The 144,179-nt window shown below is 39.4% G+C and overlaps 1 protein-coding gene across 1 annotated transcript; it reads left to right on the plus strand.

Moving 5' to 3' along the window:
- Positions 1-36,167: 36,167 nt before the first annotated feature.
- pcdh1a (protocadherin 1a) lies at positions 36,168-111,130 on the plus strand. The gene is made up of 4 exons (XM_078286410.1): positions 36,168-36,962; positions 37,928-40,114; positions 92,714-92,933; positions 110,760-111,130. Exons 1-4 carry the CDS (start codon positions 36,168-36,170, stop codon positions 111,128-111,130), a joined length of 3,573 nt encoding a protein of 1,190 aa, XP_078142536.1.
- Positions 111,131-144,179: the final 33,049 nt, after the last annotated feature.

Below are 144,179 nucleotides of genomic sequence, written 5' to 3' on the forward strand. Positions count from 1 at the left end.
ATAAACTTATCAAAGTCAAAGTGCATTTACAACCAAGTTCAAGAGAGAGACAGAGAGAGAGAGAGATTATGCGCTGCTGCAGGTAGAATGACAGTAGCCTAAGTCATGTAAACAACTTCCAGGCGGATGCCCTGAACAGCAGTGTAAAAAAAAAAAACTGTGCTGCAAATTTCTAAGTCTATCTTGTCCAAGCGACTTAATAACTCGTCCAAACAACTTAGTAACTTGTCCGAGTGAGATAAAATTTATTTTTTTTCACCTTGCCTTTCAGGGCTTCCGTAAAAAAACATTTGGACCAGTGACATAAAAATTTGAAAATATCATTCAGAAATTTTAGGTGAACAAAACCTTGTATTTCTTACTGTGTCAAAATATTCTCATTATTGGACAGAATCTGCTCCATAATGATTTGATGAATTTTTTATGTCCCACCTGCCATTGTCTCTACAAAACTGCAACTGCTGCAACTGCAACCGCTCCCATGGACAAAGTGTTCTGAATCAGCGTGCATTTCCAGAGGGATTGCATTCTCAGCTTTTAACAGTAGCTTACTGGAAGACTATGGTTACATGGAGATCATAAACGGCTTATTCCTTCAAACCTAAAATGTCAAAGTAGTGACTAACTGTTTACATCAAAAGGTGTTCATATATGTAGCTGCACACTTCTACAGTATTTCATCATCTAATTGGAATATATAGTGTATTTTCAGTTTTTGTCATGCACTGCTGCCGCCCTCTTCTTTTGCAGTAATTGGCTGTCTCAAACGTAGTACAGATGAATGTGATGGCAGAACTGCAACCTGTGCATTGAAGGGAGAATGGTCTTTGAGCAGTATCCTTTCCTCTCCAAACCGTAACAGCAGATTTGAATTTGCTCCATTCTACACATGTATTTGTCCAATTGTTCAATTAATTCTTTCATAAACTGATTTGAACAAGTTCACATTGGGAATCCTCCGCCTGTGGCATTTGTCTTTTAAGTAGGAATCATTAAATTAAATTGCCACATTACCATCTGGTGTGGATTAAATGCATGTGTCGGAGTTGTCTGATCATCCATTTACATAGAAATATTTAGTAGTTATAAGGCTTTTCAGAAGGGTACTTAGGGTTCAGCCACATCAAAATTTCAGACCGGCTGAGGCTGATGGGGATACTCTGAGAGTTTATATGAGGTCATTTCCTTTGCAGTGGGGCAGAATCATTCCTATAAATAGTTTACCAATTGGGTGCATATACATATAGTCAAGCACTTTATCACCAAATTCTACAACTTTTAAGGGTGCATTAAGTCATCTATGACTTTAATCAACCTTTGTCAGTGACCAAGGTATTGCAACACCATGAACAGGTCTCTGGTACAATGTGATACAATATTATGCATTTCATGTGATTATTTAATGATTAAAATCGCCACCAAAAGCTACTGATATTACTGTGCTTTGTTAGCTCACTAGCAAACTTCACCTACATTATCTAGAAACTTCTGTTAGCTAAGCAGTTGCTGGCCCTCCCATCTGACTGTGATATTGCGATTGCTGACATTAGTTGAGTTAGTTGAAGGTGACAGAAGATTAGAGAGTCGGAAGAGAAGAAGAGATGTGGAGAAGAATAAAGGAAGAGCAGGATTAAGAGTGAAGTGATATACACAGAGAACATAGGAGGACAAGAGTAAAAGGAGAGGAGGAATAATAGAAGAACACAAAGGAGAGGAGAGAACAGGGGAGAGGAGAATTAAAGGAATAAAAGGAGAAGAGGCAAGGGAGAGAAGGAATAAAATAGGAGGAAACAAAAGAGTAGAGAGGAGAAATCAAATAAGGAGGTGGGGAAGAAGAAAAGTGGAGACAACTAGAATAGATAAAAAGAGAGGTATAAATGGAGAGAAGAGAAAAGAAAAGGATAGTAGGTAGGGGACAGAAGAGAGAAGAATAAACTGCATATAAAGGAGGAGAATAAGGCAGCATTTACATGGGACATTTGGCATCCATCACATTCACAGACGAGTTGGTGTTGAAACCACCCAGGTTGTTTTGTTGGGGGCCGGTATCCTTGGTTCAGATCCGGCCCGGGACCTTTGTCACGTGTCATCCTCCTCTCTCCCCCAGTCTTTCCTGTCTCTCTCTACTTAAAAGCCAAAAACATAAAAAAAAGAGATCAGTTAGTTTCAACTTTTTTGACAGACCAAGTTACGATATTTTCATGCACCTCACTCCGTCAATCCATGTCATCTGTCAACGCATAGGTCCCACTGAAATACATGGGATATTATCTGTTATTTGACATATCATTATTTCATTTTTTTCTGGGGGGACCCCCAGACCCATGGGCGGAAATTACGGGGGGGACAGGGGGGTCCGGACCCCCCCTTCCTGGGACTAACAGAGAGTTGTCCCCCTCAATATATCATTGTAAACATAACTATATAATTTTAAATAATATAATAATATGCATTGAAAGCACTTGTGCTAATTATAGACACCCCCCCCCCCCATATGCCTCACAGTGGTTTGGTCCACTGCCTACCTGCCTCCCCGAACCCCACACACACACATTAGCCCTCGGTACGAGTGTCTGTGGAGGATCTCTGGAAGTGTGTCAGTGGTGGCAGACCTCCAGTAAGTAGCTGCTTCGCAAAGGTTAACTTAAAACAAAGGATGTGTCAGACATTTTTCTTTACTTCTACCACTCAATAGAATAAAACACATTCACAATTGTAACCAGACTACATTTTGTTCGCTCCATTACCTCGCGGTTGAATCTTGTGCGTCAGCGTGTTGGTATGGAGCAGCCGCGTCTCCTAATGCATGTGTGTGTATGGAGGCAGGAGGTCTGTCCACAATTAAAATCATCATAACTCACTGAATTTTCGACCGATTTTCAAGCGGTTTGGTTTGTTACAAATGCCAGACATGTATTTATGATACAGGATACTTGGTTAAATTAAAATGCGGGTTTTCATACCAAAATTATCTTTTGTAGATGGTAACAGTAATATTTCTATAATATTATAGGCTATTTAAGATTAACTTACCCTACGTAATTAGGTTCTAAGTATATTCTTTTTTTCTTACTGCATGTAAAATGGCTGCCACTATGTAATTTTGTTTATAATTTTGGAAATAAATGAAGACTTAATTCTTAAAAAAGACCCTGAAGTAAGTTTCTGGCAGGCTTCATAGCGTTCTGGACTTTTACACATTGACAGCAAAACATTAGAGATCTGCTTTTTCGGGAAAACTAAATCTAATTAGGCATATATTAGCTTTAGTTCAGTTAATGGGTGTTGCATCTCACCTACTACTGTAAATAACCTGCATGCTGTGTGTGTGTGTGTGTGTGTGTCTATTTGTCAGCCAGCCAGGTCAGTTAAAATGGCAGAGAAAAGAAAAACAGACATCCGATCATTTTTCAGTGCACCTAAACGCCAAGTAGAAAGACCCCAGTAATATCAAAGGCAATTTGATAAAATCTTCATAAGAAGGGAATGAAGTGCTTATGGAAATGTTTCATAATGGACCTCTATATACATTTAATACAACAGTACTTTTGGCGGCACCTTTGGTGTCCCCTTCAGGAATTGCTCTTGAGAAATGTTTCTGTTTATTGTCCCCCCCAACAGTGAAATGAAATATCCGCCCTTGCCCAGACCCCTCACCCACATTGTACCTACCCTAAATTTGTCCTTGCATGACATAACATGCAAAAATTCCTTTACAACAACAAAAAAAAACTAGCAATATTATAGGATATAGGATATATTTGTTAGCATTATTACGATTAAATCTGTATTGGCTTAGGGTAGGCAAAATGAGATTCCATTAGGTTATAAATATAACCCTGGTTGCCTGAAAGAGAAGGAAGGGGGCCATCAAAGTATACACCTTTCTCTGTTTCTGAGATTTTAACACTTTTGCAGTCAGCATATTAATAGTGTCCTCAGTGATGCTGGGTGTCTCCAAAAGGTAGCTGAAAATATGTGACATTTTGACTAGCAGGCACTGCTGTTCCCGATATCGCTATGCTGTACTGTACTCATCTGACAGCTCCAACAAACAGCCTGCCTGCATGTACTGACTTCGGTAGCTAACTCAAAGCTCACATTAGGTTTGTTGTGAGTAGCAATTTTCACTTCTCTCTCTTCAGCAGCCATGGTTTTTGTGCAAGACTGTGCAGCCTGTGCCGCAGAGATATTCACCAAGATTTTTATTGTTAGCCTCTACTGGTTCTAAAAAATCTTTCCATGGGGGACTTCTGTGATTTCTACATGATTCATTGGCTTCTTTTTTTCTGTGGTGCAACCCATTTCACACTCCATGAAAGAAATAGTGATCACAGAGTCCTGGGGGGTCCGACTAAAATCACTGACAGTTTCTCCTGACGCACGCTGTCCAGCGACGCCTGAATTTGCAGCACAAATGTAGTTTCCATTGCCCTGGTTGGGGGTCTCCTTGAGAGAGGACATCCACTCCCACACTCATCACTTTTGGAATATGAATATGAATGGCTTTCAGGGATAAGGGATTTTTCTTTTCTTGCCAGTTCATTCTTTTCCATCTTGTACCTTTAACAATCCTAGTACAGCACAGAAGTGACAGAAATGTCAATTCACACATAGTGACACCCACTAATTTGTGTTAATGTTTTTATTTCTTAAGATATTTATCATGAAATAACATATGCTGTTTTCCTCATAATGGGCAATGTAAATGCATTTGCTATTCTGCTTACTTCTCAACAGTATGGGACAGTGTGAGACTGTTGCTTGGCCTGGGGTCTGTACAGTATATGCACTTTGTTACATCCTGTCATAACTTCATAGGATTCTGAGATAAACAGTCATGTCTCCCTTCATCCTGTTTATTTTTTGTATTCTAATTTTATTTTTTTCAGAAATGCGTAACTGTTGCCAGGACCTAACAATTATCGAGGTCATCACACCTTTGGTTCGGGGTATGATACTGTTTTAATTTATTTTTTTTCTTTTGATAATTTAATTAAGTATGCATCGTTTTACATTGGTTTCTCTGTCCTCTGTAGCGTAATCCTTTTCTCCCTTCTTGTGTCTTAACTCATCATCTTCAATAACACCTGCTTGTGTATTTCTCTGTCCCTCTCCTGTCTCCCCTGCAAAACAGTTCAGACATTACAAAAGGCAAAAATTGATCCTTATTTTTAGAATTCTATTTACAAATGGAAAGAAAAGTCACAAATAACATTCCCATTAAATTTAACTCAGTTTTATTGTCCCTCAATATTCCTTAAAATGTATAGCCTACTCCAAATGTCCTTTGATGAATTGCAGACATTGATACATTGATAATGCAGTCGAATTAGCCCACTCTAGTTAAAACAATAATGGACTCGAGGCTGGCTGCACATAAATCAGAGGGCTCATTGGGAGAAAAGGGAAATAAAATTGGACAAGCAAAATTTAAAAAAGACATATACTGCTCTTTCTTCCCTACCTGCTTTTTCTTCATTTCTCCCTTCAACCCTTCTCTTGCTTGGTCCGAAGCTGATCTTAGCTTGGATAAGCCTTTTTCTTCCTTTCCAATTAGTGAAAATGGGATTACAGTCAAATACTGAACTAGGAAATGAAAACCAAAGGCTGTGCCACTTTAACAAACATTAATTTATTCACACATCTTCAATCATCTATCAATCTATGTAAATTAGCCTATCCTCTTCCAAATGATCATGGGGCAGATAGAACATTGAGCTGTTACTGCATAGCTGTGTTTGATGGCTGGACAGGCCTTATCAGGTACTGTGTCTGCTGTAAAAGAATAAATTATGTAAAAATTGTGTTGATTTTGAGTGAGTCAATGCTGTTAGTGTCAGAGTCCACCATCTTTACTAATGTTAACTCCATAATGTTTCAACTGCTGTCTGTGTATTTTAAAAGGACTATAGCCTACTGGATGTATTTTACATGTTTGGTATACAACTAAGTCCAACAATCAAACAAACTACTGTATGCTAAAGAGGACAAAATGTACAGTTGTGGGTGTGTTCAGAGTGAGTAGGCTCAGTAACGGCACCAGAATTCAAATTCGGATAGGCCATTTTTTGTAATTGTTCTACTGATTGAAAAGGTTTTTAACATGATAGGCTTGATGTCATACGCTGTCGCTGACAGACATAGCCAAAGTGAAATAAGGCTATATAATCTAGGCTACCTGTAGGCTATATTGTAAGAATTTTATAAAGGCTATGGAGCAGGGCAGAATGAGAATTTTATCGGATGCTGTGCTAGTTTTCTCTCATATCAGTGGGGAGAATTTCTGAAATTATATCAAGATATCTTTGATGTGGTTCCTGCAATGTAGCCTATATCTCTGGGTCTAACGTTAGCTTATGCTAGAGCAAAAGTGTAAGTTGCTGCAAGTAAATGAAAATATAACTATTTCTAATGAAATAAGTTATATATCTACCTCTTAAAGTTGTGTTTGTAACTTCTATACACCTACATTTGCAATACTTCTCTGTTTCAGACCAACTACTTTTTTTCATGGACAGAAATCTTGGCAGAAATCTACATTGTCATGATCTAACCGCTTTCTTCTTCATGTACCTGATGATGTAGCCACTTTCTTCATATAGTAAACTAGACGCTAGAGTCACGCACTGCTGGCCTCTTGAGGTTCAAAGAATCATTACCACAGACTGCAAGAAATTCTCCATGCGTACGCCTTGAAAATTTAAATAGAAATTAAAATGGTGGCTATGGCCTTGGTAGAGACATGAAAGGCGGATAGATAACGGTGTGCAAAATCTCCCCAATAAATATGACTCCAGTTGAGGGGGGCGCTATAATTAATAATTAAAGGTCAAAATTTTAAGCCTTTGAAAGGCCATAACTCCCACACCGTAAGTCTGATTGACGTGAAACTTACTACACATATTCTCCACCACCATAGTCTGCCATGATGCATTTTTTGCTACCCATCAACCAGTAAACTGGAAAAAGGGTGTGGCCTAACACAAGTTGGCTGTAACTCATTAACTGTTTGTCCAATCATCGCAAAAGTTGTTACAAATATTGAGCAGAGGTCATGGAGCATCTATGGAGGAGCATTACAAACTCAACCCATAGCAGGTGCCAAAAATTCCCAAAAATCATATTTCTGAATTGGGTGGACCAAATGATACGGTATTTGGTAGGCCTACAAAGTGGCCATGGCCTATGCCATGATAAATGCATAATGACTTATAACTCAAGGTGGGTTCAAACTATAAAGATTTGATCACTCTCAACATGCCTTCATGTCATCCAAACACTATATACAGTATATGCACTTGCTATGCTAATTACATCCCAACAGGGGTCAGTGTGAGACAGTGGCTTGGCATGTGGTCTGTCTGTGTATGCGCACAAATTTGCTACATTCTCACATAACTTTGGAGAATTTGAGATGAACAGTGACGTCTCCTGTCTGATGTTCTTATCCTGTTTTTTCAGGAATGTATAACTGTTGCCTTGGTTTCCACCCCAGCACCTATTTTTAATCATAAAAAATCTTGTCATGCAGACAAATCTGACTCTGGTCTATTTGGCTGCATGCAGTACATACAGATATGCTACTCTCATGTTTATTGTGTATTTATTATATATAGTTATAACTTATATAAAGTTCCGTCCACACAAAGATATTTGAAGACTGGTATACAGGTGGTTGGTAAGAACTTCATTGTTCAAATGTTTGTTGGCCTATTTGCTGGTTTTGATTATAAATTGAAGCTTACTTGTCACACTTGCAATGCCAAAATAAATTGTGCAATAGATCATCCATTTAGGCTGTAGAATGGAATCCCCAATTTCATCTATTAAGTGAGGTATAATCAATTTTAAGATGCTTGTTTTCCCAGTGATAATCTAAAATAGACTTAATTTGCAACAAGTTGCAGAATATTAAATTAAATTGAAAAGTCTTTTAATTTCAAATAGGTGTATTGGGGTGTGTAGAATAGCTGGTAAATATTGCAGTGAAATCAGTGGTTTACCTTAATAAAAATGATTAGTGTTTTAGACTGATTCTAGTATTTCAAATGTGCAAGTCTGTTGGATTTTTCAGTGACTGAAGTCAAGCCTGGAATTCACTTGTATTGATATTTTGTGTGGTGCTAAAGTGAAGGTCTCAATTGTTGCTATATTGAACAGGCATGTAGTATATGAGAGTGTTAAAGAAAGGCTCTCATTTCATCAGTCCTTATGAGACTGGTCCTGTTAGGCAAACCTTGCTGCTCTTTCATGCCTTGCTCATATCACCATGGCAACACACCAACCCCTGCAGGCGTCTGCCAAATTGACAGTGTAAAACAGAGCGCACACATCTACCCATTCATCCAACCCCCTCTTTTTCTTTAGCACACTGACACTGGTTATGTAGTTAATTACTTCATGTATACATATACACTGATCATTTATGAGCTGGGGTGTATTATCATATGTTAGCTATAAAATCAATGATTGCTTTGTTCTTCTTCTATGGTTAATTTGTGAAAATTCTAGAGAAGTAAATGGCCATAGGTGGTGGTGTGATGCAGATCTGACCAAAAGCCTTAGGTTGAGATAGAATCAGGCTTAGGAGCAGGATCACAGAGCAGGAGGCTTTAACAGGCCCTTACCTGCAGGGTATATAGACATTTTCCACAATTGAGCCGGGATGTTACCACGTTGTTGGAAAGCTGGAAATGACAAACACTGATAGTTTACCACTCCCTGCTACAGATACATAAAGACCAACCATGTACTTGCAGGGTATAGCTACCATCAACAGTGATGCTTCCCATCTCTTTATGCATGTTAACATAAAGTTGACATTTTATAGTTTGATGAAAGTGGAGACAACCAAATGTGTACAATTTGATATGACTGACAAAATGACAGGGTGACAAAAATACAAAATAGATGCTTAGATTTGCTTCACAGATGAAAATACATGGTTTGGATGGGAGTCACTGAGTACAGAAAATGCATGTGCAGTGCTAGCATGTTGCTTTTCTTTTTTTTTTTCCTGATTTTTCAGTTTGAAGATTTTTTCTGAATCTGTAAACTGTGAACTGAGATAGCCTGCAGTCTGCAAAGCTCTTTTTAATAGACACTCCCAGAGGAATGTACAATGTACAAAGGCTCAGAGGCTATGTATGATTCACATGTCAGTCTCTCTAGCTGTTTTCAGTGCGGCAAACTTCAAGCATCGTTTAAGACAGATTACATTACATTAAAGACTTTTGTAAGTGACAGTAATATTGAAGCTTTTTAAAAGTAACAATCTTTATTTGAAAATGAAGGTTTATAAACAAATTTGGAATGTGACCACAAAACTACAAACTTAACTTAGAAAAGATCAGCAAAAAAGATAACACTTCACCTGTAAAATTCATGCACCCAGTCTATTTTAGCAGTTTTCTCATTCATTGATCTCAAGATAGATATCTTCCCAATTACACACTGAAACAGCTGGCAAATACCCATGCAAATGGAATTTATAATTGGAGTTTGAAAGAAAACCCCCATTTAATTTGAAGTATTATATGAAAACATTATAGGCAAAACAGAGGCAAATAGATTAGGCTTCATGCATCTGTTTATTGTACAATAGACTATTCAGTAACACTTATTATTACGTTTTAATAAATATATTCTATATTATAGTTTCAAAGACAAAAATAATAGGCGGTATTCTGAGTAATAAACATTTCCTTGATACATTTTCAACTGTTAAAATAATGACCAGTCAACCTATACATACATATGCAAAGAGATTTCCGCATATACGGTCCAAACAGGTTGGTGGGGGCCCTGCTGTGCAGAAGATTGAAATGATCTATGCTCATTAACGGTCCCTAGTGCAGTCTAATTAGCATGTAATAGGACACCAAATCCAGCACAGGAGGCTTGTTATTTAAGGATAAAGCTCATCTCTCATTTGAATGCATTTTTCATAAGCTGCTCTAATTAAGTTTCATTAGCATTATTAATTAAACATGAAAAGCTTCTCATTTCCTCTGTATCATGGTGTCTGCTTCAAAACAGCACAGAGTGACAGTTCTCATAGGAATGGATTTCGAAATCACCCTCGAAAAAATTGTACTCTAATGCTTGAACACCTACATGGATGCAGGAATAGAAAAAAACTATTAATGTGAAGTCATAACACCATCTTCTGTAAAACAGAACACATAGAATTACCACCTCTATGTGAACTGCTTACCCGGTGTGACCCTCTGGAACAGCCATCTGAAGGGAGCTTTACAACATCCTGCTACGAAATATCACAATAGGTGGTTGAGGACTCCAGCAGTGGATTACAAAAGCCTGCTACTCACAAAACTGCTGATCTGTATCCCCTAGGTTCACCAGGGATAGCTCTGAAAATCACAATTATTCATTCTCACTCAAAAGCTGAAGTGCCATCATCCTCACCCTATCAAAGAAAAGCCTCTCAAAACCATCTTAATTCCGTTTCTCTGTTACTCGTGAATCATGTAGAGTTACAAGTGTAGAGCCCATCTGGCACACTGGCAAAAGCTGGCCGTACTTTCTGCAAGCACAAGTTTCTTTCTTTGTCACAGTTAAGTATGACATGTTTCCAGACAATGCTTGCACGGTACATGCAGCCCAATATCTTACCAGAAACTGTGGGGGTCAAAAACTGTTCTGCATCATTGCTATCCATTCATTCATTTTGGGCTCTCTATGGACATTCCTCCATTCTGTCTAGTAATCTCTGGTTTATTACACATTCACAACATACACAAGCAATACACAAATGCCTCAACAATTGCTTCATAACACTTACATAGCACCTTGATGAATATGGCTAGAATCCATATGCGTCATATCCGTCTGTTTTCATTAAATGTTCATATAATATAAAAAACATTCTGAATAAAAGTCTTCCTGACACCATTCTTAACCATTAATATGCCAAATACAATTTAATCCCTCACAGGCTCATCTGTGGCACACTGCCACAATATCAGCACGGCCGCTACAAAATAAAAAGTTGGTCAATGTATAGAAATTGATCTCTAATGCGCTTGATGTGCACATTACGTCATGTTTGTCATTTGACAAAGCACAGACCAGCAGACCAGCAGCATTGTAATCCAACAGTCTCCCACTGTGAAAGCGAAAGTGAAACTCAATGAGGACTGAATGAGCATTCACGAGTGTGTCATGGAGGAGTTTTGAAGCTTTTGTATTCTGGCATTTTGAATGAGTTATAAACCAAATGTGATTAAAAGTAGGCCTATTACCTCTACCAAACAGGCCGGTTGTGGCCATTCTATCCATTCATCCATCCATCCCATCCTGCATCTAAGAATACAGGAGTTATGCTTCATTCATGTTTAAAGCATGAGCAACACACTAAAAAATGGTCAGACATGTTTCACCAGCAGAGATTAGATTGGTTTCGGTTTATACACTTATATCATCTCACCTTGACTACTGTAATGCACTGCTCTCCTGTCTCAATTGACAAAGTGTGTCACCACTGGCACGGCTCCAGATTGTGCAGAATTCTGCTGCAAGGCTATTGAAGAAGACTAAACACATGTCAGACTAGCTTCTCTACACTGGTGGAATAGATTTTACTGATTACTTTTAACACTCTGCTAGGTCTGAGTCTAGCTATCTCAGATCTTTTAACCCGTTATGAGCAGGTATATAGCCCCACATCCTCAGGCAGGGCCTCCTGGCCATTCTCAAGTCTCCATTAAAGACCAAAGGCAATCCAGCCTTTGCTTTCCAGGCCCTCAGGCTTCAGAACACCCTGCCTGAAGAGTTTAAACTGCTAAAGTCAGTGTAGTCTTTTCAGTCTCTTCATGAAACATGTATGTACAGACAGACTTTTATATAATTTGTTTTTACCATTATTTCATTCTTCTGTAACCATTTTCATGGTCATCAAATTGGATTTTACTTGTTTTATTATGTGTAACACATTTTGTAACCCTGTTTTGAAAAGTGCTGTGTGAAATACATTTTTGTCATTATATTTATCATCCTTTTGTCTTTGTTCAAACTTTGACCATATTGCATCAATGTAGTCTAAGAAAAACCTCAAAGAGAAAATCTCAAAAGAGAGAAGAAAATATTTAAGTAAGTCATTAAACTAATTTGGGGAAAGCTTCTTGCACACTTGAAAACAGTGTTTTAATACAGCTAATCCTATAAGGGATGTAAAGGGGAATGCAACTCCAATTTTATTTTATTAATTTAACCTTTATTTAACCAGATTAGGCCCATTGAGATCAACAGTTTTGTTTCCAGGAGTGACATGTCCAAGACAGCAGCAGCACATTTAGTTACAAACAGAACAATACACATTTCGTAAAAAAAGTAACAGATAATCTAGGAAAAATGATAGAAAGAGAAGAATGAGACAGAAACAGAGAGATGGGAAAAAATAGCACAGTCCTAAATAAAAGTCAACTTAATTAAAGCATCAGAAATCTCCAATAGATTAATTTTTGACAGTCCTAATAACTGCTTTAAACTTACTAAGAGTAACCAAATATAAGTTTCAAGACTTTCAGAGGGCTACGCCAGGCAGAGGGGGCAGAGATTATGAAAGATTTTTTTACCCATCTCTCTCCAAGCTTTAGTGTCAGTCAGCAGAAATTACTTTTGAGACCACGCACTATTCTGTCCTACACATTTCTATGAAGTATAAATACCTAAAGGCTTACCCAGTATCCCCCTTTTAAATAAAGGTATACCCCTACCTGAGGTTATGCAAGGACACAGATGGCCAACCAGTCTTGGAATACAATGTGCAATGATGACTGGGGGACTAATAGTTTGTGACAAATCTCTACACAAAACAATAAACCCAGTACTCTTCTCCAAGATGTAATACTTGAACCTGTGATAGCACCATGTGGAACTACTGTATAAAGCACTGGTCTCTGCTTTATGCAGCAGTCCTTGATTATAGTCCCTGATTATGTAGCTAGAATGAAAACCAGCAGTGCTTTGTGTCCTGAGGATCAGGGTTGAAAAACACTGGCATAAAGAGTGGATTGGGAGAGTGGATTGGGAAAAAAGTTACTGTAAGTTTACTCTTGGGTATTTTCTGGGGACAAGGATACATTTTCTGGTTCAGAACTGATTATACTTCAGTTGAACTAATCCAATTTGGGTATATGAAAACTTAAAACAAACAACCTGTTGATTCACAAAATATAATTCCTTGTTTACAGAGTAACTCCAGACTTCACATCATTATGACATCTCAAGTCCAAGTCTTAGTTTATGGCTTTGGGATAGAATACTCATAACATCATCATTTATTATAGTATGTGGAGATTTGAGCTGTTGGTGCTGTAGACTGTTCTAGAGAGTGCAGTAGGAGTTATATATGAAAATGAATTCTTAAATTGAGTGGTATTCCCCTTTAAGCAAGAACGAGCTCTTTTAACATAATGCTGTCAGGTGGTCCTCAAGGATAAGAAATATTCCAGTACCCAAAATGAAAGAAATCCCATCGGTAAGTCTAATTAAAATTTGGAGGCCAGATGTTTTGCCTTCTCTATCTTTTCCCCAAAGTATTCCATTGGCAGCCTCCAGCCTCTGTTTTTTTCAAGAAGCTATTTGGATGCACAATAAAGCAACAAAATTTTCTTTCATTTTTAGCCAGTGGATATTCTGATATAGATGTCATTTGGTGAATGTTTTATTTTTTTTTAAGCCAAAATGCCTTATAATACCATGAGGACATACACTGTTAAAGGGCTGCACTGATATAATTTGTTTTTGCCTCATTACCAACACTAGTAGAAAAACACTGGTTATTTTCACATAAACACTTCGAGTTTTTGTGTCTCTCATGTTGGATATGTTCCATATTGGCTCCCATTCCAATCCTTATAAAAAATAAATAAATATATAAAACAAAACACAGCTTGCAGAAAAACAATGCTTTCTTTAAATGTTGTAACCAATCATTGCAAAAAAAGAAAACAAGAGGCTGAGATGCTAAAACTTTAATGCTAATTTTAGCATGTCTTATGAGGATTATTTTCAGCAATGCACTGTTATTGTTACACATGATGGCACACCAAGGCTTATGAGGTTAAGGATTTTGGGAAGAGGTGGTCTTATTTAACTTTTTGGCAGATAAGCAGTCTTGAAGATTTGGTTACACTTTATAATAACCATCCTTAATAAATTGTGAATGTATCATCATTTAACATTAGTTAATTACATTATTGTTAACTATCAAAAAATTAACAATTATTTTTGTCTTAACAGTTTATTAAGGATTAGTACATGCTATGAATAATGTTATTTGATCATTTATGAATGTAATAAAAACACACAGTTTATCATTTAAATATCGTATCATAATTGATAAGAGATTATAACAATGGCTTTCAATTCTGTTTATTATTATCTCAGTTAAAACAACAACAAAAAACATTAAGTATTGGTTAAAGGCATACTGAGTAGGATGTGCTGGTTGTTTCAAAGTTGACCCCTCCTCCCTGCGGTTGCCAGAACGGTACAAAATAGTAAAAAAGTACAGCGAGGTGAAACATCAAGCAGACAAGGCTCGTTCCAAATGAGAGTCAATCTGAGGTTGACTTTCACCTGTTGTCGAGTATGAAGGCGAGGATGGGGATGAAGAGGCGATGCAGAGTTGGCCTGTTTTCTGTTGGACAGGTAGGTGCCGGTTAGCTTAGCTACCAGCTTTTCTACTACAAATAGGCTAAGCTACGCTAACAATGGTAGCTACTAGCTGCCAGCTCACGACACACATTAGCTCTCACCAGAACTCCAGTTACTCTGTATTAGAGTTCGGGACCGCTACTGTAGCCAGCGTGGCTTTTAGATATAAAATGACACACCAACTGCCAAAAGGTTGACGCCCAGAAACGTCCCGAACATTCAGAAATAAGAAAACCAGGCAGAAGGCAGGTTCTCTGCAGACACACACACTGCCACAGACTACCAATGGGTAATGATTGAGTAGAATAATCTTTGGATGAGTTTATGCTATTTCAAGGGGGGAAATCCTGCTCAGTATTCCTTTAATGATTCACACATTTTTTTTTTTTAAATCTTTAAATTTTTGGGTTGCTATTATAAAGTTGCAACTGGTGTTTAGAATACTTAGTACAAGAATAATAAATGATTTGTAAAACAAAAATAGACATTTTATTTTTTTATAAATTTGCAACTGATGTTTAGCATTAAATGATTAATAAGACTTGGGTGCCTACAATAGAATTGTGTCTGACTTTTGTAATCAAATGGGATACATTTATGAACAAAATTCAATGTGAACTTGCAGCGCTGCACCACAGATATCAACAGGCTGGGAGATGAGACAATGTCTCGCAATTATTGCACAGGATTATCGATCATTTATATGGACAACTGATTGGCATTCCTTTATACTCAATTTTAGTTTTATGTTTTCAAATCCAAAACATTAAGATAAATTAAAGATAGATTAAAGACACCTTGATATCAACTATTTCACAATTATCTGGCTAACTTTGGTGCCAATTTCTCTAAATTGTGTTCTGTGAGGACAAGTAGTCTGGAGCAATGTGGAGATACAACATCTCTGCTGCAAAGTCTATCAGCAGAGCAGGGGAGCAGACCCGCTGAGACGAGAAGAAGAGAAAAATTGACCTCACCAATACTATTAGTAATCCAAATAATTAGACTATTGCTAGGATAAAACCAGCATCTCTCTCTTTCTCTCTCTCATTTGTTAACAACTAAGTCCAATGGACAGAAATCATTTATAGACGATAATGTGTTATGTTATCTGACTAGAAAAGCATGGAGCTGCTGCTCTTTAGACAGACAATGGAGCACTGATTTTGTGGAACCATTATATATTTTTTTTATATCTTACACCAGAATGTCCCTTATATTCCAGTAATTCTAGCAGCTTTGAACGAATACATAAAGCTCATTGTGGTGTAAGAGCTCAAATTACAAATGTATGGGTCCAAAATATCAGACGTGGGGACTCGATTTACTGCGACTTTGACTTGAGTCAGACTCACAAATTTGAGGACTCGACCTGGCAAAATCAAAACTGACTTGCATCTTCACTTGACTTGAGCACCTATGACTGTGACTTATTCTGGACCTGACCTGTTGACCTAGCTGCAGAGACAGTTAAGTTTTGATAGTTTGGTAGTTTAGTAGTAATTATCCCAAAAATAATTCGTTTTGTTTTCAATAACTATGCTGTGATCATCAAAAATAATTGCAATTTGCAAAACCTGTGGGTTGAAGATTACAGACAGAAATGCTACAAATTCAAAGTTCATATTCCATTTGAGGTTGCATTAGGTACAGTAAGCTATGTAGGTAGATGATGGAACAAGAACAACTTTTTGAATGTTTGTATTTTTAATTTCATTGGTAGGAAAAAAGTTAGCCTTTGCTAGCTACATTACCTTTGTATTATGTGAATGAGGCCGTTAACATAGCTAACGCTGGCAGAATAAGCTGCAGCTGCAGTTGAGGATAATTCATTCTCACTTGAGACAATAACTACAACTAGCAAAGGCCATTAATGAACCTAGCATGTATACAACCATTGAACAATCAGTCAGCATTGTTCATCTGTCATTGTTGGATGAGGAGCTGCAATTCCTAAGAAAACACTTCGAGCACTTACCTTTTCACTGTATGAAATAGGGTCTATGGCAGGCTGACTGACACACACACACACACACACACGCACACACACACACACAGCGCCATTTTGTGAATATGGTGTTCATTAGTTAGTCTTTTGTAATTTGAAAATGGTAGAAAAATGATTTCCTGATGCAGCCCTTGCCCAAATTTCTTTAGAGGCCTGAATCTGATTCTGAATATTATTAGACTCAGGGAAATGAGATTATGTTTTACCACTAAACTTGTAATGAAAATACCATAGTTCATTTATATAGGCATGTTTAAGTTTATTTGTAATAGTAAGTAATAAGATGTTCTATCACTTAGAATGGACCTTTTAGGGGTTGTTTTTCAATGTTATATCTGTCCTGGATTTGGTGTCAGGAGACCTTGAAATGTTTTACTCTAAAAGCATCCGGCTTGTATTGCTCACTTGAACCAGAGTTTGAAATTCTTATTAAACTGCATTCACCCTTGTATATCTCTGAAAATGTATGAGGGTAAAAATGAAGAGCTCAGGCTACACCTGAAAGATAAAAGTGACCTGATCCTGTTTCCTCAGACATTCCAAATATTGAAGCTCTTCTACAACTGAAGTGTACCAGATTTGTTAAACTAAACAACAAGGGAAGTTCAAGTTTAACATGGCCAGGGCGTTTTGAAGTAAAGTTTCATATTCTGTTTGTCTTTAAAGAGTTTGCGAACCCTGATCTTTGCAAAAAGTATTTTTGCATTGATTTTACCATACACACTGCACAGATTTTTTGCTCTCTGATCATGCTTTTGGAAATAATTGTATATCATCAGGATACTCCTAATCTTGTGTAGCCACACCTCTGTTTTATTTACTCTTGTAGGAACAGCAAGGAAGTTGCTACAGTTAACTAACTGGGGGGGGGAACAAGTACAGATCCTGTACAGGCCCACGGCACGTGTGTCAAATTCCACTAGCTCCGACCACACTGATCCATCGGAAAACTGACAGAATTATTGACAGATAGATTTCTGTCCATTGGGCTGTTTTGGAATGTCAACATGGTAGGAGAGGCAGAAATACAGCAGCTTCGCTCATAATGGTGCTACTTCATAGAAACAAGTTGAATTCACTTGAACACATTGTACTCACATTGGGTTGAAAATAGGAAAGAATGTGTGAGTGTGTTTCTTTCTCGACAGTTTCACAACACAACCTGTCAGCTCCGCGGCTCAGAGTAAACTGTCTGTGCTTGTCATTTGATTGTGCGTTTGTTTAATGTGGCCCGGCATCCCGGTTGAGTGGAGTTTTCCATATTTAAGCACTGTGATTGGCCTGAAGGTCCAAACACCGCCCAGCCGGAAAACTTTGGTCATAAAACGAACGGAGCCAGTAGTTTAAGCTCCTAAAACAGGTACAACCACCCGTACTGCTCTATTTATTTGTTCAGAACTGGAACGCATGTTACGTCGTCAAATTCACTCCTGCGACGGCGTATCGGTGCGTTCTGGCCCATTCCTCTGTCAAGAGACTCGGGGCCTTCTCTTAAGGCCCTGACACACCAGGCCGACGGTCGGCCGTCGGCCAATGTCAGGCCGGTCGGTGTCCCTAGTTTTTGCGGTGTGTCCCACACCGTCGGCACTAGTCGGACCCTGTCGGCGGCTTTTCGGCCGATTGAGCATGTTGAATCGGCGTCGGAGCCCGTCGGTGAGAGAGATCACTCTGGTTGATAGTTGGTTGTTTTGCCTCTGGATGATTGGACTGATAAATTCCTTCAACATGTGGAACTGAACAGGAAAGAGCCAAGCGAAATTTTTAAAATCGGAGGTTTCATTTATCTCCAGCTCTCGACACAGGTTCGGGAAAGCCCCTTGAGCCTGTCGCTGGAGTATTCATGATTTCACCCATTTAGTGCGGTTTCTCCTTATTTTTCGCCTCCGCCTCTTCCTTTCTTCTTCCACAACCAAAAGACCAAGGGCTGACAACGCCAGTGCCATTTGCAACTTCTTATCAGACATATGGTTATTTCCCCTCACGCAGGCGCAGAACGTACGTGCTAGTTGGCCGTCGGCTGTAGTCTTTGCGGTGTGTTCAAGTGCAACTTTTTGGACCAGACGCAGGCGACGTGAGGCGACGCAACAATCGGCCTTCGTCGCCGCTGGTTCTTTGACGTCGGTTTGGTGTGTCAGGGCCTTTAGTCTAGAATCCATCTCACGAAGCAACATCTCACTAAGCGTTACCTGACTGACTGACTGACTGCCTGACCTGAAGTTGCCACGTGATGTCCTCAGCTGCACCATGGGAAAAACAAGCCTAACGTTACCCTTCTGCAAGATAAAATGTCTAATGTACGACCAGACTTCATCAAGGCTTTAGAGAAACGGGAGTGCCTGGCATGCTAAGTGATGGGTTTCCAAGAGAGGTGAGCACCAAATGTGCAGTCCTTTTCTTTTTCTTCATGAAAATGCAATATACAACTACAAGCTAGCATTGTAGCTATAAGTTAAAGCTACACGAAGCGATTTTTTCTGACCGCTGCAACCGCAACACATTTTGTAAACACACAGCAAAGCTACTGGGCGACGGCAGCCCTTAAGGACAAACCGTGCATAAAGGATAATGGCTAGAATAAAAGTACCTACGGAGGAATATCGCCGGTTACCAGTCTCGCTTTGCCAGGTTTTTCTCCCGCTGAAGGTTACATGTCCCACAATGACACGTGAAGAGGTATCCTAGGTAGCAAGTGTAGTAGTTGAAAACGTTTACTGGCTCGCTTTATCAATTCGCCTTTTCTCGGGACGAATTTGACAACAAGCTTTAGGAAAGAGGTGAAAACAACACAGCGTGTGTGGCTATTTGTTTATATCATTACGTCTCACAGAAATCTCCACGTAGCACACGTTCGTTTCAGGATTGGTTACAGGGTCTGAAATCGCTTACTGCAGGTTTAACAATAGTGTACTTGTTCTACCCAGGCAGAAAAACAAACCAGAAGTGCCGTTAAAAAGGGTTTTTGTGAGATTCCCATTTCAAACTCAATTCAAGTCAATTAGTGTGCTGCCTTTGGCTCAGGAAGGTCTAATCTGCGTTTTCTGATGAAAGTTTCTCCAGATTTATGTAATTTTAGACAGAGGTGGCTAGTGGCTATGCGGGATTAGGATACTCCAGATGTTAACAATATACCACCACAAAAAATATTTATACAATAGGAATTTTAAGTTAGGCGTATCATTTTCTGAAAGCAAACATAATAGTGACGTACACGTAACTAAGTTAGACAGATGCGTATCTGTCTTTTTTTGCCCCAACTGTTGACTATGAGGCTGCAGCCTGGAAGGGTCGTTCCACCCGTCAAAATACATCATCTGGTAAACCAATTTATCAGCTATAACTCACCATCCTCTCTCACAACTCCTATTACATTTTTAACCACACCTATTACTTACCATACTGTGGTCACAGCAAATACAGCACAAAGATGAATCCAGTCACCGCTCAAGATATGCATGAATATTAGGCTAAATTTGTAACATGCAAATATTAATAATTAGTGGCTCGCTAGCCAGTGAAGAGGCTAGCTGACTCCCAGCATGTTATTTGATGTAACACACCACATACTCATTTTATGGCACACTTAGTATGTTAAAGGGAGATGAAACCCTAAACTCACTTTTTTCACTCTTCATCAGTGTTCAGGGCAATTTTATGATGAAACACATCCATCCTTGTAATCTTGACAATACATCGCATCTTGTCTGGATTTTATGTGCAAATCGGCGGTGGATAAAATCTTCTCCAAGGGATGACATGTTAGTGGGTATTCCACATTCATCCATCATCAAGTTACCACCCTTAACTCCAAAGGCCAGCTCCACCCTCTCCTGACATGCACAAGCCTAAGTGCGTAGGGGGGTGTGACTGCCACTGTCATTCACCCCCTGGAAACTCATTATTCATGTATTATTTTGCTGAATTCACATCCAAGATTATGCAAAAATCTATTGAAAGATCTCAACTACTATTAGAGTGAGCCTGTAGTTAACTGAATGGTTTGCACTATGTATGAGCCCAAAAAATACAAGTTCAGAAAACAAGACAACAGAATTTGATACATAATGCAATCACTTGAGTCCCTAATTCAGGCTGCAAAACTAGACGAATGCTGTGAAAGGCACTGCATTTGCTAATCCATTCAGATCTATAGAATTTATTTACGACTTTGTACACAATTTAATCATTTTAAAAAGCAAGACCAAAATGCTAAGCAGCTTAATTTGCTGTTTCGCTCTCTTTCTTTCTCTCTCTCTCTCTCTCTCTCTCTCTCTCTCTCTCTCTCTCTCTCTCTCTCTGTTTTTTTTTTTTATTTTTTAGATGGTGTTGGGTTAGCAGCGCTGAGCTGTGCAGCATTTTGGTAAGAGAGCAAATGACTGCAGGAGACTTTAAAGCCCCACTGTTTCACTATCAGACATGTTATTTTTTCTGCTACGCATCCCTAGCTGTCGGGATCATGTGGATATAATCCTAACCCAGTGGCAAAAATAAACAATGAGCAAAAACAGGAAATGCAAGGCATGTTTAAACACTGCAACACTCTATAAGAAACCCTATAAGAAGAAGAGTGACACATCCACCAGTAATGCATACCATAGGGACTGGAATAAACTCATTGAAAGTTTGGGGAGGCGTGAGGATTGTAAACCATGTCATGGCAACATGTTTATATGATGTTGACGGTAACAGGATCATTTACACCTGGAGTGAAGCATACTCATCACCCTCACAAATCTACATAAATGGCTTGAAATGGTTACATTTCAATTACATGTTTGAGACCCACTTTTGTGAGAATTAAGCGCTTTGTTTTTCAAATCAAGATATTGTATTTTCTACAAGAGGGAGGCTTGAAGAGAGGTGCATCTTCCCACCTCTAGTACTCTGTCTCTGCTTAGTAGAGTGCCATTCTGTTAATTAACCAAACCACATGGGGCCAACCATAAGTCCAAATGCTCCCTCTTGTTTTGATTTAAGTTTACTGTTTACTCTCTCCCCATAAATAAGTGCAAGAAGCAGAGACTAAATATACGCTTTATATAATCCTTTTGAAATGTAGGGGGGCTAAATGTTCATACCTCATCTGACTGTCCTGATATAATGATTCTCAGAAAGAGTAAAAGTGCTGGTAGAAGTATCACCCTAACCTGGCAAAGTCTGTTTCATTGTTATAACCAAAAAAGCCTTGTGATGTTTGTCTTCCTATTCAGTGCTTACTCACACTGGCTTTGTGCGAACCTTTTCAAGTCATCCTCTTCTTCTTTACTTCTGTCTCTTCTGCTTCAACCTTCTTCTTTTTTTTTTTTTTTTTTTACGTCAGTGCCCATCTCACTGCTAAGCTTCTCACCTGTCTCTTGTATGATGTTGTTTGGAAAAGGGATAAACAAGAGTGCATGAGGTGAGCTGATAACCGAATTGACAGCTGCATGGTGAAAATATTAGCGGGTAAATTGTTCAACCTTTGTAGCTGTCAATCAGAAACACACACACGGCGCAGAACAAGAAAAGAATCATGGGGAGTTGTTCATTTTCTGTGGTGCTATCTGACGGCATTATAACCACAGCACTTTTAAATCTCTTCAGGTGTTAATGTGCCATAAGGAAATCAATTGTACATTAACACATTTCATTTGTTTGATCATGGCAACATGGAGAGAATGATTACTAGGACAATTTATTTATTTATTTTTTCCAGAGCTATAATTTTTATTGACATGAGACTTACCAGATGGAATTTCAAAGTAGCATCTGCAATTTAGAATCACATGTGCAAAATTGAACTACAACTGAAACATGTAATATTCCAAATAGAGTGGAAGCAGATTGGAATAGATCTTTGATGTGTATTTGACAAGTATTTGAGACTGGCATCTGTCCTGTTTAAGATGGAATGTAATTTGCAATGTCCATTTATTGTGGCATTAGGACATCCAAACATGCCCTGCACCTATTGTAAATAATCCTCAGTTACAACTCCTGCACAGACTCAGGTTTTAAGTTGTTGAATGAATTAGGGATAGACAAAATAAAATATCTGTTTCATTGTGATTTCATGAAACAGGATTTGGATTATACCGTGCTCAATTCTTTCATTGTTACATAAACTCGGTACCAGAATATAGAACTAAAGTAGAAATTAGTATTGTAGAAATCTGGCATGGTATATAAGAAAATACTGAGTTACTTTTATGAATGGATTTTTGGTGTTGGTAAAATAAGTGCTAGTAGACACTCCTGGGAATTAGATTGAGGATGATGAATGGAAGAGGATTCCTCTGAATGCAAAAAAGATGAATTGTTCCATAAAACACCGTTTAAAATCATCTATAAACTGTAATGTAACCTCTGTTATAAGATCTAAATATGTCATTGTTTGTAATTCACAGTGCTCCAGGTGTAATATGGCCACTTATTTCTGTGTATTCTGGACTTGTCCAAAGATTGCAGCATGATATCAAGGATGTAACAGAAGGCATTTTAGGATGCACTTTAACTCCGTGGTTTGTATTCTGGGTAAAGAGGAATTCAGAATCAGTATCTAAGTTTAGAAATGTTCTACAGGTTATTTTTTTCCTTCTTCCAATGTGTGAATGAATATTTATTTGCACAATTTGTACAGTTTTCCTTGTTGAAGTTTTGCTTTTATATGAAGCATGTTGAGCTTCCCTGTGTAGGAAATGTGCTATATAAACAAAATTTTACTTACTTACTTACAGTTGTACTAGCATGCTGCAAGATTGTGCATTCTTCAAGTTTGGATTGAAGATAAACCTCCTGACGCATCTCTCTGGTATGAGAAACCTATAAATATCCTTTCACTTGAAAGACTATCACATGTACCTGATAACAGACCGGAACAATTCATAAGTAACTGGGAACCTATTTTAAGTAGCACTGCAAACAATTTGCAAATCAGACTCCATCAGTGTGTTAATGTTTCTTTGGTAAACAGCTGACTTTGTGTGGCTTGGCTGTCTCAGGGCTAGACAGGCAAATTGGAAAGTTTCCAATGTTTCCAATCTAACCCTCTTCCTATCCGTGGGTTGACCCGTCTGTAACAGCTTCTGGTCCACAAGTGGATGCTCCACAAATTTAAATGCAACTTATTCTTCAACTCATCTGTTGCCCAAGATGAGGAAAGAAGGAGAATAGTAAGGAGGGGAAAAGGGGGAAAAAAAGATGAGTCATGGCAGAAAATGAAATATCCCAGAAGCTATTTTGATCGATACCTTTAAAATGTATGCTTATAAATTCTGTTGCAGTTTTTTGCTTTTCTTATTCCTTTTTTTCTCTTTCTCTGTTTTTAACTGTATCCACATTTTTCCCCTGCTGTGTGTGTGTGTGTGTGTGTATGTGTGTGTGTGTGTCCCTGTCTGTCTGTCTTGGTGTCTGTTTCCTTTGTTCTTTGTATGCAACCCTGTGAAGAGGGTGTGTGTGTGTGTGTGTGTGTGTGTGTGTGTGTGTGTGTTCGGGGCTCTGGGTGTGGTATGTGATACGAGAATAAATGCAAATGTATCACATGTGCACTGTTTATGTGCATGTGTTGGCACATGCAGTGGTGGCAAACAAATGTAGAAAGAATTTGAGATATTTGTATGGATTTGTAGAAAATACATTATTTTCCTTATCATTGTAAAACTTAATTGTTGCCTCAAACTCACAGTACAATGATTGAACATAACCAAGCCAAACCAGTTCATCTTCTGCAAAGTCTAATGCTATGATACTCAGAGCGCTGGCTATGGAGGATATGCTGGCCAGATATGGTGAGCAGACTCTTTTGGGGAATTTGGGAGACCTTGAGGGCATTCTTGGCCTTTGTTCTGATGCACTGATTACCCTTGTCTTTCCTCTTTTGCCTCTCTCATATTCACATATGGCCGTCAGGAAAATGTGAGCGGGAATCAAACAGAACTGTACTCTTTCAGCTGACTAATGCAGAGATCAAACAAGACTGTATTTCAGCCTGTCATACCTGAAACAGACAATGCCATTGTTAAGTGAGTGGCCTCAGAGCAGCTTCTGTCTCTCTGCTGATCAGCCTGAAAAAAGTATGAATTTCAGCATACATGTTTTCACAGACTACAGCAAAAGCAATGAGGATCCATGTCATGTCATGCATTCGTGCTAAGTATAATCAGCTTGGAACACTTTTTAAATGTGTAATTTGATCAGATCAAAAACTTAAAGTTGAACATGAGAATATGAAAATTCATTTTCTATTAAATTTAACATAGACATGAGCGATTCAATTTATGTTCTGTCAACTGACTAAAAATAAAAAAAAACTTGCATTAAAAAAAACCTTAAAATAAATGAAATTTGAATGATTTGACTCAATTGGTTAGTCCCTATACCATAGTAATGTTAACCCCTGTTATAAAACTCTTCTTCACCGATACTCTCTACCACAGGACTGTTGGATCACTTGTACAAATGCTCTAACATTATAGTGTGATCTTGTCTCTTATTAACTTGTTAGCTAACTGTTCTTCTAACACTCTTCTCATCTGTCCACCTGTCCTCAACACAAAGGACTCTTTGGTCACCTGTGCAAACGCTCCATCGCCATTAGTATGACTGGTGAAGACCTGTATCTCGGCGGCGGCGCGTGGGCGGGAGCTCTAATATGATTGGCTGAGGGACACTGTAAGCTTGACTGACAGCCCTTAATGGGAGCCCTGGAGAGGTAACCCAACAGCTGTGTGTGTGCAGCTAATGAGAGACTGGAGGAGGAGTAAAGGATCACAGACTGGAAACACTCTGATAAACTCTTGCTTCAGAATGGCTGGGGAAGATAGGAAATCATGTTTTCTCCGGAGAACATTGCTCAAGGCTCTCCTTTGTGGCAAAACTCCGCGTTTGACTCACTGCTCCTGGTCCATTGCTTATGCTTTAGCAGTTATGATCACTGGCATCAGTGTTGGAGGGAAGGAAGAGAGTAACTGTGGCGTGGGATGGATTTTGCTCCCCGTTGAGCAATGCTGATTTATAGCCCCAAGCAAATGCATTGTTTTTTTAATTACACTGCCGCAGTTTTAACAGATGATGTCAGAGATAACTAAAGTAGCTTATTGCAAGGTGCACAAACTGCAGAGCCTTTGTCCTGTAGAATTGATTGTCATTATCTTCATTGGCAAGAGACCAGTTTTATAATGTGCACTACTCCAACATCAAACAACGTTAACAATCAATCCCACTAATTTCCCGAGTTGATAGACGACTGAATTACTTCCCTCCCTTACTATAATCGCCTGAGGGTGGCGCCAAATGAATAAATAGCGCCCATATGCTTCCATCCAGCTCCATTTTAGGCTCACTTTGCTACATGGAATGCATATCAACAAGTAAATTATCAGTGCAGGCGACCTGTTACATCAAATGTAGACACAAGTTAATACGACCAATGCATTTAATATAAGTATATTTAATTTTAAAACAATAAAAGAGAGAGAAAGCGAGAAAATTGCCAGACAGGACTATAGTGCTTGCACGAGATGCTTGTTGCATAGTGTCTATTTGTTATTTTAGGTAACCTAGTTTGATGAGATCTTCTGAAACTATAGGTATCAAACAGTGTCCTGGTAGGCAGCCCAGGCATAATGTGATGTGTGTGAAGTTGCTGTGCGCTGCGGTGGATGGGAGCCCCACCTCCTCCCACGCTCCGATGAGTAGAGAGAGAGAGAGGGGAGCAACTAACCTACCCACAATATCTCATCACTTGCTCTCTGGAAATGCTTCAGATGGGCTTCTTGTTTAGGTGCGGGCTACTCCGTTCTATGGGAAGAAAATGACATTTATAATGCTATCATTTGGGTAGTCAGTGCGTCCTTAGAGTGCGCCTTACTTATTTTATCAGAGGAAGCGCTGGAGAAACTTGGACCAAAGGGATGCGCCAAACGAGTACATATCTTGGCAGGGATCAGTTATTGAGGATTGAAAATGGCATACAGTAGGCTTTCCCTTTGGAATGAGACGCTTCATTTTCCAGCGCTATCATAAACGCATCTGACACAATCTGCTCATAACCTGTAATATTTCCATGGACAGAAATTGATTTTTTAAAATGTTATATATGTTATAGATGGCTGCCAGACGACGTTGGGACGTGGGGATCATCGAATTTGATGCGGAAAGTTATAAATCGTTTTAATGGATTTTGTGCTCGCTGAAGTTATTTTGATATTACCACTGAGACGGAGGTTTGAGGGTTAGACACCTGCCTCTGGGATCACCGGGGGAAATATCAACTACGGACGGATTACGCGACAAGCGCACATAGAGAAGTCTCTTGCTCAGGTATTGAAATTACGACAAAATATCCCCAAAAGTTGGTTTGGTTTGTTAGGCATGTGTGCTTGGATTGTTAAAGATATGTGGTGTGCTGTGGGTCAGATTCCTCTTGAACATCTTTCTGAATGTCTTAAGTCTAACGATATAAGTCTAATGACACAGGCCATAGGCCAAATATACTGTTTTCTACAACAACTTGTGTGTGGTGTACTTTATACTACGATACAGCCTGAGTGTTACAGGTTGTGCGATAGATATAGCCGCGATATGTAGCCTACGATAATGATGCGCTGAATGATAAGACGACACATTGCAATAAAAAGCACATCACAGTAGACTTGAGCTTTCGCCTCCGTGAGTAATGGTATTAAGTCTGCATATCTTAGCACTTCACCTACATTGATACGAGTCCATGCGCTTCAATCTGATGATCTTTACTGGCGCTCGGCTAATTTCATTTCATTATTCCATTCTGATTATGTGAAGCAGAAAATTTGAGCCATTTGCATCAGCCCTTAGTCACCATCACTCTGTTGCATTGCTTTCTATACTAGCCATAAACATAACATTCGTTCCCTTTATTAGGATTAGAGCTATTTACTCAAACTAACGATTTTTGCACAAATGGTTCTGATGTATAGCCTACTATATTAATAAACAATTATGTGATCGCTATCTAGCCGTTTTCTTATTAAGAGATTCGTAAACGGTAATTGGTGGAAAAATCCTGATCAGCGCATCCACACGGGTAATCTCCTCTCCTCTCTAGTGAGAGTCTGGGGTGTTGTTTCTCGCCACTCCACCGACCACCAGGCAAATTTTAATAGTCTATTTTACATAGTGATGTCTGTCTAAGCTCCCACACTAGGCCATCAAAACAGAGCAGATCAAAACGGGCCCATAACCCAGTTCTATCTTACACTTCACAAACTATCTAGGAACATAAACTGAATAAATGTGATGATCTAAATCAGTCGATTTTGCAGCAGTTTTGTTTGTGATGGGAGTTTGGCCAAAGACAAACTTGAACAGTGTTGGCAATAATTCTCGAGGACACTAACAGCAGTGGCAAAATCAATAGGAATATCTATCTATCTATCTATCTATCTATCTATCTATCTATCTATCTATCTATCTGTCTGTCTGTCTTTCTATCTGTCTATCTGCTGCTCAAGAAATGATCATTTCTGATGTGAAAGGATAAATAAGGGGCAAAAGGATAGACTGTCGGCTATCATTTCATCTTTTTTTCCCCCTTTTATTATTTGATACTCTATCCTCATAACAGGTAGTTGAACGATAGTGACAGCATCCACCTTAAACAGTTCCTCTACTTTACTCTCGATACTGAAGGGCTAATGAGGAATATTAGTTACAGGATGTGTCATCTGATGGAGCGGCTGTGGGGAGGCTAACTGTTTGCCATCAAAACATGGGAACGGCACAAGATGTGTTTGTCATGACTGCTCAAATAGCTATTTTAAACCTGAGAAAGAGAACCTGTGTAAAGTAATGCAAAATTGGTGAAATATCCCTGCAACTAAACTCAAGATTCGATCATTTACACATGACAAATAATAAATAGAAAGTTTGTCACCTATCAGCATCATCAAAGTCTTGATATCGCCCTTTAAATTCTCTGTCAAGGCCTAAATGCAGCCACTTTAATCTCAATGTATTCACTAGGATTTCAGTTGCAGGATGGACCCTCCCTCATTATTTTTTTAGTGTGGAACACATGAATGACTCTTTGACACATTCAGATACTCAGGCCCTGAGCTTGTGTACCAACCAAAAACCATTGCCTTTTCACCACCATCCATCAGGTAACACACAGTCACTAGAGGTGTGGCTCCTATAGAATAACATTTCGCAATAAACTCCATTGGAAGATGAGGCAAAAGGAGACCTACGGCTGGAGTGATACTGCATAACATCAATCATGGTGGTGGGAGGGCAATGGTTTTTACCTGGTCACTGAGTCAGCCAATAGATCAAATCACATCAATAGACAAAATCATTAAATCATCCGTACCAGAGCCGGGTAGAGCGCATCCTACAGTTGAAATTCATAAGCGTAATTTGTACAATAGGCTGGAATTTGGGTTTGGCAGAGGAAGAAAACATCAAGGATCTGGTGGTGCTGATGGATCATAAATCTTTAATGCAGCTGTATATAAAATAGATTTTAGATGACTTATTTGTCTCCTATACGCTGCTGAAATTGTTGGGACTGGACACAACACTAACCCTTTCTCTATAATATCTTTATTTAACATATTGGTAAATATACAGTCAAACCCAATAGCTGATGGTCTGTACTCTTGCGTCGATTTAGCTGGACCTGTGGAGCGGCCAACCTAAAGAGCAAATGTCACCCAGTCACTCACTGAGTTGACTCACTCAGTAGATTGTCTGTTTCTATGGTAACCAGGACAGGCTCACATGTGCACCATCACGCTTTAGTTCTTCTTTATATTTGTACTACTTTTTATTTATTATTACTCTGCCCAAATTTAGTCAGCCAGAAACGTCTTTATCATCAACCATTTTAAGCTAAAAAGTCTGATCCAACTTCAAAGGTAGCAAGTTTTTTGGGACATCTGTGTTGTGATTTCTCTCTTCAGTGCTTTTTAATATATTTGTAGTTTAATGGTAATTATTTTCCAATACAAACAAATGGTGAAATGTTCAGGTAACCTAGGATGTGCTATAACATTCACTCTAGGAGGAGCTATGAAACACACTACGATCATTGCACTTTACACACTTCTATTCTTTTTTCGTTAACTTAATCACTTGCTTTGAGTACTGTATTGATACTGTTCATATTTTTTTTTAAATCTAAAAATGTTTTTCTGCTACCATGCAACAGAAGGGGAATTATGTTTAAGGTTTTATAATTTCATTTCAAAATTACTATCAATGGCTTTTCTTCTAATGAGCATTTGGCGACTTTCTTATCTAAAGGATACTGTGGTTGCTGACTTTATTTAGTAACATTAATATGCAAATATGTTATTATCCTCAGTTGTTAAATGGGTAACAATTCATTTTGACAAGCCCACCATCATGGTAGAAAGCAATCTGCTTTGCAAAGTAGATAGGCTATACACTTTGCTTCATAATTTTTGGACAATGACTCTTATTACTTTGGAGGTGAGAGGACACAGTGTACATAAGCAATTGTCAGATTTAGTTATAAGGTATTTTCCACCATATTGGATGAAGAGTTGAAGGAGAACTACATCCCTTTTTATATATGGACCCCCATTTCAGAGTGCTAAAATTATTTGACTTCAGCCCCCGGTCCTGATTAAAGATCATTGAGTTGAAAATAATTGGTGTCTTTAGCAGGTAGTGGGAACTTTTGTTTTTGCTCATTTCTGACTAACATGTTGCTAGGAGTAGTTTCAGGATGACAGTTTTGAAGGCAGAGTTGAAGTCAACAAACAGGATCCTACCCATAGGGCCAGGGGTGTCCAGATGTTCCTGCGTTGTCCACTGACCAATATGCCCTATAAGCAAACTGCAGCAGGTAGAGGAGTGGGTTTGTGATGTTTTTAAGCTAGAACAGTACCAGTTGCTCAGAGGTCTTCACTTTGACTGAGGTCAGTACCCCTGGCCTCATTAAGGCAGGGAACCATACTCTTCTTGGGAACAGGAACAACTGTTGAACAGCATGATTTGAAGCAGATATCAACTTTGATTGTGGACAGGGAGTAGTTAATATGCTGGTGAACACTGGGGTCAGCTGGTTGGTGCACTGTCTAAGGGCTTCAGGTGAGATTCAGTCAGAACTTGCAGCTTGCCTGACACTTTGCTGCCAGAGAAATCTTTTTACCTCCTCTTCTGTGATGAGCAGGGGTGTAGACACTGGACACTGAGGTCTTGAGGGTGAGGAGGAGGGGTGGAGGATTGTTGGCAGTTGCAAGGGGGAAGTTGGTGGTACCCTGTCCTTCAAAATGACAGTATAAGGAATAGATTGAAACACAAGGAAAGTGTGTGACCAGGTAGAAGGGGAAGGCAGACACCATATAAGAAGACTCCCCATTCATGCCAATTTTAAAATTCACATTTTCTGTCTGTTCCTACTGAAGTTGCCATGAATATTACTTTATTCTGACAATAAATGCGTCTTTGTCTTGTCCTCTGTCATATATTTTGTTGTTCTTTTAGAGAAACAAATCCACTTGTCTTAAATCATTAAAATGCTAACTGGCTAAAGAAAGCTGGTTGCATATTGTCACATAAGAATATATTTAAACACACTTTTTTTAACCACGGCACAGCCGAGGGCATCACGACACAAATTCAGGTCAGGCAGTCAGTCAGTCAGGTAACGCTTAGTGAGATGATGCGCTTCATCAGATGTCCTCTAGAGGGCATTTTTGACTGTGAGATGCAGTGTTTCCCATACAGAGGCACAAAATCAAAACTTGGTCAGTGTAGAAATGGATCTAAATCGATCTCTAATGCACCTGATGTGCGCATCACATCTGTAATTTGGAGATGTACAGACAGCAGACCAGCAGCACTGAACTCAATCCACAGAGTCTCCCGGTGTGAAAATAAAAGTGAAAATTAGCATTCCACAGTTAGTAACGGGGATTTGCAGACAGTAACTCGTCTTCGCTGCCCTACAGACTTTAACGGTAGGTGACGTCATCTTGTGGTATTTAAGTAACGTTAGTGGAATTAGGCAATGTAACCGTGTCGCAGTGCTTCAGTGCATAGAACTGAACACACGCTGTGGCTCTGTACAGGATCTGTGCTTGTTTTTTAAGAGAGTTTTGTGTATTTGTCATGCAGAAAGGCAATGCCACTTTGGCATTTTCAAAACTGGCTGCATAAAGGACACAACAAGCTATCGTTGCTTGTTAGCAATCATTTTTCCCTTTGATGTCACATCTACACAACATAATTCCTGGCCTGTTGACATTTTGTGATCCTGAATGAAGTCACTTATTTATCGTCCTGTAGTTGTCTGACAACAGAAACATAATATGTCAATGACAACGTTTCATTGTAACTCAAAGTGATAACAGATTGAGTCCAAGGTAGCAGACAGTTGGCTTTTTAACATTACTGACAAAGGTGAGAACCCCTTCCCTTCCCCTTGCTGGTTGGAATTCTACTCCGTTTCTATCTGTAGAGGTTGTTGGCAAGTGTAGGGGTATGCTTGGGTGGGTCTTCTCCTGCAGTTTGTGAGTCTGTTGAGTGATGGCCATGCTGAGCATGAGTCATGAAAAACTGACTCTCTAGTCAGGTCTTGTATGAGGACTTGGCACCCCTGATGGCCTTAATAAGCTGGGCTTTGGCCAGGCAGTATTCGTTTCCCATCCGGTGAGCCTGCTCCATGATGTTCCTCTGGGTCCTAAACTCCTCAGGAAAGCATTGCTTAGCAATTTTTTGCATTTGACAGTGTTCTCCTTTGCAACGTAAGCATCCTCACAAAAAGAGCTATAAGAGCAGACAGTGTCTCTCAGTGTGTCAAACCCAGTAGGCAGTGTGAGGCAGTCTTTGAAGGTCCACCTCCATACTGTGGTACAGTTAGGCTTGGCTGCCTTCAGTTTTTCCTGTATGTTGGAACCATCTGGACCACTGCATGATCACAACATGGGGGAATGTGCTGAACGCTGCTTTAATGGACAATTTTTGCGTTCGTCTGCAACGCTTTTTGCAATGCGTCATGTGCGCTTTTGCAATAGGCAGTACGTAGAAGTCACACAAGTAGTGTGGTGATTTTCTACCTTTAGTCAATGTATGAATTAAATATTTTTTTGAACAAGTCTCTTAGTTACAACAACACTATGCTACCACAGCACTTTGGTGTTAACAGGCAGAGTTTTTAAAGTCAACAGGGTTTCACTCACTCCAATCACCTCCCACCCCACCACTCCACCCGAGCACCTATAAAGTGCTAGCACACTTGTAGTGTTTAAAATCACCAAGAACGAAGATTGCAGAGTTTTGATGCCTGATTTCCAGCTCTATTATCTGTCCCACTCGTAGGCATTCCTGCTGTACAAAGCTTATAGAAGCAAATTCCTTAGGCATGAAAACAGCTAAGACTAAAACCATTGACTCCAGGCTGGTTGACCAGGATTGTGATGTGACTGACACATCGGAACACCGCTATTTGTTGATATAAAAACGCAGACTTTCTCCTTTTGATTTTCTGCTGAGTTATGTATCGCGATCTGCCTGAATCAGCTTGTAGTCTTGTGGGTCTACCACACCATCTGGGATGGCAGATGATAACCAAGTTTTTCAGAGAAAACGCTGAGATGCAGGACATGTCAGTGTTAGTTCTGTTCAGCAGTTCTAATTCATCCATTTTGTTGTTCAGGCAGTGAACATTGGAGAGACATACAGTAGTCTAGGGAGTGTCATACGGAAATCTCACGTCCTCCAGCGGTGAAGCATCTCAGCACACTTTCCCCTTCACTGCCACCTTAGAGTGCTTTGGGATGGGGAAAAGACATTCACTGCTGTCAAGTTTGTGATTAAAATGTCTGTGAGAGAGCTCAGAAATTTGGGATGAAGACCTGAAGGCATGGTGTCCATAATATTCATCAGATAACAGATTCTGACTGATGGCAAAACACATACTTCACAAGCAACATGAATTTTAATGTAAATGTAAACAAAGAAAAAGAACACCAATTCACTGTGGCTGCTAGGCACGGTGCCATCTGGAAGACAGGCATGAGGCCAACTGGAAGACATTAAGTCATGAATGTCATCAACCATAACAATCATGTCATTACCAACGCAATCCTCTTCATTCTGGAAGTGGCCGTAATGGTAGAGACAGTTTTAGCTGAACACAAATTTAAGAAATGAAATAAATTCTGGGTTTTATTCCAAAATGCCATATACCCATTTTTGAATAATTTTACAACCTGACATTCATCAGTGAATATTTCAAAAACAGATGATTCGGGGTGTCTTGCCGGAGCATACCTTGTTACTGCAACATCCTGGGTTTGAATCCGGCCCAGGACCTTTGTCGCATGTCATCCCCTTCTCTCTCCCAATCTTTCCTGTCTCTCTCCTCTTTGAACTGTCTAATTAAGGCAGTAATGCCCCAAAAGAATCTAAAAAAACAAACAAATGATTCTATCCTCAAAAACAGGAGTAGTTATTTTTTTCAAACGGTCGATATCTCACAGTGTGATTGAACAAATGTTAATGGAATAAATTGCTTTCATCAATTTAAATTTGAGGCAATAGGTGTATTTAAATTCTAATACGTGTTATTTAAGTACTTAATTTATCTAAAGTATTTACATTTTTCTATTTAACATATCACTATATCAGTTAATGTCTTTGACCTAATTGGGTATGACAATCTGAAACATTCTAGAATAAGCCATACTTCATGAGCATATGAGAAATGATGTTCCGACTGTCAATGGAGAGGTTTCAGAAATGTGTTTTGGAGAGTACTTTGAATTCTCTGATTATGCTTTTAGCCCTGTCTGTCTTCCTCTCGCTTACACATAAACACACAAAATGCACACACTCACCATTCAAGCCACATCGACTCGAGGCTACCCTGCAAATGTAAAAAGGGACACATCAATAACTAAGCAATTAGTGCATCAATAACCTGCACTTCCAATTTTAATGTATTCAGAGGAATTGGATTTCTTATTGGATTTCTGTATATTTGTGTTTTGCTGTCTAGCTTAATACATATTTGCTTTGCTCTTCTTTGGAGCATTGTTTCATGCTAGGAGGTGCAGAAAATATTGATTCAAGTTCAAAATAATGCACTATCTGCCCATATTCATACACACTTACAGACTGTCTTTTTCCTCTCCCTCTCTGTCTGTTTCTCACACCCACACAAACGCACTGCAAACGATTCCTTACAGTCTGCACTGAGAGCACACATACAAATTGACCACCTCATTACACGTACACACACACACACACACACACACACACACACATAAACAGGCAAAACGTTGCCACCAATACGTTTTCCAGAGCACTGGACCTTGATATTTAACCTCAGTGTCTGCTCCCATTTCAATTACCAATAGAACTGTTCACACGCGCAGGAAATAATTATAGTCTAAAATCATTTGCAGCATGAATAAAGTCAGGATTCTTTAGCTTGGGGGAATATGGATCAAAGAAGACAATGGGTAGTAATTAATGAGTTGACATAGCAGGTTCGAAATCAAACATAATGATTACAGTGTTTGAAATAGCCAATAGCAATGGAGCATGGATGGAAATTTCTGCATTGTGCATTGTTGCAAGCTGCATGTGATGATAACGGTTAGGCCCCAAGTTACATAATCTACACGAAGAGAAAAGAGAAATGGCTTTACTCCCGCTATGACCCTTAGTTTACCCATGTCTTCGCTGTTAGAGGCCTCTCTGGCAATACAGTAGATCAGTGTGATTCAGAGAGTTCAGTCCTGTTCTTAGATGATATCTTGGCAGGTTGTTAATAATTTATCTTTGAAGATATCTATACTGTTGGATTATTTTTGAGTTGCATTCCACTCAATGTCTAGGAGTGTTTTGAAATATTGAGTCTCTTAGGCTGTATGAAATCTGTGAAATTTTGTATTAGACCTTCATTTGGTTACACAACTGAAACAATGCACACTGGCCCTCAAGTTTGTTTTCTGTGTGAGCTCTCTAGATATCATTTCTGCAAAATGATATTTGTACAAAAGAGACATCCATTAAAGCACTGTGACAGAAAAGAAACCATGCTGAGCTATTGTTATGATTTTATGTTTTGAAAATGGCTCTTTTCCCTTTCTTGTTGTTGTTGTTGTCTAATTATTGTACTGCGCTCCCAGGCCTGCTATAGGTTTGGATACAATTTATTGAAAAACATATTACATTTTACAGTTTTAGAGTTATAATAGGTACAACAGTACAATGCAGAAAAATTTCAATTATTTTCTGCTGACTAAATTTATCACTGCGGTCTTTATCACTCGTTGATATGAGCTCTGTGATCTCTGTGATATAACAGCAGTTAATGAATTATCGCCTACGGAGATGTAATTTCTCCAAGATATAACACAGTCTCAAATGCTTTATAATAATTTACATCAAGCTTACTGCAGCTAAATCTTCAACACAACAACATTATTAAATAATTTCACTTGTCTATCATTTCACAGGCAGATCTTCTGATGACCTAATGGAACTGAATTTGGGAGTAGTCCTGTTGTGGGTCCTTGTGCTGGACTGTGGCTTGGCGGAAGCCAGTATCCTGTACCGGGTCCAGGAGGAGCAACCTCCTAACACCCTCATAGGTAGCCTGGCAGCAGACCAGGGACTGCCAGACTCGGGTCATCTCTACAAGCTGGAGGTGGGTGCCCCTTACCTTCGTGTGGATGGAAAGACGGGAGACATCTTCACCACAGAGATCGCTATAGACAGAGAGACCCTGAGGGACTGTCGGTCCCTGGCTAAGGGTAAGCCATGCTACCTGGAATTCGAAGTGTCAGTGACAGACTTGATACAAAACCAGAGCCCACGACTCATTGAGGGACGCATTGAGGTACAGGACATCAATGACAACACACCCCAATTTCCCTCTTCTGTGCTCACCATTTCTGTGCCCGAGAATACACAGATGGGAGCACTATTCTCCATACCCCTAGCTACAGACAGGGATTCGGACCGGAACGGGGTGGCTGATTATGCCCTGACTGCAGGGCCTGATGCAGCAACCTTGTTTGGCCTGCAGGTGGCTGAGGACAGGGGTGAGAAGCTCCCCCAGCTCATCGTCCTGGGTAACCTAGATCGTGAGTTAAAGGACTCCTATGACCTGAACATCAACGCAGTGGATGGAGGAAACCCACAGCGCTCCAACAGTGCTTTGCTGAGAGTGGTAGTCACCGATGCCAATGATAACTCTCCCAAGTTTGAAAGGTCCACTTATGAAGCGGAAGTGTTGGAGAATAGTCCAGTGGGGCACTCTGTGTTGCAGGTGAGATGGTATTGCAAACACTCTGTTATGTGCAATATGCTTGAAATTTGTGCTTAAAGAGAAATCAAAATGCAATCAAAATATTTTTTGTCATATTCAACAACTGAGAAACACAGCAATTTTGAATTCTGTGCGTCATGTCTGTGTAGTGTTTCTTCCTCAGATACATAGACTTCATTGTAAAGAAAATCTCTTTTCATAGATATAACATTACTTTTAATCTTTGAATTTTGTTTAAATTCTGGAAAAAAAATAGGCTTTCAAATTTTAATGTTTCAAATCTCATCTCTGATACAAAACTCTTGAGAAACCCAGATCACAATTAGTCCTTGAGGCACAGCTCTTTTTTTCTATTTAAATTCATAAAATGTGTTACACTGAATTGATTTACTCTTATTACTCTTATTACTCTTATTTGCATATTGGAGTAACACTGCAAGTATTATAGTATTAGCATATTATGCATGTGCAGTTAATTAAGCACCTTTGTTGCTGTTGTTGTTATTGTATTATACTGGCACAAAATAGATTTTGAGATACACAGTCAGGATGAATAATACTGTTTAATACAATATTATACAATATTATATATTGATTTAAGGTTATGTAATCAGTATTAGCATTGTAGTATCATGATTAGTCATTACTAATACCAATACTAATACCATTATTAGTTATTACTAATAACCAATAGGTTGCTATGTGTAGGATTTTCTCAGCATATGGCTGTGAAATTGCAATAACTGTCACACAACTGTGACTGTCCGTTTGGATAATGAAATATGCCTATAAAAAAGCGATGAAGTGAAGAAGTGATGATCGTCATTATGACAGAACGTCCATTCATTCATTCATTCATTCATTCATGTTTAGAGAGAATCCTACACAGAGTTGCTGTAATTCTAACCCTAAATTGTTGCACTAATTCAAGCCTTTAACCATAGACATTTTTTTTGTTGTTGTAGGTCAAAGCAAATGATTCTGACATGGGCCCTAACGGAGAAATTGAGTACACCCTTCACCAAGCATTAGACCCAGTGCCAAAACTCCTACGAATTGATCGGTCCACTGGCATTATCTATGTCAAAGGATCACTGGATAGGGAGGAAATCAGCAGCTTGTCCTTCTATGTGGTGGCAAGGGATAAGGGTCCGCAACCTAAAAGCTCGAAGACCTTTGTAACAATTGAGGTGACTGACCAAAATGATAATGCCCCAGCTGTGGAGATCCGTGGGATTGGCCTTGTGACTCACAGTGAAGGAGTGGCTAACATTTCAGAGGACATGCCTGTGGGAACAGCTGTGGCTTTGGTGCAGGTGTCTGACAGGGATGAGGGGGAGAATGCTGTGGTCACTTGTGTGGTAGCAGGAGATGTGCCCTTCCAGCTGCGCCCCGCCAGCGACTCATCCAGTGACAACAAGAGGAAGTATTTTCTACAGACCACCACTCCTCTTGATTATGAAAGGGTGAGAGATTACCGAGTAGAGATTGTGGCTGTGGATTCTGGCAACCCAGCACTCTCTAGTACAAACTCTTTGAAGGTGCAGGTGACTGATGTGAATGATAACTCTCCAATATTCTCCCCAACATTGTTTGAGGTAGATTTTGCCGAAGAGAACCAACCAGGGGAAAGGGTGCTGGATGTGACAGCCTCGGATGCTGACAGCGGCACTAATGCAGAACTCATCTATAGCATTGTGGCAGATTCATCCATCAAGGGCCTATTTGAGATTGACCCAAATACGGGTGAAGTAAGAGCCCGAAGCCCACTCGATCGAGAGCATAAAGAGCACTATGAGTTCCGGGTCACCGCAGCTGATAAAGGGTTACCCGTTCATAAAGGAACAGCAACTGTTGTGATAAAAGTCCTTGACCGCAACGACAATGACCCCAAGTTCATGCTGAGTGGCTATAGCTTTTCAGTCTTGGAGAACATGCCTCCCCTCAGTCCTGTTGGCATGGTGACGGTCTTGGATGTGGACAAGGGTGAGAATGCTCGTGTTCACCTCTCTGTTGAGCCTGATGGAGGGAAGTTTGTGGTTCAAAATGGAACAGGAACCATTCTCTCCAGCATATCATTTGACAGGGAGAAGGAAAGCAGCTACACTTTCCGTCTGAAAGCAGTGGATGGAGGAGAGCCACCCAGGTCTTCGTATGTAGGCGTTACCATCAATGTACTGGATGAAAACGACAATGACCCTGTGGTCACCAAGCCTTCCAATTCCTCCTTCAGGCGCTTGTCCCCTCTAGCTTCCCCGGATAGCCATGTGGAGGTCGTAGAAGCTGAAGACCTGGATAGTGGGCCTAATGCCGAGCTGGTCTTCAGTATTGCGGGTGGAAACCCATATCAATTATTCCGCATCTCCCCCTCCAATGGAGAGATCACTCTAGCCAAGGAGATGACCAGAAAACATGGTGGACTGCACCGCTTGGTGGTGCGGGTGAGTGACAGGGGCAAGCCTGCACGTCATGCCACTGCCCTGGTTCATATCTATGTCAATGAAACCATTTCAAATGTCAGTCTGGTGGAGGCCCTAGTTGGACACAGTCTCTACACACCGCTGGATAGAGACATTGCCGGTGACCCTGACAGTGGTCTTGCTGCTCAGCGCAGTAACATTTTGTATGGCAGCCTTGCCGGTGTGGCAGGAGTTGTCATGTTGATCTTGGTGGTGGTATTTATTCGACACCGCATCCAGAGAGAGACTAAGAGTGGCTACCAGGCTGGCAAGAAGGAATCAAAGGACCTGTATGCACCCAAACAGGTACCAAAGAATGCCAAAGGCAAAAGAGGAAGGAAAGGAAAACCCCAGAAGTCCTCAAAACCCCTCGGAGAAGAGGAAGAAGTCAGCCTTCAAAAGAGTCTCAAGTTCAACCTTGATGGAGTCAATGATAGCCCCAGAATTCACCTGCCCCTTACATATTCTCCTGGAAGCCCTGATATAGGCAGGCACTATCGCTCCAACTCTCCCTTACCCTCCATCCAGCTGCAGGCCCAATCCCCCTCTGCCTCTCAGAAGCATCAGGCTGTCCAGGACCTTCCTGCCACCAACACCTTTGTAGGAACAGGAGGAGATGACAACTCTACCGGCTCAGACCAGTATTCAGATTATAGCTACAAGACCAGCCAACCGAAGTATAACAACAAACAGGTAAAAGCCATATCTTTTAAAACTCGCTACTTTCCATAAGGTCTGTTAGAGGGCTGGGGGCGGTTGGTGTGTTGTTTGTAGAGGACTTGAGGGTATTAAAGAGGAATGCCTCAATTTTGGAATTTGTATATGTTATTCTTATAGCGTGCAAAAACATTATAGCTGACATCACAGAAAAGATCTGCGATGTCACCCATGATGTACTGCCAGGATCATCTACATTGACAATGAATTTATATTTGAGCACTGACATTTGAGCATTTACATGGAAGTCCTAAATTAGAAAATGTAAAATGATCCTGAAAAAAATGATCATAAATTTGTTACTGTCAGTTGTTCCTTCTTTTCCAGTTCATTCTCTATGGAGCTGTACATCCCTGTAACCCTAACCCTATGACATTACAGATTGTGGCGGGACAAACTCTTTTCTCTTGTTTATCAGAAACATATGGATTTTCCCTATTACATACCAAACTGTCTGAAGGCATATGATTTAAATGTTAAAACTGAAACACCACAGTGTTCCTCTAAAGTTCTAATTGCCACTGAAAAAGTAATCAACAGTTACTATGGTTACATGCACAAAATTATCTAATTGTTGTCGTAGTGCTCTATTGAGAATAATGCAATTAAGTTGTTTAGAAGCAGAACAGAAAAGGCTTTTTTTTATATTCCCATTTCATGCAGTTTTTCAGCCTACAATTATTGTCCAAATACAATGTCATGTGCCTCCTCTGTAAACTACAAGCAATGTCAATCAATCATTTCCCTCATCATACACTGCAGTCAAATTGCTGTCATGATATTTCTGTTGCTCCCATATAACTTGTCCGGAGGCAAAAAAGCTGGATATACAAATGATAGTAAAAATAGTAAAAATGAATAACTCAACGTATATCGTCAAGTGTTGCAGTAGGAGAAAACTCAGATGGCTCTCCATAGTCAGTGCTTTGGTCTCATCCAGTTGGTAGTGCATGTGAGCAGGGAAGGGACGGTCCATTTCTCAGTGACTTACTTCTGCTCCTCTGTCTGACCTCTAGTGCTCTGATCTCTGCAGGTCACTTGCTCTTATCTCTTTACTCCTTATGCTCTTATCTCTCTACAGTACAACATTTGGCACAGCCCGAATTGCCATGGAAACAGAAATATTAATAGACTCAGAGGGGATTACGAACGGAAAAATTGTAGAGAATTGTGTCTCTAGGTTTCTGTGTCATCTGCAAGTGTGTGAGTGTGTGTCTTGGAGTGTACATGTGTGTGTGTATGTGTGTATGGGGGATGGGTGGATAAGATAAGCTAGGGGATAATATAAGTTGACTACCATTATCTTCAAATAGTATTCAAAAGATGGTCCTCATTCTATATTGGAAATATTTGATATTGATATATGATATGTATTTCATTTCAAGAGTCAAATGCTCTAAGTAACCAACCCGCATGGGCTTACAAGACATTTCTGCACATCACGGCGCAGCTGTGTATAATATAAACACCTTCTAAGAAAACTCTAGTATCCTACATTCAAAGCAAGTTGACATTTTTCCAAGGCTTTGCAGATGAAGTTTGCCACGTAGAAATTAACAGAAATAGAAGTGGAAAATATGCCGCTGAGTCTTGAACATGTGTATGTGACACATTTTGAGTGTGGGTTTCTTCAGAGCCAGTCAGTAGCAGTTAGCTGGTGGGTAGTTTCAGCAGATGTTGGCTGACAGCTTAGGTGATCAGAAGCCTTTGTGGGTGGAGTCAGTTTAGAGAACAGTCACCACTGTCTCCTTGATGGACAACATAAGGGACCAAAGTGACTGCAAGCTATGGAGTGTGCTTGGGTATTTGTGTATAATGTCAATCTCTGTGTTTGTGTGTGTAGTTTCTTTTTAGAAAGAGTTTTAGACAGAGTGCTAATTGTAACTGCAGTGCAGATGCAAGCTCGCTGTACCAGACAGTGTTTGTGGTTTCTCTGATAACATAAATGTGTGTGAGACATGACTCAGGTGATTGACAGCCCGTGTAAAAACATGGACAGATGTTGAAGCTCATGTGACATACCTCAGCAGATGTTGTCTCATGTATGGCATCCCCTCTCACATCAGGAAGAACAGATTGACCAAAATAAATAATGAAAGTCACTGCCAAGTGATGTGACAGATGTAGAGTGGTGCCCTTGCTTTAATTAACTACGCTTCTCTCAACAATGGTTTTTCATTGGGAATGTGGTCACGTGTCTGTGGTTAGTACTGAGCTTCTCCAGGTTATAATTGCAAGTTACAACTTGTGTATTGACAAATTATGAGCACACAATACCAACATTTTCAAATATATTTTGTGGCTAAAGATTTGCAAGGCTAAATGCACATACAAATTGTTATTTTAGTTACAGAATTTTGAAGGATTTTATCATGAAGAGATTTTAACTCTGTTGTAAACATTCTGTTACTGTATTTGCTGCATTATTCAGCCTTTTCTAACTCCCTCTGGCTCTAATTAAAGCCAATGTGCTTATTATAAGCACCAAGCTATTGTAAAATAAACAGTCAATGCACAATGAAAACCAATCTGATCTGAAAGCTGTAGGGTGTGTTTGTGTACGCATTTTTCTGTGTGCATACAGCGACAAGAAAACAGTAAACCCATGCACAGACACGTGTACATGTATACATGCATACACACATGCACACACACACAAATACATGAGTGTGTGTCCAAGAGAATCCAATCCAAGAGAGTAGCTGCAGCGCCCACTCAGCATCAGACCAAGACCTGAAAGATTGGACCAACTCTCTGAGATTACAGCAAGAGTTTACATTGACTAATAATGGTGACACAGGTGTTACACAGATTTAGTGCAGGTGTAACATTGGTAAAATATATTTCATTTAGGTGTAGGGTACATGTAGTGTTCACATTGCCTTGGCCTATGAATGATGCTTGTGCTACACCTATGTCACTCTAGATTTATTTTGTACACGTTCATGCATTTATGCATTAGAGGATATGGCCACTTTGATAGTTATCTCTTTAGAAACATCTGCACGTGTAAACGTCAGCCTTGAGAAACAGCCTAACCCCAGGGTGAATAACAGAATTGTCAGATACTGTAAACTCAAGAATGGTTTGTTGAGCTTGCCAAAACCCTAAGGAACATTTCTGATGCCCTAATTTGATCACAATATCACCTAAGCAAGTGCAAGCTATATGAAATCAAATGTCGGGAAAATCCAGAAAATCCTTGGAGGCTGTAGCAGCCTATTCAGCAATGTGCTCATTATGCTTGTTTAAACCCAGTGTAGAACCGTTTTTGTTTTGTTTCATCCCATGGTAACTATGAAAACAGATTCATACATTTGGAAGTAGTATTGCACTATCAATTCAAAGATATTCTGATCATCTCCCAAGACTCCATGGAGAATTTTCTGCCCTCTAATTGCTTTAGATTAACCCACTTAACGCACAGACTTTCTGAAACACAGTTTTGGGGATATCCCCTTTCAACGCCCAAGCTGCTGCTCCACACAGTTAAAGGCAGTTGGGAAAAAGATTCACCTCACGACAAATCCAAAATAAATCGTTTTTAAAATGCTCGCTCAAAAAATTAAACACTAAATGCTAGGAATAGACCTATGCCTCAGAAACCCTTAACGGTTGTCAAGTATGTGTCCAGAGCTGATAAAATCCAGACCCATGGACAGTGTGTTTAAGCTGAATCCATGCATCCATGAGAGCCTCGGCCTCAATAGAGGAGAAAATGATGATGATTCACTAGGATACATTAGGCTTTCGTAGTTGGACACATATCCTACATGCTTCTTTGTCAACCCTTTTTTACCTCAACGATCTTTCAAATTATACCAAACAGTAATAAATTGTTTTTTAAATACAAAATGACTGCAGTGTTTTATTTAATTGTTCCACAGCCACCTAGGACCTATAGCCTACTTGTCTACAATTTCCAATAAGATAGCCTATTTTATGTAAAATTGACAAAAAAAAAAAAACAGCCCGACAAATGCTGTTTTAAACAAAAATGGTTCTACATTGGGTTTAAACAAACATGATGAGCACACTACTGGTTAGGCTGCTGTAGCCTCCGTGCTCTGGATGGAGTTCCTAACAATTGCTTTCATATTGCTTACACTTGCTTAGGTAATGTTGTGATTAAATTGGGATATTAGAAACTTAACATGTGGCATTTCATGTGGAAATGTGCAGACGTTTCAAAGGAGATAACTAACCATATGGTGATGTCCTGTAAAATGTGAATGCATGAACGCATGTCAAGTGTAGCGCAGACTATCCAAGTAGGCGTTGCAGATACTGGTTCTTAAGGATTATGGCTGGAATCCAACTCTATACGTGTACACACAAACACATGCACACAGACACACACACACTCATGTTCACACATTGACTCATTTACATAGTGAAGTACTACGCAATTTCAATCAGGAAGACTACCTAAATCATTCACTCATTCATGCTTCTCTTTCCCCAATCAGAGGAGGAGGAGTTCCTCCATGGAGCTTACGCCAAAGTTTCCATCACTTTTCACGTCATGAATAAAGTTTTTCATTTGAGCATTCGACCTAGTCTCTCCTGATTGAACTGTGTTGTGGAAGACTGTGGTCTGTATTAGAAAAGTGTATGTTTGAGAGTGTAAGTGAATCATGAGAAGCTCAGTTCCATTCATATGCTTTTGAAAATGTACAGCGCTAGCTATCGTGGATGACCAACCTTTTGCATGGTTGCCACACTGCTGCCGCACAGTTGTGTCAACCTTAAAGAAAAATAGTTTGGAAAGCCTTGCATTACTACAAGATAGATACAGGGGCACTTCTACAATTGCTACCACTGTATTCCAATTCGCCCCCCTTTTCACCTTTGAATGTATATTGCATAATGGTTACTGGGGAAACCAGTCTCTCACATTCATCCTTAGAGCTGATAATTAGCCCTGTTGGGTCCAAGATCTGACACCTTTTCTCACACAGCATTTAATGAGAGTCCCACCTTTTGACAAAACACAATATGAGCGGTATGAAACACAGAGAGAGACCAAGGGAAATGCCTTCCCCGTTCATTTTTTAAATGGCCGTGATGAATGCTTGTAAAGCTATAAATCTGTACTTAATGTACATTAACACAATTAAAACACTTTATTTGTCAAAGATGGCTGAGTGTTGTTCCCCTGTGGGCTCCTCTTTCATCTCCATCCCTGGTCTGCGGGTATCTCAAGCTGATCTGATGTATTCTAAGAGCAGGAAGGAGGGATAGGAGTCAGGGTGAGCCTTAATTAACCTGCTTCATTGTTAAGCAGGGCCTATACTTTGTGAACTTTAGGCATCCCTTTGAGCCGGGATTAGCCCAATTTAGCCCGATACTGCTATTTGAACTCAGCAGAGGTGTAGACGAGGCCCGAGGCAAAATCTGCACTTGTTCTACAAGACAGTGACACATAATTCTGTATGTTACTTGTTCTCAAGACCAGTGAAACCTAGAAATCATCGGAAATATGTCGTCTGCATTTCAGTTGAAAAGTTGGGAAAGCGAGGACAGCAGTTGACTTGTTTTCCCTATCTTTCCCTATCTCACTATCCATCTGCTTTCCAATATTTTTACAAACAGACAGGAAGACGCGTGCACACACACACACACACGCACACACACACACACACACACACACACACAGACACACACACACACGGCTCTTTGTGCACAAAATATTTGCCCTGGCTGATTACCCAGAAAAGGAAGGCATGCAGGAAAGTGAGGAAAAGAGCATTGTAGACACTGGAATAATTTACCCTGCCTGTACTGCATGTCTTGCTTACTGTTTTATAGCACAATAGTGTGATGCAATAGATTGTTGGCACTGCATTGTATTGAAAAAAATAATTATTATCCAAGGCACCAATATTGCTGCCATTTCACATCCTAACAATACTATTTTCAACTGGCTTGCCCATGGTATGTCGCCTGACTTTTCAAAACCCAGTTATATAAGGACTAGTGAGCGTAGCTTACAATACACTATACATGTAGTACTCATTCATTCATTGTATCTTTGTTATTATCAGCAATTATGTATTACCTTTGTTAAGGAGTTGATGTAACAGTTATATAACTCTGTCCTCCCCTGGAAATACCCACTGCAGTATATACCAATTAGTTAAATCAGGTAGTGGCTGTAAATTACATGCTTGTTGCTATAATGATTCTGTGTCGTTAAACTGTTCTTTCGGCAGCTCTGGTACCAGCATGTCAATTAAAGTTTAAAATGTTGGTATTTGATCTGAATTTGAGTATAGTTACCATAGTTAGAAATAAAACATCAATATTTTCATCAATATTTTAGACAAAATTATGAAAATGATCAGTACTTTCAAAGCTTCACAGAGTTCTTCCCTGGCTTTGGGAGAGGCTTAGATGGTAATGTATCCAGTGGAGTGGGATTCTCACACGTGAATAATGTTGAAAGGCTGTATAAGAACTGAAGACAGTGATGAATATACTTTGGCTCCATCAAGGCCTGGCTGGATCAATCAACCATAGTCATGAAGATGACAGGAGTCTCAGGAGGCGGCATGTAAAGGTTTGACCAAAATTTAATTGGAAATCTTGTGAAAAAGTGCAAAACATGAAGGTACATGATAATGCACACAGAGGACTTGTTAGTCCTAACGACGTGTGTGTGTAAATGAGCTGCTATAGCAGTCAGCGGGAAAAGTAAAATACAAGCAGAGTGTGTATTGTATGTGAGAGAGAAAGAGCGAATTGGAGAGTGTTAGAGATACAGATGCAATAACTGACTTATTTATTTTGCTGAGATTTTGAGATAATATAGATACATGAATAAATAGATAAAGGTTTAGGTTATATTGACAGTACAACTTCAGGCCCATTGGTGCTCATTCAGGAGCTGTGTGCAAGAAAAATATTGTTTTAGTTCATGGGTTTGAGGTTTTTTGACTCAAAGATTCATTGCAAAGTTCAATACATGGGGCACTACATGCCATTTTAAGATAAGAGTTCAAATAGCGCTTCATTCAGACTGTGTAAAGTTACATGGGTCTTCTGGATTGTAGCATTAGATACACGTTTGAGCTGTTCCCATTCAGACTTAAAGTATTGGATTTGTGCACAATTGTGGGCGTGCCTTGGCTTCTTTGTCCTTCTCATCAGCATGGTGGGAAATTGAGCCATGGACTTTTTGCCTTTTCATGTTTTTGTCTGCTGAAGCATTGCCTTTAAATACTCTGTGCCTTTAATTCAGTTTTGTTTAGGATGACTGAACACAAAGACTGAATTGGCAACATCCCCTTGGGATAATAATTGGATTAAAACATAACAAAATATACTTCACATAATGAATATCCTGAAATGATTCAGGCTATTCCGCATTTTTTGTCTGTAAGAAATCACAGAAATATATAAATATTTTTACATCAAAAATACGTTTTAGATCAAAAGATGAGTTTCTTAATGACAACTGCTTTCCATTCAACTCACCGACAAGCCACTCCTCATTTGTATTGCTCATCCAAACTAGAGTGCCACAAAAGTTTGGCAATATGCTAGGCATTGCATGTCAGTGTCTGGCCATTGCACATATATTTTCAGTTCATGAAAATGCAAGTCCAGAAAAGAGAGCACCAAGTGAGATTAGGCAGCAGAATCTCAAACCCATGCACCCATCAATCTACAGCAGCATTTAGTAAAGGTGTCATAGAAATTTCAGTGCTCTATTTCTTCTGTTCCACCTTAAAATCCAAAGGTTTGTCACAGCCTCAGCCTGCCTATTGGAACTCTGCACTGTTGCCATTAGCTCACTGACAGAAGTTGCTAGCTAACGTAAACAACACCAGCAGTGGCACTAAGAACAAACCAAAAAACAAAATGTATCGATTCTTCTCTGCAAATGCACCACCACTTCCACCGCCGCTGGAAAAGAAACCAGAGAGGGGTTGGTGTGTCTGCTCATCGTCACTAAGAACTGCGGTGGGCAGCAGGAGATAGAGGCCTAAGATACCCCCCCACACACACACACACACACACACACACACACACGCACTCTCCACTCCCCAACATCCCCAGACACCCATTGAAAGTAACCCGTCACCAGGATGTAGGGTGCATGTTACCTTGAGTAAGACGGAAAGGAATGTCAGTTGGGCGATCTGGCTCTGCAAAAGCTCAATGATCGAGGCCCTATCCAATGCTGGATGTACAGTGCGTCTGTTAAACTCAGCACATTTAAACAGCTTCTTGGCACCTTCCATGTTCCCTAGTAATGCTGTCTCGTTTGATGTCCCGTTAAAAACCTGAGCACATAAATCGCAGGACACATCTTGACTACTTAGCTCTGGAGAGTGGTCCAATCGCTTTACATGCCATTCCAATTGTTCAGAGTCCAATCAACAGTCAACACATGGAGGGACAGGGTCTCTTCAAGGAAACCGATGACATACTGTAGGGTTTTGGGTAGGCCAATTAAGGGGAAGAACTTACAAATTGACTTAAGTTAAAGTCAGAATCCGTGTATCATAATGTGAAGGTGGAAATGCCTGGATTTACATATTCATCACCTCAAGTGCACGTCTTGCAGGAGTCTGCTTATCACAGCATTGAAGTGAAGGTCTGAATTGCTCTCATAGACAGTAAAGTGGTTCTGACTTCCAAAATGAGATATCTTCCATTTGAAAAAAGTAACACGTACTTGTGCATAATGATTGATAGCATAAAATTTAAACTAATTACTGTAGCTATTAAAAGGATAGTAGGGAACTTAATTCCTTGGTTGATAAAATGAGACTCGAGCCTCTATATTTAAGAAATATTGACTGATGAACAGGTAATGATTTTTTAAATATATATATATATATATATATATATATATATATATACGTATATCATCTAGAGGTTTGGATTGAACTCTTCAAATGTTGATTTGTGCATATACACATTAGGTTAGGTGAAATTCCCTTTTTTAAGGCTTTTGACTGTTACTAACTCTTCACTTATAACACAGTTTTATGTAATCATTTAAATATACCTCACTCTGCCAGTGTCACTCAGCGTCTCTTAATCTGTTTAACTCTCTTGGCGCAAAGCTCTGTTAGGGTTGTTTTTGTGTGGTTGTTGGATTTGTGTGCAGGAATCTGCAATGGGAATGCCAGATGGGGGGACGTGGCCTTGACAGTCCTCTCTGAAGTATCACACTAGTACTTTGCAGTAGTTGTAACAGTCTACAGTAAAGGTAAATACCTGTTTTAACCTGTCCAGAAAATAAGTGTCCCGTTTACTGCAGCTCTCATTCATTTAGCTGCTGCCCAATGTGTTGCTTTCTGCTGACATCAGAGATTTGTGCTTCTTTTTTTTTATTATAAGTGCTGGGAGAAATTAATTTATTTGAATTCAACTACAAAGTAACCAAAAATATAAAACACACATTTTACCATGAGGAACAAGTTTGAAATTTGCAATTATTTGCAAATATTTTGTAGTAGATAATATTTAGAGCTTCCTTACTAAAGGTAACCAAGCAGGTATTGATTCTAAATACGTCCAATACATCTGGAGCTTTAAGGCGTCCAGCTAGAGTGATGGTCAACATGTTGAGGGCAAGAGACAGCAGCGAGGCAAATGACTTCAATTAGCAGGCTTGCCCTAATGAGAGAGCCACTCTTTGAACCAGGACATAGGGATTGATTTAATTTTCACCATACTCTTAGACTAAATGATCTGAGTCAGCCCTCTGAGATTAGTTGGCCCATCGTTTTGCTACTGAATTGACAGGTGTAGATGAGCTCTCTGGGGCTGGCTTGTCAGTTCTGATGGACCTAGACCGTGGGCAGGATGAAGTAGTTAAAATATGCAGAATGTAAAGCATAATCAAGGTGCTTGTGCACTGCTGTTGGAGTGAAGTGGTCAATTTAAAGAACATTTTCTCTTGATTCCCTGTTAAGAGGGATTACAGCCTGAGACCATGTGAGGTTCCAAGGGCAAACTGTATTTGCTCCAACTCCTCAAACATCAAGTTGCCTTTGCAACTAATGTATGGCACCTTTATGTACAGTATGAAAGATCTGATGATTGAAAGACCACACCGGTGTTTTTGCTTGTTTTAGCCCATTTACTACAATGCACACATACTTTACATTATTGCCAACTATCTTCTAAAGCATACCAGGAATATTTACTCGATTTCCCTATTTATTTTTTTTTTATTCAAACACTCAGGTGGTAAACCTACCTTAAAATTCTCTGCTGTTCTAGCTAACATTCGGTTTAAAGTCATGAACGTTTGAATTTAGTTTGTAAAACAGTCTTTTATTCTGGGACTATTTTCTAGTGGAGACATACATACATTGTGTGGGCGGCTCTGCATGGCAAGCATTTCCGAGTTTGACAGAAAGGAATGGTGCAGATCGGATAAATCGGAAAAAACTAATTTCCTACTTGGTAGTTAGCCAGACTAACTATCATAATTTTTAAAGCAAGACAAAGCTAAATCCACATCATGCTTTTCATTATGTCCATGTTTGCTTATTGTTTTCTTCTGGGCTTGATTTTCTGACCAAATAGCTCATGAATGTAATGCAGTTTGGCAGCCGACTTCGAAGTCTTAGATGTCGGAGCTTCCCACCAGTATGTGAACACACCAGAAGACGTGTAAACTTTTCAAATAAATTAAACGAAATTACCATGCACCGAGTAAGTAACTTTGACTTTTTTTTCACTGTGATGGATTTTCATGTCGTACTGAAATTAATGGAAAAAAATGGCTGCCTGGAAGGTAGGAAAAACGCATTCAAACATCTAAAAAAGTATTGTATGCATGGAAACGGATCAGTAGTAATGTAGAATACATCAATTGTATAGTAAATGGGCTAAAACACTCGTATGGTCCTTTAAAATCTTGGTTTCACCAATAAGATGATTTCAAAGATAAAAGAGGGTTTCAATTTCTTTGACCCTGATAATTTAAAATTTACTTGGAAAAATGCATCCAAAATACAAACATAAAACCTGACTATGAGCTTCATAACAATATACATGGCACATTAATGCCTTATGTCAGATTTAATACAATATTCATGTATCTAAATAATTTATAGTTTAATAATGGAATAATTTGTTGATTTATAGGAAATGAAAAAATCCTAACAAAGGTCCTCCTGATGAATGCCATTTCTAACTGAAAAACATTATTTGCAGTTAATCATGACTCCCAACCATAAGCCTTCATTTCATCAAATCACCCAGCAACGCTGACTTGCTTAGTGATGCAGGGGAAAAAATAATGAAAGTGATGCAACCCGTGTATGAGTATTAATAAGTGATGCTCTCTCACCATTGATCAAGTGTGATGAAAAGCCAATGGTTCTCAATGTTCTGTCTCATTTCTCTACAGGCTCATATACTTTCTGCAAATGGCACATGGTCAGATTCCCTCTTTCATGTAAAAAATAAAATGAGTAACTCCTTTAGGTAAAGCTGTGTGGAGGCTCAGCTCCCTGATGGCATTGCCTTTAGCCGAGATATTTTATCGCCACACATCCCAGCCTCCTTACCTTCTGCCAGGCAGATTAGTGCTTTTATCAATAAGCAGCTTAGCACCAAAGTGTCCCTCAATAATATGCCATGGTATTTTTTCTCCTGCTGCTTTAACTCCTGGGCTTCTCTCTCCCTGTCTCTTGCTCTTACACATTCTCATACCCTTACATTTCCCTGTTTTCACCCCCCAAAATTCCTCACTTTCTTTAACTCTGAGTATTAACCTCTGACTTAGAGAAACACTGATACATTGTGTGTTCTCCTCTCCAGGTCACATTAGGAACCTAGACAGGGCCCAAGAGGGCCAGAGAGCAGCATCCCCCTCAGACATACTACCCCATTAGAAGCCCTGCACTGCACCATAAAACCCATTAAGATCCATTAGGGAAGTGCTCTGGCCCACAGACACCTTTAAGGCCAGTCAGCCACAAAGGTGCACAATTACAGTTGGTATAAAACTTGTTTGATTTGTGATTGAAATGCCCTGTTTTGCATAATATATTTTTAAGTAATAAACATAATATATTTATTTAAGGCCATGTTATTGGAGATTTTTTACACAAAAAAAAAACCTTGGTTCATGTGTGGTGTCTGATTTGTGCAAAAATATAATTTTGTTACATGATCATCAGTATCATGATATGTACATACACTGTTTCACTTCATAGCTGCAGATTTGAATATTTTGTATAAACACCCATTAGTAATCATTAGGCTCATTGCTTTATTTGTTTACAGAGTTAGGACTTATATTTTGATAGTTATATCTCATATACAGAAGCAAATCTTAATTATTCCTGAATCCAGTGATGTTTGGTGACAGATGTTGTCACTATTCTGCCAGCACTTTTTATTTCTAGTTAGCAAACCACTACATAATGCCACATTATCAAGACAAATATTACATTTGTTCCAGGCATTCAAAGTAAATGATGCTAACACTATAGCACAGCCATTATTGACCCAAAACTGATGCCAGCTGAGATTTCACTGAGCCTTTTCTAGCCTCCTGAACACGCTCTTCAGCAAATGGAAGCTCTTTCACCCTCCTTGGTTTGGAACAATTGCATGCAGCTGTGAGGGTTCGGCATGCTGGCTCTCATGTGATTAGAGCGCTGCTTATTACGTTTGATGAGTCTGACCCAAATCTTCCAGAGGCAGACACGTTTTTCGCAGCGAGTCGGAAATTCTAAATCCTAGATCAAGTCAAAGGTGAATCCCTGACTTGGCCAGAAATTATTATTTCTGGTGCATTTCTGTGGATAACAAGACCATTAAAGGACTGTAATATGCCGTGTACCATTTGGCCCTCATTCAGTGGATTTCCAGGAAAATTGATTCCAGGAAAAGTGTAGTAGAAACAGAGCAATGAACGTGTACATCAAATTTATTGTCATAGTCCAAATTCAGCTAAAACATAAAGCAATAGGATATGTCACATCCACATATCAAACTTCAGATTTTTGACTTATACTTGGCTCTAGAGTATATACTTATACTCTATATCTAGAGTATAAGTTTCATCAGACTAGATATACACAATTTTGGCATTTGTAGTCCCCCATAATGACTGATTTTAAAATACATATTTTATATAAACAGTTCTTTATGTGCGCTCTACATATCTACCAAGTTTCATAGTGATCGGACACTCTGTTAGTTAGAGTGTTAGAGTTATGGCCAATTTTATGACGCACCATGCACTTTCTCAAGTTCATAAGTTAATGTCAGCAATTGGGGAGCTATTCAAATGAAATCTTCAGGCAAAGTGGAGTAAGGTCATACATTGATTTTTCTTCCACAGCCTCACTAATAATTATTATTTTTGGTTACATGGCTCTAACTTGAATGGTTACAAAGATTTATTGATAGATGATGTTACAGCCTATGCCAAATATAACAGATGAACACATGTTCATCTTCTTCACATTCTTTTGATTGTATTTATGCAGTTTAGGCACATTTTGTGTGTATGGTAAATAATTATCCTCGGTAAATTAATATATATATATCCTCAGGTTTACAGTGTGTGAATGTAGCTCTGAATAGAGTTATGTGTTTTTCCTGTGGGGAAAATTATGCTCTATATGCTGGAAAGGACCAAGAATTTGCCCCTAAATGGTTATTACAGTATTGTGCTGAAATCCATTCATAATCTTGTAACCGAAAGAGCAGTAAGTTCAATGTAATTATCAGAAGTTGAAAATGTGTATGACAGTCTGCAGATATCTTGTGGCATTTCCATGCATATTATGTTTTGCAAAAAATACTACAAAAAATAAATGGAGAAGAACCACTTGTAATACTAAAAGAGCAATTGCTGCCTAAGGAGTGCACCCACTTGAAACACATTGCCTAAAGTGTGCATGTATTGTAAAGCCATATTCACTATTTCATGGTGCACATTGTGACAGTAAGTAGTTTTCTTTCTACATTAGAAGTGGTTCCCCTCTTCTCATTTGTCTAGTATTTTGCCCTCTTAAAAACACTTGATCTTCCACACCCTCGACCGCCGTATATTATCATTTGTAACTTGTGAATGCAATTTTAATTTGGATGTATCAATACAAAATTACAAAAAACTTGTGACACATGGACTGATAATTGGCCAAGAACTTGCCAATCAGTCAGTGAGCAGGCAACCAACAACAATGCAGTCCCAGTCCAAGTGCTTTTGGCCTTTGAAATTAAACTACTGGGTTGTAATAGTCATTAGTGTATAATAATAATTGTTTATTACCGGGAGAAATGGCTTATTAAAATAAACTATGGATAAGGTAATGACAGGACGACTATACACCAACAACTAATTAAAAAGATGGATATTAGAGATACTATGTAATCAATAAGATTCTGAAATGAGGGTAAAAGAGGAGAAATGATTTTAATGAGGCTAAGACTATAGTAATGTGGTCATGCCATTTTGTTCTGGTTAGAAACCTTGCAGCTCCTTATGTACTTACTGCAGAGATGAAAGAGACTTTCACCAGAGGCAAGAGTTGGAATTGTCAAATCAAGAAGAAATAATTTCATGGATGGCTTTCTCTAGATCAGTAAAATGCTAAAATGGCTTTATTGTATAAATATTTATCAACTGTTAGAGGCAAAACTTAACAGTCAATTTCGATTTGTTCCCCAAAAGTTAAATGTGAATTAAAAAAGTAATGCTATGATCGTTAAGCAAAAGGTTTTACCAGGTTTTTCATTGTCATTTGTGACAGTGAAAAACCTGGGCAATTAAGACTACATCAATTTTGTTTTCATTTAACTGGAGAATGTTTTGATATATCCAACACTTAATGCCACTTATGAAGACCATTAAGCAATTAGACAATTAGATGGTTTTACAGATAAGTACAACTGTAAGTAACCACAGTCTCCTTGAATGCAAATTGTTATCAGTATGAAACTTGCTAAGGACTGCCGAAGCCTCTCCAGTGAACAGCTCTTCACCCCTGACAGCATTAAATCTTTAACATTTCCTCTTAGACACAGACTTTGGAATTGTCACATGTGGCTATAGAGATTTACACAGTAGGTTTACTTATGATTTTAAGAATGTTAAAACACGGAGGGGAAATACAGTTTGGACAAAAAAGAGACAAAGAGATGGACAAAGCATCAGTGATAATTATCTGTGTAAAAACCAATCAGAGTGCGTGAACGACCCAGAAATTTCATGCATAGTAATTAAGAAAATGGGTAGATAAGATGCCATAAGGAAATGAAAAGGAATAAATAGTTCCACTCTCTGGTGAGGCTGAAAAAGCCTAGCAGGAAAACAGTTCTAACAGATGAGGGAAAAAAAGACTCCAAAGTAAGGAACTGTATCCGTACGGAAACAGTCATGGCCATTCTTATCATTTAAAAACTGTTGAATTGCTTGTCAGATAACTGCATGAGCAGCAGAAACATCTCGCAGTTAGGTCTAATTGCAGACTTAAATATACACCACGGAAGATTCAGGTTAATTACACATGGCGAAGGATACACAGACACATTGCCCACTGGGGATTGAACATGCAGTATGTTTGACAACTACACCACACTTCCTGAGCCAGAGGTTTTCTCGGCTCCAACTGCGAGAGAGTTTCACTGAGGAAGCAGCACCACGGTGTTCATTACAGAGCACAGGTTGGGGTGGATGCCCAGCCAATAAAAGTTTGTCGAATTCTGCCTGTGATGCATCCAGGAGTGCTACATCAGCGTGCTGCCTCTGCTTCATTGCAGGAGGTATACGTATAGAGAAGAAAGAGGGGCGATGAAAGAGCTGGGCCGAAAGCAGCAGTTCTGCATTTGTACAAAATTCACGCTCATTCAAACATCCATCTTTTAATTAGAATGTGTGAGTTTAGTAAAATACTACAATTGCACGGATATGCTTTATTACTTATTAAATTAGCTTCTGAAAGAGATGCTAATATCATTCAGGCATGCCGTTGGATAGATGGTTTTACTCCAGGCTATAGCTTGCTACTGTTACTGGGACATACATTCGATTAAGCTCAGTGAGCATGTCCATGCAGGCAGACAAAATTGTGTGTGTGTCTCTCTCTCTCTGTGTGTGTGTGTGTGTGTACAGAGTGCATTGTAGCATGGGGTGTATCCTCTCCAGCAATAGGAGGGGAGAGGGCAGGTGCTTGCAGAGGTTGGAGGATAGATGGTGATGGGTGGTTGGCTTAAGAACGGGGAGGATCGGGGGCTGGGTTGTGGGCCAGATCCCGTCCTTGCAGTTATGAAGGAGAAACAAACTGATCTGACAGTGACAAATGAAGCATCTCCTCTCCCCCAACTGCCAGCTTTATCCCTCTCAAACTCCTCTCTCACCCTCAGTCTCTCCCCTATTCCCCCACCATTTTCTTCTTGAGCACCCTCAATGCCCATCTCCCTCATTCTCACCTACCAAGCTCTTTTTCAGCCTCAGTTTCCTCTGTCCTACATTCTTCCCTTCCTTTTGTACTCCCCCTGATGCTCCCTCACTCCTCTCTGTCTTCCACCATTATCTTTTCCCTATTCTCTTTCTTGCTCCGTTGCTTTAGAAGTCTAAGAGATTTTTGCATCTGAAGAGGTTTCACTGCATGCTGTTATTTACTAGACTGATTTTAGTACACAATGATTAACCTTCCTGCCTTCCTGCTTCTGCCTCATGTCACTGATGCCGCTAATACAGAATCTAAATACTATAAATTGCCTTTTCATGTATCAAAATTTCATTGCTTTTGAGTAGAATTGTCATTGCTAGGTGCCATTAAGCAGGAGACAGTGAAGTAGCACGAAGGATAAAGGCATAGCTCAGCAGTGATTATTGTTGAGGTTTAATGACTGTCTTGCTCCTGTAATAGACCTTCTGGGGTGTTGAAATGAGATGCCAAGCAGAGAAGACAATTAATTGCTTGGCTTCCTTTTGTCCCCGCCCCCATCCCCTTGTGTATTGGACTGAAACCTGATAAGATTAAGGCTTAGGGCCACCCTGATACCCTAAAAGACTGTCTCACTATCTGGCATTTATTGTGGATGCATTGTATGAGTTCGGTTGCATTGAGTTGCTATTTGACATGGAAAACTGATAATGCCCCATAATACACTGAAAAAAGTGTCCTTTTCATTTAAAGCTACAAAAATGGGGAAAAATGCAATGCATGGTGGATGCATAGGGATTGAATTTAAAGATTCCTGGTGGAAATGTTCTATTAGGTCAGCTAAAATATTTGTAGCACTACTTTTTTATTGGTTTACAGCCCGCTATGTTATTTCTTTTTTTATGCTACCCCCCATATAATGGCTACTCCCTCACCTTCCCAGTTAAATGTCCCCATAAAAAAGCAAGAAGATAGATAGATAGATAGATAGATAGATAGATAGATAGATAGATAGATAGATAGATAGATAGATAAACATACACAACTGACAATACTAGAACATATTCAGTAGAATGTCAATATATGTATACACTAGAGAGATAGATAGCTAGATAGAATGATAGATTTCTTTATATCGACTGACCGTCAATATCAGTAAGTGAACATAATGTTCACATGATGCTAGAGTAATATGGTACTCTATGTTCTATATGTTAGTTGCTTTCCTGTATTTGTGCTGTATGTGTGCTGCTTTCCTCCTCTGTGCCCAACTTGAATCTTTTGTCCTGAATATTTGTTTGGGAAATAGTTCCCAGGGGGAATCTATCGTGCTCCCTCTGTCCGTCCTTGTGCACTGAAATGTACTTCAGTGACTGGTTATTGACATGGATGAACAAATTAATAATGTAGCACCCCCTTGGGCCAATCAGCATGAATCTGAAAATGCTCAAATGCAGTAAGATGCATCATTTCCCTACGTTTTGTCAAAATCCAATCAGTGGTGTCTGATATATTGTGTGTGACACTTGGACGAATAAACGAACAATGTATCGCCCCCCTCTGGGGCCAATCAGTGTGTAATTTTGAAAATGCTGGTGAGATGCATCATTCCCCCAAGTTTTCGTCAAAATCTGATCAGTGTCAAAACATCAGATCTCCTTAGCTATGATAAGAGACAAGCCATTAATTGAGATCATGTGAGAATTAGAAAATTTTTCCTGGGGCAAATTTAGATCCATACAGTATCACAGCAGCAGCAGAGCCATGACAGAAGCCAATATATTTTTAACACTATGATTATCCCACTCACCTTTCAGGCTCTAACACACAATTCCACCGTGCTTTGTCTCCTACAGAAGCATTCACAATCTCATACCAAGGAATTGCTACAAATGTCACTACCATATACACAGTTATATGGTGGAGTTAACGTATTCTCTGAAAAAAGCTACAGTACACACTCTTGTTTATGAGCATTAAAAATGCATTGGTGTTCTAAATCATTATAATGCAAATTGTGAGTCTAAAGCAGTGGTACACTGTGCACACATTAGATGAGTGCAAATCCATCAGGCAGAGCTAAAAAATATTGTGTACTGAATGTAATTGGAATAACAAATAGTAGGCTATATTATTCAACAAATGGTCAATACCATACAGATTGGAGTCAGACTGAAAAAAGCAAAATGTGCATGTTTGCCACACCATTTCCTCTGGGCAGGCACAATATGCAATGTCATTAAGAGAATGGTTCGCCATGGGTAATGGAAAGTTTGATGAATAACACAATCTCAAATAAATATTGTTAATCAGTTAGAGGTACAGATTAATAGCAAACAATGTAACATTTAATACATTTATACAATTTCAATATGTTGACTTTGCTTTGCCTGGCGCAATTCATACCTTCAGGTTATAGGAAAGAAATCCTGCCAACAACATGGATTTAAAAATATGATTTCTATCTTACTCCTCTCCCTTTCTGGTAAGTGTCAGTGAAAACAAAGCACTCAGAGTGAAGACTAAGGCAGAGCAGTGTGGAATTTCAGCTCTCAACATAATGATTCTCAGAAGCTGCAGTAGCTCATACAGGGAAGGATTGTCTCTGGTTTGCAGTCATATGAAATGTCATCTGGAATTTGACAAGATATGAAGAAACAATCCCCTTTGAGAGCTCCATTGAACCGCACATTGTCTGATATTGTTCTCCTGTTATAATCAAGCCCTTACGGGTGACCCATGTCATTGTGTGATAAAACTAATTATTTGCCACGGGAATGATTGTGGGCTTCTACTGTCTTGAGGTCAGAATGACTGGAAGCCTTCTTATGCTGTTTAACGTATTATACTGTTTAGCTGGCCAAGAATTTGCAGCATGTTGTAACAAATTTGATGTAACAAATTTGATATCACATATTCTAGCAGATGTCATGTTTATTGTTTATTATTATTACTGTATTGCACCCCCTTGGGCAGTCCAATTTGAACATGTCTCTTATCTGCGCTGTGCATTACAGCCAAATCAATGTCAGACAAAGAGAATATTGTCATCTGGCATGAAGTAAGCAGCCTCAGTTTCCCGGTAAGCAAAGTAAACTTTAGCTGCATTCACTATCTTGGAGTGGGCTTCTCATCCTCTTATTCAAGAGGAAGCAATCTCTAATTATCTCTTGTCCATATTTATTTTCAACTACATTATCCCCTGCGTTACTTCAGGTTAGCTAGCTAACACTTGAACCATGGCTGTTTTTTCGATTTATTTATTTTTTTAAATTTATAATTTATTTGTCCTGTTAACAAAACACCTTGGCTCTGTCTTAGATAAACCTGTACTTACTCTACAGGCAGCACAAATGGGGATCAAATAGGCCTGCCACGTCTCCTGGCTTGGGTTCCAGCTGTTGAGAGGTTCAGTGGCACAGCTGGAGTTGGGTTGCATCTAAGGCCTCTTTTGCCCTGTGCATTGATATTTCCATGGCTGCACAGTTTGAGCTCCAGGGCATCTTACAGTAGGACGGCTGTCCAGCTTCCACTTCACTTCAGACAGCATGCATCCACTGCAGCTGCATTCACTGTTGTGAACTGAAAAATATGAGGATTATTTCAAGTATGTTTTCAAGATAGTCACAGAAATATGCTTATATAGATGCCATATTGAGATTCTCCTTGCGTTTTCAGCCTGTGTGTCTAAGGTGAGATCTAAAAACACCAATCTCAGCACCGGAGTCCTAAAATTCACTTACTGTATTACTAATATTTTTTTCTTCTGTGAATACCGATATAAATCATTTCCACTTCCAATACATGCCTGGTGTGGTGAATATATGAACAGATACTTCATCAATCATTGTAAAAGCACCTTGTGGTTCCTAGAGAAATTCCAGAGACAATGCAACTATAGGGCAAGACCAGGTTACAATTTAATTAACTAACCCAATGACTTGAAGTTTACTTAAAGGGAAACAAACAAGCATTAGCCTTATAATATAATTTCTTGTTTTTATAGCTTTCACTAAAGAATCCTAATCCTGTCACACCATGCAACTGGCATACAGCAAAACAAAAATAGGGTAATATGGCCCCCTGATATGCTTGTGAATTTGTCAATAAACTAGTATCTGCTCAATAAGGCTTGCCATTTGAGACAGGCAACCAAGACATTACGTTAGTCAATATTAAATAATCTAAAAGCATGTATAAGTCTCTCAGTATCATTCAACAAGAAAACCAGTCTAAAATTTGCAATGGTTCCTTAGTTGTGAAAACATGTTTTTTTTATTACTTGGATCATAGTTGAAATATACAAAGTTAACTTATAACTTCTTAGGTTCAGGCTTGATAGGTGTTTGGACAAAATCAGACATACAAGTAGCAATGAAAGGAGATGCTATCCTTACAATATATCCAAATATTGACCAATGAATTGAGCCTTGAGGCACCCCATGCGTAATTTATGAAGCAGAAGAAACATAATCATCCAGAGAGATGGAAAATTCTCTGTTTGACAGGTAAGATGGCAGCCAGACCACAGCCGTCCCAGACACTTGCCCAGTTCCTCAATCTATCAATTTACAGTGGTGTGATCATTCATGTTGGCTGCGCTTAGGTCAAGCAGCACTTACACTGAGCACTCATCCGAACCTGCATTCATCAGAAGGACTTAAGTTACCCTGAGAGGGCAGTTTCAGCGCTATGATGATTAAAAAAACAAAACAAAACTGCCTGAAACTTTCTAACACCTCTAGGAAAACACAAGCAGGTATTGCCTTTCTTCCCATGTGGCCTCTTGAATTGACCAATGCTAACCCAAGAAATGAAGTAACCATGCATATCCCTGGACATTGATAAAAGATTGTGCAAATCTCATTTTGAGCTAGTGGTGCACCAGCAAAGTAGATTCAGCCTATTACTTCATTTCTACAGGTAATATATCTGAGGCATACACACTCACTACAGTATATTATAGTGGGGTTGTCTGATAGAAGCTCCTTATATTCTCTCTCAGATGTGTGCTTCCTCTGATTATTTGTACCTTGTTAACTGGCTTGCAGAAAGTCTTCAGAGATGGATAAGCCCAAATACAGTGTATTAGAAACCTGAACACTTTGGGGTCCGTTTGAGAAAACCCCAGCTCAAGGATGTGTTGGAAAGAGTCTCTGCATTTGATGGTGTTTCTGTGTGCGCTTGATAAGCTCATGTCTTAAATCAATGCTCTGCAAGTGTGTGATAAGCCTTACATTTGATTATTGCTCTCCATAAAGCCTGTGCCTTTGATCAGTGCTTTCTGTGAATTTGTTTAACACTATGTATTTGATCCTAACTCTGTGTAAATTTCTTTAAGCTTATGGATTATTGTCTATAGCAGAGAGTGTGTGTCTCTTATCATGGCTCTGCTTGTGTGCAGAGTAGGGACACTCCCTTGGTTGCTTTTCAGACAGTACAGTTAGTACTGTACATTTCACAGCTTTGGGAATTGTGCAAGTGAGACCCAGTGTGGACGACCTTTTCAGCAATGCTTGTAACTCTGTGCACGAGAGACCCTGCCCTCCCCGTGGCATAACATTGTGTCTGCCTTAAGATTATAAATGTAAGCCCTGTTTCCTGAAGGAGGGAAATAGGTATACCAACATACTGTATGACCCCTGTGATGCCCTAAATTAGTCTCAGTGAGGAGCAATCTTCAAGTGAGGAATAAGCTTGTGCACAAGGTGCAATTATGCCAAAGGCAAGGACAGAACTTTACTGAGACACTTTTGTGTGATTGCATATATCGTGTGACTGTATATAGTTTATTACTTCAAGGAAATAAAACCCTTTTCCTTCAGGGAAAAGTTCCCTTTCATTCTTCATGTATTTATATTTGGCCAAGCCAAGATGTCAACTTGCCACACAGGTGTACAAGATGTCTGGCTGTGATAATGGTGTCTGGTTTATTTCATTAGGTTTATGTTTTTGATAAAATCTATCTGATAAAAGCTCGGTGTGAGTTGGGGCTCTTTGTGCTTTTGATACTGCCAGGGTATGTATTTGATTATAGCCATTTGTACTTTTCTTGATTCTGTGAATTTGTGCATATACAGTATTTCTCCAGCTGAGGGCTGGAGGGCTGGAGTTTATGTCTTTCAGCTTGTCTGCCTCGCTGTCAGAAACAGTCACTGACTCAGAAACAATTACTTAATGGGGAACCTTTATGACTTGAACATAATTTGATTAATTTCCTTGATTTCACAAGTAATAATTCTTCCTAGTCTTCTTTATTCCTATGAGAGACATAAGGTTTCCACGAGAGAACACCTTTGCTGTTGGCTTCTGCTTTCTTGGAGACACAGTTCCATGAAAGTCATTCATCTTCTCCAGTGATTTGAGATGATGCATGAGTTAGTATGGAGACCTTGTTTTGTTTACCAGAATGTCTGCTGGAGAGCAGGATGACGACATGAGAATACTCTGGAGCTTACAAGAAATAGCTGAGTGTCCATCTTATTCCCCGCTTCTCCTCTTTTAAAGTGTTTTTTCTCCTGGCAGTCAGTATAGTGATGATAGGGTGGGACAGAGAAAGCATTCCTGTTCTACCTTGATGTTTATTCCAAAACAATTTATGTGCAAGATGCACATCTGGCATGCAAGTCAGTCTATTGTAGTGCGACAACTATATTTTAAACTTTACCGTGTTTAAATTTGACATGTATTTAATAATATGCCACATGTCCATTGCAGACAACTTGACACTTCTAGTCTACATGATATTGGTGACATTCAATCGTATGTGGGGGATTCCATAAGAATGGAATATTTTCCATAGTATGAATCCATGTTGGCCATCAAAGGATTTTTCTGAGTCTATGAAAATTGCATGTGAAGCCCTATTTGATTCAGCGCTTTGCTCCAGTATTTGATATAATGTGAAAATGTCATCTGTGCACTCCCCCTTCCTGAAATCAGCCTCTTCTCCCGATGAAAAGGTCCATTACTGATTTATTTTCTCAAGTATGAGCTCGCAGAAGATGTTGGAGGTTAGGAGATGTCAGTATGGCGGCCCGTCCGTTATTACACTTTGATAATGCGCCTTTTCCTTTTAGCATTTCCTCTATATCCCAGAAGTTTTAAAGAATCCTGTAAAGGATTCTTGGCATTCATTGTTCCTCTGCCTTAAGCATTTCAGGACTGACCCCAGTACTTCCTAGGGCTTGAGCATTTCTTTCCTGAGAATTAATGGCTTCTGTGATGGTTTCAGCAATTGGGCCAAGGTTTATGCCCAGGTCTTCCTTAGGGATTTCACCAGGGAACAGTGTAGAACTTGGCAGGTTGGAATTCCTTGAACAGTGGTCCCCCTTTTTTGTAACAAGTTGTGTAAGAAGTTGAACATGTTAGACATTTTGAAATGTGCATGTGCCAGCCAGGGCCCATGATGCCTATGGCTGTTGCTCGTCCAGCGGAGGCAGCATGCTGCCGATGTTCCTAGATGTTCTAAGGTGCCCCATAATTCATTTCTGCTGCTTAACCACCTTGGCCGTGCGTCATTTTCAGCTCCAAGGACGATGAAGTGCCTGGTGTGGCAATATTTCAAACAATTACAAATGTAAGTACACAATATTTATTTCACTAATATGGCTCGTATGTCATCAATTTTTATTAAAACAGAAACAGTGTATTCAGATTCAGAGAAGTATTTTGTTATTGAAAATGCACTTACAGCTATACAGGCCTGCTAGCTTGTTAGCTGCGAGTGGTAATTTACTATAGAGGTTAGCGATTAGCTAGCTTGCTTTGATTATGGTAGCACACGCTGCTAGTGTTAAAGTTGTAAAGAAATCTGTCAGAAGAAGTAGACATATGGTTAGTTAGATAGTTATACAACGTTATGCCTTATAACAATGATGCTGTACATTTCTGTTACTTTCATGTAGGGAGCGATGAAGACACGGCGTCTCGCAGCTCTCTGACTCTGTCGGCCTGGAAGACTGCAGGCCCCTCGCCTGGATGTCAAGTTTATCATTTCTCAGAGTACTACTTAATTCTGTATATGTATTATTAATCAAATCTCTCTTTACAGTATGTGCTTGTTGGATTAAAGTTGTGTCTGTTTTGTCAAAGTATATAATGAGGTCCTTCTCTTTGTGTGTTTGAGACATGAAACAGTTAAATAATTCAGGATGTGAGTGAGTTTATATTATGAGTGTCCCATTGCTACTCTACATCAGAGTTTAACTGTAAGGAATATTTCTATTGACATGTATAACAGCACTGCTACATCAAATAACATGCTGGAAGTCTGCTTGCCACTTGGCTGGCTAGTTAGTTTGCCATTAATTATTAGTATTTACTTCTGAGGAAAATTTAAAATTCAGGCATATCTGGAGCAGTGACCTCTGCCAAAAAGCAGATCCGTCTTCTTTCTGATGTATTTGGTGTGACCACAGCATGGTACGTGATAAGCAGTATGGTTAAAAAGTAAGAGCGGATTTGTCTGTAGCGTTGGCGATAAAGGGGTTACCAAGATGATTTGTTTTGACAGTAAATGAGTAAAGCAGAACAAAAATGTTTTGCATCATGCAAAAGAGGAAAAATAATTTAATCAAGAATTGATAGCAATGACATGCCAAATGTATTCGGTGCTAACTACAATTTAGGCTAGTAAAATATATTTAATATAACTAAGGCTTTAAATAATATAAGAAATGTTTTAGAGAATAGCAAACATAGTCCATTCACCATAGAACCAGAATGACCCAACCAGCACCAGTAACATCTAGTCTGGTTAAGGTAAGGGTTGGTTTTTAAAAGCTGTCTTTTGGATTCCTCCTATACATTTTCAAGTACATCCTTTGTAACTATTCTTTATCTTCACCTCTTTGACTAGGTGTATTCGTTTGTACCTTCAGTCATTCATCCATTCAGTCATTAAAACTGCACTCAGGATGTGCATTCTCTCCTCTATCGCCGTGTTCTTGAAGACTTGTCCAATCCTGTGTGCATTTTCTCTTAAAAACCGGGAGTGTTTTCCTGTCTCTTCCATCACCCGATTAAAGGAGACAATGGTCATCACTGATTTCTTCTGAAGGGTGAAAGGAAGGAAGGAATTTATTTTTAAGGGAGGTTTGTCTCCAGTGTCCAGATAGCACTTACTAGACAGTAGTGAGTTCTAGCTGTTGGAGCAGCTACAGCTCGTCATTTATCATCTGCTGGTGTGTCTCAAAGTGTACACAACATATAAATGCAGAGGTATGTGGTTTCGAAGTGTAGTACGACTTGTCTCAGTTAGAGAAGAGAGAGATAGAAAAGCTTAGGCGTGTTAAGGTTCATGTTTATTATTTTATATGTGTGCCTCTGCAGAAAAAAGGACAAACAATGAGTGGGTTGGGGGTGAAGGTGAAGAAAAAGTCTGGTAGGAGATTGGAGGTAGCTCCTCACCTGGGGATTGAGGTCAGGTGCAGAGAGCAGAGGCGCGGGGCAGGGAGAGAGGTATGTGGGATTGTTGAGTAGGAGGATGTGTGGATGCTACTGTGTCATTTGAAATGGAGGGAGTTGCTAGGATACGGGGGAACAAAAGATCAGATGCTCTTGGAGAGCGTACACAGGGAATTTGTAGACTGGATTTGGCATCAAGAAAATTAGAGCCAATGATTATTAACTTGTTTAAGACAGAACTACCAGGAGTTAGCAATTTTGTGATCAGAAGCGCATTTGCAAAGTCGGCAGTTTTCCCCAAAAAAATATTGCAAGGGCTTGCAATTTTGACCATCACCGTACTTTTTCCACATAAAACCCCCTGCATGCTTTGACTACAACTTTTACCACAACTGTAAATAGGGGGAGTGGATGCCAAATATGACTGTGAAATCCAGGGCCTGGATGGTAGGCTGTGGGGCATCATGGGAGGCTGTGGGGCATCATGGGAGAATTAAACAAATACGTAAGAGCTTTCTCTCTCTGAAGAATTGAACCTGACACAGCAGAACACACTGCATGGTGTCAAAAGGAGAAATCACTACACACAACCTTATCAGCTCAGTGTATGCATAATTTAAAGGGAAGATGTTCAGTAATTGGCATGGTTTAAATATCTTGAGCTAAGGTAATTGAATAGTCTCTCCACTAATGGAAATGTGTCAGACATGCTCTTACACCCAGCAGACCGCAGACAGTGAGTGACAGAGCACCAGGCCGAGAGAGTGAGACATGAGAAGTAGAAGAAAGGAAATTCTGTCTTCTTATTTGCTTGGCTGTAGAGAAGAAGATGTCATGATGAGAAAGAGTGGCTGGGTCATGTTGTTCTGCTGCCATCGAGCTGCTTGGAATTATTCCATCTCTTCCTTCTAATATTTATCTTATGATAAATCCACTGTTAGCTCCAGGGCTATCCGAGTCCTGTTGGTTTTATTCTCATCATAACCCTCCTGGCTATTTAGTTGGGTCTGACTGCAGACAGAGGAGAGCCTTTCCATTGTCCCAGTGGGCGTTCTATTCCTGAAAGGAAACACTCAGATACTTGGCTAATCTGCCATTCATTTTAGCATAGCTAGTTACATGTGGATCCACATCTGATATTGTGTTTTGGGGACTAGAACACTGTACGATGCAATATAACTGGCAAGCAAAGCAAAAGCAAAAGTTTTGACTGACCCTGATTAGGCTAATGCCCTCGTTCTCCTCATCCTCAATGCAATCTACAGAACATGAATTTTCAACATGGAGGAAAGCCTACTACTCCCCCAAAGCAAGCTGACAATTTATGCATTTATGTTAAGACTATTTACAGTGCTGTTGTTAGACCCCATTTACTGCCCTAGTAATATTTTGCTGTGCCCCAGTAAAATGATCTTGGAAAATGAATAAGTTTTTGCATTGTGTCCAGCATCACAATGCGAACGGCTGTATAACAGCTGAGCTTAGCCCCTATTGCTGTCTGGCACACAGTTGTACTACTAAAACAAACAAACAAAAAAAAAAAAAAAACAGCTTTATTTTGAGATCCTTCATTCAGCTGCCAGCCGCTGGTCAGCGATGTTGGCTTTGTGTGTGCAAACTATTCAAATTATATGGCTGCAGATGACTTAAAGTAAGTCAGAAAAGATGCCAATTTTCATTGATTTTGATGTCTTTTTTGCTAACAAAGCTGAAACTAGGTCTCTTACCTAGATCTTTATGGGACTTAATGGGATTTTAAGTTGTAGGCTGGACTCAATCAGAATATTTAATCACAGTATAGTTGTTCATTTATGGATGACAGGTCAGTTGTTAAAGTTTCAGACAAAATCTAAATCATCCTCTCATCACAAATCTGTGATGAGAGGAGCTTCTCACCCACCCACTTTGTGGGTGGGTGAGAAGCTCCTCTCATCACAGAAGCTCAGAAGCTCCTCTCATCACAGAAGCTCCGACCAGATTGGTGCAGGTTACCTTACCGTTGTGACAATTTGGAGACTAAGGTAGGCCTGCACTTGTTTAGATTGGTCAGTCACTTATAAGTTGTTCATGTTGTTCACTGTTATAAGATGTTCATGAATAGGCCTAATCAATGGTCTGTAACATGTAGGCCTATTTCTGACTGATTGATAACTGATTGATGTGCAACATCTCATCAGTAATCAGTTAATTTTGCTGTGGAGCATTACTTTTTTATTAGTATCTTGATGGAAAAATGCTATCTTTTAGATTGAGCATGTCAAGTACCATAACGTAAACATTCTGCGCTTGTTGGGTTCAAGAGCCAAACTCTGTTTGAATCATTTATCAACCCCAGGACCCCAGCTTGAAGGTCCGCTGCCCTACCAAGTGAGCTAAAGCACCAGTTTGGCTGCATTAGAAATATAGGTATTGCATTGCCATATCCTGTGTCTCTATATGCATAGTGAGGTTTTGAAGTGTTGTATGTTTTTATGTTTTGGATCGACCCTACCAGCTGACCGACAGAGTGTCTTATACTAGCTGCTATTTGCAGCTAAAAATGCTTAAAAAGGAATACATCATTCACAACTACTAAATACAATATAAATACAACATCTGAGTAACAGTTGATAAGAAATGTTGACCAATTTTTTTGCAAGTGTGGCATTTTAGCGCAATCCAGAATACTCGAATACTTATGCAAAATAGATTTCTCTGTTATTTTAATTTTATACTTTAACATACATTTCCACAAATTCGTTTTCACTTTGATAAAACAGAGTTCTTTGCATAGAACTTAGACTAAAAATCCTGAATAAATGCATTTTGAAATTTTGGGGTCTGAATACTTTTGCAAAGCACTGTACTGTATATGTATTTATATCTATCTATATCTATCTATATATATATATATATATATATATATATATATATAAATATATATATATATATATATATATATATATATATATATATATATATAGATATATGTGTTTTGCAAACAAATATTTTCAACAGTCAAAGTTGAAGAGTATCTCTTATCATTTTGTCTGATACACAGTTCCCTCCACAATTAATGGCACCCTAGATAAAGATGCTGTCTTACTGAACCTAGTATAGATTTAAACTTGAATTTTAGGGATGTGAGTGCTGGGGGCCTGTGCTCCAGTAGTGCTTTAAGTCTAGCAAAGCCCCTGACTATTTATATAATAAGTGGGAGAATACCTTCTAAATGGAAAAAGATGCATTTTGGAATAAAAATTCATTGCCAACACAGTTGGAAAGATTCAACATATCCCTTATCCATTAGCCAGCGGAGCCAGCAGCCACAGGGGGTTGCTAATCTGTTACTGTCTGCCAATCATCCTCTATTGGAACTTCCAGTCTTTAGTATTGAGGCTATCTAAGTTTGGCAGAATTAATAACCCCAATATCCATGTGTATTTTGCAGGAGTGAAGAGCTGCTTGCCTTGTTGTTTGACCGATTTTTTGAAAGCCGGTACCAATCCAGGTATTTTTGTAATCAAGCTTCTCATGGCCGATATTGTATCAGTGTCAGTACTACAAGGACTCAGTCTTTCTCCTGATATATCAGTCTAACCCTACTAGACATACACAGAATTCTAAAATGCAAGTGGTTATATCAGTACAGTCTTCTTACCAAAAGTCTCTGGGGAAGTGAATACAACTTTATTAGTCAAACCTGCCTAAATTTAGGCAAAGTAATGAGATTCATATAGATTAACAGTCCATTTTGACAAGGATGTAACAATCCAAGGATGTAACAAAAGAAAAAAAATCGTCAAAAAGCAGGACTGTTGGACTATGAGAGAACAGATGCAAGCTATGACACAATATGGGATTATAATGTAAATGGTTGTATGCAGAGGCTGCATCTGTTCTCTCATAGATCCAAGCTACTATATGACACAAAATGGGGTTATGTAAATGGGTGTGTACAGAGCTTTTCTGCAGAACCAGTTATTTTGTGCAATCCGCTGTAATTTCTTAGTTCAATACATCTTGTTCTTTGTAAATCAAATTAACATATTGATCAGCAAGAAAAACTGTCTCACAACAACACACACCAAATGGGCCAATGGAAAATGGTGTCATCAGTCTTTTGAAGGTCCCAGCACTTGCATGTTTCTTTTATGGTTATTCTAGATACAAATACTAGTTTGCATTTTTGTCTCCCCAAATAGCCAGAACTGATTGGTGCTGGTAGATCGCCTCAGGTTAGTCCAGCAAAAATAGATATAAATAGATTGCCCACTGTTGCTCTGTAATCTACATACTGTACCTGTAACAAAATTTAGGTTGAAGTAACCACATAGACGTATTAAGACAGAACAAACTGAATGAGTTGGCAATGCCTACTTTTTTGGTAGATTTGTTGGCCTACCTTAATCACTGAGTTAGACTAACTTCCAAAAAAAAAGATCTTCCACAACTGTGCAACAGTGCTAGGTCGAGTCTTTCCTCCATTTGCGACAGAGAAAGTACATTTGCAGCGACTACAGAACACTTTTAGTTTCTGTTTCTGAACAATGTAACTTTACTAGGTACGAGCCAAAGATATGGGTCTCTTGCTAGAGGACTTTGTTAAACAAGACTTTGTCTTTGGTATAGCTACCTGAAATGCAAAATGTCAGCAATCTCTCCTGTCAGACAGCGAGAGTTGCTTCAGAATCAATGCCATGATAACGATTTAAACTATTTTTGCTATGAATGACTGACGTGTCAGCAGCTGAACAACCGTCAACAGCTGTAGTTTGTTCTGTGGTTTGATTGATGTCATTTTTGTGGGTCAGGCTGCAGAAAGAACATCATAGTAAGGAATATTTAACAATCTGCCAAAACTGAATATCTTGGGACCACATACTGCTGAAACCAGGACATATTTATCTATTTCAGAGATTCCTCCGGACACCTAGAGTGACGCTGTGACTATCCCGGTGACACAGGCTCCATTTCAAGTTAACTAGCTAGCACTTCCAACTGTGACAAGATGTCTCAAGAATTTTTGGTTATGTGAGCCAATCAAATGAGTGGGTATTCCACAATTTTGTTCACCGGGACAATGCCGTTTAGTCTTTTGGGACCAGATAAATGCCCAGATGCTGCTACTGTACAGCCAGACTTAATTCAGCTGTCCTATATTAGCACCACTAGATGTACTGTTTCATTCATCCTTTGAACTTTTGATGTCATCACCCTCCACGTTATACTGTTCTACCTGCCTTAATCTAACAGTCAAGCAATGAAACCCTGCATGTGTGAAAATAGCTTTCAAGTTATATTCTGAATAGCGATGTCTAAGACATCACCAGCAACAATAACAATGAAAAAATCTATACTATATAATTTTAGAGGGTTGCTCTGTGGTAATATTCAGACCATTTGTAAGCCAGTGGACAAATAATTGCGCTTCACACTATTATTAAACTAAGAAATGGGGAAGTCATTGTAGATGGAGAGCAAGAGAGAGATGGGTTGATGGGGGTTGGGAATAACAGCCTGACACGAAAGAAATTAATCCTCAATATCCACTGCTCCCAATGCACCTCCACAATTGCAGGCTCAGGCTGTCTGGTCCATTCATGAATCACTGGGCCTGGGAGACATGCAGGAGAAAACCACCAGCTCTCATAAATAAAGCAAGAACCTACTAGCGCCTGCCACTGAGTCACCCAGGTCTGTTCTCATTCAGTTTTGGAATGGGGAAAAGCATGACAAACCTAGCTCAGAGACTAGTGAAAACCTGCCACTATTGCATTTAGTCTAAAACTTAACCTCTCTCCCACTCTTTCCATCAGCACAGGAGTAGTCCACCCACCAACACAATGGGAAAAAAAACACACGCTTTGGTCACGAGAGAAATGGGATGAAGCTAAACGGAATGATAAAGAAAACACGTTTAATTTCCTGCTATTGATTCAAGGTGGTCACCTGGATTTTGGTTTTATCTATTGATCTGAGATGAAATGGGGCGGTTATCAACTGCAGAAGATTTTTTATTTGAACATATATACTGGATTCCTGCCCAACCCACCAGGGACATTTCACACGGAAATGTCACTAAAATGCCACCGGGGAAATGGAGCTATTTTCCTCACATGCCTCTGATGTTTGAAGGAAGAAAACATGACTGAATTCCTTGAGTGGTTGTTCATTATCTCCATCAAATAGCGCGATTATCAACCCAGGCCTATCTGATGATCTACACTGTTTGAATTTCAATGGCAGTAAATGAGTTTAGATTCTTTAAAACAAAAATGTCGCTTTTCATTATTGTCATCCACACAATGGAGTTAGTTGAAACCGTACGTTAAGTACAGCACGGTTTGCCTGTGTAGGATGCGGTTCCCATGTTATTTCATTATTTCATTTCCCTCTGACAAGCTGATGTGGATCTCTTTGATATGAACTCTTGCAGCCGTTAGGAGCTATGCCTCCATACATGTGGCACCTTTGGTGTCTTTATGGGGAAAGCAAATGTCAGGGTGACTGGAATGTTTTTTCATAAAACCTGAATAATGTGACACTTTATGTGTATGGTTTTAAGAAGTTCTACGGATGTGATCAAACAGGTGAAGCTAATAAAAAGAAAAAAACATCACCCTGGCTTTAAAATGCTGATTTGTGTGTGTGTGTGTGTGTGTGTGTATGTGTGTGTTTATGTGTATCTGTGTGCACATGCGTGTGTGTGTGTGAACCTAACATTATACTGCAATCTCCCGAATGCTTGTAACAACATGGTCTGAACTCACATAAAGGTTAAAAAGGGATAAATGGGAAATTATAATTAGGACATTTGTTCAAAAATAAGCAGGAAAATGTATTTAAAATGGGAAGAGGTGAATATTGGGATCATAAAAGCAGCTAATACAATCAGGTTTAACTTGGCATAGCACAAAATATTAAGGTACCATCAGTATTCTGGCTTTTTGCACCTAAGCCAGAAGAAGAAGAAGAGTTAAAATCAAGACTATGTTTTCATTCTATGAAGATACAACTGCAGGTCAAATGGTAAATTTCTGAAAAATTCAGGAGTCATAGTTGACTTGCCCCTATTTGTTCTCCAGAACTCACAAACTGGTGCTATTATTTGCAGTTATTGAAGTGTAGCCCTGTATCTACAAGGTCCTGTTAGTTTGCACTGACACAGGGTGATTTGTGACTCTATAGTGTAGAAGCCAGACCCTTTCAATGTGTTGATGGACAGGGTCAAATACCATGATCTGTATTTATCAGCGGGATGCTACTCCTGTGCTGTAAATGTGATTTTAAAGCCTCTTTATCCTCTTTTTGAGGATTTGCAGTATAGCAGATCACAAGTGAGTCTCTGCACATAAGCTACACTATCAGCAGCCCAGTGGGCTATCCATAACACTGAGGGCCCTCCCCTCTTTTAGTTTTTTATTTAGGAGTCATACTTATTGGATACCATTCAGAAGCATGAAGCAATCTGCTAAGTGTCTTAACGTTGGGACTTCTCTACTACTAGTTTAAGCCAATTAAATGTCCTTAGTGTGGAAAAATATGAGACAAATGTATCTGTCTTTGCTACCTAACAAGCTGATTCACAGATTACTTGCTCATTCTGAAATGATCAGGTAATCAAAGATAACACCACTCCAGATAACAGCATGTCATTGTTTATATTAAGATGGCAAAATAATTAGGCTTCAGATTGCAAAGACACATTCAGGATTTTAGGATTGCTATATTGTTTTTCAAAGCTCCCAGGGAAATGGAGTGAGTAGGATAGGGTAGAATAGTATGTTTATTTACTGGATGTTAAAAGCATCTTATAAAAAACCATGGCTTGCCAATAGCATTTGGAGTGATGAAATACCTCCTTTGTGGTTGATATGCATTAAAGAAAAGTCCAAAGATGCTGTCTGCTTCTTTACTAATTTATGTGGCCATGGAAAGGGTACAGCTCAGATTCTAAAATCAAGTTCAAATCAATAGCCCACTGAAAGCATTGTAAAACCAAATGGAGAACATATGCAGTAATGCATTGTAGGGAAGCAGGCCTTGGAACACTCATGGTAATTATAGAGCATTTTATACTGCACATAGACTAATGAATGTCCAATTTATTAGACCAGGATCCAATAAGCCACCTGCTCTCTTCATTCAGCAACCCCATTCAGCGAGTCTTCATTGATGTTAAAGTATGACTGACAAACAAAACAGTATTTGAATTGTAAAGGTTAGATTTGAATCCATTTGATGGCCTGTTGGTTTTGATGCTGATCTGGGATTTCAGTGCATTTCCATGATGGTACAACGCGACTTCTGGGTATTCATGGCTATAAATATCTGCTGATGTCAGAGGAATATGGAAATCTTATAAAATAAAGAGTTTGTTGATCAATGCTTGCGGTTATTATTGTTATGTCTCCTGAGCCTACATAAAGCTCCTCAGCAGTGTCATCTTATTGTAGAGATTGCTTTCTAACATGACATTATACAAGCTTACAAAAAGCAAAGGTAATATGTAAGTGAATCTATTTTGGCAGCATGTTCTGTAACCACCCAAACAGACTTCATAGGGAATAAAGAAAGTGGGGAGGCTGGAGGGGGAGGCAGCCAGTGAGGAATCATGGGCTGTCAGAACCGTGTCTGTCTAAGCTTCAGGAATCCAGGAAGCTAATGCTGTTTGATGTATTAACCATGAAGGAGGGGGCAGTGTCTGTGTGTGTGTGTGTTCATGCTCAGTCCTGTAAGGATTTGGGCACAGTGTGTCTGTGTGTGTACGTGGGGGTGTGTGCGTGTGCGTGAGGTTGCACATACAGTACAAGAGTGTGTTTGTGTGTGTGTGTGTGTGTGTGTGCTCATTGACAAGAGGAAGGGGGAAGAGAATTGATGTTGTTTGATGTATTAATCATGCATATGTGGGATTGAGAGGCTCTGTGATGGGTTGCTTGGGCACTGATTCCATCTTCAATCAGAGTCTCATTTGGGTCCCTTTGTGTAAATGCTTAACATTGTTCAGTAAAAAAATAAGCAGCGCTTATAAAACAGGTGCATTTGTGAATGTGTGCGCCTGTGTGTGTGTGTGTGTGTGTGTTTGAGAGAGAGGAGGAGTGGGGTTGGTGGAGGGGTGAGTGGCGGCGAAGAAGCAAGAGAGTTTCTCATTTTCATTTTATATATTGTTCCCGTATTATAGCCAGTGTTTTCTGTGAAGCCTTGCTTTGATGTGTTATTTATCAAGTAGTTATTAGTGGCCACATATGAAAAGGAAATGTGTTTTCACCCAAGAGCTTTTGTGTATGAGTTAATCAATAATTCAGAGAAATAGAGGTATGACAGTGATCTATATGCTATCATGATTCATCAGCTTCATGTCCACCCTTATGATATATCATAGATCCCACTTGAAAGCAGATGAATAACTGCTTCCATTAAGTGTGCATATTTTAAAAATATGCAACTAATTAGTTGTGCTTATTTGTACTGATTCAACCAGCCACATTCAGGCACAGGTTTGCCTCATGAAAGTTATTATTACAGTAATGTGCAGAAAATAATTTACCTTTTTTCCAATTTGCTTCGCCCACCTTTGCTATTGAAAATCTTGTCCAAGAGGCACTCCCACTGTCTAAAATTTAATCCATGTTGCCTTTGGATTACAAATGTATTTAGTTTGACACTTTAATTCACTGCAGAGCTCTACTTCTGTTGCCAGGCAACTCTGTTAAGGTGCGCACAAAGAATCTTTATAGATTTCTTGGGTGCAACTGCTAACTTGTAATTCTTTAAGAAGATACTGTACCATTCTGTGTCCAGATAAGGCTTCTGTTTGTTGCATTTTCCCATAGAGCCAGTATCTCTGTCCCTCATGCATTCCATCCAATATGAAGAAGTCAATTTTGTTATTCAACAGCCCTAAATAGGCCTTCTTGCGAAATCCTTACTGCTATTAAATTCACCAACTCAGGACTCAAGCTTCTGTGCGGCACTATCAAAGAGTCAAGTTGAGTGCCTCTTCTTATGCATCTATCAGACATATGTTACTAACAGGAGTTGACAGCATGGCCCACAGTATTTAAATGGTTCATGGTGCTTGTTCTCTGATGGCTACGATATGACATGATGAGCCATAAATATGTCAGATATGACTCAAATGAGCTCTGAAAGGATATGGCAATAGAGTATTCATACTAGATATTGCGCTTTGGGGCTCTGTCTAAGGCCTATTGTGGAGCGCTCCAACAAAATTTCAACAGTAGATTAATCAAATCTGTCATCAATATCATACCATATCTGTATCAACTGTGTCTAGTGTATACGCCCACAGCATTAGCAAAGCTGCTGAGACTGTGACGAACACAAATGTACTCATATTCCTCAAGATTTCAAAATGAGTATTCCCTACATCATGATAGTCAGGGCGGTTTGCTTAGATGTCTTGAAATGTCTCCTGTTTGTGATACACTTTGGTATTTAAAACTGTGAAAACTTTACTGAACATCATTTGCAATATGTGCTACCGCCACAAGTACATGAATTAGTGCATGTTCAAACTTTTTGTGCGGCCATAGATTCCCATGTGATTGGAAATGGCAGATCAGTGCAAACTGGATTCATCAGTAGGTCATCCATTTCAGAACAGCTACTGTCCTGGATTGAATTACACTGGGAGAAAGCCATGAACTGGCTAGGAAGGTAAGCGGGGAGGAGCTGAATGAGCATGCAAAAATCGTGGATGGAAATTGTAAGCCATTTTTGGATTGGATGCAGAGGAGAGGAGATGTCAGTTGCTCAGTTGCAGACTGCTGTTGTACATGCCAAACCCCACCCCCTCCTACACACACACACACACACACCCCCACACACCTACACACACACACACACACACACACACAAGAATAAAGCAGGGTGGTGGAATGTGGGAGACAAGTGAATGGGGGTAATGTGTTGGGAGAATGAAAAATGGAGTAGGATCAGGTTTGCCTTGTCTGGCAAATGGGTGCTGAGGCAGAGGGCAGGACTTTATACTGGTGTGCGAGTTTGTTTGCGCTATGATTGGGATGGAGTAGGTAGGTGGATTAAACAGAGCTCTCCTCCCAAAAACACGCTAACTCCTAGAGGCATCAACACACAGAGCAGCTCACTCAAATAGAATAATCTCTTGATCTGATGATTTTTGGTATGTTGTTTTTCTGCCTCGTTGCACTGTGCTAACGCTCTTCTCAATCCCTGGGTCTGCGGATAGATCAATGTTGAAAACACATCCCACTGCCTTGGCAGTGACTGGGTGCTTGTAGCCAGAGATGAAAAAGGTCACTCTGAATCTAATTAAGCATGATTTTTCAGTTCCTTGATAAGATGGAGGAGCATGAGGGGTGCCCATCCAGTTGCATCGAAAGGATTACTTTGAGCACAGGAATGAGATGCAGACACATTTCCAAAATCCTCCAGCGCTCGGAACGTATTGCCAATCAGGACATCTTGGATGCAGAGTAGCAGAGTAACAAATGAAGACAAGCGAGACCATGAGAGATGCTATTAATAGCGACGCATACATGTACATGCGCTCACACACACACACACACACACACACACACACTCATACTCATACAGACAATATTAGAGGATGCTCAGAAAAAAAGTTTTAAGTATGGTTGAAGGCTTTTTCATCCCTCTCCCCAATCCAATTATGCTCCAGTTCAAACAAATGGAAGTATATGCATGCTTCTCAGCCAGATGCTGCTGAAATAGAGATATTACTCTGAAGATGGGAAGTTTGAGAGGCAATAAGGTACCCAGCAGGGAGTGGATATTGAGGATTAATTTCTCTCATGTCTGGCTCTTACTCCCCCCATCAGCCCATCTCCTTCTCTTTCTATCTTTGCCTTTCGGTGTTATTAACTGCAGATCTGTCTTTCAGTGAGACGCTTTTCAAGATGTTTATGTTACAGTAAATTCTAGGAAATGGAACTGAGATATGCGAAAAAGCTAATTTGCAATCTGCAAACCATACCTTTCAAGAATTATCAAAACATAATTGGATACTCAAAGTAAACCTAGTTCAAATGAGTTTACCTTTCCTTGCTGACGTGAATACGTTAACAAAGTATATACTGTCCTATAGGCAGCTATTACGGTATAGTGACTGTACAACTTATGCTCTTGGTTCACAAACAGAGTAAATATTGATTGACTCCACAGAACTTGAATTAATAACAAGTACAGATTCTGTACAGTCCCATGGCGCATTCATGGTTTTGCAAGCTACAGCTAGCCAGCTTAAAAATAAATACTAAAGTTATTGTAAAGTGCAAATATCAGCCACAATCAATGTCAGACAGGATGGAATTGTTATAAAAAAAGCCCTACTTTTTGGTAAAAAGGATATTTATTTTCAAAGCAAATGAGCCCCAAAAGAAAAACCCAAATGAGCTAGCGTGCACAAGGGTTTATTCAAATGCTTAGCCTCTTTGGTGAAAAATCAGGGCATTGACTTTTCTTCTTTTCATGTCTTTCTGCTAAGGCATTGCCTTCAAAATTCTACATGCCTTTAATTCAGTTTTGTTTAAGATGACGGGGCGTGGAGACTAAATTGGAAACTTGCCCTTGGGACATTATTTAGATAAAAAACATTATAAAAAATAGCCACAAGTGGCCATTAGCGGGGTCCATGCCCATAGGCCAAACATACACAGATGCCTGAGATATAGAAATTTGCAAAATTGCCAATTTGTCCTCACAGCAAATTTATAGAGCATGACCAGATGTGATCTGACACACTTTCACAAATCCATTCACAAACATGTATGTGAAGTTCGATTGCTTTAGCATTAAGTGTTTCCGCATCTTTGCTGTCAAATTCATCTGTGTGTTTTGGCCAAATGGTTACGTGTATCAGAATTCTCTGGAATAGCCATGATGTAGGAAATATGCTGTGTGTAAAATTTGGTGGAGATGTAACAGAAAAAAAATGCAAGTTTTGCCTGATGGTGGCACTATGGAGCACAACCATAATGTGCTCTGACACACCTTGGGAACCATCCCAAACATTTCTGTGAAGTTTGGTTGCTCTAGTTTTAAGCATTTAAAAATTATGCCTCATTTCCTAATTGACTAGTAAAGTAAGAATGCACACCCAGTGACCCAGATCCAAGCTAGTACATGCAGCAAAAAATTCAGTTGCACACAGATTCAGTGCTTATTTATTGACATATCCATCAACAATTGCACATCTTTGCCAACAACTTTGAGTGTCACAGTCAAACACTTTCGAATTTCAAAAGTCTGAGTCAAAATATACAGTATATAAAAGTCAAAATAAAAAAGGGAAAATGATTTTTGCATAAAATTCCAAATGGCAGAAAACGACCAAGAGAAATTAAACCAGTATGTGCAATGGATTCATATTAAGTGGAGGAATGAAAATAAAGTAGTCTAGGTTGTATGGTTCAGGAGTTATTGACCAATATGTAAAGTTGCTTGTTATAGTGCCACCATATGGCTGATTGAGGTTTTTTTCTTTTTTTTCGCTCCAGTAGTGGGGGAGATTTGAAACCTATCCACCAAATTTGATTGCTCTAGTATGAAGCATTAGGAATTATGCCTCCCTTCCTGTTTGCACACCATAGTCATCAAGTTTGTTTGTGCATCACAAGCAAACAGTCACACGTATCAAAATTCAGAGAAAGAGGCATGATGTAGACAGCTCAAATATGCTGTATGTAAAATTTGGCGGAGATTGAGTAAAAAAAGCAAGGTCCTATTGCAAGGTTGTCCTGACAGTGGCAATATGGAGCATGACCAAACATGATCTGATGCACATAAGTGCCCATTCCAAACATTTATTTGAAGTTTGGTTGCTCTAGCAGTAAGCGTTTAGGAATTATGCCTCACTTCCTGTTTGCGTGTCTTTGCCATCAACTTCATTTGATGTTGAGACTGAAAAAAATGTTTTGCATAAAATTCAAAACGGCGGAAAAACTATCATGGCGGAAATGAACACCAGTATGTTCAATGAATTTGTCTTGAGGAATTTCAGGAAAACACGAAATCTACGCCATACGGTTCAGGAATTATTGACTAAAATGTTGTGGGGGAGGGGGTCTGAAACCTATCCACCATATTTGGTGGCAATGGGATTCATGGTCTCTGGGCTGCAGATTGTTCTAAAGCCCCAATCTGCATTCACTGTTGAGAGCAGGTCTCTTGTGGCTGAGCAGGGAATTACAAAAACACAGTTGTTGTGGTTAGCTGTTTGTTTAGCCGCCCCTCTTGCACCCCAACTCTACTGTCTCCAAGTTGAGTCTAGTGGCAGAAGGTCTTTCTTGGCTTCATGAGAGGATGTCAGGACAGTTAGCTATGTAATATTATTTTCATTGTCGTAACCAAAATATTCTGCAAGTCATTTTTAATCTTAGAGGGGGTTCCTGTGGCATCAACATTTTTCCCACGGCACAGCCGAGGACATCACACAGCAAATTCAGGTCATGCAATCAGTCAGTCAGTCAGTCAGTCAGGTAACGCTTAGTGAGATGTCGCTTCGTGAGATGTCGCTTCGTGAGATGGCCTCTAGAGGGCGTCTCTGACTAAGAGATGGGTGGTTGTACCTGTTTTAGGAGCTTAAACTACTGGCTCGGTTTGTTTTATGACCAAAGTTTTCCGGCTGGGCGGTGTTTGGACCTTCGGGCCAATCAGTGCTTAAAAACGGAAAATTCCACTCAACCAGAATGCCGGGCCACATTAAACAAACGCACAATCAAATGACAAGCAGCTGACAGGTTGTGTTGTGAAAATGTTGAGAAAGAAGAAACTACACATTCTTTCCTATTTTCAACCCAATGTGAGTTGTGTTCAAGTGAATTCAACTTGTTTCGATGAAGTAGCACCGTTATGAACGAAGCTAGGCTGCTGTATTTCAGCCTCTGCCACCATGTTGACATTCCAAAACAGCCCAATGGACAGAAATCTATCTGTCAATAATTATGTCAGTTTTCTGACAGATCAGTGTGGCTGCAGCTAGTGGAATTCAACACACCCGCCGTGGGCCTGTACAGGATCTGTACTTGTACTTACTAGAGTGATTTTTACCTGCCATAGACATACACTAGCTAGCTTCCTAGCAAGGCTGTAATGTTAGCTTGTTACCAGCTAGTTATGTCTGTGTGTGTCATTATATGCACCTGGAGAATCCTTTGAAAGTGTGCAAGATACCATACTTTCCAGTAGTAGCTATGAGCTGCTCACCCCTCCCCTCGGCTACTGAGAAAGCTGCACCACAATGTATACAAAACTCCTTGTTGTCCTTGTTGTGCAATTTCTTCTTTCTGCATCTTATGGTAACATGCAGTTTGGACGCACTGGCCATGTGTTGATTCCATTACATTTAAACAATTTCTTGGCATCCTACATGTGTCCTAGCAGTGTGTTCTCTTTTGATGATCCCTTAAAAATTCAACCAACTAGATGATGAGATGAGATGAAGCTGTGTATAGCCCCTTTCATGCAGCCTTACCCAGAAATCTTCTGGAAAATTTTGAGTCGTTATCCTGTGAAAGTTGATCCAGCAATTTCCCCCCTCAAGACCTAGTGAAATTGCTTGTAATCTTCCTTTGCGACAGTAGTGTGAACAAAAGCCGTAAGGTTCCCAGGTCAAGCACACTCACAAGAGACTTAACATATTTCATTCTGCGATTTGCTCACAGCAAGCACAGGGGGAGAGTTGAAAGTTCTCTCTGAGACTCTGACTCTGAGACAAGGGAGCTACTAGCCATCCGAATGGAGGACAAGATTAATATGCATATTAATAATAGTAGGAAAAACTCGGCACCCGGCCACAGGAGCTCCTCATGCTCCATTGTTCTAAAACAATAACAAGTAATGTCTTAGTCACATACCTTAAATGCAAGATCCCACCTGACCTCACCTCATCGTATCGTCATGTCATGTGTGAATGCATTCTACATGGGAATTTTACAGGTAGTGCCTAATAGTGCGAACAGGAGACTTTTGCTGCCAGAAAGTTAACACGGCAATCCTACGGGTTCTATGTGTGAAAGGGAGTGTGGGTTGGAGGAATAGAGTAAGAGAGGCTGTGCTGTCACAAGCACATTTGAAGAATTCCATGAACAATTTAGCGGACTATGATTGTTTTTCTAACATTTAGGGCCCTATTCTCATAAATCAAGTCACAAGCGCAGGTGTTGGCGCATGCTTGTGGCACTAACGCACTTGTGTGACCAACAGATTTTTGTTCATTTTGTGATCAGAGGTGCTAGTGCAGCTAAAGTGTATCATGTTACACCTGCGGCACAGTTGTAAAACGAGTTGCATTAGGAGGAATAAATCAGTAGGTGTGGTAGGGGCTGATGTCAATCATGGCCGATCAAATCAGATCTCTTATTCCCTGTGTGCTCCCCCACTGGCGTACTGACAGTTTTGTAATGGATGAGGAGAGTCCAGACTGGCTGCACCAAAAAAGCTTCTCCAAAGAGGAAACTTGTGTCCTTGTCCAGGAGGTGTAGAGTCACAAATATATGGCACCCCAAATCTCAGTCACCATGTTTTCCGTGTGTAATGATGCGCATTAACAGTTTTATGTTGGAGGACCACCATTCACACAATAACGACATGCAGATACAACCAACTTCGTAGTACAATAAAACGTGTTTCCATTTTACTCAGGTTATTATAAGGTTACATTTAATTAGTCCTTAATTGAAGAATTTATATCAAATGGAAATAAGCAAACATAATATACATAAAAGGGGTTTATGTGATTTTGGAGAGGTCTACATGTACGTATGTCTTTGCCAACTAAGGCCATGAAAATAGCACAGAACGCACCATTGGGTGGTGCTTAAGTGAAAGTCTGAATCAGGCTCTAAGATCTGTTACTCATTTAATCTTTCTGGCTATGAACAGAACACTTTTGCTCTCACAACTAACTTTCTTTTACCCTCAAACATTAAAAGAACCCTATTTTTCAAGAAGAGTTCTTGAGAGGGAAGAAGATGAATATTTGGAGTGGTATGTGCTTCTTAAAGTGTATCACCAGTTACTTTTTTAGCATTGTGTGCCATGAGGGTGTTATACTCTCATCAGAAGTTAAATGAGTCTGATTTAGTTTAAACCGGGTCAAAGCAAAGGCAGGGGGTTTAAGGGGGGTGATTGTGGCAGTGGGACAGGATGGTTGCCTAGCTAGACACAGTTAACTCCGGATGATGCCCTGGAGCTGGCAGCAGTGAACCGACCAGAATCAGTTTCATACACTCACTTGAAGTGTGTTCTATAGTGAGAAGAGCTCTCCTAATGGAAAAAAAGACATCCATAGCTCATTGTGGGACAGAGGGGCTGACGGAGAGCTTTTTGTCGAAGGGTGATGCATTCACACCAGCACTCCCACATCCTGTCATATGGAATGGCGTGAACAGTCAGATTTGTCATTAGATGTGGCAGCTATATTCACACTTGGTGGGTCCTGCTGCAGTAATACTTGGTTTTACTGTGACAACATTATGGTATTTCAAGGCCAGTGCTCCCATTGAAATGAAATTCTCTGTGTATGAAAAAATGTACTCCAGAATAGGCGGCGGCAGAGACAGTGAAGAATGTGAATTCAGTCTTGCCTATCAAGACCATTAGGGCCTATGTGATTGTTTTTTAATGCATTCACTTCAACCTTTTTTTTTTTTTTTTTCATTTAGAGTATGCGAATAAAGGGACTCCTGGTCTTTATCCACCCCCACCCCCCCTCCACTGTCTGATCACTTCATCCTCCACCCAAACCCATGCTGACTCCTCTGCACTCTTTCCCCCTCCCCGCCTCTCGCCTATGTTCTTCCCTCCCCCTCTCCATCGTGTCCCCTAGTTTTCTGGTAGCTGTGTCTCTTTGATAATCCAAGACTCTTTGAAGACTCCAATTCCACGCTGCTTGCCTTGGAGCTATTGCACCTACAAAAACAACTGTGTGTGTGTGTGTGTGTAGAGAGAGAGAGAGAGAGACAGAGGGAGAGAAGAGAGCACTAGATGGGATGAGAATGGAGGACATAATGGTGAAATGGAAAATAAAAACAGTTCCATATGCATTTTATGGTAGCTGCATACACTGAGAGGTGCACTTCTTCATTGTCATATTTGTTGGTGCAGCTCATTTTTTCTATGCCTTCAGAGGCAGCAGTTCATTGATTCCTGCATACACGCCCAAAATGCCAGAGCCAGAACGCACTCACAAATGCTGTAACTAAATGGGAATGCTAGGTCCTACACTCAGGGAACTTTGACAAGGCATCAAAGAGTTTACATGCACATTTTATAACTAATGCTGCACTTAAGATAACAAACACAGTATGTACTACAAGCTTACTATACATTATGGCACTCTAACTGACGTTTAGTAATTTTTGTAGCTGTAGCAGCTCTGTTAGATCTCAAGAAAAGTATTCTGGACTATAATTGTTTCTGAGCTATTGTCAGAGTAAGTTACAGAGAGGTAATTAGAGGAAATTAGATAGCTATACCTAAAATGCCACAGTAATCAAAACTAATCACCGCTAAAACATTTTAGTCGCCCTCTCCTTCTCTTTGCAATGCTGCCTACAGTTTCTGCCTTTCACCTTTCAGTAAATCCATTTCTCTCCCTGTGACTCTCTCTCCATTTCCCCATTGTTTCACTCTCAATCTTTAGTCTCTATTCTTCCCTCTTAGTCTCTAGCCCTCCCTTTTTGTCTCTGTCATTCTGCCTCTCTTTGGCAGAGGAGCTTGCCATTGGGATTTAGAAGAAATTGAATTGAATTATGAAGGAATTTCTCTGCAGTACGATTGGCATCATTTCCCCCACACAATAGAACATCATTCTCATATCTCTCAGTGTGGGGGAATGAAAATAGGCCGTGCACCATTCTTTCTCTCATCCTTTTAAATTGAATTTTTCATATCACAGGGGCACTGAGACATCAGCCGTTTCCTTTAACATGGGCAGAAAACCCATTTCATAATATCTGAGAGGCACATAACTGTGATTCAATGGGAAAAGTCTGACCAGCTGCAGTATACATATACCTCACCTCAGAGTGATAAACGGGGCCACATAGGTTTTCTGCAACATGAAAAGTTGAAGGTATTCCAACAGAATACACTATATGCGTTTGACTTCGCAACCTATTTAAAGCACTCCACTGTAAACTAAATGAAATGTAACATCTTGCTCCTCACCTTGCTTGTTTCTTGCTCTTCTTTCTTTCTCTCTGCTTATGGCATATGTCTTTCTTTGCCTTCTGTAGCATCATGTTTTATCAGTTTACATTTTCAAAGGAAAGGATACTGTAATTTGTCTCAGTGGAAGCTCCATGTTCCACTTCCAAATTGCATCCAATTTATCCATTTATATTGTATGGCATCCATGCTAATAATTATATTCTAGTTATTCACATTCACATATCCCCTTCAAAGTTGACATGAAACTCATGCGCTTGTTGTGCATTGCTCCTCCAAGAGAAATTCTGAAGCATCAGCATGTTTCACTGGCCACAATGACTCAGCCAAAACAATACCTTTGTGTAATAAAAATTTAAATAAAAACATTTGGCAACAAACAAACTGTGACAAATACATTGTTACCCAGTGGACATGGAAAGCAACTAAATATTTTACTTCAGTACAGTTTTGAGGTGCTTGTGCTGTCCATGATTGTAATTTTTTGGGGGAAATTGATACTTTTACTCCTCTACATAGCGATGAAATATAGACGAGTAAAATTAGATAGTTTTACAGCAAATAGCATATAATCTACTTTTCACTACACTACACCAATCTAGCACATGCAGTTATTTGTCATTTGGAAGAAAATGGATTACTGAATTGATTAAAAAGGATTAATTTTATGATTTATTCCTAAAAATGATGCAATATTTGACTTTGAGCCAGCCATCTTTTAGCAAGCAATCAGAGTAGCATAAATGGAGAAGCAATCAGAGTGGCATAAATGGAGTATCGACCACTTTGGCTTAAACTTTAGAGGTTAATGCTTCAAAGATTGGATGCTTCCTAGAACTGCAAATACCAGGCATTTTATTGAACATGTACTTCTTTTGATACTAAAATGCATATCAAATATAGCAATAGGATACTCAACCAGAAGGACCACCAGAACATTATTCTATCTATTCTATCTTTTTTTGTTTTGTTTTACTTTTATTTACGTAAAAGCTTGATATTCCTCCTCCAACACTGGCAGTAGGATGACAAATTGGTATGCAATGCTATCGTTAAATGGTAAACACTTTGGAATGTGTTGGTATATCTGTGTTTTTCTCTTATCTTTTGTCTTTTTATCATTTTTTGAATTTTATCAATGTACTTTTTCTTTTTTTTCTTTTTTAACATTCTGTTTCACACCCCACTGCCGCAGCACTCTGCTTCATGGGTTTACCATCGTACTGATTATATCTAGTCCACGCATATGTAGAATCAGCTACTAAGCTGTTGCCGGCTGTGAAATACAGTACTCCAGGGAATTATTTCTGCAAGGTAATTCAAGTGCATATGTTGCAGACAATGCAGTCGCCGACTTCATCACATCATTTTTACACACGGATTAGTCAAAACTGAAATGCAAACTAGGAAGCATGAGACGGAGACTCAAAACACTAAATCAAACTTACCTCACCCCACCTTACCTTGCAACTTTGCTGAGAGCCTGTTCAAAATGAGGGAAAGTGGAGGAGTCGATGGAAAATCAACACTACCTGCTCAAGTTCCAGCAGCCCTGTGTGCTGGCAATCACTGAGGCTTGGCTGGATGACAGGGTTCCTGACAGCAAGGTGGTGCTGGATGGCTCCAGGGCATTCAGAATGGACCAGGAACTCTGTGCTTTGGGAAAACATAACGGCAGCGGGGTCTGCCTTCCCATCAGAGATCAGTGGTGCAAATCAGCAATGGCAAGAGAGAGGCTCTACAGTCCAGTCACCAAAATGCTATCCTCGTCGCCTTGGCACAGCTACTTGCCTCAGGAATTCCCTGTTTGTTTGTTAGTTTGTTTTGTTGTTGTTTTTTTAATGGTTGTTCATATTCATCCTGAAGCAACAAAGTAAAGACCATTAACTCTTACCAACTCTCCCAAAAAACAAAGCAAAAAAAGCATTCCAAAAAACAGTTGTCCAGACGGACCCCTACGTTTATCTAAGTGACTTTTACAACCGTCCCTGCAATATTGCATATGCATGTGTTATCTTTACGTTAAATGCCACACCAGTTGGCTATTATATAATGTGGCCAGGCAACATACTGCTGTCTATTAGATGAAAAAGACTGTGGGAGAGGGACAGCACCCACCTTTATGCAACCATAACAGAATTCAGTGTGTAGAGGAGTGCAAATACCTAGGGTGTTGTCCTGGACAATAAACTGCAGTGGAATGAGTGTTGACTACATCGACAAAAAGAGACACAGGCTATACTTCCTCAAAATGCTCATTCATGTCAACTGTAAGCTCCTTATCATGTTATAGTAATGCATCTTTTTAATTGAGAGCATTTTAAATATCTCTAGAATCTGTAGGGATTGAAATGCCGCTGTAGCACAAAACCATGTTCAAGAAACAAAGTGAAACAGCAAACAAAGTGGTGGGGGAATGATGGATTTGGACATGGTATTTAAGGTTTGGACTTTGGGGAAAGCACATCATCATCATCTTTCTCCCAAGTCCCTTTTTCGGCCTTGTTTGAGCTCCTCCCTTCTGGCCTCCCAGTCCACAAGAAAGTTGTAGCCTGTAATGAAAACAGGTCCATATAAAGCCTTCATTCCTTCAGCTATATCCCCTCTAAGTTCAGACCAGCGGGCTTGTCTGGCCTTAGGTCTGGACTCATGATTTCAATCACTTGATTGAGAAATGATCATCTGCTTCATACTGACTCTTTACTGATTTGACCATATTCACAACCCTTGTTTCATGATTTCATGATTGAGGTTGTGTCATCCTTATTTTAATATAGTACCTCATAATGTGTAACAAAACTAAACTAACTGAACTGAACATGCACCAAAAAAAAAAAAAAATCCCATTGGGACTATAATGGTTTAGTTCAGTTCATGTTATAAGCATGCGGCAAACACTCAGATCTCCATCCTTTTGCCTTTGCTTTGCCTCTCAGCCTAGCCAGCATTAGAAAGAAGGGAAACAAGTATACTTCACCAGCTGGAGTGCGGCCCCTCTTAATCCACCGTACCAGATGTGTGTGTGCTTATGTGTATGCATGTGCCAATGGACGGGAAGGAGGAGAAGCAGAGTGTTAGGTCAAGGGTATCAAAGTCAAGGGTACCAAAGATCATTATAGACTTTTTTGTATTACATCCATAGTTTCACTAATTAAGAATGAATAGCAAAAAAATGATAAAGCTTTGTGCACATCATTTTATTACAGGTCAAGAGGTGTGGAGACTGCAGGGAGGTCACGCGTAGCTCGCAGTCTTCAATAAAGATCCTTTTTCGCACTCAATCCATAGTCCTGGGCCTTGAGTGTACGGTTACAACCACATATATATGCAGAGTTTTTCGCTTTAAGAATGAATAGCCTCGAGTTTCGTCAAAACACACACACACACATACACACAAACACAAACACACAACCTCAAATACAAGCCCATTACATTTGGCAAGCTTTCATAGGCTAATAATCTCCTCCTAGTTGGATGGCATCCTTTAGGCTATTGCATATTGCATATTGCATTGTACAGAAAAAAACAACCACAATCAAGGTATGGCCTTTTTATTATTTGTGTGTCGTGTCCATAATGAATTTTACTTCACAGTAAACCTAAAGCAAAACCTTTCATTTTTTTTAGTTTTTAAAAAAATCAAATGGCGTTGTTAAAAGGTCAAGGCTAAGTGAACAAAGGCCAGGTGTTACAGACATCTTGGTCTCAAATATCAAGAAAAATCCCTCCCTTCTCTCTTTTCTAAGGTAACATTACAAGAAGTGAGAGGCACTTGTATGGAAGTGATTGCGTGTGCAAGCCATTTATGCAAATGAGAGTCATAACAAGCAGCTGATGGTAAAATAAAAGATAATGTTCATTCGAAGGTGGCTAGTTCAGGGACTGACCCAAGACTTAGAGCTATACCAATGAGGTTTCAGAAAGGAGATAAAAGCCTAGTCTGTCTTTCAGTGTAGGTTTATGTTCTTGTTTTCCTCAAATCCAGGGGTTGGGCTATTTGTGGCGTAGTCAAGTGCGAGATCTATGGCATTGAATAACTTACATAGACGTGGCAGCAATCCTCATTATTTCTTTTTTTTGCTGTTGGTTATTAACTTTATATGATAAAAATGCACTTGTCATCAGAACAAAAGGCTACACCATGTAATATCCAGCTTTCTGAATGAGTGCTGTGAGGAAACCGGTTCTTGAGGAGTGAAGTAGAGCTGATCCACCTTTATATAAAGCTGCAGGGAAAAGGGCCTCATTTATAAAAAATGTACTTGATCATTTTTCACTTCTCATCTTCAACTTGACCGTGAGATCATTCCTAAAATTGTGCATACAGTAAAGATGATTTACAGAACTAACTGCAGAATTCAGGTTCTCTTCTCAGCCCTTTTTACATTTCAGTGAATATTCAGCTGTGACTATGGTTGGCTTGACATTATTAGGTAGTATATAATGTTGTTGGCATTGTGACAGGAGAAGAGGGCCCCGATGGGCTGAGGGAAGTCTAGGTAGGTCGTGGTTGACTGCTGTATTTATACCCATGTTAAAACGTGTCTTGGTCCCTTATATAGACAGAATCTTGCTATATCTTTTTATCTGCTGTGGTATTTTAACGTCAGGTGTAAATGATACCGTTAACGCTAGATCTAAACGGGGGTATGAATTCAGATGTCATCGTAAGACTTGCCCCTCTCCCATTCTTAGCCCCATCGCCTCTTATTCCTACCACAATGCCCAAACGGTCCCACTCTCCAGCCTCCAGTCTCCCAGAATCTAATCCTTCTGCTTGTCCCCTCCAGCCAAAGCTTTGTCCGTGTCTGCCTGACCAACTCCCCACTCCTGCTCAGCCTCCCCTTCCATCCTTCCATCTTGCCGCATCCCTGCAGCCCCCAAGGCCTGGCAAAGGATTTGTGCTCTGACTAAAAGGAGAATCTATTTCCCATCTCTGCAGCCTTAGCTAGTTCTCATACCCAGAAAACATGCTGACTCTCTGGAGTGACGCCTCGAGGAGCAGTTTAAGCAAGAATCCATATTTAAACAACTAAATGCCCCCTCACATTTAAATAGTCTTTGAGCATCGGAGACCTCTAATCATATTTTGAGAATTCGGCTTGAGAATATAATTTCTGTGGTCCAGCCACGTGAAACAATAACATGTGTAATTTGAATATCACAATAACAATGCTATTATAACCCATTGTCCGCATAAATAGCCTCCCTACTATGTGCGGTCCGTTACTTCGCTCTGTAGTACGTGTACAACTTAAATGAGATCAATCAATGCAATTTGTATTCTTCGTGAGGCACGATAATCAGTGGTTTCTTTCTTTGGTAAATTGCATATTTGCATTTGCAGCTCTATACATCGTTGATAAGCACATTTTTGTACAGCTAATAAAACAATGCTACTGTGCATAGATTTACTATCACTGAATGAGTGCCATTAATGGAAAGAAAATACATTTTCCCTCTTTCTCTATCTCCTGCTTGCACCACACATACATAAAGAATACAGTCAGAGATGAAGACAGAGAGCCTTTTTATTAAAAAAAAAAAAAACAAAAAAAACAACAACTTTGATTTGGCTTTAATATTTGAGATAATTTCCATTAAATATTGCAGGTGATTGATAAGACTTGCACAGTTTTCCTATATGCTAATATCTATGATATTATCATGTAGCTATGACAAATAGCACTAGTGGGGGAAAACCATAGAGATATAACAGTTAACACTGTTATATCTCTATGGGGAAAACACTGATGCACTCCAGAATTCAAATAATCGCTACTTAGATGAATGACAGAAAGATATAACTGTGCTGTAAGAAAATATGAACAGTTAAGATGACAAGAGATGAACATGTTTCCTGAAAGGATTTAAGGACCAATACGTTATTAACGGCATGGTGTTGATAGCACTCACTTACGCTCTAAAAGCATTTCTCAATATCTGGTGTAGATGCACTGAAAGGATGATGGTTCAAATCATTTCTAGAATGGATCTGTTTGGTAGAAAAGTGGTTGGATGGTGGAAAGCACAGTCCCATGTTATTGATCTAGGCTGACTCGTGCAGCAGAATCAGGCCCGTTCTGCTGTATCAGTGCTTTTCTGACTTTTACGAGAGGTGCTCATGTGTAGGAGTGGGGGAGAGTGTGATTGTATGTGCACTGTAAGGAGTCATCTTTCTGTTGTTGATTGGTGGTAAGTAGCCATTAGTAAACCGATCTGTGGAAGGGGAAATTTAATCTTCTCCTAACTGTATTTACAACCCTTTCAATTTGATAAGGGGTGTGATCTTGAATGATTTATTATATGCTCCTCTGCTCTTCCTGAAGCTACTAAATGTAGGATTTTCTCATTAATGTATCGCAATGAAATCAGATGTGATGATGCATTCTAATGCTGGCAAAAATGGCGACTGTCACAAACAATATTCCCAATGTTCTGTTTTGTACTTTAATTTTCTCTTATTTAGATATTCTTGGGCTCAGTTTCCAGTTAAATGGCAGACATATTTTCAAGCATTCTGGTTGGTTACACATGAAAAGCTGTGGAAAGGAGAAATATTAAAATATGCAGATAGAAAGTAGCTCACTGGGGCTACTGATTATTGTACCGATCATTGTCATCACATATAATTTGACAATGTCAGATTTAGACAATGTGAAGCTTTTGTTTGACTAATAATAATGATGATAATAATAACAATGATAACACTTTTCAAATTCCTATGTTCCGGACTAATCTATGTGACATTTGCTTTCACTGTGTCTGATCTGCACAAATGTCTCTATATTCTCTGCATAGAAAGCAGAATGTATATCTGCACATATGGTACCTCTTCCACAAATATGTTCTGAATATGATGACAACAGACAATAATGCACATGTGCATTGCACTCGCACATTGACTTATTTCTATACATATGGTACCTCCATCTGGAGTTTTCGATAAGGTGCACATATGCAAATTTGCATATTCTGTACATGGTATCTACTCCTGTAATTTGATAAGGTGTAGACACTTTCTGTGCAAATGTATGGCACTCTGCAGACCTGTTGATGTGAATACGAGCAAATTTCTGCACATCATGCTGTCATTTCACACATTGTTTCCATTTATATTCTCATTATCCTCTCATGTATTATATATTGCATACATATTGACTTTTAAAATATTTTTTACCTATTTCATACGGCACACATTTAATATTTATGGTATAGTTTAATGTCGTACATAATTTTCATTTGTTTTTTTCTTCGTCTTGTAAGTTCTGCTGCTGCCGCTGCTGCTAATTTGCGCACCGTGCTGTGATCCACACCCTTTCATTCATACATTTCCACTTAACATAATAATAATAATAGTGCACAAGACTATTTAATATTTAAGACTATTTAATATTGAATACTATTTTCTGAAATTTGAAGAGTGGACTTTAACGAGCCAGCAAATTTCTGACAATAGTCTTAAAAAGGTATAGTTTTGCACTAGTACTGCATTATATTACCATATCGGACTGCCAACAAACATATGAACAATACGTTATCAGTTAAATGCAAGTTTTTGAAATGAGTTTTCTAATGTAGAAGGAACTGTCTCTCTCTGTTTCAGCACCCCCATCGGCGAGTGACCTTCTCCACAGCCAACCCGGTGCAGGACCTGCAGGACGCCTCTCAGCACAGCTACTATGACAGTGGCTTGGAGGAGTCAGAGACGCCCAGCAGCAAGTCATCATCTGGTCCTCGTATCGGACCCCTGACCCTGCCTGAGGACCACTATGAGAGGACCACTCCAGATGGCAGCATTGGAGAGACTGAGCACCCCGAAAATGGTACGTTGACAATCCTCTCCATTCTGTCTTGTTCTCTATGAATATGTATTTAAATGTAAATGCGTCTAATTGTTTTTTTTTTCTTCTGTGTGTGTGTGTGTGGTGTGTTGGCCATGGAGACATTTGTGGGAGATTTGTTTGTGCTCTGTGGCCATTTTGCAGTAGAAATGTTGTGGCATCCATGACATTGACCTGCTGTGTTTGTCGATGATTTTGTGAAATGTTATTGGTGTTTCAGCAGGTCTGTTTGTGTGTGTGTGTGTGTGTGTGTGTGTGTGTGTGTGTGTGTGTGTGTGTGTGTGGGTGTGTGTGTGTGTGTGTGTGTGTAGTGTCAGAGCCAGAGTTAGCAGTGCCTCCATCCTCCTCATCAGCAGGTCCTCTGTCAGACACCCTTAATGACCCTCTCAAACAAGTGCGCTAATTAAAAAGCCCAACTAATGGAGCATTTGCCCTCTAAATAAATCTGAACCATGACATCTGTGCAGACAACACTGTGTTTACTAGCAACATTTCCTGCTCTCTCTCCGGAGCCAAGTTAAACTGCAGCTTATGTGCGCACGAGCCATATTTCCAAAGCACAGTAATCAATCCACAAGCTGAACACTGATGGTCACAGCATAGGTCCATATTAAAAAAAGAAAGAAATACTCATAGTGTAAGCTGTAACTGCCATTCTATGGACCATGCATCATAATAACAATTTTGGTGCCTTAAGCTGCCAAACATAATCCATTACCAGTCTTGTAACACACTATGATAAGTGAATCACATGGTGCATTTCCAGTCAGTATAGTATTCCACATTGCACTGCTCTAGGAACTTGTACATGGTGATATTTCATTACTCACCTAAAACTTCACACATTCATCTTATATTTGAATATTTGGAAAATATCATCATTTCTAAAATAATTGATGCATAGTTTTGCTTCTTTTGTCTGAGTACCCTGTGGATTTAAAGGGGAAATAAGTCATGTTTTTACTGGCACAAAATGACCGTAATATATCTGCGGGGGGTTGATAGGGTTGTTGATCAATACCAATGATTACTCAGAAAAAAAAGAGAGTTGTACCTTTTGTCGCTGGGACTGTACCTTTTCGTCAAAAGGGCACAGTGCCGGTTGTGAGTTTTCTGGCTTTCAAATCTCACATTCCCATTGGAATTTCAGAATTTCAAGACACTCCCAATCCACCCCAAACCCCCTCCAGCCCACTCACCTACTCCCCATGCATTTTCAACTGCTCAGTGATGGAGGACAGCAGCAGCATTGCAAGACTTTGCAGCTTCAAAGGCTAAAAAGCCTAATTGTCAAGCCAAAACAGCAAATGACAAAGCACTGTTATTATTATAGTATTTTGCATCGTGATATATTACCTCTTCACTGGACATTCCTGTTGGATCTCTGCTCTAATTAGCTAGTTTACTTGTCTCTATTGAGTGAATGCAACTTTATTGTTTATGTCAATTAGAGGCTGAGTGCCAGAGTGCCAGAGACTGCGTAGGAAGAGACAAGTTCTGTCAATGTTGTTGCAATTCCTTCTGGTCCTATAGAGGTCATTGATTACTTAAAATCCCTTTAAAAGATACATTCAGTCACCCCATATAAGTGGTTGCTGTTTACAGCACAGCAGCTATGTTACGCATTTCCATGCACTTTCTGCACTTATGATGTGTAATATATGCGTTTTCCTTTTTCTACTGCTGTGGCTGTTTATTGTGTTTTTCCCGTCTCAAGAACACAGGTCTTCGCCAGGCAGGCAGCTCTTTGTTGTCAGAAGCGGGAGAACAAGATTGTGAGTGAAGATGGAGCAGTTAAAGAATGAAAAGATGGCACAAGATGAGGGAGATGTTAGATTGTGACAGGGAGTGGGGACTGAGCGGCTCTGACAAGGAAGCAAAGCCCATAGGATGAGCACATAGGACAGGGAGATGGGAAGATGAACTGCTAACCAAGGATAGACCTAATTAAAATGTGATTCTCACTTCAGGGAGATAACAGAGAGCCTGCATAAAATGAAGGATTAGAAAGAAATCAAAAGAGACAGAGGAATTCCTCCCCAGCTCCACCTGGATGGTGACGTGAAGGCTTTTTTTAGGGATTTGATTGACAGAGTGACAGGCTGTACTGGTGCGGAGCTTTATTCATTGCAGTGGAGATGAATGACAGGCAAAAAGTGGGGAGGTGAGCACTCCATTTAAGTTGGATAAAAAGCAATATGTGAACCCCAGACTTGCAGCCTTTGTATCTTTGGGCCCTGGAAACATTGACATGGATGTGTTTTTATGATACAACGTGAACTTTGACAATGGTGAATCTACATTTTCCGAGTGTGTCCATGGCCTACAGCAGAGAGGGGTGTAGTTCATGATCCACTTTAGCTTCTTGTTCCCCAAACTCCTCTTTTTCCAGAGTCTGTTTGCGCAGTATTTTGTGTACCAGTCTGACCTTTGCTAAATTTGGCTGGCATTAAATTCTTCTGGGCAGTGATCTCCCTTGGACAGTAGAAGATTGGATAATATGTGCCTTAAGTGTAACTGGAAATAAGGCAATTAATTTCCACAGAAAATCAGTGTGTAATTGTATCCCAATCCGCACAATTGCCCTATTCAAGGACAATCTACCATGCTAATATTAATGATATTATTAGGACTGGAGAAGTAAATTACTCATTAGCTAAGAATTAACTATCAATTGTTAATTTGTATTACAAGGATATCTGTGTATTCTATTTTTGTTGTTTCTGAGGATTCTTGCAGGATGAAGTAATAGGACCTGGTGACCTGTGTTCTTGGACCGGGTGGCGGAGGGGGAAAGGATGTTTGGTCTGTGACTCTTTCTGGTTCACTGCAGTAGCCATGAACATATTCCCTTCTGGTGCTAGGCTTTTGTCTTTACAGAGAGTAGATTCATACCGCAATTGTAAGATTTGTGATATTTGACTTGTATGCTGCCTGATCTGCAGCTATTGATTTCTGGAGTTCCTCTCTTTGTAGGCCTGAGCAGTTGCCTCCTCCCCCTCCTCTTTCTTTCTCATTCTTGTCTTCAGGCTGTGCTGTGCTGGAGTGTACTACATTACAGTTTTCCCATGTGCATTTTCCACTGTTGTGTACACGTGCGTAAAGTGCGCATTGCTCAATTGTTGGTTAATCTCATCCACAATATTTACCCCTTGGATGCATGTGCGTGTGCACCCGCACCTGCATGCGTGTGTGTATTTGTTTGTGTTGGGGGGAGTTGCATCACACCCCAAATCACTAAATCATTTTGATTACAGTGGTATATTATTTTAATGGACTCTCATTGTAATCACTGAGCTTGGTAATTCTCTTGAAATTGATCGCTTCAGACAGCATGAAAACTGCTTATCTTGTGTGTCTGGTTGCTGTTGAAGTTGAAGTGATTTGTCCCCCACGATGAAACCAGGGTAGGAAGATGGATCGGTCTCTATCTGTCCGTCCGTCCATCCATCCATCTGTCTGTCAGTTTGTTCCCTTATCTGTCATATACAGTCATTTTGGACAAAACTTTAGGGAATGATGTATCTCACCACTGCATTCCACTATTTTCAAAATTACACTTATTGATCCAAGGGGGGCGCTACAAAAATCACGGTGATTTATTTGTTACTGATTGGGTCAGAGGGGGATTGCATAATTTTTTTGGGGGACAACATGTTTACTGTTGCCTTGTTCTTCATTCTGGTATAAGATTTTAATTTTTCAACACGTTTACCTGTTGGGACCTCATTAAACATCAAATTCTGACATTATGTGCCCCCAGGTGTATGCATCCATTTATATCAGGGTTCTTTTTCTAGACCTCTTTATGATGACTGAAAATAGGGAAAAAAAAATATTTTTTTAAATTATCCCAGAACACAAAAAACATTGGATCATTGAACACTGGATTCCGATATATTTGATAGAAGTGCTGTGACTTTAGACACCCAGAATAAAAACTAATTAGGGAGTGACATCAGCAGGGCAGCCAGTGTTGGTGTCTGGCCAACCAGCATGTTGCATCAACAAATGTATCATTTTGAAGGAACAGATTTCAAAGCTACAGCCAAATAATCCAAAAACTATATCCACATAATCATTACATAATACTTTCTAGCCAGTTTAGGCAAAACATGACAAGTGATAAAGCTAGAGGACAGTGTTTCCATCTAACTCTCACAATGGCATTGGTCAGCTTTAATGTGCTTCAATCCCTGATTAAATTTGACTTTGTTTCATCTGGTTTCTGAAATGCCTCCAGCCGTTATGTTTCATAACAAAGAAAAGAGACCACAGCTTTTATTTTCCATTTGAATGTTTATCATTATCAACCCAAACCAATGAAGCTATATGGAGAGCACTTATGAGCCCCAGCACACACCTGGACCCTCATAACACTTAACATAAAGTGTTTGACAGAGTAGTACCCCAGAACCCTCGACCTGACTCACTTGGGATCCTCAATAGGCCCCCTCTCTCTTTTTGGTAGACAAGTTTTCCCGGCAATCCAGTCATGTCCAGTCCCACCTAGCCAATAATGACTCTTACTGGGATCAGTGGTTAGGCATCCTGGCTGTGATATGAGGGCTAGTACTGATAGGACACCGGTGGATTGTAGACAGGTACCAGGGTGCACACACATAAACTCAATTTACCACAGATGGAGGAATTTTGATGTGGCTGGGTGCCCAGCATGGGGTCTCTCTGTGTCTTCCTCTGTGCGGACTCACTGCCATATGGACTATTGAAAAGGGTGAGATAAAATGGAATAAATGGCATTTGCATGATAATGAGGTTCTTTAGTAATGCTGTCTGATTTTTCTCCCTTAGATGTCTCAGATGATGCATGTAGTCTCATATATTTGTTCTTTTGAACTCCTGTCAGGGATTTTCCTCTCCTTTCCAAGTTTGGCATATCAGTATCATCCAGGATACCACAATTTTAGCAATTACTGCTTTAGCGCCATGCTTTTATTTTAGTTCAGCAAGAATGCACCTGAATATGTGATTTGTGTGTGTGAACTAAAATTATGTGAGGCATGTAGATGTACAAAGGGTGAGAGAAACTTAAAGAAAGAGAGACCTGGAGAAAGAGAACATGCAGACTGAGAGGCAGAACGAAAAGTCTAATGGGGCTTGTTTGCCTTGTGAGTGCCAGCTTGGGCTCCTGCCCGGGTGCCAGCATGCTGTGGTGAGGCAGGGGTATGGCTTTCCTCAGACAGATGTCATTGTGCCTTGTCAGAGTCCCTGCCTGTTAGTACAATTGAGTTCAGTAGACTCTGCCAGGCAATACCAGCACGTTGCCCTACGCCAGCCAATGCTGGAACTGCCACCACCCGAGATGGGACGGGTCATGTGACTGGCAGCTTTTCAGGGGCCGGGTGAAAAAAGTACACTCCCATGCAAGTGGTCCCCCCCTGAGGCACATTGTCATGGGTAATATGCCTATAATCCAGAGCGCATTCCTAGCACACGCATTATGCTCTGCTCAAATCAGCTGCTAATGTTTGTTACCCCCAATTGTTTGCAATTTTATTTCAGAGCAAGTAGGTCACTGGAAGAGCCTAACTGGAGCAGAATTAAACTCTCTAACCTGGATTAAGCTTTGACACCATGGACAATGATGTACTATAGCGCTTTCATCAGTGAGTTTATGGGACAATGCAGTTGACTCCAAAATGGAACTGATGATGTGTCAGGGTGTCACAGTTCTGAATGTGTCTGGATTGCCTTCGCCCCATTTGAATCTGGAAATGTGTTTTCGCTTCTGTGATCACTAACAATGTGACCTATCCACTCATCCCAAACTTTGGCCCCCGCACTGCAATGTTTGTCAAATGACTGTAGACAGGTCAGACCTTTAGACGGGACTATGTGGGTGAAAGGACATGGTATCACAGCCTAGACCATCGACTGCAGCATAGTATGTAATTGGCTTAATTGGTATGTAATTGTCCTTTGGAGTGGATTGGCATTATTGTGTGGCATGGATTGCAGCCACATGTGAAATCTAGATGGAAGCAAAATAAGATGCAGTGCCATTATCCCAGTATCCAAATCTACTCATTGCGTTCAATTTCATACTACCTTCTTTTACACATAAAAGCGATTTCCCTGTAGTTTCATCATCTAGTGATGTCTGTCCAGTTGGCTGGAAGTCTTTGATAATATCACTTATAATAGCATGTTTTTGATAGAACCTGAAATTTATTTGGGCTGTATTACTTGTAGTTCAAATCTGTGTCAGGATAAATGCTTTTTTTTTTGCTATATATTTGATTCATTTGCTTTGTTGTAATCATCATCAGTGTCACTTTTTGGGTTTTAGCTAGTACGCTAAAACCCAAGTATGCTTTGAAAAAGAGGAGAGAATAGAAAAAAAATATGAGACAACGTTGTTTCAATAACAAAAACCATCATCTGTTTGATTTGAAGTGTTATGATAGTCTTCATCACAGGGAAAGAGGAATGCAGGAGAAATCAGGTGATAATTGACTTTATTAACATTCTTGTAGTCTAATTTCTGAAAATGTTTTACTATTCTATTGACAGGTTCCCAGTCTCCCTTATTTGAATTGAGAACTACAGAAACTAAACAGCTTCTATCCACAAATATAAATATATATAACCCAGATGATTATTCTGAATTATTTGTAAAAAAAAAAAAAAAGTGCATGGATGTAAGTACACATTAGGTTCCATAAATAGTGCTTTTAACACAGTGCTATCACTGAAAATGTCTGGTTTTAGCACTAAGCCTGTAAAGTGAGCCAGTATCCCTACGAGTGAGCCAGTATCCCTAAGCGAGTATCCCTCAGCTTTAGATGTGCACATGTATTACTCTAACAAAAGTGGATGGCTCTCTGCACCTAGACAAAAATTGGATAGGATGGTGCCTGCTCTTGCCATACCAGTGGGACTGGGCAACAGCGCTTCGGAGGTGGTAAGATGTGTGTGAACTTGGACTTGAGAGTATGAGTTTATAAAGAGACATGTTGAGAAATTTCTTAATTAGCCCGGCGTCGCTCTTGGCCATAGGAGCGGCTCCTTTTAGCCGAGTGTCCGGTAGCAGTTCCATGGGATACTGAGTGGGAACTTTCAGGATAATTATGGAGGCAGAAATAGAAAGTGGTGGTAGTGCTCTGTTGCTCTCAGTGGGCCTTACCCAACCTCACCCCAGATGAGACTCGGAGAGCAGGTAGAGCACCGTGCGTCAGGGAGGGGATGCTGGCTGGGGGCCAGATCCACTTCAACCTCAGTTGGTCTGGCTGCTCAAGCCGGCATCACAGAAAGGCCCTGGGGGTCATCTCTCCATCATAGTGTGATGGGGACCGAGAGCCGCTGAACCTCCCTCTAACTAGTGTTCTGCCCTTCAATGATGGATGGCACTTGAGGGACTGGAATTGTACTGTATGGGTCTGACATGCACTTCCTTATTTCCAGTGAGTCACAGAGGAATGGAGCCACTCTGGCTTTAAGGCTTTCTCACAGTCAGTTGAGGATATCTCAGAATTCACTGCGGTTCAGGGACCTTAGCAACTCAATGAGGAATAAAGCAGTGATCCAATGAAACTGAAAATGTCCACACCAAATGGAAAACAGCAGTATTTCTTGTGACAAATGGAAAAAAAATTCAATCAATTCTTAATTTGCAGCTTTGCATACATGTCATATCATGCAGTCAATATACTACACGCCCTAAGCTAAATATAATTGAACATGAAAATAAATAGCCTTTAATGTGTCTTACTTAGCCTTGTTACAGAGCATGTTGCAGTGTTAGGCATTGAGTTAGATTTTACTGTCCCATTGCACAAAATCACCCAAATATATCTTCAGGAGCCAAGTGCTAATATTTCTGACTTTTAAAACTCACTTTCTGGCCTGTATTCTGTTTTGTTCCACCCTTTAGCTAGCTTCGTATCTATTGTGAAATTGTGACTTGATTATTTGTATCAATTACAAACTACTGTAAACTGTGCCAGAGGCCTCTCAATCTTTCTCTGAAGCAATTTCTAGGTCATCCTAGGATACCTTAATCTATAATATGCAATGTTTCAGCTTGAGACAGGAAGTGTATTGTTAGTCCCGCCCCCCTCCTCCTCAGCTGGTCAAGTTGTAAGGCCCCAACACTTGTCACTCATCTTGATGGGCTGTCTACCTTCTATTTAGCCTGAGGGTGAGGTACCCAGCATGCATAAAGCCACCATAGGTGTTGAAGAAACAGGTGGCGAGCACAGCCAATCTGCAATAATAAAAAGCAATGGCAAAGTTCCCCCTTATTTTTGAATATCTGCTGCATGTTTAGCTTCGCTGTATGTTTTTTTTTCTTACCTCTTTCCAGCATTTCTGTTGTTGTATATGCCCAAAATAATCCTGAATATCATTGAAAAGCCAATTTCAGACAAATGGGGGGGGGATTTAGGCATGTACACACAGAGCCACAGGCAAACACAGACTGCTGCAATGACCTAATTTCCCCTTGGGGTTCATTAAATTTTCATCTTATTATCTTATAATGTATTGTATGTCCTATTCATTTAGTGTTATTTTAATGTGATAAAACATGCATATTGCAACTTTAATGTCCTTTTAATACACAGGACGGCACGCAAGCGTTGGTGTGGTTTCCATTCAATTAAGCAAAATATTTGCCCTCCCAGAAATGTCTGAGTGTTTTCTCCCCCGCATGTCCTCCTATATCTCTGCAAATATTGGGTCAGCTGTGTTAAATTGGGGGGTTTTGTTCTTATGATAATTTCTGTTAGAGGATTTCAGGGTTCTCACCAAAGGACCTGCATGTTGACCTTTCTTCACCATGCAGGCCTATAAAAGTCAGTCACAAACAAGGAGCAGACTGGAGCGGATCAGGCTACATGGAGCAACAAGGGAGGGGGCAACATGCTCGCTTCAGCAGCTGTACACTACAGGGCGGTTTTGGTGATTACATATTTACAGAGAGAAAATTGATCAGACACAGTTTCAATTATTAATTATAAGAAATATTCAGTCAAATTCTTGCTTCCTTGTGTAATAAAAAAAAATCTTTGATTTGTCAGAAAAGCTAAAGACTGGCTGAGAGTAAAGAAAGGGGAGAGATGAGTACTGGGAGATTGCTGCTGTTCCCTTCTGTTGCCTCTCTGCTACTCAGAGAGCAGTTTTCATTTTTCATCCTGTTCTAAATGAATTGTCCTACTCAAAGCATAGTTGTGTTGTTCAGAGCATTGTGGGAACAGAGCTTTCCATCTCACTGCGTCAGTATGCTGACTTTCCCAGTGTATTGTCAGTCATGCAGCAACTTTCCATTTAAATGGTCAAATAAAGCTTTGCCTCCAGGGTCATTATTTAACTGTTACGTTGCCGGGCCTCACTTGGCATTTCAACGTGATTTTTTAGATCTAATCTAAAGATCGGATTTTATGAGATTACATCACTGTATGTCCATACTTGGCCTGAAAATTACTGTTTATGTGTCATCTGTGGCTGTATTTATTTAAATCTGTGTGTGCATTACTATTTCCCACTGTCGCTCTCTATCGCTTTACATCCCTTGTATATGCATTTTGGCTGGAATGCATCCAGACTAAGCATGAACAGTCTGGTTTCTGGTTTTGAGGATCTGATGGCGTGATCAGATGACAAAAGTTGCACTGCAACAACTATGTAACCATAGCAATAGACAAGGCTATGTAGCCCATGAGACATGACAAAATTGTGAGAATTTATGTGGCCCTACAGTGTATAAAATGTTGTGTTCCGCATTAACTTTTATTTGCTACGCACAGTTGTAGATAGGTGTAGGCTAATTAGCAAGCAAAGTTATAGCTCGTCTAATTTAAGCATGACTCACAGTGCAGACCTTGGAGATCAAAGGCAGAGTTAGCAAAGAGATAACATCTTAATTGAAAGGGGAGGAAAAAGAACGAATGGATCAGGGAAGACATCTGTTTTACTTGTCAATAGGATCAATCCGTGAGTGATGAGCCTGGAAGTGGAACATCGGAATGAACTTAAGGGGATCAGCCTGAGAGGAAAATAACTTAATTACTGGTATTATTTGACCCTTTGATAATAATTTAGAGCTGTAGATCACAAATATATAACGCTTTGATTTCTTTATTGAAGCAAATTAAATTGCTGATGATAGAGTAGTACCCACATCGTTTAGTGTAATTTGAATGTGCGCTAGTAATCTCCTCTAAGAAAACATCTACAGCTACAGTAAAGACATTTCCTAAATAGACCGACAGACCGACAGACAGACAGACAGACAGACAGACAGACAGATAGATAGATAGATAGATCAACTCAAAGGCCATTTCTCACCCATCCCCTTGTTCCCCTGGTGTAATCAGTAAAGAGAAAAAACATATTTGTCGCTGGATGAAGGAAAATATCTGAACGCAGTGAATGCAAAGATGGGCTAAATGGACACTCTAAGAGACAAGTTAGTGTGTGGGCGGAAAAAAGGCTAGTGCACAAAGAAACATATTGTGATGTGACTCTAAAAGAGCCCATTAGTATTAGTGTTTCTATGGAAATTCTCTCCAAGGAAGTTAAGAATTTGAGTGCAACAGACATAGTGCAACAGGCCTACGTTTTTTCTGTGGCAAAACGAGACGTCTTCTACCTGTATGCTGGTGTAGGGCCATGGACTGCTGCTGCTGTGGTAAAAAGGGGCTGCAGATTGCATAAAAACATAAAGCACAAATACAACTTCAAAGGCAGGAACCAAGAAAGAGACATTCAGACAACAGAAGGAGAAACATTTTTGTTGTGCGGGACAGGAAAAGACTGAGGCCAGTGAAATGTCACGGAGTAAACATACTGAATGTGGATCACGGTTCAAAGTCGGGACGGGCGATAAAACAGTCTGGCGAATTATCATGATAAAAGATTACACTTAAAAAATATTTTTGGTGTCCATTTTCCTCAACTCCATCTTCACTTTGAACCTCAACACATTCACATTATCTATCAGCAGATAATTTGCTTGCATGTTGTTGATTAGCTAATCTTGCAGCAGAGGTAGGCTTCCACCTGGCTGACATACACACCTACTCACAACAGCACTAACTGAGACGGGATGTAAGCGGGTCTGAATACTGTATTCAGCAATGAACAGCTGGTAATGTATTCTTAACATATTCTAACGAAGGTTGATCCACAGCATTGGGTTGCTGTGTTTGTTTCAATGTGATGACTAACCTTTCTGCCTCCTTGACCTGTGCAGAATTCACAAAGGAGCAGGATCACAGTTGGCGGAGAAAACAAGACATTTCTCCAGCCAGTTGAGTATCCAGTCACGACTCCACACTACAGGGATTTAGCCTATATCTCTTAATAGGCCTCGTAATAAAATTATGAGGAATACAGAATTGTAAATGTGTGCTTCCCTATTTCATGTAAGAGGGATAGAAGCAGGATGAAGAAGAAGCAGAATAGGCCTAAATGCAATTACGCGAGCAGTGCCTCACATGACTCCCATAACTAGGTTAGAAAATGACAAAATTCTTTGGACTATATTTTTTAAACCAACAGCATTGATAGAATACCAGAATTGGCCTAAAAACCAAATGCAAATATGTTAAGTGAGCAAGGCAGTGATGTCTAACTAATGCTTTTCAAACACAGCCAGCACATTCAACCCTGAGCCCCTTGAGCTCTCTCTGCATGAATATGAGATTGCATATAGCATATAGCCTAATGCTGTTTATTAACCAAGCTGATTGCACTGATGAAAGATTTAGGTAATGTAATGTGGTCATCATTTCTCCTTCAGGTAGAGTTAACTTTACTAACAGTAAGCCTGTGGCCAAGGCATAGTGTAGGCTTTGTCTAAATGTAAAACAGTAGGGTTATATAGCTCATCCTCCTGGTGTTGCCTTGGTGTGGCCTTTATTGAATGCAAAATCATGTTGGTTCTGCTTTAAGCTTTTATTTCAAGATAGTGGTCCTGATAAGATATTGGATCATTGAAACAATATCAAACCTTCTGGTTTCATTAGGATTAAATCCTAAGCAGAATAGTCTTGAAACTTAACTAAATAAAGCTTTATTAGGTTGTGATAATCATGGACATTAATCATGAAAATATTTTGGTAATAAATTATTAGTTTGGGTTTTTTTTTGTCTCTAGGTCTCAGCCCTAGTGCTAATGTATTGGAAGTACCAGTATCAATATTCTGTTGTCAATGTTCAAAACACAATTTTAGTATTTGACCAGAAAGCATTTTACAAGCTACAAATTACCACTGTACACTACAGGCAAACTAATTTACATAATTAGCTATACAATTTTGTATCATAATTTGATGTGCAGTTTTCTCACAGTCCACCACTTTGTTTTGAACCCATTTTATTTGAAGATGCCCTGTTGTCACTGTTTGACAAAGCCTTAGAATTGGTTGACATATCACACCGCATATCAACTTCTCAATGGGAGGAGCTGATGCGTAGCGTGATATGTCAGCAGGTGCTAAGGCTTTGTCAAATGTAGTGATACAAAAGGCATTCTTCAAATAGAATAAGTCTTAGACAAAACGGTGGACTGTGAGAGAGCTGACAGGAGGTATACAATCACCCGCTGAACCATCTACAGCGGCTTCTCCTGACGTGCCGCTGGTTGACATGTCCGCTCATCAGCCTTTGTCAGCAAGACGCTCGCCTACTCAGGAAGCCGAGGCTTCAGCCCTTACATCTGTAAGGGAGACTTTGACACATGCGCCTTAAACTTCTACACCAGTTCTTACCCTCACATCACCTTTGGTAGACAATTTGACTGAGCGTTAAGGTTAGATCCTGTTATAAAGCCTCCACCTCCCGAGCTTTACACCATTCATATTTAGAGACTTCCCCAAACACGGACAGAATTATCCCCATGGGTATACTTTGGAATTCGAAGTAGTCCACCCTCACTTCCAAGGTTATTTTGTTTTCAAGAAACCAAAAAAATGGCCAAGACATGAAAGCAGCACTTGAATGTTTATGGAGATGTAGTGCATTTATTATAGACGTAAAAAAAGAAAAATTGTTTTGCTGTTCAATAAGAACCTCTAATGTAAGAAGGGAGGTACTGTTGTGTTTTTGTATTGTCCTACACAAAGCATCCTATCTGTGTTGTGCAGAGCATTCTGGGAACAGTGCATCCCAATTATCAGTAATGCTACAATATTGCAACTAAATGGTCAAGGAAAGTTTTGTCTTTTTTTATACAGATTAGGTGATGAAGCCCTCGAGCGTAACACATTCCAATTTGGCTTGTCATATAATGTGAAAATATGCATATTTTAAGTTCTAAAATGGTATAAATTCATCCAAACTCGTACTGTTCCTTTCCTTTCCATTCCATTACAACGAGCAAGGAGAATGTGCATGTCTACGCTGTTTGTGTGCTTGTAGCAAATTTTCCTCTCTTACGGATGCACTCCTCTGGAGAGAAAGAGTGTTTTTTGGTTGCCTCTGCTTACTGAGGGAAACTGTTGTGAGTACTTGAATAATAAGACTTAACATGTCAGAGCTAAAGAAATACAAAACCCTGGCTTCTTGTTGTTTTTCCACTCTGCATGACAGCCACAGAATACATTCACACCCAGTTTTGATAGCCAGCACTAACACTAGAGCCCCAAGAGAGCATGTGAAGTCTGCTCAGATGTGGAATATATCTTCCTGTTTCTTCTTGTTTATTGGATACCTTGCACAGTAATTTACCACCTAAACCATTTGCAGGGACCACAAATATACAATATCATTAATATCATCCACATACTCCAAAACTATAGCATCTTTTACTCTCCTTATCCCTCTATGTGCTGTGGGTCTCTCATATTTGTTCGCCATCGATCATAGCGGTGTGGCACACACGCTGGAAAGCAGCCGGTGGGGAGAGGCAGCATTTGCAATCAAACAGAGAGGAGCAGTGTGAAATCTCAGGAAGAGGCAGCTTCCCCCATGCCCGTGGGCAGGGGATCAGACGATGAGGAAGCCTGCCTCAGACACTCAACACCTCCCACTGGCACCCTGATGCAAGCAGCATGCAAACCCACCCCTCACATGTATCTGTCAGCCGGGGGGTTAAGCTCTGCATGTACCCCCACTCTGTTACTGCACTGTGGAGTGCATGTTACCCTGCTGCAGAGGAGGCGCCTTTAGAAGCAATGCTAAGGTTCACTGTGAGTCAGAGATGTGGTATTGAAGGGGGTAGCAGGTAGAAGGCGGAAATTAGTGTTTTATGATATGGCTTTAAGCAAGCAGATGGGACCGACTGAATATGAAAAGAGGAAGCTACAGGTGCAATCTATCTCCAAGTCTAGAGGAGTTAGGATTCTGCTGCGCGGAGGGCAAAAAATACGGCATTGAGTCACCACGCTTCAAAACCAAATCACCTGCTCTCTAAATCCAGTCAGCTACCTGTTCCAGCCACTGGCATAATAGTGCTGTAGTTTGCCCATCTGTTTTCCATTGTCCACCTCAGCTCTCTATCCATGACATACAAGACTATAAACTCTAAAGGGTTTGTTCCAGACCATGAGCAGATGTATTTCAGGTATAGGTCCAGGAGAAAACAGGTTCGGGTGGGTAAGAAATAGCGATTTTCCCTCCCTGCCTTTGGCTCCTTTCCCCCATAGTTGACTCATTTGATTCATCTTACATGTTCACCATGCTACATATTTGAACAATGTTTATTTCAGCAAGCAGGGAAAGTGTGTTTTGATGTGCATGGTAGGTATTAGAGTGGTTATTATTTGGGATGGTTATTATTACATGCTGAAAGACTGTTTTGCATGGACCACATACACGGTTGGAAATTATATATTATAGAATACCTATAATACAACACTGCATGTGTCAACAGTTGCTACAATACTACAAGTTGGAGTTGCTTCTTCTCTCATTCCTACTGTACTGTAAGAACAGTACTAAGCTACTTTACCACAATGAATGAAACCCTAACAGTTCAGGTGCTAGCCTACTAAAATCGCTGCCATAATGGTTGTTATGTTCACTCTCGATGATGCGTAAAAACTGCTTTGGCACTGTTGGAAGAAAATGGCAGACTTTGGCAAGCTAGAAAGTGTATTTAGATGCCATGCTGATTTCCTGGCCCTTGATGATAATGATGTGCACCCTTCAGAATTTCCCTTAATTCCCATTGCAACTGCTTCTTACCATTTGACATGTTTTCTTTTAGTTGGCATGCCAATAAATATGTCCAAATTACCAAATTTTCTGGACTCATAATCAACCTTAAAGGTAGCGAAGATCCAGTTATCTATTTTTACTTCTATGTGCTTTTTCTGTTCTCTTGCAAGACTGAATGAGTCGAAAGAGAAATTAAGTTAACAGGAATTTAATTTTAAACAGGCAAATATGAGACATTTCAACAATGATTTATGGCTAATTGTGAGTTCTCAGTGTGCGGATATTAAGCCTGCTCACATGCGCACAAATCTTTGGCTCTTTGTAATTCATAAGAAGAAACATTCCCACTGGCATGCAGTGTTTTAGAAATGTGAGTATAAATGTACATACCTTTTTGTGTACACAGATTTTTAGTGGTGAAGCTATATGCAGAATTATACACAAGGCCCCTTGGTGTGGCGTAAACCTCCTGGCAGCTCTGGAGAGGTTTTAATCAAGTGTGAAATCCTTTTGGAGTAGATGGCTACAGAACTGTGCTTGTGCTTGGAAGCGTGCTCCTCAACACTCTCCCCAACTCTCTTCCCATGAGCACCTTCGATAGCGAGAGGTCCATTTCACCGCTGTATTGCATAGTGACCAGTCTCTTAGTGGAGCTGAGAAAATTAAACTCCACTCATCATGCATGAGGCAGTGCACACGTTTCTCTCTGTTGCCTATCTTCTCTTTATGCTCCAAATTCACAGTTTTTTTCGTCCCCTCTTAATCAGGCATAAAAGTGTATTGTATTTGAAAAGAATCTCAGTTCATTGACATTTTTGTAATAATACCAAATTCAATTCGGCCTAGTAAACAGACAGAGAAGAATTTGCCACTTAGGCATAATGACATAATTAAGCATGAATAAGGCAGGACATTGCTCAATTGTGAATTAAATGTATTAAATAGCCTAAACATTTTGCTATTCAGGATTACAGGCAAAGCGAGATTAACCGCAACAGTAGATCAGGCTATGCATTGTCCTTTGTCCAATAATAATTATTTTAATAAACAATGGGACAAAAGCGTATGGATTACCCATTGAAAATAGCAATTTTAGACATAAAAATAATAAGGGACATGAAATGAAAATTCCACATTCCATTAAATGTTAATGAGCAGTTAAATCTTAAAACCTGGCCAATAAATGAGCTTTCTCACTTGGGCTTTTGATTGATTGATGCCTTGGTGGGCCAGATGCAGTTTTTCCAGCATCAGGGGTCTGACATTTTGTGGGATAATTATCTTGCCACTGGTCATGAGTACAATACTGATGGTTTGTCTCAAAGGCTTACTGTCAAGCTGGCATTTTCTCTATTAGCTGTGAACTCTCACTATTGCCTCTAGTACGTCATCTCTCGTGGTTGCATCATTCAAATGCAGTAACATCTCTCTACTGTGTAGTATTGATTGAGTACGCCACTTTCTCTGCAAATAAATTTACACTGTCTTCGGCACACTGTCCTGTAGCCACAAAACAAGACAGGGCATCTGCGATGGACATGCTCTTCCATGGCGTGTGCATCATCTTGACGTTATACCACTGCAGTCGTTACAGCACTTGGTATTTAACATTTGGATGATATCACGGGTTCAAATCTTAGTTATCTGCTTTCTGGCTTGGAGAGGGAACTGTTCATGTTCACAAATATTGATTTGACTGTCCTAGTCTAAAGGGATAACGAAGATGAAATTGAATGGTATTTCCATTTAATTCTGGCAGTATGTTCAGCTTCTCAACAGGTGGGCTGCTCAGCAGGTCTATTGGCTGCCATCTGTACATTTCTGGTGAACACATGTATGGGTTCTGCTGTGCAGCTTTACTTTTCGGAAACCGCACCGTATTTGTGGTGTTTCATAAGGCTGCTCTATTTGTGCGATACTCTTTTGTGGTAGCTGTATAAATTAACCACCCTCATTTTGGAGCTATCAGCTTGTACATAAAAATGAGGTCACTGGGTTGTGGGCCTATTTATTTAATTAGGAACAGTTGAATGAAAAATGGATAATAATCAGGGGCATGGAGCTCATTTCAGCACTGTCAATCAATAACTCATACAACAATGGTTTTGCCCCAGGGATCCATGGTTCCCTTTGTAACCAAACATTTTGTGTGTGGGTGCTTGTAGTCATGCTTGCTTGTTTGTCTGTGTTTTTTTTTTTTATGCTGACACGTATTTGGAGCACCATTTACAGTGACTACACACATACACAAGTCACATATAATAGGAAGAAATCACTACACTGCAGTGAGCATGTTAACAACAGGGTAACATAGCCTATCTCAAACATGCCAGACAAACTGCCGTATCTTTACATCTTTACCAAGTACTTGGCAGTGATGGCAAAACACAACAAAACACTCCAGCCCCTGAATGTATCACATCAACTAGTGGACTACACACACTGTAGCTCTCATTACACAGTGCATAGCAACTGCTACATAGCAACTGCTGCTGACTGCTTAGCAACAGCTGCAAAGACCTCAAGAAGAGGGGGAAGATTTTCATGGGGTGTTTCAGATGACACCATTTCCTTTCACAAATGGCTTTTCATACTTAAAAAATGTCTCCATATGAATTCCATTGTGATGCTTATCACTATGAAGCTGTCTGATGAGTGTCGTTCTCTTCTCTCTTCTGCCCATAGATATCCGTTCCCTCCCTGATGTGGCAATGACCGGAAACTGTACACCGGAGTGCAGTGAATTGGGCCACTCGGACGCCTGCTGGATGCCCGGGCATCCTTCGCCCGTACGCAAGACCAGGAACCCCCCCAAACTCTCGACCTTCGTGCCTTACCAGGAGAGAGGGAGCCTGGGACGTCTGGCCAACGGGAGCGCCAGGCTGGGTGGGGAGGAGCACCGGTCGCGCCTTCCACCCTCCCGCAGTGCCTATTCCAACAGTGGTCACGACCCCAGTCAGGACTGCCCCCTAGAGGAGATGCCCCTGAGTGTAGCCTCCGAGTTCCCACCCACCTCCCCTTCTGCCCACACTCCAAAAAGAGAAATTTACCTGTGAGGAACACGCTCATCTGATTGGTGCACATATGGAGGAAAAGACACACACACTTCAGAAGAAGAACCAGGCTGTCCATATATTGAAGCCAATGCCCTTTTTGTAGGTAACAATAGGCTGTGACTTATTTGATCACTGGCATGAACACTTGTTTTTTCTTCATTTCTTCATTAAATTATTCTGTTTATTTATTAGCTTATTTATTATGAATTCCACCAATTAGTTGATGTACTCCTTTATTTATACAAAATCTTGAAGAATATTATACAAACAGATCAAAAGGAAATACAGATGGTAATTACTACTTTAGTAGTACACTGATTTTTGTAGTTAGCCAAGTCCCAGTCTGTGAAGCGATCTCTTGAATTTGAAAGTTGTGATCAGTGCTCTTGTGCCATTATTAGATATAATTCAATAGACCGCCAGTTAAGCCCGACGAACAGGCATAACACTTTTGATTAAAAATCAAATAGAATGGTCTATCTTAATGTACAGTGCTGTAAATACATTTGAATGGTGTGTTCTACATATATTTTTGTCTGGCATAAGCTGATAAAAAAAATTGCCTCAGAATCTTAGCATATTTGAGCTTTTCTTTGCTGCTGCTGTTTAAACTTGATTGAAACCATCTCCAGAAGTGGAGCTAGATATTGTGGAAGGCATTCGTCTACACTCCACACAATCACACACACACACCTTTGACCCCCAATCATAGTAGAATGGCCTTTCCCTCTGCTCCCTGTAGTGCTGTGCCACTGGTGGAGAACGCTGTGTGGCAACATTTAAACTGACATTATGTTCCACTGACTCTCAGCACTGTGACCTATCGTTCATCACGAAAACGCTCGACTTGGCCACAGTACCCCGGAGTCACACTGACTAACCCCAAAGTAGTTACAAGATACATTCTGATTGGCGTCTCAGAGTGAAACCTTGTGACCCGCTCTGTTGATGAAATCGTACTGCTGCTGCAGTTTTAAAAGCTCTTCTGTATCGTGACAATCAGACCCGCTCCACCTGTAACTCAGTTACACCCCGCACCGAGGTCACAATCCATTATAACCCTTGCTTCTCAGCTCATAGCGTTTTCCCCTCACGATCCATATGAATTTCAATAGATCTTATGAATGCATAAGGAGGTATTTACATGAGTGTTCAGAACAGGGCACTCGAGTCCTGAGAGCCACTGGAGTGATACAGAGTACTTTCGGAAGTTACATATCATGCTGATGTAAGCTAGATAAGTGCTCTACATTCAGACCAACTTCTTTGTTTCTAAAGGATCCTTTTCTCGCTAAATGATGGTGAAGGTGAATTCAGTAGGTAATAATGCGCTCACTGAAACTTGTTGGCGGTGAAATAGAGGCCTTGAAGTGAACAGATAGGCTTGAAAAAATTCCTAGTGAGATATTGTCAATAATATGAGGGATTTCTAAATAAATATTTGATTTCATCAATAAATCTGCAAGTGTAGACAAATATTGAGATAGAACATGTAAAATAATAAGAGTTAGGTAGTAGGAGTCGGGTTCAATTTACCGTACCACCTGTCAGTTCTGATTTTGCTTGTATTGAGGACAACATGCTTTATCACCTTGTTAAGCAGTTTTCCTCCTTTCGCTATTGAACAGAGAATAAAAAAATAGGGCATGCCCGTGGGCTTTATCTATCTTTACAAAGATTTTCAAGTGATTCTGAAGGATATATCTGAAGGACACTATCTATTAGTCAGTAATTGGATGTTAATGATGACTACACCAGCCTGCCTCACAGCGTCGTAGAACTAGCCAATGTCTTTGATTTGAACATTGATTTGATTAGATTTGTGGGTACCTTTCACCTCTCTTTTTTGACCTCTGCAGAGTATTTCCATAGTGAGATAGTGGCTCTGAGTAAGGGTGGAAGAGCCTGGAATGGACATTTCCTAATTAGGGTGAGTAATGAGTCCTGAGCTAGGGCATGTGTGAGCACACCCTCAGGACAACACACCCGCCAGATAATGCAAATCCACCCGCAGAGCTACAATCAGTTAAAAGGGGTATTTTTATCAGCACTTACCTCATCATGCTGCCATTGAACACTGCGTTTAGAATAATTAAGCTGAAAACATATGGAAATTACTGGACATGGCCATGATTAAATAAGGTGGGCGATTATCCTGCCTTGAGGGGGAAAAAGCACATTATGCCGTTTTCAAAGCCATTTAGCGACTGAAATAAAATTCAGACAACAGTCATGATACACTGTGATTAAGCCCCCATGGCCCCCCAAGCTCCCCCTCTCAGTGCCGCGGATAGCAGCTTCACAAACTGCAAGCAGCGGGTAAGATCACTGACCTGGAATTAATGACAAGTGTGAAAGATAGCAATGATGAGTGATAACGCCAACGTCACATAGCCTCTATCACAAATTTATCTTTTTAGCAGCTTTGACTCCAATTCAGATTCACTCATTCTGACCGCTTTGTATCAAGATTAATCTCTGGGGTAAAATCTTACCAGCCTAGAAATATTCGTTCCTCTTTAGTGAATCTGGAACGTATCTTCAGATTTTCTTTGATTCCCAATACGTCAGTTGAATGGGGTAACTCTGAGCTGATAAGTCATAAACGCCGGTTGTTACTCCGAATGGAACGGAAAGAGTTTGGTTTGAGTCCCTGAAAAACATAAACCCTCACCCTGGGCCTATTTTCCCCGTCTCAGTGAGTCGGACTCTTTTACTCCAGCCGATATGACTGGCTTTTCACCCCTGGAACAACGTATCACGGGGGTTTGACCTTTCTTTTGAACTCATGCTGAATTAACTGTGTTTACTTCTCTCTCAAACACAGCGTGGTCCTCCTTGATCAAAGTAAGAGGACATCATGAAGCACCTAAATACACTCAACAGTATGTCAAATAATGTTTAATTTGTATTTTAGCATTGATTTCATGTTGAATTCACTTGAGTATCTTTTGCCTCTCTGTAGTGTGTATTGTATGGTGATCATTTCTGTGGACAGATGGACAAAGTACAGTACCGAAATTGGCAAAGGATTTTTCTTACCGATCAAAGACTCTTAGCAAACTGGTTGTGAAAAAAAATATATATCTCTTGATGGTGTAGTGTACATAGATTTCCACAACCCCCGTGTCTGCTGTCAAGCAGGCGATGAGTTTAGCATGAATTCCAAAGATAATTGGTAGAAACTGTTTACTGTTTTTTTCTCTGAGATGTTAGTGCTGGTTCCTGTTCCAGAGCCCTCTCCCAAACGAACTGAAATTAACTGAACATTTCATCTTTTTCACAGTTCATCTAGAACAAAGACGATTGCCTTGAAAATATGTCTTTGCAGGAGAGAACCTAGTTGTTATCCTAATTGTTGGTATATTTATATAGGACAAAATGCTTGTGATGCCATGTTTTTGTACAGTTTTATGTACATACAAGTGAAGCTTTCTAAAAGTTCTGACAAAAGCCGATGGCATATAAAAATTGTAACATGTTTTCTTGAGATGTGCACATCTTGCCTTGGTTGGATTGACCTTTGCTGAGTCAGTGTGAATGTGGCCGTTCTATGCCTGCACTGTAGTCATTCACCGACTCCCACCTCCTGAGGACTTAATCAGTTTTTATGTTTATCGTGAACAGTGGATCGTCTTATCTTACCAGTTTGTTAAATTCCTGTGTTCTGCTTTGTTCTGTTTTCGCATGTTGACAAATTCTCTTGTAATACTGTAAGTCCTCATGAACTTTGTAATAAAATCACTGCAGGGAAAAAATGAATGCCGTCGGTGTTTTTTTTTCTTTCTTTTTTTTCCTTTTTTTTTGTTGTGCAAGGTTTTTTTTTTTTCAGCAGTTCTTAAATTTTTATAAGGGGTTTTGCAGCCTTGAACCTAAATTGTGTAAAATTTGTCTCACCCTGGGGCCCGGGCTCATTAAGACATACTAGTATTCTTGTCATGTGGGGATCAGTGCTTCATTTCTAAGTCAGGAAGCCCCTGAATATTGAGAGGGACACATTCAAGGAGCTTGAAGTGGCGGAGTCCCAGAACCTGTTAACTGGTGAAACTCGTGGTAGAGAAAAAAAATTGTGCCAGAGGTGAATAGTCTCCACCATGCAGCCTTACCACAGTACAGAATACTTCTTCACAGCATTCATCAGTTGCCCGTACTCTACATAGGTCCACATTTAGCATTGAGGCTTACGAGATAGCAGTGTAACTTATTTTTGACATATCATTGTGCCTTTACTAAAATAAGACAGAGGGAATGTCAATTAAACCGTTTCTATCAGGAGCCAATTGAGAGCGACCTACAGTTGAAAGCTTTCAATGAAAGAGAGCTGTTCCCATGTCTGGGTGTACATGCTAGCAATTAACTAAATTGACTTTTGACAATTATTGTTCCATAGATATCACATTATTTAACTATGTGAGCAAAGGTAATGTAACATGAGTGAGAAGGCAATTGCAGACCTGTTTCACAAACAATATTCAAGGCAGTCAGTCTCTTTTATTTGTATTCCTAGCAATTCTCTCTCACATATTGTGGTCACAGAAATACTCTTAGGGTGCTATGGCTCTGTCCCTTGCTATCTTTATCCTTGGTTGCTTGCAGTTTTGGTGATCAAGGAATTTAAACTTTTTCTACTTTTTCTGCATTCATTTGAATTCACTCAAAAACAGTGTAAGCTAAAGGCCTTAAATGTAAAATGGAATATAAAATGTATGAATGCATCTCACTATTTATAGACAGGTCTATTTTATTTTTTGAGGAGGTTCAGTTTATTTGCACAAATGCTAAAAACCCTTGGAAAAGAGAGAAAAACAGACATACAAACTGTGGATGATGCAAAATAAAAAAAAACCCAAACAAAACCCTGTGGGGCTTATATGAAAATATCTCACCCAGAAAGAGGAAGAGGAAAAAAATCAAGATGATAAAAATGACACAAATGACATCAAAACTCAAAAATGTGGAGAATGGTACAATAACAACAAATCCATAAATAATAAGTAAGGCAAACAAAATATAAAAGTGATATTGTTAGTTCACTTTTAATCAGATCATTTTCCACAGGTTAGAAAAAGGACAAATGACTCAAATGGAAATTCTCAAATGGACTCAAATGGAATAGCTTATTTTCTGCACACAATGTTGGCAGATATCTAAAAAGGATATTCTAGAAATGTTTGTGATGTAAAAATCAACTGCTGATGAAAATTTAATTTGCATAAGCATTAAATTATTTCATTTTAGGCTTTATTGGGATTTGGGTTTCATTTTGGGCTCAACTGCTTTACTGACAACATTTCATATCATGTTATGAAGACTTAATCTTTAGATTGTCGCTAATGATTTTGATCAATATTTCCAATATCATTCTAATTCTGCCCTTCTTGCTAACAAATATGATATCAGGTGTCTTGTGTATCTTGTGATGTTTAGGGTGTAGGCTGCACTTTATTTCAAAATAATCTCGGACAGTATATGGAAATGGTGGTTCATTTCTGGATGTCATTTGAAACCGATTTCTAGAGTTTCAGCAAAGGTAATCCCTTGTGTCACTATATGAAAAAGTAACATAAGCTAGATTTTTAGTGAGAGAACCCACCCAAAACACAGAGGTTGTACCTTCTTGTTTAATTTTATCATTTAAGTCAATTTGGGGGGAAAAAATAGGCACTCACTGAAAACTGAATCCTCTGCATCTTTATAAATAATGGCAGGCGAGGAATGAATTTCAAAAAGGTAATTTTTAACACAAGATGTGCAAAAAGTCAAGGGGTAGACACTCCTAACTAATGGCAAAAGATGATGTTAAGTGAGAAGTTTACCTCAGCCAAAAGCTGCAAAAAGACAGGGAATTCAAATAACAGTTGAGGCCAAACTTCAGGTCAGTGCTAAGGATATCCAGCACTCAGCCTTTGGAAATTGCCTGTCACAGTCCTGCAGCAGTGGTCTGCTCTACTGTACTTCAAATGATATTTACTCGTAAATGGGCTGACTGTTTCAAACCTCAGAGAGCAAAGAGATGCTATAGGTGTCCTGAGACTGCTGAGCAATTGCACTGGCCAATAGTATGTATTAACTCTTCTGGAGCTACATAAAGGCAGCCATTCCCCCTGTATAAGCCTGGAAACCTACACTCATTGGGCTCATAGTCCTCACTGATACCAGCAAACATTATGGTTAAGATTTTAGTCAATGTATGGCTTTCCTATGTAAGGATTTCAGGACTGTGAAGTCAACAAAGACACCACTGTACACATGTTGTTTCATATAACTATCCAGACCTTTGAACCTTGAAGCATTATTTGAAGAAATGCTTGCAGAAAGTGACACATCACAGGGCTCAACATGGTTAGCTGGACCTTGAAGGTCTTGGAGATCATTTGTTCATTTTTCTACATACTATTACATTACATTCTAAAAATATAGAAATCAGTGTATTCTAAAATGCACTACAGTAGATCACATTCAGTTCCAACTTTTGGCCCAGTCATTTATAAGTGCAAAAATATAGTCCAGTAGAACTGAAGCAACATATCCATCAAATAGTATGCAGAATATTTTTAGGAGTCCTAAAAGGCTATGCAAGAAGAGGCAAGGCAGCCTGCATGTCAAGTATTTGCTGCCATGAATTCACATCTTTGTTAAAGTCACAATGTAATACAGTAGAGTGGCTTGGTCTTAGTCTAAAAATAGTTGTCAACAAAGTGCAAGGTGGCCTTCATATTCAATATTTGCTGTTAGGATGTAAATGTCACAATGTTGGCTAATTGTGTAAGCTGTCACAATATTTGCTGTCACAGTGTCAAAGTTACAGGCTTAATGTAAATGTGAAAATATAAAAGGAAAAGAAAAGAGAAATCACTCTAAAACAAGTCTAAGGCTATATAACCTTTAATACATTTCACAAGGCTATTTAATAATAGACAAAGTATCGTAATTTGCTGTCGTAAATCTCATGAAAAGGCCATAATGTAACAGTGGTGTGGTTTATCTCCCTGATCTTGAAAATCCCCCCCTCATTTAAATGTGCCATTGGTTATACAGAATAAAGTCAAGACATGCTGGTGATTAAATGCCATATAAATAAATGAACTTGAACTTGAAGACATCACAATGGGGATTAGCAACTTAATTCCTCTGCCTGGTCCTCTCCATCCATCCAGATGGACCAACAGGAACGCTTGCCATTTCAATAACTTGTAAAGTTATATAATTAGACAAATTGTGGGGACGCAGAAGCAGATATATCATTTGCATGTACCATACTGTGACTCTGACTTCTGTCTTTTCACACAATTTTTGGGCCATGCCTATATTTTATTTAAGTTAGGTAAGGCTAAACTTACTAGGGAATGACAGAGCAAGCCAACATTATCAGTGAGGTTGGACATGGGACAGCCAGTTAGTTGTAGTACATCATATGTTGCTGTCAGGGTAAAGAAAAGTCTTGTTTAATGTGACACATAGGATACAGTATCAAAAGCTTCATTTTTTCTATGAACAGCACAGTGACTGGTGGACTCTGGATAATGTAGTCTGCTATCCAAAACATTCTACAAACCTAGATGTATCCAGAGTTGGAATAGCAAGTACCAGTATGGAGGCTTACAAAAGTCAAAAGTAGCAGTGTAGCATACTGATGAGTGCAGGCAAAGTTCCAGCAATGGCAATCTGATGACCATTTTTTGTAGCTTTTGGCAGAGGCAAACTTCTCAATTACAATGTAGCCTTTTCCCCATTAAAAGTTATTTTGTATTCCTAATAACACTGTTTAGATTGTTACTCCTGCATTATAACATTTGTCCTCTCCAATGGATTTTACAATGGGTAAGGGGCTGTACTTTCTAATTTATTAGTCTATTTGACTGGTAAGGCATTTCACTCCACTGTTGTGGTGAAAGATGACATAACTGGCACCTTCAAGACCTATTTGCTGCTGGAAATTTCTCCTGTGTAAGGGCAGACACAGGGCTTTTCAGAATTGCACTGTAGTGCTGGCTGTCTATCTATCAATTATTAATGTGTCTACTTTCTGCAGGAGACCCTCTCACTTGAGGGATGTGCTGTCTCAGTATTATGGTTATTATCTGCTTTTGGACTCACGGAAGTGTTCACATTGCTATTCAGGGGAGTCACTTAGTGTTGGGGAAGAGAGACCTGAGACCATGTGGAAATTGACAACACAATAAAGATGAGACCAGGAAGGTGATAAATTGAAGAAGACGTTAAATCGAGTCAATAACTCAATACATATCTCATGAACAGCCAGACTTATAATTCAGTTTGCCAGATCGTGATACTCTTTTTTTTACAGTGTGGCTAGCTGACTTCACTGCTGTAACATGTGAGCTGGTTGTAAAGTAAAAATTAAGAGTGTTCATCAAACTGAGGCCATTTCAGTAAATCTAATAAGATAATACTACCTGCAGTGGTGTTAATAATCTACTGTAGACCTACAGTTTGTACTGTGGTTGAAACAGTACAAACTGACACCTTCTGGATGCCAAGGAAATTGCATTGATACTATACCTGTGAGACAAGCAGGGCAAAGAATAACTAGCCCTAAACCTATAACTCTCATATATGAAAAAAAAAAAAAAAAACATTAATGTATTTCTGCGTCTTTAAACCTTATGAAAGCAATAAAGCCTCAAAGCCCTCTGCCTGCAGAGTCACTTTTCAGCAGGTGCACGACTTCAGAAGTGGCCTATACAACTCTAATGCTGAGATTTGAAGAAAATAGTGCTCAGCTGGTGGAAGGTGGAAACCTTGCTTCACAGGTTTGCATGTATTTTTCAACTCTGCAACATTTATATGAACATATCTATTAGCGTATAGATGTTCTTTATAGAGCTGCAGGAGGCACTGCAGGGAAACACTGCTCTCCTGTAGCCTTTTCCTCAAGATGAAAACACTACTCGGCTACTGCTGCTGTTGCCTTGGAAACCTGGTCACTCTCACTCTTTTACCCACACTCTTCACCACTTGCTTCATTAAGTGCGTTGCTGCTGGCAATTAGAATAAAACCAGCGGCAGGGCTGGCTGTCTTGAAATGCAGTCTCCAATTAAATACTGTCAAATAGCAATGTTACTTCAAGCTACATCTGCTCTCTATATAATAAACCGTATACCCGAGAGCTATGCATCTAAAAGGCTGAACTATATATGAACGTCATCAAAACCCATGTTTGTTAGAACCATGAATACAAATGCAACATGGATCAGGTGTCATTTCAGTGTTTCTGTTGCTGCGTTACTGCGATGCTTTGTGCTCAATTAAGCAAAACAATGTTCAGAACATCACCACATACAGTTCACCAGAGGAGGAAAATGCATCGCTGATCAGTCCAAATCTATCCTTACACTGTATGTATCCTACTATTTCAACTGTTCCAATATATTTTAGAGGAATAATCACATAGCATTTCAGTTTTTCTTGTCCATTCACGCCTATTTCAACATATATTATTGATAACACAAACACAGCAGGAAAGAATGCATGTGGATTACAAGCCTTTAAGTTATATCATACCCAGCAATAAGCATTACTGCTCAGCATTTGACTTTGATACACTGAGGATGTTTTTGCTGCATTAAAATTGATGAAGCAATTTTAAGTGAATCATCATTACAGGACATTTGCTTTAAGTCAATAACTACACTTGAAAAGACTGTACGGTGCATTTCATGTACAACATCATCCTTAATTTAATCTTTTTCTATCTGTCAGTTGCTCTCTCAGTCCCACGCACCTAAATACACACACACACACGCACACACACTAAAAATAGAGGGAAGCAGTTAGTGCAACCTCTCCCTCCTCAGTTGTGTCTGTGAAGCTTTGCATTACTCATTTAACACTCTATTACCTCCCACCTGAGCTCACACTCTCAATCATTACTGAATTACCTACAAGCTATCCATCTGCATTGACAGACCTTTTATAATAGAGCGACAAGCCCTCAAACCGACCCATGTCAAACGTAATTGCTGATATCGGAGCAATTTAAAGTGCATGCAATCCTAAACATTGCAGTCAGCCATGAAGTTTCACAATATCATGATTATTTGCGTAAACACAGAACATAACACGTATCTTGAAGACACAGTCAGCAATTATTCAACCCATCTTTTGGGTATATTCATCTATGTTCTTGAAGAGTTTGACATCTAGATGAACCTTCATAACCCATCATAACTCAAAAGACTCAAAAGGATTTTTACTTCAGTGTTTACTTTCCAAATGTAAACAAGCCTTTTTACAGTCCACACACGTATAACTCATATTTAGCCGTCTGTCAGTTCCTCTTGGAAAAGATCAGAAAATAAATTTCAGTGTGAATATCTTCAATCTAATAAATCATTGTGTAAACACAGCCGGTGGTTGACAGTGTTTCAACATTTCATCAACAGATGAGTATACTGCAACCAAAGATTGGGGCTCTAAGTTATGATACCTCTCCACTGAGTGAGATTGACTTTTAGTCCTCGCGATCATTAGTTTTAACATGAAATGACACCATGACTATGAGGTTAAAGCGCAGACAGTTTAATTTATTTGAGGGTATTTTTAGGCATATCAGTATCAAATAACTGAAGTGAACTTTTTGAACATAGTCCCACCATTTCATTGTGCCAGAAGTATTTGGTCATATTAAGATTATGTTTAAGAGTCGTAAAAATCTTTAATTGCTTCTAGACATGTGAAACCTATATCTTATTTTTTTCCCAGCCAATTAATTTCTATGGATTTCTATGCATTGCTAAATTACTTCAAGATACATACAATATCAGGTTGGGACAACAAAAAGGCTCTGGTAAACCTCTTGCTCCTACAGAAAAGCGGAGGTGTACAACTTGATGTTTGTCTCTAAACAAAATCCTATTAATACTAAAGGAAATTTAAGAATAAACTTAATGTAATAACCTCCCATTAACGCAATAAACCATTAACAATTTGCAGCAAATGGTGTAATAATCCTGTTAGCGTAATACATTTCCCGTTAATGCAATAATAGTTAACCACCATTAATGTAATAACTTTGTCCCGTTAATATAATAACCAAATGCTTGACTGTAATGCTAAAGCCCTCTGATTGGCAATGTAAGCTATTTACAAAGATCACCAAAGACCTCTTCCATACATATTCATCCTTTTTAACAGAATCTTAATTAAAAACCAAATGTTTGAATGGATGACAGCTGTGTAATGGATTTTTTGTGTTATTACATTATCAGTTCAGTTGTAACATGTTGAAACTGAAATTTTCAACCTCCTAAGGCAATAAAACTCAGTAATGTAATAATTGTTACACTGATAGGGAAATTGATTACGTTAACAGGATTATTACACCATAAGCTGCAAATAGTTATTATGTGACTGGTTTATTATGTTAATGGGAAGTTATTACCTCAACAGTTGTAACAGTGCATTCTGAAATTGGAGTTCTGTGCATGCACAAGTGTTCAAAGCTGGGCTGATAACCAAGACTTTTAGGAGTTTTTCTTTTTTTGCTTGGTTTTACTTTAGAGTGAGTAGTTCATTCAACTCTGAGCACTTTTTTATTTACTTAGACTGTCAGAAACTAGAGCAGCAGACAGATTAGGGGAGGCACAAGAGTGAAGGCTCTGGCCGGATTCAATCTTGGACCAGTGGGGCCACACATGGCTCCAGAGTTCAACAGAAATATCCCTTATTCACAGGAAGAGAAACTTCAAATCATGAATTAATTAAGCACTCTTATAGGAAACTTGATTGCCAGGTGTCCTCCTTTCCTTACAGCTTCCTTGGCCCCCCCACCTCCCAACTGCCAGCTCCAAAGTCTCTGTCAGCCCAGACAGAAAAGCATAAGCCAAGCCCTGCCCACAGGTACCAGTGAGCTCTGTTCCTCTCCCTCCTGCACCTGCTGGCTTTAAGGGTTGGGGCTGATGAGTTAATGCGGATCAGGTGTTGTAATTGAAGATTGCCACCAGCTGGTTGTGGTGTAGCTTGGCAGGGTAGAGCGGAGCAGAGTGGAACTGGCTGTGGGCTGAACAGGTGAGCTCTGCTTCACTGCTGCTGGCCTCTCTCCATGGTTTCTGGAGCCACACAACCCCCTTATTCATGGAGAGGTACTTAGACGTGTGTCTCCTGGCACCATGTGCACATAATGGATCTAACAGTAAAACAATAAAAAAAAAAAAACCTAGTGCTTCATTGAATATAATATTAATCCTATTCTGAAGATACCCTCAAATTAAAACCAACTAACCTCATTAGCATTGTATCATTATACATTCAAAGTAGAAAGAGAATGGAGCCAAAGCATCAAACAGTATTTCACTGTCCAAATACTTGCGGAGCTCATTGTGGCACCAAATATTCAGTTACTTTAATGCAAACCACCCACGTACTCAAAGGCATGTGGGCCAGTAGCGATCTGTATTGGATTAAATCAGCCACAAATTCTGTTCAACACTTACATGAGCTCTCTGCTAGCCAGGGAGAGAGCTCACTTACTACCTCTTTACATGTAGCCTTAGAGGATACATTTAATGCTTTCCATTTACATCTCTAAACCTGACAAACATGACACTTAAGCAGTAATCTAATTAGCCACCACTACAGGTCCAAATGGAATTAACACAGTTTGCTTTTTCCTAAGACGTCTTCAGCATATACAGAAGATGTCTTCAGCATAGATGTCTAAACTACATTAGCATTTTCTCTTTCCCCTCTTACTCTCATTTCCATTAGCGGCTTAAGCTGTGCATTTACAATATCTAGTACTGACTGCAATAACTGATAAAGGCTCTTGACATCAGAGTTCGTGGTTTGATTTTCTTTTCGCTGAAGTGCCCAGCAGAGTTTCAGTTGGACATACTGTTAGAAATCCAACCAAATCTATTACAGACACGCATGTACGGCGATAAGATTCAAGATAAAGTTAATTAACTCCTTAAGGTTTTGCACAATGTGAATTAGTGAAAACTATTATAAACAATTAATGACGCATGCCTTGCACAGCTGGACTATGAAAAAACACACAAAAACACACATGCCTGCACACATTTTTTTAAGGTCTTTTTTAGCTGCTGCTGTTATCCAGAGGGACTTAGAATACAAGCAAAGGAGTTTAGCATCTTGCTCAAGGACACATGGCTCTTGCTGGGATAGAACCTGAGACTTTCAGTGTTTTTTTCTAACCACCAGGGTCTCCTGCTGCTCCCAAGAAATTTGAAGTTGATCATTACATTTATACACTGTGGCGTCTGGGTGCGAAGCCAGGACCTCATGCTTCTCCGGCAACTAAATTGCGCCACCCGGACCTGCACCACTCAGAGGAGAGACAGGTCAATAGAAGGTTACTTGAGTCAGTGGGTTGTTTGTCAAGTGCAATTACAAGAAAAAAACGTTTTTGAGTCTGATGTTACTCAATATACAAACCAGGTAGAGAAAGGATAAGAAAGTAAACTTTAATGATTGGATGGCGGATTGTAAGAGGTATGTGCAGCACTTATATTGCTCTATGTAATGTGAGCTGTTGAAAGTGTTGTGTAAGGAACCATAAAAGGGCCAGTATAGGTTTTTCACAGGAACAGAGGGTAAATAAACACAGAGGCAGAATACATTGCATAAAATATGCATGTTCGTCCTGAAGTAGAAAAGGTAAGAACAAGGCACAAACAAGGCACCAATGAGTGCTGAATAAATAAGTAGATAAATAGGAAACAAATAAGCTCCCTATAATATGCTAAGAAGCTTAAGGTAATTTTGAAGGTCTATGAAACCTTGAGTGCACTTGATATCTAACTAAAAAAAAACACAAACAGTTCACAGTATCAAAGTGTATTTAGTCGTTTGGATTCAAGTTTTACAAGCAACAAAGCATGATTAATTCAAAATTATATGTAAGAACAAAAGAAATCCCACAACAAATGAAATGTTAAAGAAGAGCTATGTGAGGAACATTTTTTCTTGTACTTTCTGTAATATCGCCTGAAGGCATTACAGCCTATTGTAGGAAGATGGTCTGGGCTTACTATATTTTACAGACTGTGATTTGTAATAAAATATTAAGTATCGCCTAATTAGCAGATTCCTTTTCAGCTAGTGGATCATAGAATCTGAGTAACAAACAGCAATTTCAGTCTCTATAAATAATAGTTAGTGCTAGTTTTAGTGTAGATATTTTTATTTACAAACTAATTTTAATTAGCAGCTAATTTACCTGAGAAATTAAACAGATAATAACCCTACTTACATGTAGTTATCACTCATTATATTGCAGCTGCAGATCAACTTGCATGTCAATTAACAGGTATTTCGTTTAATTAACTGCAATATCAATAAATAAAAAGCCAGCCATGATTGATTATTGTCTACTAAATCAGTAGTGGTGTTCAGTTATAAGTTATTCTATTCACTGCATGTCTCATTATGTCTGGTTCATAGACTGCAATCTAAAGGGCTTCTAGCTATTTGATATAGAAAGCTGTTTCAACGTTTGAAGTGTTTCATTATATTTAACTAAGGAGTTAAGATTTAGTTTGCTAGGGAGTTTTTCATAGGAATATTAGCTTTCCTGCCATTAGTCCTGGTGTTAGTTCACTGAGTGCAGAGTTCACAACCTAATCACCTGACACTTGAAACTAATCACCTGCTTTATACAGTTCTTCATCCTTTTATGGCAGCCTCTAGGTGATAGAGCAGTTGGTTGTGTTTCTTGCTGATAGGTGATGTTGTAACTCTTTTGATTAATTTCATAAGTCTTCTTTTCTCTGATGGTACCTCTGTTTTGGGGGAGGAATCTTCTGGAAAACAGGAACACAGGAAAACCTCCTGTGGCATTTAGCAGGCAGTGAGTTAACCTCGCTGACTGGTTAGAGCCATCTGTCACCCGGGCAGATCCAAATAATTGATTGGCTCATTATCAGAACTCCATGTCTTCTCTGCGTGAGATATTGTTACGTTATTTGGCTCTAGCAACCCATTATTTCACCAGGGTCGTTGCACACTTCATTCATTAATGCTCTCCTCTCTGACAGCTGACATGTTTGAATACTACTGACTGATCATAATCCAATCAAAACTTTGAAAGCGCCTTTTATAAATATGAGGCTAAAGTCAACTGTAGGCTAAACAACAAATATTTTTGGCTCACCCAAATGTCCAGGAGGTTCTACATTTTACAGATTCTGAACATTTTTACTAACCATAATCCAACACCTACTAACTAACACTTACTTTTTTGAGTATTTTTTAAAGTCAGTAATTTTACTTTTACATAAATGTTTTTACTTAAGTATTGTACAATTTATATTATACATACATATTGTACATTCCATAAGCATCAGAAACTGGACTAACATAAATTGATAAATTGTGGAGAAGAAGCAAAGAAGGGAAGTGTAATCTGGCTTTACTTAGTTTGTGCACATTATTTTGTAATATCAATTTTTTTCAATTAAAAGGCTTCTTTTTAGAATTGCATGGAAAAGATCACATCTAACAACATTCTCTTTTGTAAAACGTAACTCAGTAACTTTTACTCTGAGTACATTTTAAATGAGCTGCTTTTTACTTTTGCATAAGTAGATTTTTACACCAGTACTTTTACTTACGTAAAATATCAGCAAAGTAACAATACTTCTACTTGAGTTCTGGTACTCTTTCCACCACTGACACTAACACTAACTGTGCTTGAGATACTCCACTCAGTAGTAGTAGCCTTTTAGATGCTATTTGCTTATTTATTACAGCACAGTATAACATTAATGAGCAGTCACTGCACCTTGTGCCACTGACAGAAACATGATGCTGCTGTTATTTCAGTGTTGTGACACAAATGAACTATAACTATTATACATCTCACAATAATCGCACCCAGCACAGCTCACTCTCCAAACCTTTCATTGGTCACTCACTGCGGGTGATTCTCCATAGACTCTCTACCTAAGCACTGGCTGATTGTAATCTCAGTGAACAGCTGACCTCCCTCCCCCGGAGTGACAGACTCTAACCTTTAGGAGGGACTGACCCATTTCCCCAGGGACAGTCAGTTTAGACGGCAAGTTCACAGCGATCGAGTCTTTTCAGCGGCAGCCGAAAAGAGCACGGGCTTGTGGAGGGGGAATCCGCGCACAGCTCATGGATGTCAAACCCTTGGAGCTTTGCCTGTTCACCACTTAGTAATTGGTCATCTATCTACTCTCCTGTGATCAACAGTTTAGTTCCGGCTCCATGGGCCAATCATTTGTTTCTGGTCTCATAGTTGCTTGTTTGCTTCCAGTTGTGTAGTCAGCTGTTTACTTCTGGTCCTATGATCAGACATTTATTTCTGGTGCTGTAGTCAATGGTTTACGACTGGTTTTGAGGACATTGGTAGTCTATCTGTGGTGTGCTGTATTTGTGCAGCAACCATTTTCTGCTTGAGTTTATTAATTGGCCTTGGACTTATTTAATGCAGTGGAAACGTGTTTTGTCCTGTGTGTAACTCAGAAACAATTATAAACATCAGTCATACATCTCAAAGGGAGAGAGGGAGAAAAGATGACAGAATATACTTCCATGTGTGTCCCACATATACAGTATGTATGAGTGTGAGTAGTGAGTGTGTGTGTGTGTGTGTGTGTGTGTGTGGGGGGGTGCTTTTCTGCTTGCATGTGAGCAAAAGTGCATCTGTCTGTCTTTCCTTTAACAGTGTGAGCTCCTACATGTAACTAAGCAGGTGAGACTGGAAAATGTAAATGGATAGGTAGAGTGAATAGAAAACTTGTATTATATCTTTTGCCGCAGACAGCAGCCCTGGTTGTGGAATGAGGTTGAGCGGGACACTCCTGTGCACAATACTGAATGGAGCTATGGGAGCAGAGTGGGGTCGTGGTGGGATGAGTGAGAGCAGTGTAATGAGAGAGAGAGAGGTAAGTAGTGGCTTACATATTGAATGGGGAGGGAGCAGGGTTGCCATCTCCGGGGAAAAAGATATAAGGCATGTTGCCCAACTTTGTACTCTAAGAAAAGTCTGTAGCAAATTATTACTTAGTGCTTCATACTTACAGTAAGTGTTTGTTTGTATGAACTATGATTAGGATGCATTAGATTGATTAAGTGTACCTTAAGCTTAGACCTGGACTATAAGTGTCAGGAAGCCTGTGTGCTGGTAGCTTGATTAGGCAGCAAGAACAGCACTCAGCCTTGTAACCTTGTAAATGAGATGACACTATGTTCTTAGAGGCAGAGATAGGCAAAAATACATCAAATTACAACAACTTGCTCATCAAATGCATCATAATAAATTCCTAAATTGTGGTTTTAAAAATGTATTTAATTACAATATGTAATTTGAATTTGAAAAATTCAAAAAATACATTAATTTATTTATGATTTCATTACCTATTTATCACCTATAAATACATTATTTTGTGTATTCACTTGTACTATGCACTTGATGACATTTTGCCTTTTTCATGCTGCAAAGCACTTCCTAACATTTGATTTAAAAAGAGCTATACAAATAAAGCTTATTATTCTTAAAAAAACAATCTTTAAGTTTTGTAATTGAGCAATTAGCTACAAGAGGCTGAACAGCTAAGAGGTGATGTTAGCCCCAACGCCAAGTGGAGTAAAACACTGCATCAAATGGCTTATTGCTTTTTGAAAACATCAGTCGAAAGAATGCAAATGTTCACTAAATCTTTTATTCTTAATCAATAACATTTAAAAAAAACAATTAAATGTTTGTTTCCACCAAACAATATAGCTCTTGAACAGTAGCCAAACAACATATTTATATTTACTAAGTGACACATCAGTAGGGGCATGAGTGGTGATTTATGGTTAGCCTATGTGTGTGTTTATTGCTTTTTTACAACGGCTTTGAACGTGACTCAGGCAATCAGAACTAAAGTCCTGAACTATCCATTTTATGACAAACATCTTATATGAAAAATTTTACTACAACAAATTGCATGGCTAAACATTCCAGCTAGTTAGCCAGATGATGCCTCCAGCTATAGCCAGGAATATCAGTTTGCTCATTGTTTTTCCATCCTCAAAGAATATTGCTCATTTGTTGTTGTTTTTTTTCTCATAATATGCAGTATTTCAAACACTTTGTTCAGGATGTTCATTGAACAGTGCAGATGGGGAATGAATGGAAGGGTCATAGCTATCTAAATGGATCTGTGCATGTCAATTGAGACACATGAGCTTCCCAGAGACTATGGCTTGACAATGTATCTATCACTGTGCTACAACCAAGTGTGCAAAATCTGAACCTACTCTGCTTTATAGAAATATGATCTATACCATAAAGTACTTAGAACATTTTGGAAAATACTATGTTGATTCCAGCCAAATACAAAATTCAAACATTCAATGCAAATCTATGATGATAAATGTCTACCATTGATTACATAGTGAATAGGGTTGTGCTACTATTTGTATCTGTATTTGTTCAACCAACCAAATTATTTGTATTTGTATTAGGGATGTTCCCAAATCTGAATACCATATTTGGCGTTTGACAAAAAAATATGTTCATTCCAAATTTTTTCAATATTATTCCAATATTATAGTATGCCTATAATCGTGGAGAAAACATGTTCAACTGAAAACAACCTGACTGCTTTTCCCATTGAACTCAAAAGACAAGGGACAGAGCTTCTCTGTATTCCAGTCTGCCTGTCACACACGGAGCCGCAACAGCCGATTGAAAGAGAGTTGAGAGCGTTGCTTGGTTATAAGCTTTTTGTTTGCGCTGGGAATAGTCTAATTATTTTGATGACTAATTTAGCATTACTCAGACCAGTTTTTCTCTTTTTCTTGTCCCAGCAGGTCTGATCTGCTGGTAGACTTTGCGAGGGGGAGTTGGTTTGTGCAGTTCATAACATAAGGTAGTTCATAATGAAGATGTGTATAACTGACTGGAAAACATTTATGTGATTTTGGAGGGTCTATGTGCACGTGCACCAACTAAAGACACAAAAATAGCACACACTTTCGCCAAGACGTAGTCTGAGTAGGCGGAGGTGCAAGCGTAATTTTTGATACCAAAATTGCTCTGCACCACCCAATTTGTATTGACACTCCCCTGTAGTGCGCCCCCCACCCATTTAGGTGCAAGCAACGTCGTGGCGAGCCACAAAATGACCAAACAGAATTACCGCTTCGCCGGTGCAAGGTCACTGCGCTTGACCTGCGCTGGCATGAAATTAGGGCCCTCGGTATCATGAAAATTAAATTGCCAGGAGATTCATACATTAATGAAACGGACAAAAGAACCCATCAATTGTTATCTAAAAAATGTCTCTTATAGTGATTTAAAAATACTCTGTCCATCTCTCACTTTCTGTTTCTTTTCAGCTCTAATGAAGTCTCTCACTCAGTTGAGTGATCTCACTTTCAGAACCCCCTTTTTTTTTTCAAGGAGACCTAATTAGACTTCACACCCTCTCTCTGTCGATCTCGTCTAATTAAAGGTCTCTCATTCTTCCCCTCTCCTTGTGTGTCTGGAACTCGTCAAATAAAGGTCTCACTCTCTCCCTATTCTTTCTGCTCCCAACTAAATAAACTCACTTCCTCTTTGTTTCCTCTATTTCATGTCTTTAGCAAATTAGACAGTTCGTAATTGAATATCATTGTCTCCCTCCTTAGGCTTTAAGGATTCTGATTGGCCATACAGCACACCTCTCACCTCAATTCCCAGGCAGTAAAACCGGCTTTCTTGCTTGTTTACATTTCCCCTGAAACTCTGAAGATCCCTTTGGAATTGAGCCTGTTCCTTTAGATGCTGGAGATGTGCTTCTCTCAACGTCTCCTCTGTTTCCTGCATCACCGCTGGTGGTTTCGCTCGCCTCTTGGGAGGCTTCTTTTTTGTTAGGCTAGACTGGGACCCAACATGCAGTCTGTTCAATGAGGGAAGCTCAAGCATCACATCTTCTCTTCTTCATATTTTTTCCTATTTTATAGTCTGCAAAACAGCAGATTCTAAACATGCATTTCCTTCAGTATTGCATGGTATGCAATTTATTGATTGTAAATACAGTATGTCTTCAAAGGGCATGGCATTTAGGAATTGTTTACAAACTCTATAGCTATAGTTTCTCACCCATATTGTATTTAGTGCTGCAGAAAAAATCCTAAACTGGCTTTAGTTTTGAAATTGTATTTTTAATTGCAGGTAAATGCGTGCACGTATGACTAGGCCTAATCCAGTATGAATCCAAAAAGCATAATGTGTCATGCAGAATATGGAAGACAGACTGTGTCTCTAAATCTTAACATTTATTAGACATAAATACCTACACTTTTATCCCAAGGGAAAAAAGAGAAATTGACAAATACTTATGTTCTTGCTATTTAGCACATTTAGAAGTTCTATGACTCCCTACACAACATCATATAAACACCAAACCTTTGTTTATACATTTCCTCTTCCCTTCTTCCAGACCCCAGAAATAATTATTGGCTCCAATAAGCACTCCCAGCAAAGAACAGAATGTGAATTCTGTAGGTGTGTGATACTGTTTGTGCTATATATACATGTGTTATATATGTTTTTCCCACGGCGCAGCCGAGGGCATCACCAGGCAAATTCAGGTCAGTCAGCCAGTCAGTCAGTCACGCTTAGTGAGATGATGCACTTCGTCAGATGGCCTCTAGAGGGTATTTTTGACTATGAGATGCAGTGTTTCCCATACAGAGGCACAAAATCAAAAGTTAGTCAGTATGGAAATGGATCTAAATCGATCTCTAATGCGCCTGATGTGCGCATCACGTCATGTCTGTAATTTGGAGATGTACAGACAGCAGACCAGCAGCATTGAACTCAATCCACAGAGTCTCCCAGTATGAAAACAAAAGGGAAACTTCAGTAACGGGGATTTTCAGACTGTAACTCGTTTTCACTGCCATACAGACTTTAACGGTAGGTGCCTTTAACGTTACCTTGTGGTATTTAAGTAACATTAGTGGAATTAGGTAATTTAACCGTGTCGCAGTGCTTCAGTGAATAGAATTGAACACGCGCCATGGGTCTGTACAGGATCTGTGCTTGTTTTACACACATCAAAGTTAAAACTTTATTTTGTTACATAAGTTAATGTCATTTGTCCCCCAGGCCTAATTTTGCTGTTTTTTCTGGACTGGAAGTAGGATGGTCAAACAAACTTGCATTAAGATTTTTTTTTATTTTATTTTTTTTCAAAACCATCTATTCCTTTGAATGGAAGACATGTAAGGTATGAACAAAATTGGGGTACAGCTTTATTAAAAATGTTTGGAATCCTGATTATGTTATTTCTGAAGCTAAACTATCAAAAAAGAGTCTATGAGTGGGAGTTATGGAAGTTGAACAGTGGGGACAATGGTTGCCAAATTCTCTATGGCAGAAGTATTCAGTTTTGGGAAACCAGGACTCAGTGTCTCTGGAAATATGGGCTGGAATTTTGAAGCCGTGTGTGCTTGGCAACAGTGCAATCCAATGATGACAACTCATTACACAGTATATAAGGAGTTGGAAATCAAAAAACAATGATGAAAGATGATTGTAGTCAAAGAGATTTTATCACAATACCTGCTGCTATTTACTGGGATGACAGCCCCTTGTTTGAAATCACTAGCTTGCTAATCCAGCCAGGTCTCTTGAAATTTAGTGAAATGAGCACAATGTGTTCAAAAGCAAATATGTGCTCAGTTCACAAAAAATGAGAGAAATTTGTTTCCCCACCAAGAAAAGATTACGTGGAGGAGACATGACTACAAACAGGCAGTAGTTTTGACACTGAAATACCGTGGTCGAAAGTAAAAGCATGGAAATTGGGGTGGTAGATGGGCGTACACGCATGTTTGCCTGCAACTCCAGCTACCTGGGTTCAATCCCAACTCACGCAAAGAAGATTTCTACTGTGAGTGATGTTTTATTTGTAGTGGATTTTTTTCATCTTAACCTGCCTAAACCTATAACCTTAACCCTAATCATTGTTTTACTTGCCGTTAACCGTTAGCTAACCTTTTTACAAAATGAACAGCATAGCTCCTTGTTAGTTGCTGAAACCTCCTGACCGCATCATTGCGGTATTGGCACCTAATATAACCAGAAAATGATCATGTGAGGTTTGTAACCTTAGTGAATAAATCTATGAATTGAAAAAAATGTTTTTTCAGCTAATCTCTCAGTTACGACAAGACTATATTGATGAGAGTGATTGCGTGAAATACAGTTGTGATGTCATGAAGTCTCATTCTAGGAAGTATTAAATAGCCTACATATCTATCTATCTATCTATCTATCTATCTATCTATACTATAGTATCTGTCTCCACAAGTCAAAATTAGTCTGAAGAAATTTTAGCACTCAATAGTGTCATTAGCAACGCTGCTGGAACTATATTGGTGGGAACTACTATGGTGACATAGGCTACGTTCAGACTGCAGGCAGAAGTCGCCCAAATCCGATTTTTTTCAGATCTGTTTTTTTTATAACAGTGTGAACAGCACAAATCACATGGAATCTGATCTTTTCAATTCTGATTTGGGCCACTTTCATATGTGGTCCTAAATCAGATACAGGTCTGATTTTTTGCAATGCGACCATTCGCCACAATTCTGCACTGGCGGGAGTCACTCGGTGAATACAAACATGGAAGACAGCTGCGATGGAGGTTGTCAGTGGAGGGACAGCGAGGTGTTAGACCTCATAAGTATTTGGGGTGAAATTTTGGATCAAATCTGTTTCAGTGAAATAGGGCTGTACCGAATAGTTCGAAGCTTCAAAGCTTCATTCATAACGTTGACATTCGAATTTGAAATCAACATTCGAATGCTGCGCAGTGCGCAGCTTTTTTTTTTGCACGTCTATTCATTCTGTTTAAACCAATGATGTATACCATATTTCTGCACAGTTGCAGATAAAGATTAGGCTACACTAATATTATAGTATTATACATATATAAGTCGTTACAAAAAAAAAAAGATCATATCGCTCGGCGCTCCTACCAGACCATGTCAACAAGCTGATATTCCTGGCCCACAACCTGAAAAGAGTTAACAAGTCCTAGACCACTGGGAACAGTAGCCTCTCTTTTGGTAAGCTAAGCTATGGTAAGCTAGGCTACAGTAGTTTTGTTTGTGACATTGTTTATTGTTACCTAGGTTACAGCCCCCGTCCTGTGCACAACGAGTGAGTGTCGGTCACACCGAACTTCTAGTCACCGGACTGTTCAGACTTTAATTTGAAATGTTCTGATTTTGTGTCAAAGTCAAGGATCTTTGGCTATTCCTATATCTTCTGGCTGAAATTCCACTTTTCCTGATGTTTCCACGTATTCTCTTTGTTTTGTTGGGTGCGTATGCCGTAAATCTACATATGGGTACCTGACTATTAAGACAGACTTGAAAAATTGTGAATATATCTTTTGTTTTAACATATTTGGTTTAAGTCAGCTTGCAAAAGTCATTTTCATTGTTTATTGCCATTGCTGTCGTAGCATAATGTTGCTATAAGCCTAAAGGTGCGATTATTATTTCATCATTATTTTATGCCCTTATTGGATTAGCCTACATGTATTTATGTTGACTAAACTGACGAGTTATATTCATTAAAGAAAGTTGATTTAATAAAAAAAAAAGACTAACTCATTTAATCCGATGAATCACTTTATTCAAATTGAGGATTTTGTTCGAGGATTTATTTTTTTTTTTTTTATGATGACGTCATAAAATATGATGGCAGACATTCGAAGCTTCATTTGAAAACCTCAATAGAAGCTTCGAATGTCAAAAAATTACATTCGGTACAGCCCTACAGTGAAGCCATTCACGTCACGATCCCACCACTCCTGTCCCCGACTCCGCATCCACACACACCTCCATACAGAAAAAGCAGCCATTGCTCCACAAAATGCCATAATTAAAAATGTGGCTCTCTTTCTCCTCATCCTCGTTATCATCTGCTCACGAATTTGCTGGCTTCCACTGCACATCAACTTATAAATGAAACCGTAAACGCTGACTTCAGTGGCCTCCATGTTTACTTCCGTACGACAGCGTGCTGCGTGTCACGTCTTTGTTATTGTTCTTTTGCGCATGCGGGTCAGTTCAGGACCGTGACCAGTTCACACTGGAATCTGATATTGGCCACATTTAAAAAACAATGTGAACAGCCAAACAAAAAAATCCGATCTGAGCAATAAGGCTTGCAGTGTGAACGTAGCCATAGTCACCACAGTTTTAGGAAGTACTTGCGACTAGGTTGCTCTCTATGATCATTCGTACTTTGATGGTTAGGCAGAGACTTCCATCGTTACTTGGGAAATGCACCGCTGATCAACATCAGAATGCCAAAGTCGATCTTCCCAAGTTTTGGAGAAAAAAAACTTCTCAAGAATGCAGGAACAGAGAATGCATCAGAAATGAAATGTGTGCTGATCAATTAAGACATACAGTTTTTCTTTGTTTTTTTCTTTTTTCAGCTGAAAATTCTCTGTACTATATAGACTATTGGATGTGCTGCGTCATTCTTGCCATGAATCGTGGGGCTTCTCATTCGTTATCATTGGTCAAGTCCCCATCCGATGCATCCTCGGGTGGCAAATAAACTTCTGAGATCTCTATCCGTCTGCCATCCTCAGCGTTCTTTTATGTTGGAATCGTACTTCAGGTGTTGGATATTAAATCAAACATATCATGGAGGACACAAGAACGCACCAGAACGCATATTAGGAAAGACCCCTGGTGTTTCACATAATTACCAACTTGTGCACCTGGCATCTCAATTACAAGGACTATATAACAAATAGTGGAGTTGAGTAGCATCACTCTTGACGGCAATATGGAGTTTTGCATGTTTGCTGGCATGAAACCCCTGACACCGCTGATTTCAAACACTACAAGCAATGTATTGTATGCATGTATTGTTTTCGTTGTGTCATAAAATACCGGTGTGTGATGGCAACTTTTTAATAGGGAAGTGACATTGTGTCCCCAAGTAAATTATTTTACTGCACAGATAACTGACTGAAATTACGTTTGTGCATGCACAAAATAAATGACTGATCTCCCCTGGTAATACTGATGCTGTCCGGAGGGGGCTAAAGACAGCTGTTTTTTTTTTTGTTTTTTTTGGTTACTATTTTTACTCAATTAATTGATGCACATTGAGATATTATGAAAAGCTGACATCTGTGTATTACATTAACACATTATGAAAGCTGGCATCTGTATACATGAAGGTAATGGAGTTGTTATGAAGCTGTTGGTCAGGCGTTACGAACACATGAAAAGGAGTCCATGTAAAGTGGCATCAGAAAGTCATTTTTCACTTTATGGTTTTTTTAAGAAGTGCAAGTGGGCTAGAAGACACTGATAACTTTTTGAATCCCTCTTCCTGGAGGAATGGAATACTACTCTGAAGAACATGAGCTGTCTGCTCCGAGTCATAATCCGTGAGACTTTTTTTCCCACGGTGCAGCCGAGGCCATCACGAGGCAAATTCAGGTCAGGCAGTCAGCCAGTCAGGTAACGCTTAGTTAGATGGCATTTTGTGAGATGGCCTCTAGTGGGCGTCTTTGACTAAGAGGTGGCCTCTTGCCTATGGGCTATTGATTTCCATACACTGTTGCCATATTGGATCTCACACATTGAGTTACACTCTCCGCTGTCAATTTACAGACAACCACATCTTCTGCTGTCCTGCAAACCTTAACGGTAGGTAACGTTATTACCTGTGGTATTTAAGTGACATTAATGGAATAGGTAATTTAACCGATAAACGTGTCGTGCTATCTGAGCATTGCTCCCACACACTGAGCCCCACTCTCTGCCATTATATATATCGATGTTTTCTGCTGCCCTACAAACTTTAAGGACAGGTAACGTTATTACCTGTGGTATTTCAGTTACGTTAGCCGCGGCAACACTGATCCGTTGTGTATGTCCATCTCTGTTCATTTGAATTCATTTTCAATAAGAGCTGTCTGTTGTCCGGACAGGACTGATGATGCGTCCATCTCCGTCAGATTTCCATCCGTTTTGAAGGACAGGAAGTTCAACCCAGTTTAACTTTTTCTGGACGGACGGATTCGTCACCATTTGTTATAAAATTAGAGGCAGTTTGTTTTGGAAAAAATAGTGGCAATCACAGACACAACGGCACAACCAAAACAAAGATAAAACGGAGAAAGCCTGGTATAACGTTGGGACGACTTTAGGTTTTCCAAGTCAGTTTCTTTTTTAATTTATACTGTATAGTCTGTTTATTATTTTTTCTATGAAGTAGCACCGTTATGAGCGAAGCTAGGCTGCTGTATTTCTGCCTCTCCACCATGTTGACATTCCAAAACAGCCCAATGGACAGAAATCTATCCGTCAATAATTCTGTCCGTTTTCCGACGGATCAGTGTGGCAGCAGCTAGTGGAATTCAACACACGCGCCATGGGCCTGTACAGGATCTGTACTTGTTTATTTTGGTGAGATGTTTGGTGCTAAGCGCTCATTGCTGTGGTGTTTCTGCACTTCCCAGAAATCACCTGTCAATCAAACAGTGTGTCCAGTGCTATGATGTATTTTTCCTTGGATTTTATGCTGATGAAATTTGAGTTTCTGTAGGTATCCATATTTTTTGTCTGTTCAGCCATGGTGGCTATCACTGATTATGCTAACTACAGAGTGTTTCTTCTATCCAAACCAAACTAAGCGCTGCTGCTTCAGGTGTTGTGCCAACATTTTTATCCCCTAAAAATATGTTTCCCCTAGCAGTGTGTCTTCCCCTCGATTTGATGCCAAGGAAGAAAGTAACAAAATGTTTATTTTTGTGGATTGTTTTTCTATTGCTGGCTTTTGAAAGGGTAAAACAGCATTCTAAAAACATTTCCCAGAATTACAAAGAACGAAGTAATCTACCAAGTTGCCTTGTAATGAACCGAGATCCCGCTTGTTTGATCCCATTATCTTAAACCATGTTGTCCATTGATTCTACAAGGAAGTTGTCAGGCTGTAAATCAGTTGACGTATCATTTATGAAGTGCATGTCCCCCACAATAATGTCCTTGCAGAGTGGCAAAACAACACCACATGCTGAGGACAAAATGAGGACACACAGCCAGAGGAAACATTTGGGTACAAAACACCTGTAACATAAAACGTATAATTTCCTATGCGCCAGAAGATTTTTCCCCACAAACACCCACCCAATACCGAATGTTTAGAACAGCAAATGTAACAAATGGAAAAGCTTCCATGATCTGGATATAGGTTGAATTATTATTGTTATAACAATCGGCGATAGAGATTGTTGTCACAGATTGATGTCACAAATTATTGATTTGAGGAGTAGAGATACATTATGATGTCCAAATCTTCTTTGTAAACCTAATTTATTTCGAAAGTTCGCTATTGTTTAAAAAATGTACTTTAATGCCAAATTTAATTTTGAAAATATCCTTCATTTTTGGTTGCTGCCAATCTGACATTTTCACTGTTATAACGAGATGTTCCTTCACACTTGACCAAACCTGTATTTCCCTCCTACTCTTGTGAGATGGAGGCCATTTTTGCTCTCTCCTTGGCCATCACAGTAACAGTCAAGAAGATTTGACAAGCATGGCAGGTTCCTCCAACTTAGCCTGGAAATGGAAGAGGATAAAGCTGCAACTTCTGAAGCCAATTACTTAAGTTTTGCCTGTTTTCTTTTATTCTCCTCTCAAGGAAAAAAATGAATGAAAGTTTTGACAGACTTCTTATCATATGGTAATAATGCGCCATGGCCAGCATGTCTTTATGTGCCAAGTCATCTTCACATTATTTATTCTCTTTATTTTGCTGTGCGTTCTAATCTCCCTTCATAGAGAGGTGCTTATAAGAGCTTTTTGCAGAATAGCTTGTTTCTGTGCTGGTGAAGTGTGCCAATGGGGAACATTTACTCAGAGAGTCTTTGCAATGTTTAGATAAGTCTTTGGATGCTGGTGACAAATCAAATGCATATCTGTGGGAGTGTGAGAGGACAGCAATACAGCCAATCATGCAAAGCAGCACTGCCTTTCTGCCAAAATGAGATTTGTATCATGAGTGAATAGTCGCTCTCTAAAAAGCAGCACAGTACCAAAATATCCACTGAAAAAAACTGAAAAATGTTCAAGAACATGCATAAGGCAAATGACTGTGATCACATTAAAAAAAAGAAGAAAAAAAGTTAGTTTAGTTCAACTTCCAAGTGAACCATGTGAAAAAAAGTGACAGTCCTTGGTTCCTAAAATGGTAACACACAATTGATCCTCTATATTATTATATTATTATTTAGCGATATTGAGTGCTGAACTTTAGGCAATGGGTATATATTGCTTTGGAAATGAAAACTTCAAATGTCACTCATAACTAGTATTTTTTCAGACTTTATTTGAGCTCATGTAAGTAATCATTTTTTCTGCACTGCACTACATGTGTTTATGGTATGTGTGGACTGAATGCCAGTCTAGTTTTATTTATTTATTTTTCCTTCTAGAAGAAATATGGTGTTCATGGCACGATAATGACATACACTTCCTCAAGGCCTGTGACTCTCTGGGAAGGCTAAAAGTAAAAATGGCCCTTTTACCATTCTTGCGTGTTGGTGTGTTCTTGAAGTAGCCTGGGGGGATGCAGTAGAAGAACGGAGGAGACAGAACAGGTTGCATATCATCCATCTGTGTCTTCCAGCACTGTAACAAACAGCCTCTCTTGGTTCTTTATTATCTGTGAGGGTAGTTAAGAAAATTATAGCTGTGCTTCAAACAAACGGCCCATTAATCATGTCAAAGTGCTCCCAAGATAAAGCATTATATTTTATAGATGGGAAATTGTGCTCTGATAGGGGGGGACGGGGGGGATGGGTACATGTTGCTTATGAGGAGGGCAATGCTCAAGGAAATTTGATTGTGAAGTACACGTTGAAATCTAATGGGACGTTGGGCACAGAGCCAGTTCTTTTACAAAACAATCTTCAGATTTGTCAAAGAAACAAGCAATACGAATTTAATGAAAAATTAAATGGAACTGAAATGATAAATTCAAGTGGATTTTGTACAAATTCTTACAATTAAATATTGTTAGAGGAAAATTGGCATGGGTACTGATTTGTATGAATACACAGAAAAGCAACACACAGTGGGGAGCATATTTGAATGAAAAGAAAAGAAAAAATTCAGAAACGTGTTCTTAAAGTGATTAGAAATGGAAAAATTGGTACTTTTATTTAGCCTTGTGGTGGAGATTAGCAGACGATCCACTCATACTTGCCAGTGGAACAAAAAACTAAGCGTTGATCAAACAAATCAGCCAGCTGGAAACAAGTTTAATTAATTATTTGGTTAAGGATTTGGTTGGTGCTCTTGGTTGGTCTTTTTGTGCATTACACTAACACTGTTAGGGTTAAGGGTTCCATTCCCACTGGAGTCATCCATGCTAAAAACATATGCACTCATGGTATTGTAAGCTGCTACACAAAAGTCCACAAAATGGCATATTGCTGTTGTCGTGTGAAAATGTAACTCTATTTTTTGTGATTTTAACTACAATTCAAAGATTACATGGTTCTCTATGGGTTGATGAAATTCTACCACCCCTTGGCCTTATGAAACCCTTTCAAAACCCATTGGATAAACTCAAAAATGCATGGTGGTCAGTCTGAATGAAGCTGGAGTGGACTGATCTGGAAATCATTCTGTGCTAAGAAGCATAAAGAACAATTCCCAACTTAATCAGGAAGTATTTTTGAAAAATGAAGCAAAAATAAGTGTTCAGTGCAATCTCACTCCCAAAGAAGCAACGTCAATATATCATTTTGGCATTCAGCCAAGAAATCTGATCCAGAACGACTTACAGCGAGTGTAGGCCAATCTGCCACTGTGCCATCCCTATTGTGTTTAGGTTGATACTGACTGTGAAATAAATGAACCGACATTCATTTCAAACCAGTCCCTGCGTCACTGCTGGCCATTACCAATAACTGAATTATAGAGATTAAAATGGCTTGAACAACACAGAATAACCAAAATATAGACTGTTTATTCTGTATTTTGTGACAGCTTGATGGATATCTAACTCTGTTTTGTGCAATTGTTGCTATATGTAGAGGCCATTGTCTAGTAAGTTTAAGGTAAAGTGAACCTGAAATGACAACTTAAACAACTTAAAAGAAGAACTAAACTAAAATTGTATTTCCTGGTTCCAAAACAAACTAAACTTTTCCATGGTTTATTTTTAGTTTTCCTTTTGATCCATTCCCAAATGTGACATGAGGAATAAATTCTGTGATGATGGCAAATTATTTCCCTAACGCTTTTTCACAGCACATTTTACTTGGTTTCTAACTGGAGCACAAGAACTAAGACATTACTTTTCTAAAATTACAATTCATTCAGAATGGGAAAATTGGAAAAAAAAATGTTCTGAAGGCCTGCTAAATTGTGTTAATTTTTTTTTTTTTTATTGTCAACCTTTCAGAAATTGCTTCACTTATTTTTGCTAAAAGCACAGCAGGTTAAGCTGACAACAGGGAGTTTGTGATCAAGAGGTAGAAGTCAGACTTGTCATAAAGCAAAACCCTTTTACTGCTCCACCAGTCACTGCATACTATGCCTTGCTTTCAACTTTAAAAAAAATATACATCTACAAGAGCAGAAGGTAACAGATCTCAATGGGACTAACCTCTCTGCTCGTAACACAAACTTAAACCATGTGTCAAGTGTTTATCTTTCCCATAACCACATGGATTTGCAACAATTCTATTTTTATTGGTGCCAGACTGAAAAAAAAAAAAGTTTATTCAATTGGTAAACAGAGAGGCTTTCTAGACCCATGTTCCCTTTAAAATGAATGTAGAGTTTCAGATTAAACACTTCCTCTTTAATTGCATTGTTTCATGTTGAGTATTGTTGTGTGTATTTGTCTCTTTGTTTTTCTGTGTCTACAGTATAGACACTGTATGATAGTTAAAGTGTTGAATGTGTGCTTATATGGAAATGGGATTTTGTCAGTGCTGCCTTTGGCAATCATCTTTGATAGAAGTTGATGTTCATGTTGGGTAACTTCCAGTTTCTCTAATTGCGATTATCCACTGCTCCTGAACTGAAATAAGTCCTCTTTCACAGCATGATTGGCTCACGCCAAGTATAAAGACCCACTCTGAAATATACAGCATTTACTTAACTGATGCTTGACCTGTTAAGCTCTTGCCATGAAGTAAAAACATCCTTTGTACCTAGGAGAGAACAAAATAATGAGTTGAGGGGAACCTCAACTCATTATTTTGTTCTCTCCTAGCACTTCAGTATTATATATGATCACAGGGTCACAGCAATGTTTTATTTACTGTTAACCACTAAGCTCTGACCCTTGGACTCATATTGGTCCTTTGTTGTCATGGTGATCTAGGACTTTAAGCATATTCTACTGTTGCACCAAGTCACTCTAGATAAGATCAACTAAATGCCTAAAGCGTAAAATGTATTGTAAATGCAAAGACATATTTCAGGTACAGATTATCAATCTCACTGGATGTAATAGCCTAAGTATGTGACATTTCCAGATGGGCCAGTCATTCTATTTTAGACTGAAAGCCAGTAACTATTCTGACACAGTCGCTAACCTTTTGTAGAACATGTAGAACCAAATCATGTTTTTGACCTTTCCCTCATTTCACACATTCTGACAATCAGAACCTCATGCCTGTCAATATTTAGTTTCATTTGGATAGTTTTTTTTTTGCTCATAAAGCCACACAAATCCTCTGACCTAATGCCCACTATATTACCCCCACTTTATTAATTCATTAAAAAATGTCTGTTTTTTCATGATTTTCTACTCTTTTTGGCTCTTGATAGAACTCATTGTGTATGAGCTATTGATCCAGCCAGTTTATAGACTTGATTGTGTGTGAGCAAGTTAATTGGAAGGGGAATAATTGATTACATTTACTAGAAATTAATGTCATTTGACAACAAAAACATTGTAACTGAAGGCTGTTACAATTACTGAAATAATACGCAGTAATCAGACTGCAGACACTTTTGAAAAATAGGAGAGCACCTCTTCTTGTGAGTATGGCAGACCTGTGAGATGATTGTTGAACCTCATCACGAAGAACATTTGTTTACACAAATAAATGCTTCCAAGCGTCTCAGCACACAGGCACCCTCAAGGCGGAGTTGTGGCATTGTGTCTGAGATGAAAGGGGCAAACTCTCTTGCCTCGAGAGATTCAAACTTGGCCCTCAGTGGGCTGTTCCACTGTAATTAATTCAGTTCTATCTGTCAGTATTCTGGAAAACTCTCCACATCAACTGCAAATGGATTTGTAAAACTTTCAAAACTCAATTTATGTGCATCAAGGTTAGCAAACCTCTTCCTAAATTTGTGGTTTTCCTGTTACATTTGGCTCTCCCATAAATGCAGTGTTGTTTGAATTGGCTTTTACTGCAACATGCATATTCATGAACGCCTGTTTGTGTCCTTGCAGCTTCACATTCAGGACATTGAGATACTCTGTTATGTCACACAGAAAAGACAAGTCGCCTTGCCTTTCATCGTCACACTCAGTAACAACATGCCCATTGCTGGCCATGAAACTGGTAATTTCATCACGCATCTCGCAGAATCTGGGCAGTGTTTCTTTTCATGGCAAATAAGACTTTTTCATGCTTCCGTTTACACTTGGTAGAAATAAGTGTCACATCTCTCTTGAAATTATCTATCTTCAGCATCAACCTTCTTTTTATAGTTTTTTTAGGTAAGGTAGCTAGCTAGATTGCTTGCTTGCTTAATAGCTTCCTAGCAGCTGTGTCTGTTTAGTGCACACAGTGCAATAGCATACTCTGTGTGGCAACTGGGACATGTATTCCAGCTGGGTAGGCCAGAATGAAATGACAACCCAGATTCATACTCTGTGCATGCCAAATCAAAATTTGCGATGGGATGGATTCCACCTGTGGGCCTTGAGTTCGACATGTGCTCTAAATAATGGTCGATCATGGTTGTAAATGATAATAATCATGCTATCAAATAACAGTCTCAGAAAAAAAAAATATGACTTCATATTCAATA

Source organism: Centroberyx gerrardi, chromosome 11 (assembly GCF_048128805.1).
Source record: "Centroberyx gerrardi isolate f3 chromosome 11, fCenGer3.hap1.cur.20231027, whole genome shotgun sequence".
Classification (NCBI taxonomy): Eukaryota; Metazoa; Chordata; class Actinopteri; order Beryciformes; family Berycidae; genus Centroberyx; species Centroberyx gerrardi.

Coding starts and splice junctions, on each gene's coding strand:
- pcdh1a (XM_078286410.1), top strand. CDS start 36,168: ATGGAACTGAATTTGGGAGTAGTCCTGTTGTGGGTCCTTGTGCTGGAC. Junction 36,963..37,927: donor TGGGGCACTCTGTGTTGCAG/GTGAGATGGTAT, acceptor TTGTTGTTGTAG/GTCAAAGCAAATGATTCTGA. Junction 40,115..92,713: donor CGAAGTATAACAACAAACAG/GTAAAAGCCATA, acceptor TCTCTGTTTCAG/CACCCCCATCGGCGAGTGAC.